Source organism: Rhineura floridana, chromosome 5 (genome assembly GCF_030035675.1).
Source record: "Rhineura floridana isolate rRhiFlo1 chromosome 5, rRhiFlo1.hap2, whole genome shotgun sequence".
NCBI classification, from domain to species: Eukaryota; Metazoa; Chordata; class Lepidosauria; order Squamata; family Rhineuridae; genus Rhineura; species Rhineura floridana.
In genome coordinates, this window is record NC_084484.1 from 97697173 (window position 1) to 97839136 (window position 141964).

Genomic DNA, 141964 nt, shown 5'->3' on the forward strand with positions numbered 1-141964 from the left:
TTCTGATTAGCAGACAAAGATAAGTTAGTTTATGAGTGTCTGTTGTCCTATATAGATATTGCATGATTTAGCACAAAGCCTTACCCCATTATTTTTATATCTAGGCTTCTATATTTCCACATAGCTTTATTTATTTATTTATTTCTATCCCATCCATCTTCCCAAAAGGAACCCAGGGTGTCAAAATAACAAATGATAAAACACTAAAAACATCTTTTTAAATAATCTTAAAAACAAAGCATCTTTCAAAAACACCTTCAGAACAAAACATCTTAAAACACATCTTTAAAACAAAACAAGAAAGTCTTTGAAATAAAACATCTTTTAAAAAATCTTAAAACAATTACAGTATAAATGCAGACGGGGATAAAGTACCGACTTAAAAGGCATGTTGAAAGAGGAAGGTCTTCAGTAGGCATCGAAAAGATGACAGAGATGGTGCCTGTCTACTATTTAAGGGGAGACAATTCCAAAGGGTAGGTGCTACAACACTAATGATGGGCTTCCTATGTTGTGCGGAACTGACCTCCTGATAAGATGGTATCTGCAAGAGGCCTTCACCTGCAGAGCACAGTGATCAACTGGGCATATAAGGAGTAAGATGATCTTTCAGGTATCCTGGTCCCAAGCTGTATAGGGCTTTGTACACCAATGCCAGCACCTTGAACTTAATGTGGTAGCTAATGGCAATCGGTACAAATCTTTCTGTTGGTGATATCCTGCCCCAGCGAGCAGTCACACCACTGCATTTTGCACCAGCTACAGCTTCTGGACCAACCTCAAGGGCCCGACATAGAGTGCATTACAGTAATCCAGCCTGGAGGTTGCCAGCACATGAAGGGCAGTGGGCAGGGTACCCTGGTCCAGAAATAGCCACAGTTGTTTTCCTAACCAAAGCTGCTTAAAGGCACTCCTAGCCACTGACATTGCCACTGATTTCTTCTATTGACCCAGGCTAAAGCCTGGGTTAAAGCCAATTTTTCCTTAACACCTTGAAAAGTGTGCCTGAGCAGCAACTTAGAGTGTGCTACAGAGGTCAAGAGCCTGTGTGCACCATCAGGGCTTTGTTTTGATCTTATGCAGGATAGCTGCAATCATACAATGCAACAGGATCCCTTTTTAATTTAAATTTTATTTTTAGACCACATCTTTTACAGTGTATTGGAACCTCTTTGTTTCTCCAGCATGGGTCCTCAGCAGGAAAACAGCCTTCATTTCCCATCCATCCTTCCATGTGTCACCCTGGGCTCCTACTGGGAGGAACGGTGGGAGATAAATAAATAATTAATAAATACATTTTGAAAATCTTTTGTTTAATATTTCTGAAGGCAGTGTCTTCCTTCTCCTCCAGCAATCTATGTCTCTGTGAGGTGTGCAGTCACGAGGGAGTGAATCAAGATGAGGACAAGGTATTGATTTTTCCTCTAAACCATTGTCCGGATGAAAATCCCAGTCATCTACCTCCAAAACTGCTATTTGCACCATTAGGGAAAACGTTTGTATGCTCATAAGCAGTCATGTAGTGGCAAATTCAGAAGTGCAGGTTCCCTTCATGATAGTCACAGCCACACACCCTCCCCTTTTTTTCTTTTGCTGCTCGATTGAGAATGAGATCCTTGTTAATGCCTTCCCCCACAACAACAGACGTCCCTAGGAGCCAATCAGCATGAAAGGGGAGAGTGTTAGCTACTGAAAAGAGTCTTCTCAGTGGCTGACTCACCTCCTTTCACTCTGAGTGGGTGCAATCAGCAGGAAAGGAAGCAAGTTTGAAAACTCTTCTCAGTGGCTAGCATATTGCCTGTTCATGCTGATTGCCTTGTAGGACACTGGAGACATAAGGACCCTGCTCCCAAAAAGTAAGGGGTCTAAGACCCCCCAAGACCCTGGTCATAGAATCATAGAGTTGGAAGGGGTCTTGTAGGCCATCGAGTCCAACCCCCTGCTCACAGCAGGAAATCCACAGCTAGAGCATCTCCCGCAGACAGCTGTCCAGCCTCTGCTCGAAGACATCCAGCAAAGGGGATCCCACCACCTCCCTAGGCAGTTGGTTCCATTGCCGAACCGACCTTACTGTCAATAAGTTCCTTCTAATGTCCAGTCTGAATCTACGCTCCTGCAACTTAAAACCATTAGACCTAGTCCTACCCTCTGGGGCAGCAGAGAACAAATCTGTACCCTCCTCTATGTGACAGCCCTTCAGGTACTTAAAGAGTGCAATCATGTCACCCCTCAGCCTTCTCTTCACCAGACTGAACATGCCAAGTTCCTTCAACCTTTCCTCATAAGACTTGTTCTCCATACTGGCTATCATCCTCGTCGCCCTCTTCTGAACCCACTCTAACTTGTCTATATCCTTCTTAAAATGAGGCGCCCAGAACTGAACGCAGTATTCCAGATGAGGCCTAATGCAGAATATAGTGGGACTATTACTTCCCTCGACCTGGAAACTATATCTCTGTTTATGCAGCCCAAACCCGCATTTGCCTTTTTTGCCGCAGCATCACACTGCTGGGTCATGTTCAACTTGCGATCCACTACAATTCCAAGGTCCTTCTCAGACGCACTACTGCTAAGTCGGGTATTTCCCATCCTGTACCCGTGCATTTTGTTTTTGTGGCCTAAGTGCAGAATCTTGCATTTGTCTTTATTGAATTTCATTTTATTAATTTCAGCCCAATTTTCTAGTCTATCCAGGTCCCTTTGGATTTTATTCCTGTCTTCCATTGTGTTAGCTATCCCTCCCAGTTTCGTGTCATCCGCAAACTTAATAAGGATTCCCTCCACCTCATCATCTAAGTCATTGATAAAAATGTTGAAGAGTATCGGCCCCAGGACAGAACCCTGTGGCACTCCACTGGAAACCTCCTTCCAGTCCGAAGCAGAGCCACCGACGACCACTCTTTGAGTACGGTTTTCCAACCAGTTGTGAATCCACCTGACAGTATTTCCATGTAGTCCACATTTGATGAGTTTGCTAATCAAAAGGTCGTGGGGGACTTTGTCAAACGCTTTGCTGAAATCTAGATAGATGACATCTACAGCATTTCCACCATCTGCTAAGCTAGTGACCCGATCAAAAAAAGAGATGAGATTAGTTTGACAGGATTTTTTCTTGACAAACCCATGCTGGCTCCTACCAATCACAGCATTGTCATCTAGATAGTTGCCAATGGACTCTTTTATTATCTGTTCTAATATCTTTCCCGGTATTGAAGTCAGACTGACCGGCCTGTAATTCCCTGGATCTTCTTTTTTACCCTTTTTAAAGAGTGGGACAACGTTTGCCCGTCTCCAATCCTCCAGCACCTCTCCCGTTCTCCAGGATTTCTCAAAGATGATGGCAAGAGGTTCCGAGAGTACATCAGCAAGTTCCTTCAATAGTCTGGGATGCAGTTCATCAGGCCCTGGAGATTTGAACTCATTTAGGTTAACTAGGTATTTCCTTATCAATCTTGAACTGCAATCCCGACCCCTTACTGAGATTGCTACCGATGCAAGGTTGCACAGCGTTCCCTTTTTGGGAGAAAACAGAGGCAAAATAGGCGTTGAGCAGTTCTGCCTTTTCCTTGTTATCTGTCAACATTTTGCCATCCTCATTGAGCAGTAGTCCCACCGTTTCCTTGGTCTTTCTCTTGCTTCGAACATATCTGAAAAACCCCTTTTTGTTGTTCCTCGCTTCCCTCGCCAGCTTGCTAAAATCGGCTTTCCTGAAATCCAAGGTCCATGTTTGTCTATATTCTTCTTTGGCTTTCCCCAGAATCACGAATTCCAGCATTACGTGGTCACTTTCCCCCAAGGTACCGACCGCTTTAATTCCTGTGACCAATTCGTCCCAATTGGTCGACTACACCCCTGCTCATAAGTCATGATAATAGTAGTACAGCTTGGTTAAATGAGGAGCCAAAAGATGCAGAAAAGTGCTTTGTAATAAAATCCAGGGAATTGCCAAACCTGCTATTCATTTGCTGGAATGTAATGATGAAGAAAAAGGTACCTCTGACCTAATCTACAATGAGACATATGGGTCTGGAAAGTGTTTCTGAGGTACAGGACTCGTGATGTTACAGTCTACACAGAACATGCAAAAAGAAAGAATGCAACTGCCCTCGACATGATGTGTTCCCTGAAATATCATGCCCTCTAAATAACCACTTTATTCCATTCCAATGTTAACACAGACATCAGAGGATCTGTTCTGTGTACTATCACCATTGGAGAAGTGACAGGTGAGAACAAGAGATGAGGCCTTCTCTGTGATGGCCATCAGCTTGCTTCAGATTGCAGGAACTGTAAAACCCACTTACTTGTTTCAGCACACTTTCAACCTGTGACAGTTACTGCATGTTTACTTCCACTCAGTGCTTTTTTTGTGATGGCACTCACTGGTATGGAATACTATTGCCTCTATTTTTATTGCCCATGGCAGCCATTTTGTGCTGGCACTAAAGACACTTTTATTATTTATTTATTAGATTTATATCCCACCCTTCCTCTCAGTAGGAGCTCAGGGAGGCACTTATCTCAAGATGTGAGCACCTCATTTTTAACCAAAAAAGAGAGAGCATTTCTTCCACTGCTATTTTTTTGTGGGTTTTTAATTTTTTCTTTTGTTTTAAATTTGGAACTTTTTATTGGGAGGCCAGGGTTTGAATCCCCACACAGCCATGAAGTTCACTGGGTGACCTTGGGCCAGCCACTGCCTCTCAGCCTCAGAGGAAGGCAATGGTAAACTCCCTCTGAATATTGCTTACCATAAAAACCCTATTCAGAGGGTCGCCGTAAGATGGAATCGACTTGAAGGCAGGCCATTTCCTTTTTTTAAATTATTTTTGTTCTCTGAAAATGCCACATACAAAAGCAAGATACGCACACACACACACATCACACACACATATATGAATGAAAATAATATTGAGAATTGGTTTTATATAGCTACTTCTGTGTGTGAATAGGTTTTTTCTAACTATCTAGAAAAGATAAATTGATGTTTACTGAACTTTTGTTCAATTTTGCTTGCTAAAAACTGAATTGTTGGCGAATGAGCCCATAGGATATAAAGCACATCATACATTTAATTCTTGTACTTACCTGAACATGCTGATAATATGAGGCATATCTTTACTATAAAATCATCATTCTCTGCCACTTGACAAGAAAAAGCTCTTCTCAGGCTGATATTATCAGTCACTCTCTAAAGGGTAATACTATGCAAAGCCAGGTGATAACAGGTGGAAGGTCCACAAGGATGGGTGGAAAAAGAAACACTCACTAGCTGGTTAAACTAGTTTGTTGGCTCTTTCACCAGGCATTAAAAGTCCAAGGATAATTAAATTATCTTTGTCGTAAACTTAGATCACACAGAAATGACAATGGTTCAGTTATTCCATAGTGAGTTTAATACCTCAAAGGAGTATAATGGAAACTCTTGAGATTAGTTGTAATTCATTTGAAAAGTGGATATTTTATGGGGTTGACATAAAGATGATGAGAAAAGTTCTGTAGTGGAGCACATGCATGCAGAAAGTCCCTAGTTCAACCCATAACATCTTCCAGTAGGGCTGGGAAAGACTCCGGTCTGAAAACATGGAGGGCCGTTACCAGTGTGTGTAAGTACTGTCTGCACCAAGGATGAGAAACCTGTGGCCCTCCAAGATGGCCAGGGATGACTGAAGTTTGAGCCTAGCAACATCTGGAGAACCAGATGTTCCCCATGCCTGGCCAATGCTGTCTTCCAGTGGCTCTCCAGGCTTTCAGACAGCACTTGGCTAGATAGACTAATGGTCTGTTGTGGTATAAGGCAGTTTCCTATGTTCCTGTGGTGTCCTTCACTTTGAAAGTGTTTTTTTTTTAATGCAATGATCACCAGAGCCAACGCAAGGCATTTTGCTTTCTGAGGTGAAGGATAAGATTGTTCCCCCTCCTAATTCCATGTACAAAAGCCAGTCCAAGAAGCAGCTAGACTACCAATTGGCTCTTACTTCAACACTGGCAACAGGATACTATTTTTCACCACACCGAGGACAGCAGGCTAACAAGGGGTGGAAAGCAAGTTGTGCAAAGCACACACCACTTTTTCAGCACCTTGGCACCACTCACTGCCTCTCAGCATTTACTACATGAGGCTGCTGTCTCACTTTGCCTAATGGTGGGGCTGGCCCTGACAGTTACTATGGTCACATCCACACCATGCATTAAAAGCACATGGCTTCCCCCCCAAAGAGTCCCAGGAAATGTAGTTTAAGGGTGCTGGGAAATGTAATTCAGTATGGGGTGAACTACAGTTCCCAGGATTCTTTGGGGGAAGCTATGTGTTTTAAATGAGCTTTAAATGTGCTTTAAATGTATGGTGTGGACTGTGGAGCCACATATTATTTGTTTGCATTTCTAAATCCATCCTGGTGAAAACTAAAAAAAAGCAACTAAAGCTAATGAAAATCTAATGATGATTAGTCAATCAATCATCCCAGAACAAATGAATCCTAGAATTCATTTTGCAAACTCAATTAAGAATGCAGTCACCTAAAACAATTTTCTGAAATTTTCCAGAAAAGGACTGGAACAACCACAAGACAGAATTATTCTGGAGTGGAGACAACAAAGGAAGAAGGAAATGTGGTAAGGCACATGGGAAGGAGAAGCAATGGTAAGAAAAGGGAAGTGTGAGTAATTGCAGCTACACATATGTGCAGCCCAACCAATATGCATGTCTACTAAATTAAATGGAGCTTCTTCCTAAGTATTTGTGCATAGGATTCAAGCCTTAAGCTTTGTTTCAGCAGAGAATGCAGACTGGAGGGTTACTCCTCGGTCTAGAACCAGGTCTTTTTTGTGGTGGCCAAAAAAGTTCACAGTGAGCTCCCTAAGAAGACATGGAAAAGTACTTGCTTGTAATTTTTAGTTACTATAATATACACACACTTGCACACACATAAATATATATGCCTCCAGAGCATAATGTGCCTCTGAAGCCTTATTTTTTCTCCTTGGCTGGTGCTCTTCAATACAGGATTTTAAGTTATTTTAAGTATCTTGTAAAGATTTTATGGAGTGCTTTGGGGTATTTTGTACAGATTCGATGAAAACATGGACAAGGAAGGGGATCACATCTGTTGGCCCCGTCCTCTCATCTGTGCATTCAGTGAGAGGCGTGAAAGGGGCTCTTACATACATTACATACATACATTCAGTTGTATTCCTGTAAGAAAACTGATTCTGCAGGGCCATCAATAACATGTTAAATCCTATAAGCGTACAGCATGTAAAGGCTTCTTCCACACCTTCTGCTGAACACCCAGAGGTCAGGGCAAGGCCAGTGGGCACAATTCTGCTCCTCCTCTTTATGCATTCCTTCTACATGTTGTTGGAAATTGTGAAAGGAGTTCTTGAGAAGGCAGTGAAGCAGCATACAAATATTTAAATAAATAATCACATTTTAAAAACCCAACATCCTCATGGAAAATGTGGGTTCTAAGGAGAGAGATTGAGGCATCTGAAGATAAAGGGTGAACACTGGGAACTTTCTCATGCCAGATCAATCTATTGGTCCATCTAGGCCACTAATCTCTGAATGGCAGATGCTCTGCACAGTCTCAGGCTGAGGTCTTTCCCCATCATCTCTTTTCAGTTTTTGACTCTTTGCACTGCAGGTGCCTGGGATTGTGCTCTACCTCTAAGCTATGACCCCTTCCTAAGGGGGTCAAAAACAGCTGAGAGATCAAAAGTCATGCTCCCCATTTCATTCTCAGGCTGAGGATAGTCCAGAATGGTTACCAACGTAGTTTGAGTTCATCCATCCTGAAATGAACCCAGAAATGCCTGAAACAACCTTGGCCTGGAAGCAGCCCTGTGGCCAGCCTTCCTTGTTTGGTGGGGCAGCCACATTTTTGGTGGAGTATTTGGGGGGGGGAGGTGCAGCTGGTAAATTAAGCATAGCCTCTCTAATTGAAAATAACAACAATGGATGTTCCCCATGTCTCTGAATGTTCCAAAATGTGTGGAACAAAGAATTAAGAGCCAATGCAGGACATCAAGGAGGAAGCACATTTGTAGCCTAATAAATTGATCAATTTGTGTAATATATGGGAAGAATAAGCATAGGGATAAGTTGTGTGTATTCCTTGTTTTCTATTTGTAATATCCACTTGTACTAACTCTGTTTTAATAACAATAAGAAAAAATAAAATCTATGTAAAACAACGGACTATGTATATATTCAAATGTCAACAATATGGTGCTTAATAGGTAGTAAATATAACTGCTTTCCCCAACCTGGTGCCCTCCATATGTTTTTGCCTATAACTTCTACCAACCTCAGCCAGCATATGCAAGGTGCAAGATTGGGGAAAGAGTCATTGTTTTGGTTTTGAGCATGGAGTTGTTTCTAAAACAAATGTCATAGTGAAATTCCAAGTTTTAACTTTTGTTTTAGACGCATGGAAATCACTTTAAGCATGTCAAACAATTCTTGCTGCATTTCAATAACAGGCTTATTGTGCCCATTTCAATCATTCTTGATCCTAGAACTAAACAAGATAGAGACAGTCACCCCTTTCTGCTTTCAAAGGGAAGGGCTCTGAATGTGTGTAGGAGCGGGACAGGAACCTTTGCCTCAGCCCTGTGCATTCCAGCGCATATCCACAAAATTTTCTTGAGTAGTCAGTCATTATGACTGTTCTGTCCTGCTTTTAATGGTTTTTAGGTTTTTATATTGCTGTACAAGGATATTATATGAATACTTTTATAAATAAATAAATGTGTATCCATACATAGGACCAGAGCAGGTATGTGATGGAATACATGGGCGGGGAGAGGAGAGATCCCATCCCCAAAAGGACTGGTGTGGTATAATGATTAGAATGTCAAATATGGACTGAAGGATCTTAAGTTCAAATACTTCCTTGGGTTCAAATCCTTGTGTTTTTATTTTATTCATCATCATCGACATCGTCAAAATAGTATCACACATAGCAAAAAAGAGACAGCAAAGGAAGTAAAGCAGAGCCAAACACTAAAAGAGGGGGAACAAGTTGTTATTCATCCTGGAGGCACATTAAAACATCATGGGTTATTGCATGCCATCCTATATGCCAAGTATGCCATCCATGACATGTAGTTCTACATGGCATGGTTCTAAGATCAAGATGTATGAAACCCTGGAGTTCCTTGGGGACAGGGCAATATGTAACTTAATAAATGCATGCATTTTAAATGAAAGCTCAGTTTGTTGAACTAATGCCTAGTTAAGATGAAATTTTAATGCTGACACTCTGTAAGAATAATTAAATATGTCAAGGCACACAATTTCCTTTAGTCCTTAGGCTTCAGTTGTACCAGTGTTATTATTACAATCAACCACCTTTCTGTGCCCACTTTAGTACAGCAAAGCCTTTCTTACATAGATTAAAGCTCCTGGGATTGAAGGCTCTTGGACTGTGCAAACTACTTCTGACAAAGTCGTATTCATAGTAACCAAGCTAATCAAGCATGCTCACTTCATATAAAGGCATAACTGATGGAAAACAAAAAGAGTTGTTAGAAGCAAAACTTTGTATCAGTGTAATGTCCCACCAAGAATAACTAAGTAAAGTGATGCAAGGGCTAGTGATTACAACAGGGTATGAAAACTGACATAGTTAAATAATGATGGAAATCATTTTTGCCCATTTTTGTATTATATTGTATTGCCCATTGATTGCCACTACCACACATGATCACAGATGGAAAGAAAGAGGCTTGGGCAAGGGCAGTGCTCAGTAATATGGACCTCATGCCTACTGATAGAAATTATGAATGATGGCGGAACTCCATAAAATGTCAGGAAAGAGTCCCTTCGCTGCTATTATCTCAGGAGCCAACAGAACAGGGAAACCTTTACTCTAAGTGCAGCTGCCTCATGTGGTGAACCTGGAGAGATGCAGCTTAAAGCATCTTTAGGCTCTGGGCTGGCCCTGCCCACTCAGGCTGGCCATTGGGCCCTCCTAGACAAGAAGGTCTGTATTCTTTGTGCTGTGACTGACTGAGCAACAGCAATCTTCATGGCTCTGGTGTCTCAGCTCTGACTCCCTGGTTAATTTTCTCGTTACTGATGAACATCTTATATAATGCACTTAGGTCCATGTTCGGGTAGCCATTGGGTTATGTTGGCATGTCTAGGGTGTCACATATGCTTTTATTGAAATATAGGCTTGCATCTGTTCAGTTCAGGATTATTGGCACATACTCCTCTGAGGGCATTTTCTGGCACAAGAAAAAAAAAATCTGCTTGATCCCCTGCTGATATGTCAATAATCTTTCTCTTGACCATAACCAACTTAGTGCAGTTATCTGCAACTTGCTATTTTCAAGAATATCACATTAGATGCACAACATTTCCCACTACTTTGAAGAATTTTGTTCCAACTATGATGTTTCTTCATTCTGAATATGCTCATACAGCATTTTCTGGATAACTCTGATCACAGGTGTTATGTCTTTAGTCTTTCTGAGATTTTAAAAGTCTGGTTATAAGCACAGGTGGCCCAGTGCCAGATGGTTGACAAACAAACTTATAGGCTATAGCATTAATTGTGATAGGAACATAGGAAACTCTCTGAAAGCAAGTCAGACCATTGCTCCATCTAGCCCAGTATTGTCTACACTGACTGGCAGAAGCTCTCTAAGATTTCAGACAGAGGTCTCTTCCAGTCCTACCTGGAGATGCTGGAGAATAAACCTGGAACCTTCTGCACCCAAAGCAAATGCTCTGCCACTAAGCTATGGCCCTTCTCTGATTGTGGCCATTTAAAAAATCTTAACACAGAGGCAAATAGCACCGTTCTTCACCTGTGCCATATTTCAGTTTACCAGTAAATTTGTGGGCAATATCAGTAGTTTCGTGCTCTCTTGAGAGCCAGTGTGGTATTGTGGTTAGAGTGTTGGACACTGACCTGGGAGACCAGTGTTCAAATCCCCACTTGACCATGAAGCTTACTGGGTGATCTTGGGCCAGTCACTGTGTCTCAGACTAACCTATCTCACAAGTTGTTGTGGGGACAAAATTGTGGGGGGACCATGTTTATATGCCACCTTGTGCTCTTTGGAGGAAAGGTGGGACACAGATGTAATAATAAATAAATATTTCCCCAAGCAGCAAAAGGTTTAAAGGGCAGCTGCTTTGTACCAGCTCAGACTATTGGTCCAGCATTTTCTACTCTGACTGGCAGCAGCTTCCCACGGTCTTGGGCGCAGGGCATCACCACCTACATGAATCTTTTAAGCGGAGATGCCAGAATAGATCCTGGAAGTTTCTTCATGCTAATATCACTTGAGCTATCCATGGTTCCTAATTATAGAAGCAGTTTCCTTATGACAGAACATGGGAGATCTGTTTTGTTTATTTCCAAATATACAGGTTGAGCAGGAGGAAGCAAATAGGCAATGATTAATCCTAAAATAACATCAGCCCGCACAAGCAAGACACACACACATGGCTGCTACTTACCCTTACCCACATTCTGCTATTATATGCATCTAACAGATGGCTGTTTTTTTAAAATGTCATAATTAGTCAAAGATTTTGAAATCAGCTGTATACCCTTTAACTTTATATTTTAAAATTAAGAGAATCTTAAGAGAAGAATATAAAACTGAACTGGAAATCTGTGGGTAAATGCAACTTCTGCACGGTTCAGCAACTTTAATGTAATTGAATAGGAACAGCTCCTTTTTATCAGCAACTCTAACTGAAGTAGTCCGAATGACATATGAATCACGTTTGGTTTATGCATGGATCGGCATTAATGCTAATAACCTTTCCAGCTTCCTCATCTGTTTCCATCAACCTTTTCCAAAGTTCCAGGTGCAGAAACCTGAGACAACCAGACCAAGAAAAGAGAAAAAACAGAAGAAGGCAAGTGGGACCTATAATAAAAGTTTGCTGTGTGTCTTCACCTTTTTGAAGGACTGCTCCTGTTCAGGGCATTTGTCCTGACAGCCAGCCATACCTTCTTCCAAGATTCTATAAGCTAATCTGCAAGGCGCTCAAGTAGACCATTCTCTGTTTCTGTTTTACTTGACAGTCAATATTATGTTGCTACAAGCATGCTCCGCACTTCATAGGCTGTTTTGAGCAGGGGGGGGAGAGTTCCCCCTTAGTTGGAGTCACCAAAGAGAGTAATAGTTTAGTGTTAGTTCTTAGTCACTAAAGAGAGTGTTGTTTTTTATTTGGAGTCCTCCTTTTGAGGGGGGGAGTTCCCACGTAGGTGGTGTGTGTTTCATTTGTACTGTGATAAATCTCAGGGTCCTCCCTGTTGTCATGAGCTCTAGGGAGAACTGTTGGCAGGACTGGTCTGAGGAGGAGGAGATCTGGGATCCAAGGGGGGGGCGCAGTGGTCTGGGAGTGATGGATGGGGATGCTAGGGAGGGGCCAAGTGGTCTGCTTGTTGACAGCCCTTCCATCAAGGTATTAGCCAACATGGATGCAGGGGATGAGTTTATTTATTTATTGCATTTGTATACCACCCCATAGCCAAAGCTCTCTGGGCGGTTTACAACAAAGTTGTCAATCTTGCCCCTTACCCTGCCTCCAGCTCTGAGCCAGCCTTCTGTTGTGAAGGAGAGGATGCCAGAGGTGGATCTGGGGGATGATCTGGCTGAATCATTTCCACCTCTGTTGGCACAGATGCCTGGAGTCTGCACAAGTGCATGCAGACTGAGCCCATTAACCATTTGCTTGCTCAGTCCCGAGCCAAGAGAGAAGTCCTGTGCAAGTAGTTTTGCCTGCCCCCTCCTTCCAAAGGGAGACTCGGGAGGTGTGTCAGGTGTTGCGACAACCCATTTGCTTGTGTAGCTTTGTAATGATCTTTAACATCATTTGAACTATAATCTGATCAATATTCCAAGTGTGTGCTTACCTGTGGATTAAAGCCATTGGCCATAACTGAGCCCTGAGTGAATTGGTTGGTGGGAGCCAAGATGCCCACCCCCAACCATGCTGATTCCTCCCTCTTGTTCCTTTGTAGCCTCGTTTTGGCCAGATTTGTGTTGGTCCCCCCACTTGAGTTTGCTATTAAAGGGAGTGGATACACAGATCAAAACTGTTAAGGATTGAAAATTGATCTCCTACAGGAGGACATTCCTCTTTCTCTCTAGCTTGTCACTCAGGGGCCAGGCCGCCAATTCCACCAGCAATGTATGCAACCATGAAACCAGAAGGCATTTTAAAAAGGAAGTTCCCACTGAGAAGGAACACAACTTCAGGGTGCTATTTTTCACTCTCTTCTCTAAATATATAGGGCCATAGAGCTGAGTTACAGGGGCATCACTAGGGCGGTGTGGCAGGTGCGGGCCGCACCGGGTAACACCCCAAAACGGGGGTGACACCAGGAGCCCCCCCCCCAGGCACCGCCGGGAAGCGGGGCAGGCAGGCAGAGAGCTGCCCTGCCTGCACTAACACGTGGAAGGTGACGGCGGCGGCGCCCTAGTGACACCCCTGCTTCCATCGACTCCCGAGTGGAAACCCAGGAGAGTTCAGCCCTCACAGCTGCGCCAAAGTCCGGGCTTTCTCCAGGGCTGGCATTTCTGACCCGGAGAGACGAGAGGGAGAAAAAACCCTAGCCTAAAAGACCCGGATGTCGAGGCCTGTTCCCCTACATTTTGAAGTCTATGCTGGTTCCAAGTCACGGGGAAATTAGGTTGTGGCCCAGGCGCAAACCATGTCGCCAGGACACGTGCGCTCGTTGCTTGTCTCCGCCCATGTGGCTTGCAAGGGGAGTAGGTGGGGCTAGGCGGCAGAGCGCACAGCTGGGTTGGTTACTCCGGATTTATTCATCCAAAGTAGCTAATCCGAGATGTCATGACCAAGACCGTGCAGGGGCATCACTAGGGCGGTGCGACAGGTGCGGGCCGCACCGGGTGACACCTCAAGATGGGGATGACACAAGGAGCCGCCCCCCCAGGCACCGCTGGGAAGCGGGGCAGGCAGGCGGAGAGCTACCCTGCCCACGCTAACACGTGGAAGGCGGCGCCGGCGGCGCCCTAGTGACACCCCAGCTTTCATCGACTCCCGAGTGGAAACCCGGGAGAGTTCAGCCCTCGCAGCTGCGCCAAAGTCCAGGCTTTCTCCAGGGCTGGCATAAGAACATAAGAACATAAGAAGAGCCTGCTGGATCAGGCCAGTGGCCCATCTAGTCCTGCATCCTGTTCTCACAGTGGCCAACCAGGTGCCTGCTGGAAGCCCGCAAGCAGGACCCGAGTGCAAGAACACTCTCCCCTCCTGAGGCTTCTGGCAACTGGTTTTCAGAAGCATGCTGCCTCTGACTAGGGTGGCACAGCACAGCCATCATGGCTAGTAGCCATTGATAGCCCTGTCCTCCATGAATTTGTCTAATCTTCTTTTAAAGCCATCCAAGATGGTGGCCATTACTTCATCTTGTGGGAGCAAATTCCATAGTTTAACTATGCGCTGAGTAAAGAAGTACTTCCTTTTGTCTGTCCTGAATCTTCCAACATTCAGCTTCTTTGAATGTCCACGAGTTCTAGTATTATGAGAGAGGGAGAAGAACTTTTCTCTATCCACTTTCTCAATGCCATGCATAATTTTATACACTTCTATCATGTCTCCTCTGACCCGCCTTTTCTCTAAACTAAAAAGCCCCAAATGCTGCAACCTTTCCTCGTAAGGGAGTCGCTCCATCCCCTTGATCATTCTGGTTGCCCTCTTCTGAACCTTTTCCAACTCTTTAATATCCTTTTTGAGATGAGGCGACCAGAACTGTACACATTATTCCAAATGCGGCCACACCATAGATTTATACAACGGCATTATGATATCGGCTGTTTTATTTTCAATACCTTTCCTAATTATCGCTAGCATGGAATTTGCCTTTTTCACAGCTGCCGCACACTGGGTCGACATTTTCATCGTGCTGTCCACTACAACCCCGAGGTCTCTCTCCTGGTCGGTCACCGCCAGTTCAGACCCCATGAGCGTATATGTGAAATTCAGATTTTTTGCTCCAATATGCATAATTTTACACTTGTTTATATTGAATTGCATTTGCCATTTTTCCGCCCATTCACTCAGTTTGGAGAGGTCTTTTTGGAGCTCTTCACAATCCTTTTTTGTTTTAACAACCCTGAACAATTGAGTGTCGTCAGCAAACTTGGCCACTTCACTGCTCGCTCCTAATTCTAGGTCATTAATGAACAAGTTGAAAAGTACAGGTCCCAATACCGATCCTTGAGGGACTCCACTTTCTACAGCCTTCCATTGGGAGAACTGTCCGTTTATTCCTACTCTCTGCTTTCTGCTTCTTAACCAATTCCTTATCCACAAGAGGACCTCTCCTCTTATTCCATGACTGCTAAGCTTCCTCAGAAGTCTTTGGTGAGGTACCTTGTCAAATGCTTTTTGAAAGTCTAAGTACACTATGTCCACTGGATCACCTCTATCTATATGCTTGTTGACACTCTCAAAGAATTCTAATAGGTTACTGAGACAGGACTTTCCCTTGCAGAAGCCATGCTGGCTCTGCTTCAGCAAGGCTTGTTCTTCTATGTGCTTAGTTAATCTAGCTTTAATAATACTTTCTACCAGTTTTCCAGGGACAGAAGTTAAGCTAACTGACCTGTAATTTCTGGATCCCCTCTGGATCCCTTTTTGAATATTGGCGTTACATTTGCCACTTTCCAGTCCTCAGGCACGGAGGACCCAAGGGACAAGTTACATATTTTAGTTAGCAGATCAGCAATTTCACATTTGAGTTCTTTGAGAACTCTCGGATGGATGCCATCCGGGCCCGGTGATTTGTCAGTTTTTATATTGTCCATTAAGCTTAGAACTTCCTCTCTCGTTACCACTATTTGTCTCAGTTCCTCAGAATCCCTTCCTGCAAATGTTAGTTCAGGTTCAGGGATCTGCCCTATATCTTCCACTGTGAAGACAGATGCAAGGAATTCATTTAGCTTCTCTGCAATCTCCTTATCGTTCTTTAGTACACCTTTGACTCCCTTATCATCCAAGGGTCCAATCGCCTCCCTAGATGGTCTCCTGCTTTGAATGTATTTATAGAATTTTTTGTTGTTGGTTTTTATGTTCTTAGCAATGTGCTCCTCAAATTCTTTTTTAGCATCCCTTATTGTCTTCTTGCATTTCTTTTGCCAGAGTTTGTGTCCTTTTTTATTTTCTTTGTTCGGACAAGACTTCCATTTTCTGAAGGAAGACTTTTTGCCTCTAAGAGCTTCCTTGACTTTGCTCGTTAACCATGCTGGCATCTTCTTGGCCCTGGCAGTACCTTTTCTGATCTGCGGTATGCACTCCAGTTGAGCCTCTAATATAGTGTTTTTAAACAACTTCCAAGCATTTTCGAGTGATGTGACCCTCTGGACTTTGTTTTTCAGCTTTCTTTTTACCAATCCCCTCATTTTTGTGAAGTTTCCTCTTTTGAAGTCAAATGTGACCGTGTTGGATTTTCTTGGCAATTGGCCATTTACATGTATGTTTAATTTAATAGCACTGTGGTCACTGCTCCCAGTCGGTTCAACAACACTTACATCTCGCACCAGGTCCCGGTCCCCACTGAGGATTAAGTCCAGGGTTGCCGTCCCTCAGGTCGGTTCCATGACCAACTGGTCTAGGGAATAGTCATTTAGAATATCTAGAAACTTTGCTTCTTTGTCATGACTGGAACACATATGCGGCCAGTCTATGTCCGGGTAGTTGAAGTCACCCATTACTACCACATTTCCTAGTTCGGATGCTTCCTCATTTTCATATCTCATCTCCAGGTCTCCCTGAGCATTTTGATCAGGGGGACGATAGATTGTTCCCAGTATTAAGTCCCTCCTGGGGCACGGTATCACCACCCACAACGATTCTGTGGAGGAGTCTGCCTCTTCTGGGGTTTCGAGCTTGCTGGATTAAATGCCTTCTTTCACGTATAGAGCGACTCCACCACCAATACGTCCTGCCCTGTCCTTCCAATATAGTTTATATCCAGGGATAACCGTATCCCACTGGTTTTCTCCATTCCACCAGGTCTCCGTTATGCTCACTATATCAATGCTGTCCTCTAAGACCAAGCACTCCAGTTCTCCCATCTTGGTTTGGAGGCTCCTAGCATTAGCGTACAGGCACTTTTAAGCAGTGTCTCTCTTCAAGTGTCTTTGGCACTTGTGGTTTGGCCTGTGGTAATTTTGCTCTTCTGAATTTATATCCTGTGCCCCTGCTCTCACAATGCCTACTTCTAGGCCTACCCCTTTTAAAATTTCATCATTTCTTTGGTTTTTATCCCAGGGGGGAGGTTTATTCTGAACCGGACCTTCCTCAGCTCCTGTCGGGTTTCCCCCCTCAGTCAGTTTAAAAGCTGCTCTGCTACCTTTTTAATTTTAAGTGCTAGCAGTCTGGTTCCATTCTGGTTCAAGTGGAGCCCGTCCCTTTTGTACAGGCTCGGCTTGTCCCAAAATGTTTCCCAGTGCCTAACAAATCCAAACCCCTCCTCCTGACACCATTGTCTCATCCACGCATTGAGACTGCAAAGCTGGGCCTGTCTGGCTGGTCCTGCGCGTGGAACCGGTAGCATTTCAGAGAAAGCCACCTTGGAGGTCCTGGCTTTCAGCATCCTACCTAGCAACCTAAATTTTGCTTCCAGGACCTCACGGCTGCATTTCCCCATGTTTTTGGTGCCAATGTGCACCACGACCACTGACTCCTCCCCAGCACTGTCTACCAAACTATCTAAACGACGGGCGATATCCGCAACCTTCGCACCAGGCAGGCAAAACACCTTGCGGTCTACATGCCCATCACACACCCCACTGTCTATGTTCCTAATGATCGAATCACCCACTACAAGGATCCCTCCACCTCCTGGAGATATATCCTCGGCACGAGAGGATAGCTGCTCATCCCCCAAGGAATGGGTCCCTTCTAAGGGATCGTTCCCCTCTTCCTCAGCTGGATGCTCTCCTTCCCTGAGACTGTCATTCTCCATGATAGCAGAAGAGCTATCATCCTCGAAGTGGGACACAGCTATAATGTCCCTGAAGGCCTCCTCCACACACCTCTCTGCCTCTCTCAGCTTTTCCAGGTCCGCCACCTTGGCCTCCAGGAAATGAAGTCGTTCCCGGAGAGCCAGGAGCTCATTGCACCGAGAGCACACCCACGACTTCTGTCCAACAGGCAGATAGTCATACATGCTGCAGGCGGTGCAAAACACTGGAAAGCCCCCACACCCCTGCTGGCTTCTTACCTGCATAGTTTTGTTGAAGGTTTATTACGTCAATGGGTTGGAGACTGCGGCTTAGTTGAGGTCAGGGAACAGATGGGCAAAGTGGGGGGCCCTGGCCTCCTCACCCTGCTGCCGAACTCACTTTGCTGCTTAACTCGCTCTGCTGCTTAACTCGTCTTGACGCTTTGTCAGCTGGGGCTTAACTCTTTAGGATTATCTCAGGCTTCCTTCCTTTGAAGGCAGGAAGGCAGGCTTCCTTCCTGAGCGAGGGGTGGGGCTGTTTAAGCTTTTGGCTGCTTTTAATCTAAGCAAGGGGCTGCGACGTCCAGGCAAGTCTTTTTTGTTTGTTGTTTTCCCACCTAGAACAGCCTGACCTTTCTTTAACCTAGGGAAACAGAGCTTGTGGTTGTGTTTCAGGAAGGCTAAAGCTGCCCTTTTTAGCAAGGACTGAGCTGACTCTCTCCCTGTATGTATCGGTGGAGTTTCCTTTTCCCCCTTCTCTCTGACTGGAATTTAGCCTTGTTTACAGTGTCCCTTGAAGCTTTCCTGCTAGGGTGGTGTTGGTCACTGCTCCCAAAATTATGTTCTTATGTTCTTATGTTCACGTCGATTGTGACTTATGGTGACCCTATGAATCAGTGACTTCCAAGAGCATCTGTCATGAACCACCCTGTTCAGATCTTGTAAGTTCAGGTCTGTGGCTTCCTTTATGGAATCAGTCCATCTCTTGTTTGGCCTTCCTCTTTTTCTACTCCCTTCTGTTCTTCCCAGCATGATTGTCTTTTCTAGTGAATCACGTCTTCTCATTATGTGTCCAAAGTATGGTAACCTCAGTTTCATCATTTTAGCTTCTAGTGACAGTTCTGGTTTAATTTGTTCTAACACCCAATTATCGGTCTTTTTCGCAGTCCATGGTATGTGCAAAGCTGTTCTCCAACACCACATTTCAAATGAAATTGCTCTCTCAAGTCCTTATGACTTGCTTTAAAAAAACTAAACAAGAAAACTTTTAACTTTTTAATATTTTTATTCCTACTTTTCATCAACCCTCCCCACAAAAATAATGATCAGCTTCTGTGTACAGCATTGCCTGCAGTCCAGGGGTAGCCATTGTGGCGCCCTCCACACTGGACTACACTCCCATCGTTCCTGATTATTGACCCGGCTGGCCCGGGGCTGATGGGATTTGTTGTTTGTTGTTGTTGTTTGTTGTTTGTTGTTGTTTGTTGTTGTTTGTTGTTGTTGTTTGTTGTTGTTGTTTGTTGTTGTTGTTTATTTCTACCCCGCCTTTTGGCCAAAAGGCCCTCAAGCCGGCTTACAAAAAAAATTAACACAAATATAAAAATACATCAATAAAAACAATACAATTTACAAAAAACAGCAGTTACAACATCCAATAAAATACATTAACAAATCACAAAGCAAAACTTCACTCCTCTCTTCTTGGCCTTCTAAAAAGGGCCCAGGAGAAAAGATGGGAGGCAAATGCCCATCTCCAAACCAGCAGAGACACACACAAAGCAAGAAAAGCCCCTCTAGAAGGAACAGAGAGAGGAAGCCGGCCCAGCAGTGGCAGACAAGGGAAACAGCAGCGGAGTCAACACCATCCCGGGAAACATGCCTCTCCGGTGAACCTTCCCAGTCTAGGTTCAAGGCACACTGTCCTCCACACTCCCAGCACATCTGATAGACAAAGAAGCAGGACAAAGGCTTGAGGAGGAGGCTGAAGATGGCCATGCTGGTGCTGAAGCGGGTGGTGTCAAGCAGCGAGGAAGAGCAACACAAGCCATGGTGGCAAGGACACTTGGCACATTCTTTACCAGTGATGGGCAACAGCTTGCTTCCACTGGAGGTTTCATTGTGGATCAGGCTCCATCTCTACCGAGTGTTTTTCATTATCCACAGCAAGGGGGGGGAGTAGTTGATGCAGCCTGAGTAGTGCTAGTGCATCTCTGTTCTTCTAAACAGCAGGATCCTCATTAGCTTTTTCTTCTTCCAGTAATGCTTGAGCATCCAATGACTGGCTTTCAATATCACAATTTTTACTCAGGAGGAAAGAAGCCTAATTTATTTCAAAGGTGTTACTTCTGAGTAATATATACCAAAGCCAGCCAATTGTGTTTTATACTGAAAAGTAGCACACTTGGGTAATGAATGAAATAATATGAACATGGAGGAAAGTGCTTATACAAACATACCCCAGTATACAGAGAGACTATCCAGAGTCAGGCTAGCAACAACATGTGGAGGGCACCACGTTGGCTACCCCTGGACTACACGCTCACCAGCAGCAACTCCCTTCACTTTTGCAGCCCTGCAGGAACCTCTGAGGACAGAACCTGGGATCCTCTGCATGCAAAGCAAGGACTCTCCCACTGAAGCACAGCTTCCCACACAGCGGGGTAACCATGGAGTGGGAAAAAACTTGCTGCACCTGCAGAGGGTGGGCATTGCAAACTGAATGGGGAGCAGGAGAGAAATCCCACCTGTTTGCACAGTCTTGCTCATGACGTCTTGGATTAGCTACTTTGCATGAATAAATCCGGTGTAACCAACCCAGCTGTGCACTCTGCCGCCTAGCCCCACCTACTCCCCTCACGAGCCACATGGGCGGAGACAAGCAATGAGCACGCCTATCCCAGCGACGTGGTTTGCGCCTGGGCCACGCCCCCATTTCCCCGTGACTCAGAACCAGCATAGACTTCAAAGTGTAGGGGAACAGAGGCCCCAACATCCAGGTCTTTTAGGCTAGGGTTTTTTCTCCCTCTCGTCTCTCCAGGTCGGAAATGCCAGCCCTGGAGAAAGTGTTAGCTCATGTTTAGCTGAGTCATTCCACAGGTTGGGAATGGGTTAAATGTTAACAATTAGTGAAGGACACACAGCTGTAACTGATCTAAAGGAACTGGCTATAAATTAGAAGCCTAGAGAGCCAGGCTGTGTGGGGGGAAGTAGTAGGAATGTCTTATGTTGGTGATTGTATTTGTTGACTGCACTTTGATAAATATTTATGTTACTGGCACGAAGCTGGACTGTGTCGGAGCATTTCATTCCTGTTCACCAACTTACTTGCACCGTTTTGGCTGTGAACCTCTGTGTCCTGTGCAGCAAGCTAATTCTGCCTTGCTGGGGCGGGGCACAAGAACTCAACAAAGGGTTATGGGCCCAGCCATCGCAGCTGAAACAATGATCTTGTGAGGCTGTGCAACAGGCAGAGAATTAGAAAGTGCAACAGAACTAAACAGCCGAGAAGGGTGAGAAGGATGGCAGCGTTTGGAAGCGCGTCTTTTCCCTTGGAGAGGCTGGGGAGCACCAACTACTCCTACTGGAAGGTAAAGACTGAAATGTTACTGGTGAAGGAGGGCGTGTGGCACACTGTTGCGGAAGACCCCCCAGCAGCCCCACCGGCAGAGTGGATAAGAGCAGCAGAGAAAGCTAAAGCTCTGCTTATCCTAGCTCTGGAGAATGAACAGTTAATACATGTCAGAGGCTTAAACACAGCAAAGGAAGTTTGGAATGTTTTACGTGCTGTACATGTGAGAAAAACTGCAGGCTCTAAAGTTTTACTTGCTAAAAGACTGTACCAGATCCGTTACAAAGAGGGAGAGTCCATGCAGAGGCATTTACAGAACTTACAACGTTTGTTTGCCGAACTGCAAGAAATGGACATGCAGCATACACAGGAACAGATGGCATATATTATGCTGTCTACTCTCAATGATTCCTGGGAAGGAGTGATAAGTGCGTTGGAAAGTCTCCCGGACGAGGACCTCAGTATGACGTACATCACAAACAAACTACTTCAAGAAGCGGAACGCCGACAAGAGAAAAGTAAACAGAGCAACGAAGAAAACCCAGAGCGGAATGCGCAAGGACCGATGGCGTATGGAGTTAAACCTTGCTACAGATGCGGCTCCACAACTCATCTACGCAGACAATGCCAAGCCGAGACGAAAAGAAGATTGCAACAAAGCAAGAAAGACCCGTTTAAAGTGCATGTCGTTGGCACTAAAGACAAGAACAATGAACTAAATAACACATCCTGGGCTGTCGACTCAGGAGCAAGTCATTTTCTAGTAAATAATGAGAAACAGTTTAAAAACCTAACCCCAACAAAGAACCAGAACGTTTACTTGGCGGATGGAAGCTGTCGCGAAGTTGAAGGGGTAGGAGTGATATATTTAAAATGTTTAAAAACGCTAGTTACAAATGTGCTTTATGTTCCCAGTATGGACAGAAATATTATGTCTGTAGCCAAGTTAAATGCTATGAATTATGTTGTTCACTTTGACAAAGGGAAATGCACAATATCTAAAGGGAATAAGATTTGTGTGATAGGAAAGTTCAAAGAAGCATTGTTCATAGTAAATGATGAAGTCCCACAAGGCGTAAACACAGTAAGAAACAAACAAAAGCATGAAAAATGTATACACTTATATCATAGAAGATTGGGACATGTAAGTTATGCTACTCTACTAAAAACAATGAAGCATAGTGCAGACTTACAGTTCAAACCTTGTGCGCAGTATGTAGACTGTAATATTTGCAGTGAATGGAAGTCAACAGCAGCTCCCATACACAAAGAAAGGCTAATTAGCACGCAACGGCCATTTCAGTTAATCCACATGGATCTGGCCGGTCCCTTTAAACAGTCAAAAGGAAATGCAAAGTTTTATTTTGTGTTGGTCGATGACTATTCCGTTTGTTTACCTATTGAAAAACAAAGCCGAAGCCGCAGGGAAGCTTCAACATTTTGTTGAATGGGTAGAGGTGAGATTCAAAACCAGGATAGCTACACTCAGGTCGGATAGAGGAGGGGAATTTCTCTCCTCAACTCTGCAAAATTATCTTTACAGGAAAGGGGTAAAACACAAATTAACAGCTCATTTTTCACCCCATCAGAACGGGGTGGCAGAGATTTATAACAAATATTTGCAAAACACTGTGAGAGCAATGTTAGGAGACTCTAAACTTACCAGGGATTTCTGGGGTGAATGTGCAATTTATGCTAATTTTCTGTTGAACAGGGTATATAAAAGTACTGTGGATTGTACACCTTATGAAAAGATGTTTAACAGAAAGCCTTATCTCAATCATGTAAAGAAATTTGGAGCAATATGTTGGGCATATATTCCCAAACCTCAACGTAAAGGCAAACAAGGTCCGAAAGCGTTAAAGGGTTACTATCTCGGATTTGAGGGGCATATCACAGAGTCTGGTTAATGAAAGAAAAATGTTTACTTGTGTGTAGAAGTGTTAAAACGCAGGAGCAAGACTGGGAAGACAGTACACAACATGTAGAAATAAACATAGATAGCACACAAAATGAGCAACAGGAAATAAACTTAAAACCTGATCCCCAGGAAGAGAGGGGAGGGGGAATTGTAAAAACTGCAGAAACTGAAGTAAAACAAGAAGCAGAGGACACAGAAGAAAGTCAGAGTGTGAATGCATTGGAGACAGAAGAAAGTCAGAGCGTGAATGCATTGGAGACAGAAGAAAGTCAGAGCGTGAATGCATTGGAGACAGAAGAAAGTCAGAGTGTCAATGCATTAGAACAAAGCATAGAACAGACAGAAGAAACTATAGATGAACCAGCACCCATCCTAAGGAGATCACAAAGATCAAATCTGGGATGACCTCCAGATAGATTCAAAGTTGCTACTGTAAAAGCAAAACAGAAACCCAAAACACCAGCAGTAAATCAGGATGGGGAAGATGACTGGACAGAACAAGATTATAAAATGTGGTTTGCAATGCTAGACGGAAGCAGGGCTGATATGGAACAATTTGATGACCTGATAATCGACTGTATATAAGAAAACTAAGTATGATTGGAAACTGTAAAACTATGAAGTAAATGTGACATGAAATGAAGACTGCATGTATTCAAACTGTATTACTTATGAGTAACAAGACTGCTGTAAATATAATGTATCATATATGTAAAATGTACAATGTGAAATGGATTATGTAAAATGTAAAACATAAAAATGAAAAACAGGAACAGCGGAGCAATAGCAACACCCAACATGTGAAATGATGTGGGGGCTGTTAGCTCATGTTTAGCTGAGTCATTCCACAGGTTGGGAATGGGTTAAATGTTAACAATTAGTGAAGGACACACAGCTGTAACTGATCTAAAGGAACTGGCTATAAATTAGAAGCCTAGAGAGCCAGGCTGTGTGGGGGGGAAATAGTAGGAACGTCTTATGTTGGTGATTGTATTTGTTGACTGCACTTTGATAAATATTTATGTTACTGGCACGAAGCTGGACTGTGTCGGAGCATTTCATTCCTGTTCGCCGACTTACTTGCACCGTTTTGGCTGTGAACCTCTGTGTCATGTGCAGCAAGCTAATTCTGCCTTGCTGGGGCGGGGCACAAGAGCTCAACAAAGCCCGGACTTTGGTGCAGCTGCGAGGGCTGAACTCTCCCGGGTTTCCACTTGGGAGTCAATGGAAGCAGGGGTATCACTAGGGTGCCGGCGTCACCTTCCATGTGTTAGTGCAGGCAGGGCAGCTCTCTGCCTGCCTGCCCCACTTCCCGGCGGTGCCTGGGGGGTGGCTCCTGGTGTCACCCCCCATTTCGGGTTGTCACCCGGTGCGGCCTGCACCTGCCGCACCACCCTAGTGACGCTCCTGATTATTTCTCAGCCATTTTTAATCCACACCCTCTCCGCCTTTTAGCTAACATAAAAATTGTACCCAGCCTTTCAAACCTGGCTGCCCTAATTATTTTATCTGACTTTTCAAAAGGAGTGAAATACAGTGACTTTAAATTATAAATAATGTTTTAGTCTTAATAATAAAAATGAAGCAAAATAATTTTTTTTGCCCCCTCTAGGATGCACACCTTAACGTAGTGAGATGGTTTGAGAATGTTGAAGAAGCTGAGAGCAATGCCGTCAGGAGTCTAGACCAAGAGGCTAGACTGCTATCAGGGGCACCCAAGGGGGAATGATCAAAGCTGAGACAACAGACTAAGATGCATCCAAACTCAGAGGAAGGTAAACCACTTCTGAATACCTCTTACCATGAAAACCCTATGAACAGAGTATCCAAAATGCAACACGAGATAGTGCTGGAAGACGAGGCCCCCAGGTCAGAAGGCACTCAATGAGCTACTGGAGAAGAACAACAGACAAGTACAAGTAGTGCTGTGACTAATGATGCAGCTGGGTTAAAGCCGAAAGGAAGCCAGAGGCTGATGCGCACAGATGCGAAAGGAGAGTCCGGAGTTGTATGATGCTCACAATAGGAACATGGAATGTGAGAAGCATGAACCAGGGAAAGTCAGAAATTGTCAAGAAAGAAATGGAATGTATCAACAATACTTGGCACAAGTGAATTAAAATGGACTGGAATGGGACATTTTCAATCAGGCAACTACAAAATATTTTATGCAGGAAATGAGAAATTAAGAAGAAAGCGATTAGGAGCTATAATGCAAGGTCTGACCTTGTGATATCAATGAGATTAAACAGGAAACCTATTAACATAACCATCATCCAAGTCTACGTGCCAATGGCAAATGCAGAAGCAGAGGAATTGGAAAGATTTTATGCAGAAGTACAGGAAGAAATTGATCACACACCAAAACAAAATGTGCTGATTATCATGGGGGACTGAAATGCAAAAGCAGGGAACAGAGAAGAACTAGGAATTGTGGGGAAATTGGGCTTAAGCAATAGAAAAGAAGCAGGAGAAAGACTTATTGAATTCTGTGAAACCAATAATTTGTTTCTTGCAAACACATTTTTTGAGCAACTGAAAAGACAATTGTACACATGGACATAACCAAATGGTCAATATAGAAATCAAATTGATTATGTAATTGGTAACAGAAGATGGAGAAGTTCTATACTTTCTGTGAAAACAAGACCAGAAGCAGACTGAGGTACAGATCATGAACTGGTAATATCAAAAATCAGAGTAAATCTAAAGAAGAACAATAAAGCAATCATCATGCCAAAATACAATTTAAATAACATCCCATAAGAATATAAAGATCAAATAAGGAACAGATTTCAGGCTTTAAACTTAGCTGACAGAGAACCAGAAGAACTATGGATTGAAGTCAGAGACATTATCATGGATGCAAGAAGACAATACCTCTAGTTAAAAAGAGAGAAAGACCTCAATGGATGACTGACAAAACTCTTAAAATGGTTAAAGAGAGAAGGAAAGCAAAAGGAGATAGAAACATGGTTATAACCTTAAATGCAACTAGTACATAGGGACAAAGAGAACTATTACAATAGTTATTGTACAGAAATAGAAGAGGACAACAAAAAGGATAGAACCAGAGCCCTATTCTAAAAGATTAGAGAAATTAAAGGGAAATTTAAACGAAGAGTAGGGATGTTGAATAATCAACAGGAGAACACACTGACTGACCGAGATGAAATAAAAGGAAGATGGAAGCAATACTCTGAAGAACTCTGTAAAAGAGATGCAAGGATGACAGATTCATTCACGGAGGAACCATATGATGAAGAACCAGAAGTTTTAGGATGTTCGGTGAAAGCTGCTCTTCAAATACTTGGAAGAAACAAATCACCAGGAACAGATGGCATACCAGTAGAGTTGCTACAAGCTACTGAGACTGAATTTGTCCAAATTTTGACAAAAATTGTCAAGAAATGTGGAAAACTAAACAATGGCCCAAAGACTGGAAGTGTTCAATATATATCCCAATTCCAAAGAGAGGGGATTCCAGGGAATGGAGTAATTATCGAACTATTGCCTTAATATGCCATGCAAGTAAAGTAATGCTCAAGATTCTACAACAAAGGCTCTTAACATATATGGAGCAAGAAATTCCAGACGCCCAAGCTGAATTTAGAAAGGAAAGAGGCACCAAACATCATATCGCAAACATACCTTGGATAATGGAACAGACCAAAGCTTTTCAGAAGAAAACCACCCTGTGCGTTATAGATTGCATCAAAGCCTTTGATTGTGTAGATCATGAAAAACTATGGAATTCTTTAAAAGAATTGTCTGATTGTCCTGATGCACAACATATACTCTGGACGAGAGGCTACTATGTCAAAAAGACTAAAGTAATGACAACAGAAGATTTATGTAACTTTAAAGTTGACAACAAGGACATTGAACTTGTCAAGGATTATCGATACCTTGGCACAGTCATTAACCAAAATGGAAACAATAGTAAAGAAATCAGAAGAAGGCTAGGACTGGGGAGGGCAGCTATGAGAGAACTAGAAAAGGTCCTCAAATGCAAAGATGTATCACTGAACACTAAAGTCAGGATCATTCAGACCATGGTAAAAGCTAAAATGATAAAACTGGGGTTATCATACTTTGGACACATAATGAGAAGACATGATTCACTAGAAAAGATAATAATGCCGGGAAAAACAGAAGGGAGTAGAAAAAGTGGAAGGCCAAACAAGAGATGGATTGATTCCATAAAGGAAGCCACAGACCTGAACTTACAAGGCCTGAACTGGGTAGTTCATGACAGATGCTGTTGGAGGCCACTCACTCATAGGGTCGCTGTAAGTTGTAATCGACTTGAAGGAACATATTTTTTTTTTAGCCATTTTGAGGTCATCCAGTACCCTGAAGTAAAAAGAAAACTGCTATTTTTGTTCTTATTTGTGCCACGATGTTGTATTGCATATACACGATAGCTCACAAGATAACACTGAGGTACTGCACACCTGTGATAACATACAGGTCACATAATAAAGCTGTGTCTGATCTTTTCACTTTCCAAATATTTTGTACTTTTATATTTTAATATTGTTAATTTGTTACATACCATGTACATATTTCTGGAAACACCCAAGCCCTGCCCCGAGATCGTCATATGCTTCCTGGGGGACGCACCCCACTGGTTGAGAAACACTGGTCTAAAACATTGCTAAAGACCATGTTTGTGACAGGTAGATATTTCTGATTGAATATGATGCTACATGTCTGGCAGATATTTGGATAAGTAGGCATTTTTGATATCTGAGGTATGAAACATTTTTCTGCTGTTCTGGACAACTATGCAAGTGCTGTTTTATGGTGTCTGGCACAAGAAGCAATTTTTTAAAAGGGCCAACATTAGCAAGAATGCTCCCTCCCACTCCCCACAGTAATGCATCTGTAGCTAGGATCCAAATAAGGATAGTACTGGTTCCGTATACCAAAGGGAAATGTTGGCTTGTAGATATTCATGCCACATGCAAAACACTTTTGACCCTAGGACTTTCAGATGTAGTTCCATGGGTGTGTGGGTGTTGGAGAGGGGCGGTCTGCTCTTAAAAATAACACCCTACAAACCCCACTGGGCATGCCCAAAGTTGTTCTTTAGGTCCTAATCAGGTGTCTTCACTGAAAATTTTGGAGAGCATGTACTCTCTCAGCCTTTTCTCGTGCTAGAGTGCACATCTAGCAATATTGTTTTAAAGATGCTAATGGCAGCACAGCTATGATCCGACAGCAAGGCTGTTAGCTCTTCCCTCCCTACATTATGTCATGTCTCAGTAGGCTATTTCACTGCTGTTGTTGCAAAGTGGGTGAGTACTGGGGAAAACAGCACAAGTGAATAGATTTCAAGAGAAAATTGGGACGCAAACAGTTATTATCACCAATGGGAGGTTTTTCCTATAGCAAGCGGGAGCAATTTTCATCAGGTTAACGTCTGGGAGAGGGCTCATGGCTCCCCTCTCCATGTACTATAGTCCAAATGAAAATTACCTGTCCCTTAAATAAAAAACACCCTGACACAGTTCAAATGATGCATTCCATATAATGTCTAGTTCATCCCCGAGATCAGGTCCTTTCTAGCATTTGGACAGGATGATGGAGAATGTCTATGTACGTTTGCTTAACTCCTCTGTGAGCACAAAGAACATAAACATTGTATTTATAATTTGACAATGGGAGGGTAAAGCATAGCGTACAATTACTGATGTTCCCAATTTCAGGTAATAGCAAAGCATTTACCAGCATATATTAGAGAAAGTTGTAAAAGGAGAGGGCAGCCCAGTTGCCAGGGTAGGGCAAATGGGTGCACTCCCTGCCTGGAATTTTTTGGATTCCCCCCCCCATAATTTGTGACATGACAGATAATTACAGCTTCCATTTAAAGAATGACAGATTGCTTTAAGAACAAAAGCAATTTAAGAATAGGATCCTCTGCAAAATTCAGTGAATAAGGCTGGGTGAGTGCACAGCAAAAGCCTCATTTGGAAGAACCCCCAAAAGTCTGCTCATTGAAGACTTTCTCTGACTGAGGGTGGATTTTTCCTGATCACAATCACCCTATTGTTACTTAAGTGATCCTGAAAAAACAGTCTGGATATGACATGACCCTTGAAGAGTTAAATAGTAGCACTTTGTATTATGGGCTAAAGACTTCACGCCTTGGACTTTCCTTTGCTCTGCTTTTCGGTTTCAGTTGTGTTCTCTACCTGCCAGCATTAAAGAAGTATGTTTGCCTGCAGTAAGAAGAGTTTGTTTATTCTGCACTAATTATAATGAGTAGAGCAGGATTGGATGCTTGTTGCTAAAAGGTAAAATAAAAAGAAATCAAGTGATCTGAAAAACTTACCCTTTACTCTTTTAAAGCACTCACTATACTCACAATCTTAGCTGTTGTTTTTTCTTCTTTTTCTTGAGTACTTGGTGGCAAAGCATGAAAACAGCCCTAGAGGAACAGAAACACTGCTATGCACACTACAGTTAGGTGGCTGGCCAACCACCTAGGCTGTTACTCAGGCCTAATTTCTGATTTTCCTAATATGTGCAGCTCAGCATGAAACCTTTTTTGGGTTTCTGGGCAAAAAAAAATCAACCCACCAACCAGAAGAAATTCCAGCTGTTTTCCAAAATTAGTTTCTAATTGCTTAGTTAGTCCTGTATATAGCAACCAGTTAAAAGGTTTTCCTTTGATTGTCCAACAGGAAGGAAAATCTAAATGTGCCAACAGCCATAAGGTACTCTCAAGGAGGGACCCTCAAGGAGGAGTTCACCTTATGGTATCCCTTTGTTCACTATACCTTTAACATCCTTTTTTCTTGTGAAACAAAAATATGCCAGGCATTTCATTCCTGGTTTTCATACTCAATGTTCTGTTAACTAGACCTTTACATAGCCCATTATGTAAGTTAATGCATTTTCTGCATGGAGGAGGACTGAGGGAAAAGGGTCTTTCCCTTCCCCTGCCTTGGCCCTCACATCGTCTCCATCAGGAGGGGGGGAGAAGAATTCGGTGGTGCTATGTGCCTCCCTCCCATGCCCCACCTGGAAACATGACTGCCCTACCTAATAAGGAAAGCTGGCTACAGGATTGGATGTGGGACGTAGCTCAGTGTAGAGCATCTGCATCACATGCAGAAAGTCCCAGGTTCAATCCTCAATATGTCCAGGTAGAAAGGCTAGGAATATCTGGAACTCTAGAGAGCCACTGCCAGGCAGTGTAGACAATAGTGAGCTAGATGAACCACTGGTCTGATTCAGTAAGGCAGCTTCCTGTGTTCTTAAACTTCCTCAAAGCAAGCATAATGCAATTCTCTTCAACAGAGAATTAATTTGCTTTTTTTTCATAGTAATTTCCAGTACAGTCTAATGTTTCTTTCTTTGTCTTATGAAAATAAATGAAAACACAGACAGATGGATAGAAAAGTTGTGGGTTTTTTTTAAGTACACTGAGGTCTCCAGCAGCTGTTACACTACACAAAGGCACTGGGAGGAACAAACAAATAACACAGAGTGCAGTCATTACAGATAATGGGGTTGCTTCATTCACTCTTGCGTGTTGCTAGTAGTTCAGTGCAGGCAAATGCATGTAAAGAAAAAAGAGAGAGAAAAGACTAGAAAATTGTCACACTTGGCCTATACTCGAATAGGCCAACTATAATCATAAATAGATTGCCTTAAAAGTCTATGGCCAAAAAAAAAGTTCAGCAATGTCAATGTTGCCCCACATTTTAAGCTTTATCTTTGGGAGGAAGGGTGGGATATAAATTTAATTAATCGTCTTCATCATCTACAATTCAGGTCTTAATTGAGCTGATTATAGACAGTGTGCAGCCAAAGCTGTGCCAATCTAACCCCTGCTCTAGGCAGTAACAATTGCTTTTGTTGTCACCAAAATAGTATTCTCCTGCATTGGAAGTTATATCTAGTGGCTGCATACTTGAAGGCTGCAATTACTCCCAAAGGCTGGAACAGAGATAACTATCCACTGGAGACAGGAACTTCTAAAATCACTAATAGATGCAAAACAAGAACAAACCATGTATCCAAAGAAGTAGGATCAGAATGAGAAAAGCCTATCCTAATACCATTAAGATACTGTAATTATAATCCTGTTTAGAAGTTGTTCAATGAAAGTGCTTAATGCTTCACAACTGCAGAAAGGTTTAAAGCTTTCATTTGACCACAAACTACTTACTCTGGAGAAATCTCATTCCTTTTAACTATTCTAGAATGGGCTGTTGAGATATTAGCCAGCTTTGTCTTATAGTCTTTTAAAAACCATATGATGTTTTTCTAAACAAGGCTTAAGCCCTTTAGAAACTACTTTATTTTTATATCATACAATGCCAGTTATAGTTTTGCATGAAAGCCACCTTGCTAGATGGTTGTTGGGTGTTGGCCCTCATTGTCAAATATGAGCCATTTGTCCAGCCATTATAATAATCTAAGGTGGGCTAGAGACAACTGCCAATAATGAGGTATAGTGAGGCCTGGCAACTCAACAGGAGGATCCAAAATCAGGGACAAACTAACTGTGATAAATAGGATCTCCCACATTTTTCAAGTGTTAACAGCTGCTGTGGTGGCCCAATTTGGATCTGGACCACTGCTTTGGGATTTTTTTAACCCTTCCCCAATGCCATTTTTTCCAGTTAAAATCACCACCAGCAGCAGCAATTTGCATCACTCGGAAAAACAGACAGGTATCATATGGGTATCTTTATATTTGCTTAGTAGGGCAAATAGCCGCTATGAAGATAGTGAACCAAATGGTGTGAAAGAAAGGGTTAAAAATCATATGGTGTCAGGTTGATCCCTCCCACCCCCACTGCAATTTATAAATGTATCTCTTTTCCTCACTGTTCCGGTCTGTAGCTGCCAACATAATAAAATTGCAAAAGGCATACTAGGTACTCTGGTACTTTTTCTGTGCTCGCTTACTACAGTAATAGAATGTGCTTTTTGATAGCTCTTGTTAATTTCATTAGGGTTCTTGCAACAGAATTTCCCAATGAGTGTAGGTTCCCACAGTCCACTGCAGGTTTCCACAAGAACTGCAAAAGAATGGGATGAAAGACTTTGCCCTGCATCTACCCATTAGTTGCAGTCCTTGTCCAAACATATAATATAGGGAGAGCTGAAAATTGCTTTTTAGTTGCGCAAGGAGAAAACTGATATTTGAACGTGCGTAGTACCTATTGAAAAGTTCTACTTCCATGAACAGTGAAATAATAAGAAAATTTAATATTATACAGGGCTGACACAAAATACAGGAGTAGAGGAGGGGGGAATTCACAGAGAACCTGTCTTCAGTGAAGGCACCGTGTAGGCTATAAGCAAAATTTTGAGTTTTCTGATTTCATAACTTACTATGCTAAATTAATGCCTATAGGGAATAGTCGACATGAAATGCTTTTATTTCAGTTGCTGTACATTAAAAATAACACCCACTTCAAAGGCTACTTTAGTTTAGAAATAAGCAGGTCATTATGGTACATACATATGGCGCTTCTTTGGAGGTTCCAGTTCTGAATGGCCTTGCCATCACTTCTGAGTGTTGCCAAAATGTGCCTGGCGGTACACAAACATGGAGACTGAAACAATATCTGCCCACAGGAACCTATATCCTAAGTTCTGAAGATCTGAAGACCCATTTGACACAAAGTCAGATAACATAAAGAATGCTTGCGGGGCTGTTTGGTGTTTCAGATTACATCTATGCCGATATTGGGAGTTGGAGAGAAAAAGCAGTGATGTTGTCATGGAGGGGAAGTTATTGTTTTTAATCTTCACACTGTGGTGACGCCATGGGCTTCTGCTTCCTGTGGGGAAAACAACCATTTAATATGTTTGATGCAAATATCAGTTTCATGCACAATAGGACCAGCCTAGCTCCAGACGATGCATATTGAGTCTGGGAGGTGGGAAGATTACCTGTTCTGGACAGGGCTGCAATCCCTTGGAAGAAGCAGGTCCCTAATTGGGGGTATTTCTGGATCCAATACTGTCACCGAAGGTTCAAGTAATCTCAGTAGCTAGGAGTGCCTTTTTCCAGCTATGGTTGGTTCACCAGCTACAACCTCTTTTGGTCAGTGGTGACTTGGCTACTGTGCTCCATACTCTGGTAACTTTCGTACTGGATTATTGCAATTAACTCTACATGGGGCTGCCCTTCAAGATTACTCTGTTCAACTGATCTAAAATGCAGTGGCCAGATTACTGGCTGGGGTTCCATTTAGATCTCATTTAACCCATTTTAAAGAAGCTGCATTGGTTGCTAGTTTGTTTCCAGGCCCAATTCAAGGTGCTCATGCTAGTTTTTGAAGCCTGAAACCTCTTGGGTGTTAAGGTCAGTGGGGGGGGTGTCTTGATAGTTCCACCACCCTCAGTAGTTTGGGGGGTCACAGCCCAGGAGAGGGCATTTTTTGTCGCAGCCCATAAATTGTGGAATTTCCTCCACACAGAAATGAGTTTGGCACCTTCATAGTTTCCATCACATGCTAAAGATGCACATCTTTACCTTATACGGACCTTTGCTATATATGGACGCACTGTATTCTTGTGACTATAATTTGTTTTAAACTGCTGTTAATATTGTATTTTAAAATTGCTGTGACCTGCCCTGGGAGCTGATGGTGAAGGGCGGGTAATAAGACAAACAAATAAACAAACAACTATGAGAAAGTGGAAGGAGGAAAGGGCAAAGAATTGCATCCTCACAAAACAATAATCAATAGGGAGCCTTCATGCAATGATGCACACGGCTTCTGATTCATGTAAATACAGACTCTTTGGAACAACTCTTTGGAGTGCAGTGAATTTATCTGAGTCAGCCGTCTCCTTGAGCCTGAAACACTGATGAAGTGGGTTGGGGACAGATCCTTCTTCCAGCTCCCTTGCCCGACTTGAGGCTTGGGCTATACAAGGGTGGATGATGATGTATTGTCTCCCCTCCCTTTCTTCCTCCAAAGAGAAGGCACAGTGGAGGAAGTGGCTGCAGAACAAGTACAACTTTGTGTCTTCCCCCCTTCACCCATACTTGCACATTTATCTCATTGTCAGGAAGGAGTCCACACTGGGATATACCCCATACTACTTCTTCTTCAACTACTCCCCTGTACTGAAGTATATGCCCTATTATGGGCAAAAGGGGAGGGGAGTCATAAGAATGCACACTTTCTCTGCAGCACCAGTGAGCAATGCCTTCTGGTGATGGATGTGGAAGAAATAACTCTAGTGTCCTGTTAAAGTCTGCAGGCCACCATCTTGCCAGAGCTAGTATCCATTTTTAGAGCCCCCACCGTTTTATATCAGTCAAATGCAGTCCTCCAAGCCTCTCTGTCTGGCCCGTGGGACTCTCCCACACCTCTCTCCAAGCCACACCCTTCACCCAGAGCCGCGTCCTGAAGTGTTTTTCTCTGGCTGGAATGTGTCTTTGGACTGTGATCATTCATCTTGCTTACTTAGATGTAGCATGGAGAGGAGTGTAGAAGCCTCTGATTTCAAAAGGCTACAACAGTCTACTGTACAAAGGCAAGAGTCTTCCCCATTGCTCTGCCCCTTTTCCCTCTTGCCCCACCCACCACTGGCATGCAGCTCCCGGAAAGTTGCCCATAAGAGAACGTGGCACTCAGGCTGAAAAATGTTTCCCATTCCTCTTTTATATGTTCTGCAGTTAGAGGCAAGATACTCTGCAGGCATTTGTTTTCTTAACGAAAGGTCTGGTTTCATTTAATTGGGTTCATCCTCATTTCAAAAGCAGTAAAAGAAAAAGACAGAGAAATAAATTAGACTTTTCGGAATATTAAATTACAATGTTAAATCATTCTTTCGTACGTGAAGCAGAACAAAACTCACTCCCTTTCTCCAGTTCAGGGGTCAGCTTTACCCCTAGCATTAGCACAGCTGCAGCCATTGGGGTTGCTGCAGCCCAAGTTGTCTCTCCAGGTTGCTGCTTAGTGGCATGGAGAAGAAGAGGCTGAGGGGGAAAGGAGCAGAGCTGGGTTGCTCAAGATCCAAATGGCTTTCACTGTAACCCTGGATATGTTGCAAGGACACCCCCTGTCCCTGGCATTTCGGTGGAGAAGCGTTTCATGCTGTTGCCCCAATTTAAAATCACAGAACTGGTTCATACATGATGGTGGCTTCCATGTATGATCACTTTGGAATGTGGGCTCCATGAGCCCATCTGGGCCAGGTCCATATGGAAGCACTATGTAAATCAGCTCCTCCACCTGAGCTGATGTTTAACATTGCAATGCAATTGAAAAAGTAACTTTGGCCAGAATCTTCATTCAATTTTAATTTCAAAATGGCCCTCGTCTGCTTTCTATCCCAACTGTAACATTTATTGTCAGGGACCAGGAGTCGGAGTCCTCTAAAACAGGAGGGGAAAGGCAGACAGGCCTCACCCCCAGAAGTGTTGCCACCTGATGAGCCTCCAGAGCCAGTGTCCCCCTCTGGCCAAAGGATGTGGCACTACCATCCTTGGACTCGGAAGATTTCACTGAGGACTAGATACTCCCCTGCTCTACATCTTTCAGTATGGGTGGGGTTCACACTTGGGAGGCAACTGTGCTGCTACTATACAAGGCTGAGGCTCACTGTGTTCCCTGCTGAAGCAACACAGGAGTTCTGTGTCCACTGAGCACAGCTTAAGCCCCCTGCATCCAGGCTGAGCCACTTCTATCTAGTTTTGCCTCAGTGTGCCTGATATCCAGCCTGAACCTCACCCTGCCTCCACCAGAACCCTGCCTTACCTCCAGCCTGAGGCTTGCCTTGACTCAGCATGGAGGGAGATATTTATTTAGGTTTATGCCCTTCCTTTTTCCCATGATGGAACTCGAGGCAGCATAGATGGGGCTCCATTCAGACACCAGCCAGAGCCAAACCTGCTTAACTTTAGTATGATGGCTGCATTATGTTCCTTCTGACCATGGCCTGGGGTTTCAATGGTTACATAATATTTACACACAGCGCAAATAGCAGAAGAAAGGCTCAAAAGCATTTCTAGTGTAATTATGAAAAAACCCTAACTCTTTTTCAAAAAAATAGCATTGTAAACAGTATGAACAACTCTTGAGCCATAGGGCAAGTGAGAGCCTAACAGCACTGCTGGAAATGAATTTTAAAATGACCTCTGTTTATTTGTTTTTGTTTTTGTTAGACAATGTTGGCTATATTATACTGTATATATGTTTATACCGTAGGAATGAGTGCCCTTCCATCACTGACTAAGTTCTTTGTAGAGTGCTGATTCATATTTCTGTAAAATATTAACCCCATGTTCCAGGCATGTTTGAGAGGAGATGTCAAGATATTGTTATGGGTTTGGGAGTTGAGATAGATGATTTCCATGAGTCCCCTTCCAGCCTCTGATTTGGAACCCTGCACCTGGAGGTGGGCTCTGCAGCAGAGAAACCTGCTCCACTGGTCAGATGAGCCTCCTTTGTAAATCTAATAGAGTGGCCAGGTGGGCTAATGGGTCTATCAAGTGCCCATTAACTGGCGAATGGGCCAGGGAGATCCTACTGTTACTGAAACTCTTCAAGAGAACCCCTCCCTTCTGGGGCCAAAAGAGAGGATTGTGTTTTTTAGTTTTTTAGTTGTGTTTTGTTGAGTCTGAGGAAAGGCTGGGAACTGGAGACATGCAGAGAGACTGGCTCCCTGCACCATGGCTTTAGGATGGTCTCCTGTAAACCTGATGGAAAAGAAAGATCTATTGGACTAGTGATGCTTTGAACCCCTCCATCTTAAGCTCAGGTTGGAATGTGTGTAAATAAATAAACCATATTTCATAAAGACACCACAGTCTCCCCTGACCTTTCCAAGGAAACCAAACCCTGAACAAGCGCAGGGACCTCTGGAGATCTCTCACTGCTCAGAGATTGGGGTGGCGCGCAAAAGTATGCTAGCTAGAATACTTGTTTGCATTTACAGTCACAGTTTAAAACACTAGATGGCATTAGTCTGTCAAATGACTGGATCTATTGGCAACACAGTAAGCAAAATGTATATATTGGAAATGACAGCATATATGACGTAAGTTCAAAACATTAAGAGTGAGGAGCTAATGTGCATTCAGTTGATTTACATTGAAACCTTCTTCCGAGTGATTTGACATTAATTCATTCATATCAAGGCTCCAGTGCAAATTTCCAATAACAAAGATGTGGGAAGTTTTGGTGGCAACCATGTAGGATTTAAATTTTAAAACCATGGCACTCATCTTGTGCAAGTTATTAAGACTCAGATACAACACATACTTAGATGTACATAAGTCTTATTGATTGCAGTGGGTAATCATTGGTTGGGGAATAGTAGTTAGAGAATTGGACTAGGACTATGGAAACCTAGGTTAAAATCTCTACTCAACCACTGCTCACTGTATTACCTTGGGCTAGTCACTATCTCTCAATCTAACCTACCTCACAGGGCTGTTGTGGAGAAAGGTGAGATATAAATGCAATAAAGGATCACAGAGAAAATTATATGAAAACATATATATCTTCCCATATATCAATACTTTGGGTGTAGGTTGGAGGAGTGTATTGATTTCGATAGGTCTTTATGAGTGTCCAGCTTTCTCTGAAGTAGGAAATAAAGGTCACTGGGATCCATGGACTACTTCAGTATAAGCAGTTGTGGAATTTCCCCATATAGCGTTATTTTATCATTTAAAAAAAAAAATTGCCCATGGACCCCCAACTAATTAAACATTTCCACAAAAAATACACTTTTGTTTAAAATTATGGACACAATCCAGACAAAGGAAAACACTTTTTGTGGGGAGGAAAACACATTTAAGTCACCTTGAATTTAACAAGAGAGTTATAAACATGTGTTTAATTCTCTCCCACTAGAAATTATGGGACAAAAATGGCTTAAATGAGGTGGCTCATGCTCTGTTTCTCTCCCACTAACATTATGTGCCCCCACCTTTACCCATCATAAGAACAAAATAATTATCATATGTAAACTTCTTGATGTTGTAAGGCACTTTGAGCATGGTTTACCATGGGAAAGCAGCACAGAAAGAAAGAATGGTTATATAAGGGACATGTTGAAAAAGTAAACGATGGCAATTAAGCAGCTTTTACACTTACTGTTGTCTGCTTAAAACAAAAGCATTCTCTACTTCTCCCCCCCCCACTTTTTAGTTAAGAAAACAGAGACAATTAGGAGGTTTTTGGGGGAGGCGGGGAGGTTGAGACAATTCAAATTCTCAGGTGAAGGCTGAAATCAGACAGTTATTAGCACAGTTACCTGAACAGTCTTTTGAAGGAAAAAGTCATATTACAATTGTACTAAGATTCCTCTTCTTCTTCCTCTTCCTCCTCTTCCTCCTGTGCTTCATCTGTTTCCTTATTTATATAAAGGAATGAAAGAATGTTCAAATACTAGAATGGAAAGAAGCAACTACTGAAATAGAAGGTTAAATGTGACATGCATATTTCTCCCTAAAAATCATGAAAACACCTTATAATGCAATGCAAAAACTATAGCAACTTTAAAGATGAGTGGAAGTGGGCAGAACCTAGTCTCCTCGGAGATCCTTCTATAAAATGTGGACCGACATAAATAATTAATGTTATGTTTCAAGAGTATAATTCTCTGAGAAGGAAAACGTTAATTTGGAAGTGGTGTGTATAGTCCATTTGCAATCATACTGTGTTGTTTACACATTTCATTTTTTAAGCAGAAATGCAAGCTTTAAAAAATGTATGCAGGTGAATTTTGAGTATTATATTAACACACAGAGACAATTCACATTAGATTTAATGATTAATGATCAAAAGAAAATAAATATACCTTAGCAATATAATTCAGCCAAGCTAATAAGCCCAATGGTAGTCTGTATGTCTTCTCTCTTTCTCCATTGTGTGTGTGTGTGGCTAAACACAGAATGATACTGTTCGATATTGATTCTCTGGTTATTTTTCTGTATACATCCCCATAAGACAGGAGATCTGCTGTGTTACCTCAGATCTCCAGAGAGAGGCACTTTTACCCAAAGATCAGTCTTCTTGCACACAGTTCTCTCTCTGTTCCAAACTGTTTCTATTGTTAGGTCACGTGTATACATTTTCCATCAGCCCTTTTCCCTCAGTTAGGGTGGGCAACATCCTAAAAATTCTAGATCATCAGATCAGCTGGGCTGCTGGACTCTGCTCTTAACCCCACCTATTTCTGCATAGGAGTGTCCCTATTTTCATTTCCCTAAGAGAAATTCCCCTGAGGAGCAGACACCATTTACACTAGGGGCCTTGTGCTCCCCACTGCTGCTCACCAGCACATGTAATGCACAAGGCAGGAGCTGGCTGAGAGGCTATCTGTAGCAGGCTCTAGGCAAGATGACTGCTCCTTTCAGGACCTCCTCTCTTCAGGAAGGGGGCAGAGCCTGGGAGGGAAAATATGGCAAAAGAGGGATGAAAGGCCTCCACTGAGTTTTAGACCCTAATGGAACAAGTTGTCCACCTGCAGCTATCCAAGGTCTTGCAACTCTAGCTTAAAGCTATCTGCCACCTGCCTCATTGACAAAGCCACCCTTAGCCCTCTGCTGTGCCCTGCAGACTCTTGCATGCCCACACACTTATATAAGTTGCTGTCTTAATACATCAGTTAAAGCACATGCTGTTTTGTTAGAAGAGCTTGGAAAAGTTACTTTTTTTGAACTACAATTCCCATCAGCCCAATCTAGTGGCCATGCTGGCTGGGGCTGATGGGAGTTGTAGTTCAAAAAAGTAGCTTTTCCAAGCTCTGTTTGTTAGAAGAAAATGGGCAGTCAGTTTAATTCCTTGGATCCAGAGGACAATTAGACTCAGACAAAAATATTCTTTGCTAGATTCCAATCCTAACTTGGTTTTGTTTTTTAGCTTAGGGAAAGAGGGTTGTCAAGCACTGCTTTAAATAAGTCAATAAACAAGAAGACAAGCAAAAGTGCATGCAACAAGAAGTGTTCAAACATGTGACTAGACTTCTGTCACTGGCTGTTCTTTGCCTTCTTTCTGCGAATCAGAAAGTTGAAACCATTCTTAAAAACAGACCAATTATAAAAAATTAGACATTAATCAATGACAAAAATATTCTTGAGGGAAGACTAAAATCTTTTAATCAGGGGGATCCTATATACATGTTTATTCAGAAGTCCTACTACTATGTTCAATCCCAGATAAGCATGCATTGGATTGCACCCTAAAGCAAGCTGCAAGGCATTGTTGACATTATGTTCCTTTTCCCCCTTATCCCAAGAGGCTGCACATAAAGCAGGGCTGAGTCAAAATTTCTTAGAATAGTTTGCTGACCTTTTTATTTATTTTATTTTATTTTATTTTTCAAGCTCCTCCAGAACTGTTGAAAAATTTTAGTACTCCCCTGGAAAATGTTTGGTGAAATGGTCACCCCAGTTTCATTCTCCATGAATTTTGGGTGCAATTAGGAATCAAGTTTTTATTGTGTTCAATGTCATTTTAATACTGTTGAGGGCAGAAATGGATTTTGTCCTTACTCCTCTCTCTCCTTTCTTAGCCCATTGCTTCTATCATCCAACAATATAAACAAACAATAAAATTTAATTCAATATTGAGTGAGCCACCATTTATCAGAAGATAAAAACTGTTGGAGAATTTCACATGCACACAAAGGTCCAGCAAAACGCCCTATCTTTCTGCCATAGTGTGGAACATTTTGGGAGCCCATGTTGGCTCAGCCCTTCATTGGAACAGGAATGGCAGGGAAATGGCAGCAATGCAGAACATTTCCACTTGTTTCAATGGTCCTCATAAAACAGTGAAGTGCCTTGCTCTTGCAGCAATTTTTAATTTTTAATTTTTTTGCCACCAACCTCAAGAAACATCGGGCATCTTAATGAAAGCACATATTCAGTGTGCTGTCTGTATTTTGTAATTTCTCAGTTTGGAATTTGGTGTGGAGTACAGCATTTTCAGATTTTATTTTTAAGAAAACAGATTATCTGTAAAGATATATTTAAGAATAAAACATCCAATGGACACGATGGGGACTGAAGAGGAAAGTTCAGCATTTTGCCCCTCTTCATAACTAGTTGGAACAGAATAATGTCCAGAATATGCTTACCAACATTATTGGTTCTGTTTGCATAATTTTACATAGTTTGCAAAATTTAGCTTTCATGGCACAGATTGTGGTGCTGAATTTTGATTTCTGTTTAGTTCCAAGTACACCCAGTACACCTGATTACATTATATGTTAGGGCAATGCTCTGCCCCTAACAGCAATGGCTCAGTGCAAGGATGGATAACCTTTTTTGGGCCAAGGACCACATTGAACCATGGTCAACCCTGCAGAAGGCACGTATCAAAGTAGGTATGGCCTTTTTTAAAGGACAAATGAGGGTATTGGGGGTGTCACAAAAGCCTTTCTTTGTATCTGCTGTTTGTTTAAGGTGTTTTAACTTATATTGTAAACTGCTTAGAGTTTTGTTTAAACATAAGTGGTATAGAGATTGTCCAAATAAATAAATCATAGCAATCACAGCAGGGGCCCTGTAGGAGTGGTCAGTGACAAATATATTCCTTTTTTTAAAGAAATTCATGCATTTTGTGGAGCCTTAGGGCCACCAAAAACCTTTTGTTGTCATGCTACCTACAGGCTACCTATGGGGCCATTCAATAAAATAAAATTAATTCAATTATTTAAAAAAATGGTTTAAAAATGGACAAATTTGTTGGGACCTAGCCATGCCACACACACACAAAAAAACCCTTTTGGCATCACAGTAGGGAATCAATGGGAGCAGACACTAATTTAAAAATTAGTTTTAACTTTTTTTAAAATTAAAAAACATTTTAAAAATGGAAAATATGGGGAAAACCTGGTGGCCTGCAAAAACATTTTGCCATCATGGCATCACAGCAGGGGGCCCATAGGAATAGTAGCAATTTAAAAAATGATGCATTTTGGGAGGCCACAAAACATCTTAGGGACCAGATGTTGCTCATGGGCCACAGGTGAGTAACCCATGGCTAAGTGCATTAAGAGAACAATCCTATAGATGTCTACTTCAAAGTTAGTCCCACTGAGGAAAGTCAATATAGGATTGCATCCAGACTTCAGCAGAGATCCGAGTTTCAATAATCAATAACAGCTGTGGTAAGGATAAAAGTTTAAGAAATCTTTAGGGTTTGACCTGTCTGGTGGAGAACTCTACATCCAGAAAATATGTCTATCTGGGCCTTTGGGGTTTTGTTGCTGGCAAAAGATACAGAACATCTGTGATAACTATTCAAAGAAGACAGGTACAATTGAAAATCTCTCCCCCTCTCCACATTATTTGTGCATCATAATAATTTATCTATCCTATGACCCCACAGGATCAAACCATGAAGAAGAGTTCTTAACATGTCTGTTCATGTGCAGTATCATTCTTTTCACATGCAGAAACTACATGTTTGCTGCTTTTATATTACAGATGAATTCAGAGTCATCTCCATGTTGTTTTATTTATCTAATGAGGTAGCAGCTTGCTACTCATAGTTTTCATTCCCCTCCAAGCATGCAGGCAGATATACAGAAAGTGACACTTAGGAATCAGCTGCTGGTACTAGACTACATATGTTGCTCTGAGGGAAAGCTGATTGTGACTCAACAGAATGGTTAATCGGCAGGACAATGCCACTGATGCCCTACTGAAGAGATGGAAGCCTGTGACCTTCCAGATGTTGTTGGACTACAACTCCCAGCATCCCTGGCCATTGGGCCACACTGGCCGGGGCTTATGAGAGTTGGATTCGGTTTTCCCATCCCTGCCATATTACTAGATGCCATCTTTGAAAACAGCTTTCACAAGGTGTTTTTAAAAACATTTTTTTTCTGAAATGTAAAGTGGAAGGGAACAATTGATTACAGTTAAATGAATGAGGTTTGGAGGAAGTACTAGAGCAGGATGAAGAACCCATAGCCCTCCAGAGTTGTTGGACTCCAACTCCCATCAGCACCTGCCAGCATGGCCAATTGATCATGCCTTTTAAATTTGTCAATATATGACCTCCACAGACACACCCAAATGACTGCAATTCTTCTACAAAGTATAGAAGCATACAACTGCAACTGGCAACAAATTATTGTAGTGTGGAGGAATCCCTCTTCAGGATTCCAGCCGCTCCATTCCATTGTTCTCTCCCCAGCCTGGTTTTATGTCCTCACACAGGGCTATTTTGAAGTTTCCTTCCTTCCACTGTGGGATTACCCTCCTATTTTAAAAAGCAAACATTTGCAAACCTCAGAGTTCCCCCATGCCTGCTGATATCTCCTTTCATGTGTGGATGGTGCTGTTTTGGCTACATAAGCAATGGCTCTCGTAGCCTAGATATCAGAAATATGAGGGAAATTTTGGACAAAAATGGCAAGGGAAAAGAGAAAAGAAAATTACAGTACCTGTTCTGTAGGCACTTCAGTTGTATCAGCATCTGCATTGTCTTCTGCGTGCGCCTCATTCTCTTCAGTAGCTTCAGTTTTTTCAGTCTCCTGGCAACAAAGGGGAAAAAAGCATGAGCAATAGCAGAAAGACAGAGAGGGAAAAGAAAAAAATATTTTAAACAAAAGCAATCTAGAATCATTCTTCACTTTTTAAATGCACCTGGCAAATCCTGTGTATTTGTGCTCATTGGATAATTGTTAACTTTTTTAAAAGACAAATTTATTTCTCTGCATATCTAAGCAGAAATGTTGCAGCAAGTTTAAAATGTTTAACTCTGTAAGGCCATGCTCATCCTTCTGTATCAGGGATAGGGAAGCTGTGCCCTTCCAGATGTTGCTGAACTCCAACATGGGCAATGGTGAAGGATTGTGGGAGTTTTAATCCAGCAACATCTAGATCAGCTGTCATCAAACTCCCATCAGCCTCCGCCAGCATGGAAGTTGATGGGAGTTGTTGGACTTCAACTCCATTCAACTCCTGTGCTGACCAGGGTTGATGGGAGTAGTAATCCAAATTTGATAGGCACTGGGTTGGTGATGGCTGATCTTGAGGGCTACTGGTTCCCATCCCTGCTCTGTAGGATAGAATTACATTAAATGCTAAGCAGGCAACCTGAATAATGCTGAAGAGCTGTTCACACTCACAGAGAGTTTCTGTGAGTTGGCAACATGGCTTCTCAGAAGTCACTGGCTAACCACAGTTTGCTGTGGATCTCAACCACATTGGCTTCCAGTCTGTCAAAAACACAGGCATTCAACCATTGAGTACAGCACTCCAAAATGCTGTGTTTAAACTATTTCCAAATATTTGGCACATCTCTTTGCAGATGGAATAGTGTGCATATGAAGCACAGAAGCAATCTCTTCTATTCTTTCAAATAATATTTTATGTTATTAGGCAAAGCAAAGCATAAACAAACAAATCCCCACAAAAAGGCACTTGATTGTTGTTATAAATAATAGCGACAGCAACAGCAGCAACAACTTGTTTTACTTCTTCAGTTTTGTGCTCTTCTCCTGAAACGTCACCATTTGGTACAGTCGGTATCTCCTCGGTAATCCTGCCCTCCTGTAAGAAGGAATTTGCACAATATTCAAAAATCTCAACAAAACCATATTAAAGAAATGGAGCCAACATCAACCACTCCAGTCATAGAAGCAGCATACACAGCTGCCAAGTTATGCTCCAGAGAACATTCACATATCTTAAATCTCATGATGCAGCAGAAGCCAAAGAAGTTGCCATTTCTACCATCCTTTCCTTCTTGGGTCCTGTCATCCATTCCTCCTGGGCTTACTGTGCAACTCATCTGGTGTCCTGTTTGCCAATGGAAAGTGGATGAGAGGACTAGAGACAGGGTGTGGGAGGAGCCACCATATCAGTTTCTCTCATTGTGCTGAAGGGTTTGAAGGTGTGTGGGCCTTCTCTGGATTGCAACCTGGCAATCTTAGTCAACATATCTTCACAAGGACTATATAGTAGTAGTTGTTGTTTTGACGGACTTTTCAACTTCATTGTCTAGAATTGTTAGGAAAGGGCTGTAGCAGTGGTAGAGGATCTCAGCAGAAGGTCCCAGGTTCAATCTCTGGTGTCTCCAGGTAGGGCTGGGAGAGACTCCCTGCCTGAAACCCTGGAGAGGCACTGCCAGTCAGTGTAGACAATACAGAGCTTGATGGACTAGTGGTCAGACTCAGTATCAGACAACTTCCTGTGTCCCTTGTTGGTTCAGTATCTCTGCTTCTGACTTTTGATCAGTCAGAGGAATTCTGAGGCTGCATTCCTCAGGTCACATCCACACCATACATTTAAGGAATATGGCTTCACCCAAAGAATCCTGGGTACTGTCATTTGTTAACGGTGCGGGAAATTGTAGCTCTGCGAGGGGTAAATTACAGTTCCCAGGATTCTGTGGGGAAGACATGCACTTTAAATGTATGGTGTGGGTATGACCCCAGAAAAAATACATAACCAGAACCTTCTGGGAAATATGCTTTTGCTGCAGTACTTTTGCCAGAGCTTGGAAAAGTTACTTTTTTTGAACTATAACTCCCATCAGCCCCAGCCAGCATGGCCACTGGATTGGGCTGATGGGAGTTGTAGTTCAAAATCACTTTTCCAAGCTCTGATCTTTGCATTCAGTATTGGATTTGTGAGAGGTTACAGAAATGAGTCTGGAAGTTTACTGAAGGTTCATGTAAGGCTTTCCTATATTATTTTTATATTTATTTTTAGACATTAGTCTATCCTATTGACATTTAGTATTTTAAATTATTCAAGGTAAGATTTAAAATTTGAAGCATGTCAATAGAATACAAAACAATTTCAGGATATTAACTCAATAATGTATCCAAAAGAGGACAGCAGCTTTCTCTTTGCTGAGAGTTCAAAGGGACTTACATCCTAGTAATTAAGGTTTGGATTGAGGCCCTAAACTTTATGATTAGCCTCTAAGACAAACATACAATTCAATCTGAGGACAATATTATGTATTATTTAATATGTTTTTATTAAAACTGAGGCATCCATTTTTATAGTAGGTACCCTTACTGCTTTTTTTTTCTTGGAGGGGGGCGGAATAGGTAAAGTGTTATTCCTGGCTGTTAGAAAGTTGAAGAACATGGTTGCTATCCTCCCTGCAAGGGGAGTGCCTGCTTTAGGGACAGATGGAGGGGAGAAACCACAAGGCAAGGGGAAGTCCTTGGTTTGAATGTTTTATTTAGGGGTTAATTTTATATTGTTGCTTCTTTATATGTCACTATTTGTCCAGGTTTGTCTGGGTCTCATGATGTAGACATGTGAGCTGTTGACTGAACATGTGAGACTGAATTATGGCAGCAGTTGCGGAGTGTGGAGAAGTTTGAATATATTGGTTTACCAAGTGTATGTGTTTGTTACAAGTGTGTTCATTATGTAAGGGTGTTTTATTCTTATGCTTAAAAGGATGCCCTATTTAGTTGTTAATTGTAATATTTTATAATGTGAATTTTGTTCTACTATTTTATATTTGCATCTTTATTTATGATGTTTTAAGATCATAGTTGTAAGTTGTAAACTGCTTAGAGATCCCCCCTAAAATATAAGTGGAATATAAACTGTCTATATATAAATAAACCATTTAAATTCTGTTTCATTTTGTTTCTTGAAAAGTCATATAGAAGTCATTGATAGGATGCTATCAATTCCACTACCACTGGAAAGCATCAAAGGTAGGTGGCAGTGATCAAAATGAAGACCCATTCATAAATTATTTTAATACATCTTTATTAACTAGATTGCTTTCAGGAAAGGGTGCTCATTTCTTTATAATGTTTAAGTTTCATATTAGTAGGACAGACCATGATCATTCACTGATATTGATTCACTCTGTTTTTTAAAGAGTGGTGTAATATTTTATTACATTTAAGTAAAATCAAATCAAAGCGTTGTATCCAATGCTAAACATACTCAGAGTAGACCCACTGAAATTAATGGACATGTCTAACTTAGGTACATAAATTTCAAAGAGTCTACTCTTATCAGAACTTAGTTGGATAAAATCCAAAGCACAGATTTCTGCACTGACATGCAAATATTTCTCACTATCTTAAGGTGTTGGACTACAACCTGGGAGACCAGGGTTCAAATCCCCATGCAGCCATGAAGCTCACTGGGTGACCTTGGGCCAGTCACTGCCTCTTAGCCTCAGAGGAAGGCAACGGTAAACCCCCTCTGAATACCGCTTACCATGAAAACCCTATTCACAGGGTCGCTGTAAGTCGGAATCGACTTGAAGGCAGTCCATTTCCATTTCCATCATTTTATGAACAGAAAAACAGAGAGAAATAGGAGGGTGTAAGTTTGGGGTTTTTCTAGATGTCATCTTTGGGGTCCTCTCCAAGGCCATGATTTTATACCTATAGGGTGGGATTCTGCAGAAAACGAAACCCGCTAAGTGGTCAGACCAGTATATTTGATAAGTTAATGCCTTTAACCAAGTCTGTTTAATGATCGGCTTTGTTGTTACGCTTGGGCCAGAGTGTTCCATAGAAACTACTAGCTGAAAATTCTGGAAGGTGAGCTGAAGGGGAGGGCAGGCCTTCTCCTCTTCTCCAGCTGGAAGTGATGAGTGTTAGAGAACAAAAGAGCTAGGAACATTTTGGGTTTTTGGAACATTGAGCTGGAAAGACAGAGAAGCCTGATACTGCTCTCTGTGAGAATCTAGTGCTAGTTTCTAGAATCTAGTTTCTAGGCCCCTAGAAACCTACTGGGGGGGGGTCAATATATATTGCAGTGTTAATGCTGTGAGCCTTCTATCTTAGACCTCATCTGTACTATATATTTCAAGCAGTATTATACCACTTGAAAAAGTCATGGCTTCCCCCAAAGAATTCTGGGAACTGTAGTCTATTAAGAGTGCTGAGTTTTTAGGAGACCCCTTCCCCTCCCAAAGCTACAATTCCCAGAGTTCCCTGGGAAGAGGGACTGATTCCCTGGAAAGAGAGATAGTGAAGATGAGGCCTTATACTCAGCCATATATATCTAGCCACTTATCACAAAGACACCACATTGGTGGCATCAGAGTCTTGCAGGGTGCACACACACCTGAAGGCTGCCACCAACCCCCTGATAGCACCATTGCTTTGCTCCATCCCTGTCATGGTGAGCCATTTTGCCCCCCTCAAGTGCTGCTGCTGGCGTTCACTGACTTTTGTTCCAAGGAAACCATACCCAAAGTATGCACTGAGATCTTTTACTGTTTGGAGATAGGGGTACGTGTAACAATATACTAGAAATATACTACCATGTGTTAAAAACACATTCTCTTTTTTTTAAGGGGGAGGTACTTTCTACAGTGACTTTTTTAAATAAACAAATATTTTTATAATTATAAGGGTGATTATTAGAAAATTGTCTGCCTACGGCCATACTACCCTAGACACGCCCAATCTCATCTGATCTCAGGAGCTAAGCGGGTCAGGCCTGGTTAGTACTTGGATGGGTCACTGCCTGGGAATACCAGGTGCCGTAGGCTTAGAGGAAGGCAGTGGTAAACCACCTCTGAATACCTCTTACCATGAAAACCCTGTGAATATATCCAAAAAAGATTCATAAGGTCGCCATAAGTCATAATCGACTTGAAGGCACTTAACAACAAATTAAAAAATGATACACATAACACGACTATACTTTAATGTTATGGTATTTTGACTGGCTGTCTCTTCTGTGGTTACTGCTCTTATTACTTTAAACATTTCTCCAAAACTTTTGTAGTGTTTTTTTTAAAATTCACTGCATGTTGTGACATGGACAAAGTGAAGTAGTGCAATGCTGTGCATTCATAGAACATAATAAAGAATCTTGACAACAGAGATGTCACTCCATCCTTTCAGCACAGCCAGCTGTCCCACATAACCACTCTGTTTCAAATTACATATTTGTATTAAAAGGAGGGGGAACTCTCAGGAAGAAATCTCTCTCTCTCTCTCTCTCTCTCTCTCTCTCACTCACTAACTCACTCACTCACTCACTCACTCACTCACTCACACATGGTGGTCTACATACAGGTTCAATTTCTTAAGATGCAGTGACCAGGATAAAGTTTGTTAGTCCTGCCACATCTCACTTGGTCATAGCTCAGAAATGGATCCAGCACCAACATGTGCTTTTTAAGGCAGGGCTAGCTAGTCTACTAAGTCTAGGCCTACTCTAACCTCTGCACCAGGGCTGGGGAACCTTTGGCCCTCCAGATGTTGTTGGACTACAACTCTCATAATCCCTGACCATTAGTCATGCTGGCTGGAGATGATGGGAGATGGAGTCCAACAACATTGGGAGGACACAGGTTCCCCAGTCCTACACTACTGCATTTTCTTCTTTGTCATATACCAATGGCGCCTGATGAGATGGAATGGAGGCTAGTAAGTGCTTCCCACTGAGCAGTTTGTCCTGTGATAGAGAGCAAGAAGGAGCTATTGCTCCTTAGGAACAACATGAGGGGAAGAGGGGGCACACCTTTGCAGCTGGTGTCACATACAGAGGTAGGGGCAGCTGGAGAAACATGGTGCAAGTAGCAGCCAACAGAGGATGATGACAGTAAAGCCTAAAGTCAGAAAGAGTATTCACTCAGCTCCATACAGATACAGTCATATATATGAGTGCCTCTGTAGGGTTTAATGGCTAGATTACTAGAGTGAGACTTGGGAGATCTAGGATACACAGAATGCAGGATGTTCAGTGGGTCTCACTGGGTCCTAGTATAATGCTCTCCCATCAGCAGGCTGCCATTTGGCAAAGCACTTTTATTGCAGCTGAGGCCCTCCTATGCTTTACTTTCAGCATTCGGTGCATGCTTGTCCTATGCACAGCTCCACTTCTACTTCAGCTGGAAGTATCCTATATCCTATATGCTAGAAATCCTGAAGAGCAGATACTAGTTATTAAAGAGGAAGGACTGTAGCTCAGTGGTAAGGGACCATGCTTTGCATGCAGAAATTCACATGTTCAAAACCCCACATCTCCACACTGGACTGGGAAAACATTGTGTCTGAAATCCTAGAGAGGCACTGCCAATTGCACTAAGTTACAGCGTGCTCAGAAAAGCACTGGAGTAACTCACACAAAAGCTTTCAAGTTGCCTCACATTGTTAGAAAAAATGTTGCCTTTGGGGCAGAGCAGATCACAGTCACTACTGACAGTCTATGAAGTGAACAGTCATCAAATGTTGAACAGTCAGGGGTTGTGTGCATGAGTGAACCAAGGAGTTGGTTGTTTTGCACAAGGAACCTTGTTGTGCACAAGGCTACATTGGCAGGGGGCTCCATGGCCCCATGAATAGTGATTATCTGACATTTAATCAAGTTTAAATAACAAAGGCTCTAATGTATTTGGGCAGGGGTAGCCAATGTGATGCCCTCCAAATGTTGTTGGCCTCCATCTGTCATCAGCCCCAGCCAGCATTGTCAATAGGGATGACAGGAGCTGGAATCCAGAAACATCTAGAAGGCACTGCATTGGCTATCCCTGTATTAGGGCCATAATAGCAAGCAGGGTCGGTGCCAGAGGGCAGCCAGGTCAGGCCTTGGTCGAGGGCCTCTGAAGGGCTTTTCCTTAGGGTTGGTGGGTAGCATTCCCTTCAGCAATCAGCGGCAGCATCGGCTCCCGACCCTGCCACGGATCGCAGAAAGGAAGCTCCCAGGTACCCCCTACTACTGTGCAGGCCCTCAACACCCACCTGCCTGCCTCACCTACCTTTCCCTTGAAGTAAATGCTGGCTGCGCTGTGGGCGCATGCCTGCCATCAACCAAGATGGTGGCTGAGGCTTCCCTAAGGGGCTGATGTCAGAGCTTGGAAAAGTTACTTTTTTGAACTACAACTCCCATCAGCCCCAGCCAGCATGGCCACTGGATTGGGCTGATGGGAGTTGTAGTTCAAAAAAGTAATTTTTCCAAGCTCTGCTGATGCCCCTCCCACCATCTTGGTTGATGGCAGGCATGCGCACACAGCCAGCATTCACTTCAAGGGAAAAGTAGGTGGGGGATGCGGGCGGGTGCCAGGGCATGCTGGTGCCCAAGGGTCTGGCTTGCCTAGCACCAATCCTGATAGCACGTCATATTACATGGATAGGACCTAGTACTGAGGATCACACTTAGAAGAAAAATCCAGAATTAGATTAATCAGGTCATTCATCTTCTTTCTGTTCTATGGAAATTTCTGTTACTTCTGTAATCTTGTTATATGTAGCCTAAAAAACCAAGGTCTCTAATAAAGTTTCCTAGACAATATTGTTGCAAGCTAGTAACATTTCAATATTTTAAGTAGTTGAACGCAAGCACAATTATTCAGGTTAATTCCACTAAAATTAAAGGGGCATGCATTCAGGTATCAACGTTTGCTGCTATATCCCATTGGGTCAATCCATATCCCACTGAAGGCAATGCCAAAACTCAGGATTCACCCATTACAAAATAGATTAAAAAGGTGACAAATCTGACAAATTCATGCAACTTCATAGCGAATTATTTTTATTACATCTGCATCATTTTGCCCTTAAAAGACTTTTGTCAGTCCTGTGCAATTATTTTAATTGCACAACAATGTTGTTGTTTTACATGCTGAATCACTATCTAATTTATTACTAACTTAAGATGAACAAGTCTCAACAAAGGTTATAAACATACCGATGAGCCTGGTGGAGGAGCAAGGCCTAGGAATGAATAAATAATATTTTCTTCTTTTGCAGAGAAAAATGAATCAAAATCCTACAAAAGGAACAAAAACACACAAACATAAACAAGACATTGGTAAGAAACATGTTCATAAGTACTAGACCTCTGCAAACCTATTCAAAACACTGAAAATAGGAAGCAAATTAGTACATAAGGTCATCGTCCTTCAGTTTGCAGCTCAACCATGAGCAGGCTTTCAAGCTATCACAATGCACATTTCAGGTTCTTGCATTTGTATTTTGCTGTCTTTATTTCAATGAAGGTATCAGATCTATGCAAACAAGAGTACATATATACAGAATAGCTTCCTCCATTAGATTAACGGAGAAGTCACTGCTGGCAAGATTGTTCTATGCACACTTTGGAACAGGTCACTAGATTAGGGTGAAATGGAAGACAATTCAGAGAAAATTAAGTATGTCTAAAATTCCCAGAAATTCAATAGGATTTACAGCACAGTCCAATACATATCTACTTAATGTGTTCAAGTAGACTTACTTTCAGATAAGTGTATAAAGGATTCCAGGCATAAGTGTTTAGATATGCCATTGTCCCATTGGCTTTGATGGGATTTGCGTGCAACCAACTTCCCCTTAATTGTGCCCAATGAACGCACAAATCTCATCATTCCTATTAAAATATGTACATAAAATGCAAACCAGATACTATGAAGACTGTTTTAGGAAATTCAGTATTTTAATTCATTTTACAGTACTTTCAGAACTGTATACTAAAAGTTCCCAAAACAGAGGTATATCTTAAAATATTATTAAAATTAGTATGATGAATAATCTGTAACATCACAACTATTAAGAGGATTTTTAAGGGTACAATCCTATACATACTTACCTCAGAGTAAGCTCCATTGAAAACAATGAGATTTCTGAGTAGACATGTATTAGATTGTGCTGTCACTCAAATATTTAATAACAGTGGCACCACAGGAGGTTACACCTGGCAGATACAGTAGTGATTACCTTTCGGGAATTCTAGGACATTTTTCACTATATTTTTAGTATCAAAAAAAAAGGGAGATGGTATTGCACAGTAGCAAAGAGCATAAGCTAGGATCTTGTTGATTCAAAGCTGACTTCTCAGGTTCAAGTTTCATAAACTTACCTGGAGGCCTTAGGCAAGCCACTAAATCTCAGCCTACTCTCTACCCACACATCTGCAATATGGGGATAATCGTCAGTGCTACAAGGTTGTCATAAGGGTTAAGAACATAAGAGCTTGCTACAATTCCCAGCACCCTTAACAACCTACAGTTCCCAAGATTCTTTGGGTGAAGTCATGTGCTTTAAATGTATGGTGTGTACACTCGCAGCCTTAGAAAAGAAAAACTTATGGGAGGGAAACAGCTGTGTGTTTAGCTTTATGGGGAAACTGGGGTAACACAGCTACTCAGAAAGTTGGGCACTCCCTGCCTCCAAACACCTTGTTAATAGCGCAATCCAATTTGATAACATGAACGACTATCCAAAATCACCCTGATTTTCCTTATTTGGGCTACATCCACAACCAATGCACACCCCTACTGAATACCATTCACTGAGGAACAACGATAGGGAAAAGCTACTGCCCTCATATGCTGTCTATGGGCTTCAGAAGATGCATCTGGTTGGTCTCTGTGGGAACAGGATGCTAGACCAGACACTAGGCAGACCTTTAGGCTGTGAGCACATACCGCCTACAGCAAAGCACTTCCATTGGCCACACCTGGAGAGGCAACAGGTTGATCTGCCAATCAGTTGCAAAATCTCTTTGAAGCTGAATTTTAAAAACACACTTGAGCTGATCCCACCAGGTTTTACAATAAAAAGCAGTGGGGTTTGACTAGTGTTGTGTGCCCCCATTGTCAGGAAACAGAGGTGGAGACGCAATGGCACCAGCAGAATGGTAAGTATGTCTCTATCCTTAGTCTGATCCAGCAAGGCTTTTCTTATGAGGAAACGGATCTGTGTAATTCTAAAAGCTCACATATCGCATTGTGAACTTTCGTCCAGATGAAGGTTTTATTTTCCTAACAATGTACTTTTCAAAAGTTGCTCTTCAAACAGCCTGGCATATTTAATTTTTATATTTACTGCAGAGCTGCAGCAGGAGGACTATGAGTACCATCATGAGAGGAGTGTTTCCAGCTACCCCACCCTGTCTTTTGAAGCCTTATAAGAAGCTGTTGCAGGAGAGGAACTCTGGGGATCATCATGGGATGAGCTGCTGCTGTAATGCTAAAGGGGCAGCAATCCTTTGGGGAAGCTGAGGCTTAGACATTTGATCAGACTGATTCTTGGCTAATTTGTAGTAGACATAGCAGCAGTAGCTGGAACATCTAGAACAAAGGGGAAACTATTAAAGCATCCTTGTTATTTTTGTGACTGCCAGGAGGTGTAATGTTGCAATTTTTACAGCACTGAAATGTGGGGGGTTTGTACGCTGTTACATTTGTTATATGCAGCTGTTTTATTATTGCTATCTTGAAATTATTATTGCAGTTGTTGATTTTGTAATGTACTGTTGTTTTCACTGATGTAAGCCACTTTAAACATGATCTTTTTTGTGACATACAAATAAAGTGATGATGATGACTTGCCACTTACTTCCCCTTGTTTTCAACTTATAGTTAAAGTAGAATAAACACTCTATTCATCCAGAGCAGCAAGATAGGAATACTGTTCAGTGGTTGTTGTGGTGGTTGTGTTAACAGATTCCTGAAATACAGGGTAGGGATCACCTAGTTTGGTTATTTGACTGTGAAGAGAATGACCTTAGGGTGAAGGGGAGGCTAATAACAACAACACCACACGAGAACAGGCCTTTTCAGTGGTGGTCCCCGGCTGTGGAATGATCTCCCCAGGGAGGCATGCCTGGTGCCTTCTTTATCCCTCTTTAGGCACCAATCAAAGACCTTTCTTTTCACTCAGGCATTTGGCCCTTGATGTGGGCTATTTTAGTTATTCCTTTTCATTTGGCTTTTCAGTTTTTATATTGTATGTTTTTAAATCTGTTAAATTTAAGTCTGTTGTAAGTCACCGAGAGACCGCTATTGGGTATGAGGCGACTAACAAATGAAATTATTATTATTATTATTATTATTATTATTATTATTATTATTATTATTATTATTATTTCAGGAGCACTTTCCTGTCTGAGAAGTCCTGGATAAAGCTAATGCAGCTAGTGATTTGGTAGATGTAATCTATGAAGTAAGAGTGGGAATGGCTGTGGTTATTTACTGAGTGGAGGTCAGTATAGCCACACACATGCACAGACACAAGAACAATGCATAGGTGTGTTGAAGCAGCATACACCACATGTGTAAATCATATGTGACATACATAGTACACATGAACCCTCACAACAGTCTTGCTAATTCAAAACTTCACCAAGTGTCACTGCTAAAGTTTTTCCAACTTCAGCCCCTCCTCAAGTCCCTAGAAGTATCCTCTTGACTCTAGTGAACATGCACATGATTGCAGTATTGGGGGCATTGCTGGGTACTTAAAATACTTGGGGCATAAGCCCGTGGGATAAATTTGTAAGGGCAAATAAATTCGCAAGACATCTAGATGTACACCGAGGAGGCTTAGTGTGGCACACCCCATTGCCCCTGTCCCATAATTCTGTTGGCATGAGGCCTAGTAGTTTTCCATCAAGTCTGCAAAACTGTAACTAGTGGGGAGTTATGTCTTAGCCCAGTCTGGGAACGGACTGCCAAGGCCGTTGCTATGGTAACCATCTGATAGACTGGGAAAGTTCTAACAGAGTCTGTAAGTTGTGTCTTCTGATTTATGCCTCTGATCTGTGAGGCTGTTCTTCTGTGTATTGCCTCTGCACTGAGAGGTTGTCTTTCGTGTTTACCTTTGGAGAGACATGTACCAGAGGGGGGGATGACTGAAGAAACTCTACATGTATTTACTCTTAAGCCTTAAGCCATAATGTCTTAATAAAGACTCTTAACATGCTCTAATGCTCTGAAGAAGTTTCTTGCTCAACTTAACTCCAACGTAATGTATGCTGTTTCACGCAACAACACACACACGCCAACAATTCTTGTCTCAAACCCCTGATCTAAAGGGTCGTTAATTGCTTTTGCAGGCTTCTTGGATAGTACACGAGCATGAGAAGCTCAATTTGCAGACTCTTGGCATATGTAAACAAAAGCTGAGAAGAAGCCTTTATTCTGCCTATGCTGAAAACAGAAGCTGGGAAAAGGCTATTTAATTAGCCAAAACAGACAGTGGATGAGTTAATCACATTCACTGACAGGGGCTGAGAGTGAGCTTCACAGCTGCATTCTCAGCTCCTGCTAGTACAAATTCAAGGACACTGACCCACAGGGAGTGGTAAACAAAAGTCCGAAGTGTGAGATCTAAAGACATGAACCCCTGGGAAATATAAAAATCTCACAGGTATAGGTGCCACCTGTGCCCCTTCCCAGAGGGTCTTTTTGGTATAAATAGAGGACCCTAGATCTAGGAAGATAAGCCCCAACACTGGCCTGAAGGGAAGTGTGGTGTGGTGTAAATCCAAACAGGGCCATAAAGGGGATCTCTCCTGCTGTTTTGTCTGGGGCTTCCAACAGGAAAAAGGAGAAAGAAAGATAAGATCTGTGCTCATCATTAGCTGCTTTAAGTATAAGTGCCTGCCTTGCAAAAGCAACAGGTTTTGCTTCAATAAAGCACTACATTTTCTTTCCTCACCAGTGTGATTCATGGTCTTTGAGATCCCGAATTTTCTTGCCTCTGGGAAAAATAAAAACCTTTGGCAAAACAATAGGGTGGCTACTTACGCATCACCAAGCAAGAGAAAGCCATCACCAAAAAAGAGGGCTCAGGTTTTCATAACAGTACATATTTAGAAATAATTTCTGTAACATAAACAGAAATAGAATACATCTCATCATAGTAGGGGAGAGTGTGACCAGGTGACCTGTTCATGCTAATTGTTGATAGGCAACTTCAATGCCCCTTTTTATGATTCTTTATATTGATTGATTGATTTTAATATTTCTACCCCACCTTTTGTAAGGCCCTCAAGGCGGCTTACAAAAGAGCACAAATATAAAGATACTTCAATAAAACATCAATAATACATCAACAGAACATCAATAACATCAATAAAACAATAAAAACAATACCATTTGCAAAAATTAAATAGTTAACCTTCATTAGATATTGATGGTGGAAATCATACAAATAGCACATGCTGGCCTTAAAAAAGCAGCCTTGCGAGCATCTTTTTAGTTTATGACGCAGCTAAACAGCAAGTCATCCTGAGGTTTTCTGCTGGTTCTGAAGAAAGCGCAATAGCTATGCCCTTCAGACGTCCCCAGATTCTCAGGTTCCAGAATGGTAACCATCTTAAGTCTGCTGCCTCTCGGGGAATCTGCCCACCCGCCCGGGGCGCTCCTTTTCCCGCGGCCGCCCTCCTTGTCCTGGTGCCTCGCTGAGCAACAATAGCTGCAGCCACATCCTGCCGAGTTCACGGCCTGGGCTGAGACTGTAGCATTTCTGGAAGGACTCAGTAAGGCTGGGAGTCCGAACCTCCATCAGAGGTCCTCTGCGTCACTGCTGGTACGGCAACCAGCAAGCCCGGGAGCTTCTCTGGAGTGGTGGAGGTGGCGGTTTCCGTGGTAGTGGAGACGGCGGCTTCTCGCTGGGAGTCATGGCGAGAGAAGGTCAAGGAGGCAGGCGGCGGGTAGGCAGTGATGAGCTGGTGGAGTGTTTGCTTCAAGCTTGCTCTTCATGCTGCCTAGCAGGTTTGGCTGTGTTTCTGCCTGGCCGCCCCCGCCCCCCGGTGGCCCACTGGACTTCCCCGTTTGGTCCACTAGGCTGTTTTAAAGCTGTTTATATTAAAGCAGGCTTGGACAGGGCAGTCCTTCAAATAGAGGAATCCATTAAATAGAGGACTGTGCTCTGTAGACACATGGCCACCCTATTTGCAGATGTGAACACAGCTGCAGATACAAATTTAGGCAAACTTTCACAAGGTGGAAAAAAAAACTCTGGCTCAGTCTTTAGCTCAGGGATCACTCTGAGCTATGGGGTGCCAAAAGGATTTTCTGGGGCAAATAATAATGGACCAAAACAATGGCTGAGCTAAACTCTTTGCCCAAAGGAAGAATATTTCATAGAGCAAGCACCAACAGATTCACTCACAAAATCTAGACCACAGTATACCACAACCAAAGTGTAAGTGTGAACAAAGGATAAGGGAAATATATATAGTGCCACAGATATCCAAAGAGCTTAGGATGACTCAAGCAAATAAAGCAAACTACACATGAAAAGAAAAGCCATTTCCACTCTTGATCATTAACAACCTGATCTGTGGGGAAATTCCTCACAAGGATATATGGAAATGTGATAATATTCTCAAGCCCAGATTCTCCAGGAAACTCATGTCCTGCCCTCTATTTTTTTTTTACATTTATATCTCACCTTTGTTTTGTCATAAAACCCAAGGCAATATACAAAATTTACATAAAATTTGCATGCTCTAATTTATACCTATAGATGTAAATTTAGGAACAGTTACTATAGTTTTAATAGAAATGCAATACATCTCATAATAATGGGGAATATTATAGCCAAGTGACCTGTGTGCTTGCTCAGTCTGCTATCCAGGTAATAACTGCTGATGGTTTTCAAGATGCCTGCTCTCCCTTCTTATTGTTTGTTATCTGTAAACCACTTGGACTGGACAGCCCTTGAAACAGAGGACTCCTTCAAACAGAAGTTTTCTGTATGTAAAGTGGTCACCCTACCTGGTGACAATCAGTGTAGGACTATAGATACTGGTGGTATCCAAGTACTTTCTTTACCAAGGATTTCTGCTTGTGCAACAGAACTTCCCTTACCTCTGCTCTCCCCACATGCCCCCCATGCCCTCTCCAAATCTGCTCTGGAGGTTTGGGGGGAAACACAGAACAAATCTGGGAGGACAGAGGGGGGAAGAGAGAGAGAAGAGGAAGTTCAGTTGCACAACCAAAAGTCCTTCAGCTAGTGGAACTATTTCGTTGGATAACACTCAACAACTAGCACTTGAACTTGACAGGAAAAGACTGGAGACCATTGCAGGTTGAACAAAACTGGGTTTATGTGCTCTAAGTGCATTGCAATAATCTCATCTGGATGTAACTATGGCATGAGCAACAGGGGTCGTGTCTGCTTTCTCCAGGACAGGATGCAGGTAGTGTAGCAGCCAAAACTTCACAAAGGTACTCCAAGCCACAGCCACCACCTGGCCATCCAGGAGCAACACAGAATCCAGGAGTACTACAGTGAACCTTGTCCTTCAAGAGGACCGCAGACCTGTCCAGAACAGACCAGATGCCTATCCTGGATCATCTTTCCTGCTGACCATCACCGCCTTTGTCTTGTCTGGATTAAGTCTGAGTTTGTTAGCCCACATCCAGGCAATGGCTCAGAACCTTCTTGGACCACACCCTCCCTGGAATTAGATGGAAAGGCATGGAAGAGCTTGGCGTGATCAGCATATTGTTGGCACCCTACTTCATATCCCCAAATTCTCCTGGTGGTTTTAAGCAGATGTCAAATTGCACAGGGATCATAATAATGGTACAGGGATTGAGAACATTATTTGCGCTGCTGTTCCCTGTGTGTTTTCCTGGTTCATTCTCTTAGCAGCTGATTGCCAGAAAATGTGCACAGACTAGCTCTTTCCAGTGTTTTCCCTAGTAACATCCTCTTGCAGAGCAATCCTAAGTGGGGTCAATGTGAGGAGCAATGTGCCTCACAGAAGGGGGGGATAGCTTCTCAGCCTGATGGATCTGTCTGTTTTTAATCCCCCCTTTGAAAGTAATGTGTGTGGGGAGGAAAGATCTGTCCCTCTTAGGGAAATAGAGCACCTTCGTTTCCAATGGCTCCATAGCCAGCTCCAGCTTAGCCTGGCCCCACCCTCCTTCAGGGCCCTAAGATTGCTCCCAGTGATAGCTTTTCAAGCTCTTCCTGGGCACGGTGGGAGCCTCTGTGGTACCTCTGCCATATCCTAAACCCATTCAGCAGGCAACATCAGGGGGTTAAGATTGTTGTCTCCCATTTTAATTTCTTTGACTCTTCAGAGCCATCTTGTAAAAGCAGCTTTCAAGAGTGAGAACAATGGACCAAGAAAACATTTTGCAAACTTAATGAAGCAAATCTGGGCATTTTCTAAAAATGCTTAAACATGTTACACCTTGACATTTCTTACCCCACAATACTGTTCTTCATTGAATATCTGTGGAGGGAGAGGGATTCCATTTTGTGGCTTCTTTTCACCTGGCACATTCTCTCTCATCCATTTCCGGTTGTCTTCATCACACGCTATATCCATTTCCTTAAAGTCAATCTTGTTGGCCTCTAAAAAGCCCACTACCTCTTGCTGTTTCTTCTTAATCTGGTTAGAAAAGGGATAAAAATTATTTTTTCCATGTTTAAACTTAGTGGATATATCCAATATAATACATCCCTTTCTCCCAGGTGTCACCAACCTTTTTGGGCCAGAGGGCACATTTGAAATTTTGAGAATGTGCTATGGCACCAGTCACAAAATGGCTGTTGTGGGAGCAGAGAGTAACACAAAATGGCTGCCACATCTTAAAGAGCAGAAAAAGGACCACAAAATGGTGCAGACATGCCTCCCTACCACCAGTTCACCTATCAATGCTGGGGAGAAAAGGCACCTACATCAGCCATCATTGTGCTCACTAAGAAACTGTTCGCTCAAGGCAGAGCAGACACTGAAGGAACAAGAATGGTCACCTGATACAGAAAGAATTTTATGCAGTCCTGAGCATGTTTACACAGAAGTAAGTCCCACTGAGTTCAGTGGAGCTTACTCACTCGTAAGTATGTTTAGGATTGCACTGTTAGCTGCTAAGTCTGGAGTTTCTGAACTGGGGAGGGGTCATAGTAGAAGATGGCAAAAGGGGCAGGTGAAAATTGCGGATGGGGTGGGTTCTTCTAACAGCTGCCTCAGCCTCTGGCAGCTTCAATTTCTAGGCAGCCTGTTCTGACTATCAGGAGTTTGTCATTTTGCAGCTACTGCTGGACATGGAACTGAGCCTGAATCAGCTTTTGGCACACCACCATCAGTAAGCACAGGCTGACTGAAAATCTTGGTTGCCATGGGCTATGGCAGTCATGAAGTCAGGCCCTAAATGAGTGGGATGCAATTGCCAGAGTTGTTAGAATTACAAGGGGATGACAGAGGTGTGGATGGGTGCTGGATGGCGGGAAAACTGTCAGATAGATTGGTTGGCAAAGGGAGGGAAACAGGTGCTGACCTTAGGGAGGACTCCCAGTGTCCAGACTCTCCTGCTAGCTCACACTACCCCCTCACTTAGTTAAGTGACCACAATTCCATCTCAGGTCCAAACTAGATGTTAATTTTGCAAGTGAAATTTAATGAGAATTTTTACATGTGTGTTTATAGCACCCGTGAGGAAGCCTGAGCGGGGCAGTAGGGGGGGTAACTCTCCCTGCCACAGTCCTGACAAAAATCTTTTTGCTGATACTATTTGCGTTCCACTGGAGCCATTGGGAGCTGATCCAGGCTAGTTTGATTCTTAGAAAGAAGCCCCAGGATAAAGGAAAAAGGGGAAAAATCAATCTGTTTCTCTCTCTTAAGAAATGGGAAATGAAACATAGAGGTGGAGGTGTGTTATAAAGGTCTTTGAATATTGCTTTCTTCGGTCCCCCTTCTTGAAAGGGCCTGGGCAGGTCAAAGAAATGCAACTTTCATTTCCAATGTGTTTTTACCTCTAACATTCTCATATATTAATATTACCCAATTCTTCATTCAACTAAAAACATATATTGGTTCCTCAATTAATATTTTGACCATAAGCTCAAGTATTATTATCCTTATTTATTATATTTATTTGCTATTGGAGGTAGCTGATTCATAGGGTCGCCATAAGTCATAATCGACTTGAAGGCACATAACAACAACAAAATTATATTCATTAGTTGATTTTTTTCAGAAAGGCAAAGTCAAAGTGACTTGCAAAAACATTAAAAACCAGTATAAACCTAAAATATGCCAACAATAGATCCAATTCAACCCCACCCCATGAAAACAGAAGCAGAAAATTGAAGTTCAAAAGTCTAGGTTAATAAGAATGCTTTTGCCTGGCACCTAAAAACAGATAGTGATGGTGCCATGCGTGCCTCCTTGGGGAGATCATTCCATGAATTAGGAGTCATCACTGAGAAGGCTGTTCTTGTGTCTTCACCCTCTACACCTCTCTCAGAGAGGGTACAAGGAGAAGGGCCTCAGATGACAAAAGCTATCACGCAGTTTCCCCTCTGTAAATCCGTACTAACCCAATCCACTAATACGAAATGTGCAGAAAACAAGTCTTCACTGTGTTTCTCTAGTGCTTGCAGATGCTTTGCTTTGATGCTTTTAGATGGGTGTGTCAATTGTTCCCCTCTCCACGCCCACTATCTCCTCCTCCCTTCTTGCATTTTATTTTCTGTAGGCTGACAAGCAACTTCCGGCTGCTCTTGTCAGTTCTGCTGGCCTTTTTTATGTTGTTGCAAACTGTGCCTTTATTTTCTTTTTCCCCTGACTTGAGTGCAAAAGCATATCAAACAAAGATTTGTATTTCAGCTGTACCCAACCAACCATAGGCACGGAAAACACAGATATTCGCACTTTCAGGTTGTTGTTTTAAAGGAACCTACTGCAGCTGATAGAACAGACTGCTCGGTCACCTTAGCAACCAGAGGGAGTGAAAATGTATAATTAGAGGGCGGGGCCACAAGGAAACAGCGAGATTAATCCTTCCCAGAGGAATGCCTACTTGTGTGAATGAGGAAAAAGTGATTGGTAGCTACCTTTGAGCAGGAACTGCAGACATTGCAAATCTATTACAAAGGTAAATGTAGTGGGGGCGTGGTTAGCCCACTGCCAAGATGGCTGCTTAACCCTGGATCTCAGTGATATTCCTAATTTATTTTTTACTGCAAACAGATGATTGTCTATACTTTTAATGGCCTGTGAGTACCTTCGGTTGGGGGATTTAGAGAAGATCACAAATGCTCTAATTTTAGTTCTCCTAGCTTTTAACATCCCTGTTTGGTTACATTGCAAATTTTGACAGCTCAATGGGGGTGAAACTGACACGCTCAAAATGGCGACTAATAAAGTGAAGGTGGAAAAACTGTCAAAAGCCCCTGCTGAACTCTCTCTGACAGATTTAGCTGCACAAATGCAACAAATGCAAATTAACCTTATGGAGAGTTGGCAAGCTGCTCTCAAACCCCTTGAATAGTCATTTAAAGATTTGACCACCTAAGTTGCAGAAATCGCTACAACCGCTGGTGAAGCTTTTGAGCTGGCTTTAAGACAAAAGATCAGAACAGACAAGTTAATGGATCAAGTACTAGATTTCCAAATTAAACTGGAAGATCAGCAGAATCGTAATTGCAGGCAGAATCTGTGCATATTTGGGGTCCCGGAAGGGAATGAAAAAGGAGATATGATTTCTTTAATTGTTGAATTACTTATGCAACTGCCCCTCATAGAACCTGTAGCAGAAGCTGGTATTGAAAGGCCTCACCATGCTCTGCATGGTAAATCACAGGATGGTCGTTCCCCTAGGGACATTATTAATCGATCTGAGTGATTTCACAAGCAAGAATTAATCTATGCTGCACTGCGAAAGCTTAAACAGATCTCCTATGAAAATACTGAATTACAGATTTTTCAAGAAGTCTGTCCTAATACCCTGCTGCACCGCAAAAGTTTCAGTCCATTCACTGAGATTCTGAAAAAAGCTAACATCCCCTACTGCTGGGGTTACCCTTTCAAGCTTATGGTTCGTTGAGGAGACCATTTTTATACAGCTTCAGCGATAGGTGAAGCATCTGTTTTATTACACGATCTTGGGTTTGAGCTCCCGAACCTACCATTTGAATCCCAGCACAACAGAAATACACTTTCACCTTCAGCTGAATGGTCTAGCCGAAAGAAGCGGGGCGCTTCTAAATCTATACCTCCTAGTCCTTCTGCAGATCAAACTATTGGCTCCTTTTCCGAACCAGATTGAATTTTCTATCAGACAACCTCCATTTTTTAATGTTTGCTATTCTGAGGAATGTTTTGCTGCTTAACTTTGGACTCTTTCTCTTTCTCTGCCACTATCCCAATGTTGACAGAGTCGACTTGTGGGCAATCCTGGGATATATTTCCAGATTGTGAGGCTGCAAAGTCTCCCTCACGATATGGGTTGACCAGTTGTTCTAATTGTCACTCCATCCCTCTCAAAGTCACATTAGTCTTCCCATTCTCACCAATCCAACCTCCAGCTACAACAAACTTAGGAAATGTCTGGACTAAACTGTTTTCCCTTAATGTGAATGGATTGGGAACTCCTGTGAAGCGTGCTAGAATCGGAACTTTATTATGGAAGGCAAATCCTGATGTCGCCTTTTTGCAAGAAATTCATCAAAAATATTTTTATTCTGGTTCCCTAGAGGCAATTTGTATCAACGGATTTGATTCCCCTTTCATTAATTTAACAAGAGGCACCAAGCAGGGATGCCCTTTATCTCCTTTATTATTTGCAATTGCAATAGAATTACTAGCCGATAAGCTTAGAGCAGATCCTAATATTAAAGGTTTGGTTATTAATGGCCAAGAGTACCTTATCAACTTCTTCACGGATGACGTACTCCCATTTTTACGAGAACCTCATGATGCACTCCCATGGCTGGAAACCCATTTAGCTAATTTTAAAGAAGTGGCGGGGTTAAAAATCAACTACAGAAAGTCTGAACTACTACTCTGTGTGTGTGTTTATTTTTAATATTGTTTTAGGCTACTTAGATGGGCAGCAGCCAAGGCCAGCACCTTGTAGACACTCCCTTTTTAAAAAAGTAACTTAAGTGTAATTGCAGTGATTACTTTTAATGGTAAAGTAATCAGTTCCTGTCAAAGCAATTGTAACTGTAATGGTAATTTATTACTTTTTGGGGCCATGTAATAGTAATTGTAATTAATTCCTTTAGAAAAGTAATCTTCCAAGCTCTGTTCAGATGTAGCATTATGTCATGCCCCCACAACAGCCACACAGGACGCACAAGAAGCTGCCTTATACCAAGTCAGACCATTGGTCCATCTAGCTCAGTGTTGTCTACAACCTTGGAACCCCAAATGTTTTTGGACTACAACTCCCATCATTCACAGTCAGCTTAGCAACTGCTCAAGGGATCATGGGGGTTGTAGTCCAACAACATCTGGGGACCCAAAGTTGAAAAACACTGGTCTACACTGACTGGCAGTGGCTCTCCAGGGTTTCAGACAAGAGCATCTCCCAGTCCTAGCTGGAGACGCCAGGGATTGAACCTGGGACCTGATGCATATAAGGCAAATGCTCTGTCACTGAGCTACAGCCTTTCTCTAAATGTTTTGTTATGCCATGGCCCACACACCAACACTTTTGTGACTAGCATTCATGGCACTTGCTCAAAATTCCAAATCTGCCCACCGACCCCAAAAGGTTGGCAACCCCTGGCATAGATTAAATTATATTGTCCAAACCATACTGTGCTCCAGGGGAGAGAAGAGGTTCTTTGCAGAAATATACTTTCAGGGTACATGGATTTTTTGTTCTCCTCTTGAGAGTTGCTAAACCATGGGTGTTCTTTTAAAATGAACACCTATATTATGTGCCAAAAGTGATAATGTTCTGTGACATGGGGGGGGGGCTTTTGAAAAAAATTAGTGCTGTGAACCTTAAAATACAGAACATTTATCAAAGGGTTATTATTGATAGTGTTCTGTTATTGTTTCATATAGGGCCATCAATGTGTATGCCAATTTTCAGAGTAACATAAAAGCAAATGGTTCCTGCCTCAAATGCTATAATTTCAAACAGTGCAGGTGATCACAGAGGAGGAGGGGGGAATGGGAAGAACATTAACACACACACACACATACACAAAAATAGAGATGGTGAGTGAGAAGCAAGAGAAAGATGGATGTGACCAAATGCAGCTTTAGACTTCATTTCGATGGAGAGTGAGGAGTAAGGGTTAAGTTAAAAGCTTTATGGCAAAGTTGTGTTTTGAGCAGTAATTAACCAGCAGGAGGGTTTTCTTTTATCCCAAACCTTCCAGTTTTAGGAAGTTCTGAATGACTAGATTCCAGTCACTAGCATAATGAAAAACTGCAGTCATGAAAAATTGCTGCTTTTAAAAAGTTAAAAGGCAAACTTCAGCACTGGTATCTGAAATAGAAATTTGACTTGGGTGCCCTACAAGAAATCTAATCCATCCACATGCATATTTTAACTGTGTCCCTTCCTTGATTAGACTTGGAATCCTTTTCTGTGTCATTATTCATATACATATTCTGAGTCATAGTTCATAATTCTAACAGCTTTTATTTTGAGCTCAACATCTGTGTTTCAGAAAATGGGCTGGGGAAGGGTTACACTCACAGGGATTCTAGATGTGCTAATTCACTTTTTATCATTGTAAAAAATATTCTTAGTAGGCTTACAAGCCTCAATGGGTCATTATAAAGATCAAATTTAACAAGGGATTAGAAAGTAATATAAGAAAGGTTCTGACTTGGTCTTGCTGAAATCACAAGGAGCATTAAAGTGATACTTCATCCTCTGCTCTGACCCTAAGAAAACGAGACACATATACCTTTCCCAACAGTGGACTAAATGAAAATCAAAATTATGAACAACACAATTCACCATCCATTTAAGTGGAATGACTTGCATTTATCAGTTCAGCCTGTGGGCACAAATAAATTGACTTAAACCCCAACAGTTTAACTATATGGTGGACTCAGCTGAAAGAAAGAAAAATAGCACATATCTTCGGAGAATGCAATCAGGTTTAAGTCATATATCAATATTCAATATCTAAAGTCACTCTCAGATAGATCACAGTTGCATTTTGGAGTTAAATATTATGTATTGGCTTTAGGTGCTGCTATGCAAAGTAGCTAACTAGGAACCTTGTATATGGCAAGTGAGATAGAGTCATCTTATTCTGCCTTACTTCCCATAAATGCGCCTCACTACACAGTAGATATGGTGCACAGTGTTTACGTTGTTTCCAACTCAAGAACTGAAAAGTGGCCTACAGTATGTTGCTTGCCCTGTATAAGCTTATCATGCAGTACAGCCACACAATGCAGAGAAAAGGATTCTCGGCCTTGAACCAGTGTGTGTACAATAGGTTATTATCCATGCACATCAGCACAGAACTGGAAACCTCTTCCTGATCCTAAGAGTTATGACCCCATTGATTTTGTTTGTTTGTTTTAAGATAACTATTCTGTAAGTCTCTGAGGTCTGGGCTACAAGCAACAGAATGAGGTGAGTGGTATACCCAGCTATACCAATTCAGGCTGTAGGTACCAATTTTGAATGCTCCTCCAGATTTTTATTTTTTAAAACTCTCTGCAAGTAAAATACTAGTATACCAAGGAATAAGGTTCTCGACATGTTAGGAGTTGTGTTTTTTTTAATGTAGGGAAACATTAAAAATGTGATCCCTGTTTGAAGTTGGAAGTTCATTCTGCCACTTCATTTCCACACCATTCAGCCTTCTAGTCAAAATTCCTATCCTTCAACAGTGACTCTTGATCAAATTTCATAATTCAGATTACAAGGAATCACAAGTAGAAAGCAGATGTCCTACAGAAGAAGGTTAACTATAAATTAAATATATCCATTTATTTAAGCAAAATAGCCAAACATGCCATTAGGAAGGGCAATTAGGGTATTGAACCAATATGAGCTGTGGGTTTCAATATGATAATCAGTCAGACTATTAAGCATCTACTCTAACCCTAAAAGGATTTGGGGGGGGGGACTGTGATGATCCTGTATTAGTGTAAATAGGGTAAGTGCTGTTTGAATAGAAGATACATGGTAAGTGGAGTGAAAGAGGAGGGGGAGTGAATGGGCAGTAGAATGCTGGATGATTGGCTGAGTGTTTAAAATGGCTGAGCGTATAAAAGGAAGAGTGACAGTGGAATCTGGGTGGATGTGATGTGATGAAAGTGAGTGGGTTGTTTTGGTGGGTTTGAGAGAGTTGTTTGTCAGGAGAGCGTGGAGAAGGAGGGGGTGGAGTTCGTATTAGTATTAGATAAAACCATATGCTTATGTGCCTTATGAAGAAATCTTGTTATCTTTGTTATATTTAATAAATACTTAATTTGGTTTACCAAAGGCCTGATCCTTGGCTGGGGTTTCACAGACCAGAAGGGAGGGTAAGGTAATGACCAAGGCTGAAGGGAAACTGTAACAAATGGTGGCAGTGGTGAAGAGAATAACAATACAAGTATTCAGAGTCTCTGGGAATACTGGTATTAGGACGTGACTGGTGGTGCTGCCTAGCAGGGGGATCTGTTGAGATCTGCGCTAGAGCGGGGAGAGAAACCATAAAAAAGGACAGTCCGGACTGGTGGAGTCCCTGGTGGTGCCTAGTGACAGGCAGTAACCACGAGCAGGTAGGAACCTGACAGGGAGAGCCAGGGAAGGGCGTCACATGTGGTGGCAGTAGCGGTGGGATCCGAACAAAGGAGACTACGTCACAGGTGTTGGCTGTAGCGGTGGTACGAATACTAGAGAATCCCTAACAGTGGTGTGGCAAACAGAAATAACAAAACAAGATTGCTTGTGAGAGTGACTGGCAAAGAGTGTGTGGCAAAGAGTGAGTGACCATGGCTGAATATATAAAAATGAAAAGAGAGGAGCTGGTGGAGAAGTGCATAACATTCAATTTACCTCACGAGGGTAAAGGGGTAGATGAATTGAGGGTAGCACTTATAGGATTTGCAACTGCCCAGCAAAAACAACCTGTCAGGGAAGAGACCCCAGAGGATACTCAAGCAATCCCGCTTATATAGAGTATTTGAGAGAGAAGTTAAGATGGGAACATGAGTTGGAAACTGAGAGATTGAGGAGGGAGGCTGAGGAAAAAGACAAGCAGAGGGAGTTGGAAGCTGAGAGATTGAGGATGGAAGCTGATGGGAAAGATAAACAGCGAGAGTTGGAAACTGAGAGATTGAGGATGGAAGCTGAGGAAAAAGATAAACAGAGAGAGTTGGAAACTGAGAGATTGAGGATGGAGTCTGAGGAAAAAGACAAGCAGAGGGAGTTGGAAACTGAGAGACTGAGGATGGAAACTGAGAGAATGAGAGTGGATGCCGAGATACAAGGGGAAAGATTAAAATTGGATAGAGAGAAATTTCACTCTGAGGAGACAAGGAAAGACAGAGATGGAGCAAAAATAAAAATTACTCCAAAGGACTTTGCTGTCTATGAGCCTGGACAAGATCCTCAAATTTATCTCACAACCTTTGAAAGGGCAGCTCAGTTGTGGGGGCTACCTGAAGATACATACATGCAGTATTTATCAAACCTGATCAAAGGGGAATTGGCAGAGGTATACCAATATTTCCCCTCAGACAGGCCCGTCACCTATGCTGAGTTTAAAGAGGCAGTCTACAAAAGATTCAGACTGGGGCCTGATTATTTTAGAAAGCTTTTCAGAAACTGCCAGATACAGACAGGGAGGTCTTTCATGGAGCTGGGGGCAAAACTGATGGACATATTTGGGAAATGGCTGACAAGTGCAAAAGCTCAGTCTGTGGAGGAGGTGAAAAACCTCATGATACTGGATCAATTATACCATCAGTTACCACCAGAAATAAGGCTCCTTGTCAAAGACCGTTCCCCTACATCGGTGCAGGAGGCCGCCGAGATGGCGGATCACTTTGCCTCCAATAGAACTGGCTGGGTGGGGAAAGCATCAAGAGATTTTAAACCCAGACCATATAATGCTGGCAGAAGGGATGTGGTACCACAGCGAGTGAGTCCTCCAATAAAATCTGAAGAGCACAGTGGATCTGTGTACCCTAAAAGTGAGGAGAAATTATGCTACAAATGTGGTAGACTGAGGCACCTACGTTTTCAATGTGAGGTTGCCAACCCCATTAGTAATCCTGCTCAGACAAGGGCAGTGAAAACAGAGCCCAAGGCTTTAGAAACAGCGAAAAAGGTTCAGTTCTGCCAGATAAACTGGACAAAAGTAACAGACTTGGATTCGAGTCTAAGAGAGGAAGTGTGTGTTCAAGGGGCAAATTATTGGGCATTGCTTGATACTGGTGCCGCTCAGACATTACTGAGGCCAGATTTAATAAAATCTGAGGAAATATTACCTCAGGAAACTGTGACTATCCAAGGAGTGAGGGGACAACCAGAAAGCTTGCCTATGGCCCTAGTGAAAATGGAGTGGAGAGGAAAAGGGGGAGAATATAAAGTCGGTATCAATGCCCAACAACAAGAACCAGTGATACTGGGAAGAGATGTTATGGGGGCACAAGGAAAAATATATGTGGTGACCAGACAGCAACTTGGCAGAGAAACAGAAGCCAAGTTAACACAGGCTGAAAAGAACAGGGTGGAATCTGTTAGCCAGCCTCAGGTCACCATAGCAACCACTAGCAGGCCTGCTGAAGGAGACAAACTGTATCAAGTGGTCTCTGGGGAAGAAGCAGATCAATTCAGGGAAGAGCTGCATAAAGATATAAGTTTGAACCAAATAAAGGAACAAGCCCTGACCCAACAGATTCCTTTCACTGACAAGCTGAGGAATCAAGTTGTGTGTGAGAATGGGATTTTATATAGACTGTGGATGCCTGCTGAAAGAAAGGATGAATGTGAACCAGTGAAGCAATTGATAGTACCTAGCAAATACAGAACCAGATTGCTAGAGGTAGCCCACGATGTCCCATGTGGAGGACATCTGGGAATAAAAAAGACCAAGAGGAGATTGGCTGCGCACTATTATTGGCCAAACATCTCCAAAGATGTAAAACAACATTGTCTATCTTGTGGTATATGCCAAAAGGTGGGAAAAAGTGAAGACTAAGGCACCCTTAAAGCCCCTTCCTATAATTGGACAACCCTTTTATAGAGTGGGAATAGATTTGGTGGGCCCTTTTTCCAAACCCACAAGGCATGGCAAGAAATATCTATGGATTTTGCCACCAGGTACCCAGACGCAGAAGCACTAAGATCTGTAGAAGCCCCTGTGGTGGCAGAGGCTTTATTAAAAATCTTTATGAGGCTGGGTTTCCCTCATGAAGTGCTGACGGATCAAGGCAGTGTATTCATGGGAGAAGTGATGCAATGTATGTGGAAATGTTGTGGTCTAAAACATCTAAAGACCACTACTTACCATCCCGCCACTAATGGGTTAACAGAGAGATTCAATGGCGTTTTGAAGGGCATGATAAGAAGCTATGTTCAAGATCACCCACAAGACTGGGATGAACAGTTGGGATGCTTCTTATTTGCATACAGAGAAGTCCCTCAAGAGTCAACAGGCTTCTCACCCTTTGAACTCATGTTCACTAGAAAAGTGAGGGGACCTTTGGAACTGCTAAAAAATTCATGGGAAGGAACCCTGGGAGAGTACAAAACATCTGTAGTAGATTTTGTATTGGAATTCCGCAATAAATTAACATCAATGATGGAAGTTGTGAAAGAGAATCTCAGTCAAGCTCAGCAGAAGCAAAGTTACTGGTATGACAGAACAGCCAGGGAACGTGTGTATGATGTGGGAGATATGGTTATGGCGTTCATACCCAGGAAACATGACAAATTACAGGCTAACTGGGAAGGACCATATACCATAAGAGAAAGGCTTGACACAGTGACATATGTAATCACCACAGACCAATTAAACAAAAGCAAAGTGGTTCATGTAAATATGTTAAAGCCTTACCATACCAGGGATGCATAGGTGTTGCAAGTTACCTTATTCCCTGAGGGAAGTGGGCCTGAACTTCCGGATCTGGTACAGGAAAGCAAAGACAAAGGAGGGGTAGATCAAGTGGAATGGTCAGAGGAGGTGAAGGAGGAAGTAAAAGAAGAGATTCTGAGAGTTTTGAAAAACTATGGGAATCTCTTTGGCAATAAACCTGGCCGAACCAGTATAGCCAGACATTCCATTGATACTGGAGAGCATGCCCCAGTCAGATCTGTACCATGCTGTGTGAATGGGAAAGTTGTGAGTGAAGTAATCTGTGTAGGACATGGGGTGGGGAGTGGGAAAGTCACCCCCTTATGGAGCAAGGTAGAGGCAGTGCAATCGTGGCCTATCCCCTTGCATGAATTGACAAAGAAAAAGTTTTCTGAGCGTGTGGTATGGACGGATGAATGTCAGAAGGCTTTTGATCTGCTGAAGCAAGCCTTGTGCAAAGGACCCATATTAATAGCACCAGACTATGAGCAACCATTCATCGTGGCTACAGATGCGTCGGACCTCGCGCTGGGAGTCGTCTTGCTGCAGGAGAGAGAAGGCACCAGACATCCAGTGGCGTATCTGAGTCGCAAGCTGACGCCGAGGGAGAAAAACTATTCGTCGGTCCAAAAGGAGTGCCTAGCGGTCGTGTGGGGACTGAACAAGTTGCGCCCATACGTGTGGGGACGAAGATTCACGGTAACAACGGATCATCGGGCCTTGTTATGGTTACAGACTATGAAAAACCATAATACTATGCTGCAGAGGTGGTCCTGGGCCCTACAAGACTATCAAGTGGACTTCCAGTTCATCAAAGGCAAGGACAATGTATTGGCCGATGGACTGTCAAGGCAGGTGGCTGGGACTGCAGTGATGTGACCAGACGGAGGAACAAAGAAAGACACTTTCCCCAGAGAGACTTGTTTTAATTGTTAACGCGACGTATAAATCCTGGAGCAGGAATAATACTCTGCTGTTATGTTAAGGGGGGGAAATGTGATGATCCTGTATTAGTGTAAATAGGGTAAGTGCTGTTTGAATAGAAGATACATGGTAAGTGGAGTGAAAGAGGAGGGGGAGTGAATGGGCAGTAGAATGCTGGATGATTGGCTGAGTGTTTAAAATGGCTGAGCGTATAAAAGGAAGAGTGACAGTGGAATCTGGGTGGATGTGATGTGATGAAAGTGAGTGGGTTGTTTTGGTGGGTTTGAGAGAGTTGTTTGTCAGGAGAGCGTGGAGAAGGAGGGGGTGGAGTTCATATTAGTATTAGATAAAACCATATGCTTATGTGCCTTATGAAGAAATCTTGTTATCTTTGTTATATTTAATAAATATTTAATTTGGTTTACCAAAGGCCTGATCCTTGGCTGGGGTTTCACAGACCAGAAGGGAGGGTAAGGTAATGACCAAGGCTGAAAGGAAACTGTAACAAATGGTGGCAGCGGTGAAGAGAATAACAATGCAAGTATTCAGAGTCTCTGGGAATACTGGTATTAGGACGTGACTGGTGGTGCTGCCTAGCAGGGGGATCTGTTGAGATCTGCGCTAGAGCGGGGAGAGAAACCATAAAAAAGGACAGTCCGGACTGGTGGAGTCCCTGGTGGTGCCTAGTGACAGGCAGTAACCACGAGCAGGTAGGAACCTGACAGGGAGAGCCAGGGAAGGGCGTCACAGAAACCAACTGCATAATAGTCATTATCCAGTGTCAATATGGCAACTGATGATGCAGAGGAAAGAGCACCAGATGGATGCAATGGTATTTTGATGTGTTAATTGCTTTAGTTGTTTTGATATTGTTTAACGTACTTGTATTTTATATTGTACTTTTATATGTTGTACACCGCCCAGGGAGCCATTGGTTATGGGCGGTCTATAAATGAAACTAAATAAATAAATAAAAAATAAATTCAAGAGTTGGATGCGAGCAGCAACCCAGACTGAAATTCCTGCTCCACTATAAAACTCTATTAGGCAAGCCACCTAATTCTCAACCTATCTTACCTGACAAGATTGTTGTAAGGCTTCTTTGAACTTTCAGGGTTGTATTCAACATAGCGCTATGTAAGTAGTTCCATCAGCACAAGGATTTCTGTTTGCGCAACGGAACTTTCCCCTCCTCTCCTCCCTCCGCTCCCCCTGAATTGTTCTAGGAGTTCTCCCAACCCTTTGGAGTAGATTTGGAGAGGGTGTGGGGTGCATAGGGGGGAAGGGGGGGAAGTCCCATTGCACTAATAGTAATCTTTGTGCTCATTAGACACATTAGTATAATATTGCCTTCAGGAGATAGGATGGGATAAAAATAAAATGATGACACTCTGCAGAATCATATTGTGATAAAATAGTTCCTAATTAGATCCAGTGGACCACAACTGAGGCACCAGAATAGAAACAATATTTCACATACATTTTCCAAATCTGCTAAACATGTGAAGTGACCTCCCAGAAATATATTTGAATAAAGCATATGTTCCTACTAGACCAGTGATTCTTAAACAGTGGGCCAGAGTCACCAACAGGCCTTCAGCCACTTTCAGGTGGTCTTTAGTGCCACAGCTTGCCCAGACAGTGCCTCCTTCCTTACTTGGCTGCCCCACTCCCTATCAGTGCCATAGCCTTTGGGTTGCCAACACCAGCAACTCCTTGCATGCTAAGCAATGGCGACTGGGAAACATAGAAGTTCAGGGGTGGAGGGAATGAAGGTTTTTGTCTTCTGAGGTGAAAGGGCTGGGGTAAAGGCTGAAGAAAAATAGAAAGTGAAATAAAAAGGTTGTTGTTAAAGATAAACAAACAACCTGGGAATACAGAGGAAGGGGTAAGAGAGGAAAAGTATGTAGGAGGAAGAAATTAATGTAAAAGGACCAGAGAACAGATGAAAGGAATGGCCAGATTAACCAGCAGAATATAGTACAAACTGAGCATGACAGAAAAATGGGACAAGAAATTATAGGAGACAGGTAATAATACTTTGAGAGGAATGTGGGGATAGACAGAGAAAAATATAAAAGAAACAGCCTTCTTCACTTCTTTACTTCACAGCTTCTGGATCAGCAAATTCTGCCTACAATAAAGAGGCTAAGTCACAATACCTCCCAAGCAAATGTTTGGACCTAGCTTGAGGAAAGCTGAGCTATGAAATTGTTTGCCACAAGGAACGTGCTGTGGCAAAAAAATGAGCATTTCCAAAGAAAGTAAAAAATTATGTCAGTAATTGCCAGCTGATTATGCCAAACTCTGCTTCCATCTGCCATGTTTTGTGACTGGCTCTGCCCCTGCACCACTATTTTGTGATCTCAGTAATTTTCAGCTGTCTCAAGTAACCCTGGGGGTAGAAAGTTTGAGAACACCTGTACCAGAGGAAAGACTGGTAGAAATAAAAATTTTAAACCCAAATCTGGAGACACCAAAAGACATACCCAACGTACTAACTGAAGAACTGCACTGATTTATAGCATAAAAGAAACTAGGAAACAAGTGAAGACAGGCTGTTGACTCTTACAGCCTCCTGACCTTCTTGCAATACTGAAAGTATATTTAATTATTTATGCTGAAAGTATATTTAATTATTGATCAATTAAAATATTTGTAGCTCACCATATATCACATCGATCACAGGATGGGGTACACAATTCATTCAGAACAATGATTCCAGTAACAAAACAAGAGCAGGTAAAGCAATAAATATTTACATTCATCTTAAAATACAAAGTGCAGCAGCTACTATATGGGTAGGACAAACTGTGATAGCAATGAGATGGAAAGTAGAGGTCTGAATACATTTGCTTTGGTTCCAGACTGCACTCTCTGCTGGCTCCAGGTTAAAGGGGGCCCTGTCAAAGTAAGCTAGGGTGGCCCCCTGACCATGCTGGTGGGATTTCCCTGCCCTGCTTGCTCCCTCACCTGAAGCCTTATCTGGTGCAGTGACTAGATCTGGGAAGCCACCCACCATTTTAATTTCCCCAAAATGTTCCAGAGCAAAGTTACAGTGAGCACTCCATAGGATTACATACATAAGGCCATAACCAAGGAAGGGGGGTGGGGGTGGGGGAGCTACAATGATACTTGGGCCCTGGCAAATGTCAATGTGATTGCACTGCAGAAGACTGTAATGTTTTCAGTCAGCCCGGTGGAAGAACCATGTCAGTTAGAGCCTCAAGCACTGAAGGCAATTTTGACAAAGAAAATTTGGGAACTTCTGCAATGAGTGTCTGAATATTTTGTAATGGAGTACTGTTCCATCTCCTTTGGAAAATGTTCATCTCCATCTTTCCATCTCTTTGCATCATCCAAGGGAGGACAGCATTAGAGAAGAGAAACTGGTTCAAAGCCAGTTGCTTTGATTCCATTTCCTCATCGCCATTCACCAACATCTCTAGTTTAGCACTCCCTGGGTGACATTATGAAATGAAAAACAATATAAAATGTTAATGTATGGCTGTATAAGAACTAGTTTTAATAATGGCTGTGCAGATCCCAAATGCCTACATATTGAACACAGATATTTGTGTATGACATTTCTCTTCCAGTGTCTTCTCAACAGAGACAATGGGTGTTAAAGCTGCCATCTAGAAGATTGTGTTTGTGATTTGGCCATCCATTTAAGCTTTGTGTTCAACTTTAAATTATTTATTATTGTTATTTATTAAATTGATATCCCACCCTTCCTCCCAGTAGGAGCCCAAGGTGGCAATACATGAATGGTCCTGCTGATCTAAGTAGGACCAGTAAACTGACATTAGCAGGTCCATAACTATGTAGCTCTATAATATGACTATACTATGCTCAGATTTGGAGTATACTAGTGGTAATACATTTCCTTTCAAGACATTATTTAGGATGAGTGAAAGTCTTAGTTCACCCAATTAATTAAAGTAACCTTAATAGATTAATCACATGAGTTTTACTACATCAATTGACTGATAGCTTTATTTAGCTTGCATAAATTTGCATGTGTGAAAAAAACAATAGTTCTAAGGAAAATGATTTTCTTCATTTAAGGAAATTTATATACTGCTTGATTGTAAGAAAACCTCTAAGCAGTTTATAAGAAACATGAAAATTATCAATAAAAACAGTTAAACAAGTAAAAACATTTAAAAGACAATTAAAACAGCAGTAAGCTGAAAAGAGATTAAAACACATCAGCATCTACGTGTCTGGATAGTCTTGCCTGAACAGAAATGTTGCAAGCAAGCGCCAAAAAGAATACAGCAATGTTGCACCCCAGGTGCACCAGGAGTTAGCTCACGGAGAGAAGTCAGATGAAGATGCGGTCCCTGGGAGCGTTGAAGGGAGAGCCCAGTCAGCCCGCAGACTCCCTCGGCCAGCCCCCCCATCGAGGTAGTTCCCACTCCGTCTGTGAGCCCCCCGCCTGAGCCATTGGGAAGCGACCCCTCGCATGTGCCAACCACACCCCCATAGGAATCCCTGCCTGGCACTTCAAACGCTTCCCAGCCAACCAGCTTCCCACTCCCTTAAGTCGAGCCATCGCCTATAGAAGCCCCGCTGTCAGATGGGCCATCAGAGGCTCGCCCCCCCTCACCCCGAGCGAGACAGTGCAAGAAAAGGGTCCTTGAGAGGGTGGAACTTTGGAGGAGCCATCATTTATGGATGAAGAACTTCCCTACTTAAGCAGGTACCCGCCCAGGCTCCAGTGCTGATTCAACTCTCCCCACACGCTGCAGAGTAGCATTAGATAGCTTAGTTAGGGAACATAGTGAGCTGAAGTAGACAGGTTTATGAAGCGAACTGCTTTGGATGTAAGCATCACTCTAATAAAGTGAGAATTAAACCAAGCCTCATCTCCATCTTTTGTCTTGGGCTCTGAGCAGGACAGCTTGAATCTTCCATCACCCCACTTCACCGACGCTCCCATGACCGACACCGTGGAAACTAGCGCAGCCGCCAAGGGGGGACTTCAAGGAATGTACAAGCCTTGTATGCTGAAGTCCAGAATCTCCAGGCAGTAACCCAGAATCTCCACCTCGAGAATCAAAACCTTCGAGCCCTGATTGCCCAAGGAGGTGCAGCACTGGCGGCCGCACCACCCGCCCGAGTCAAGGTGCCAGTGGGACTACCACCTCGCTATGGTGGCCAGAGTGACCAGTTTCTCACGTTCGTTGCCCAGTGTGAACTATACATACGGGTACGTCAAGCCGAGTTTCCGAATGATAACATGAAAGTGGCGTTTATCATCAGTCTCTTGGAAGGAGAAGCAGCCAAGTGGGCTACCCCGTATCTTGAAAGAAACGACCCTGTTCTGGGACAATATATTGCCTTCGTCGCAGCCATGACCGAGATGTTTCGTGATCCTCAGCGTAAGGAGATGGTTGCCTGCCAGTTAGGAACTTTGAAGCAGGGGAAGGGCTCCATGGTGACCTACACAAAGATGTTTCGCATCTTAGCCCAGGAGGTGGAATACAATGACCCGGCTTTGATGTACTTTTACCAGAATGGGCTTAGCCCAGAGGTGCTGGACGAAGTGGTGCCCACCTCCCCACCCAGCAGCCTGGTGGAGCTGATCCAGTTATGTTTGCAGATAGACAGTCAGATTGAAGGTCGCCGTTTGGAGCGCAGGGTGGACTTTCTGCGTTCTCAGGCTCCCACTCCTCTCCCCTGCGTCCGTTTCCCGCCTAGCATGGGAACCTCGACTTTGTCAGGGGTGGAGCCTATGCAAATTGGAGGGGCTAGTCCACGTCTGTCGGAGGAGGAGAAGTGCAGGTGGGAGGGGTTATGTCTGTACTGTGGGAAAGGGGGGCACCTGGCCCGAGGATGCCCCTCCAAAGGAGAAAGAGCTCCAGTGCAGGAAAACTTCAAATCCCAGCTCTCATAGAGGCCAAAGAGTTGGGAGTGAAGCAGGCACTGTGACCTCACCAGCAACCCCTCCCGTCACAGCCCGGCCTTCACCTGCCGGTTCGACTGACTCTTCCTTCAGGGCGAAGTCTCCAAGTTAGCTCCATGATCGACAGTGAGGCTTCGTCAAGTTTAATGGACTGGAATTTTGCTCAGGAGCATGGCTTGCCCACCCAAATGCTTGAGCAGCCCTTGTTCATCGAGACCATTGATAGGTGGCCCTTAAAGTCAGGAACTGTTACCAGGGCAACAGATACACTAGAAATGGAAATCCCAGGACACATGGAGAGACTGTCATTCTACGTGGCTTCCCTGCCTCGCTTGCCAGTGGTACTGGAAATGCCCTGGTTGGTTCAGCACAATCTCACAATTTTCTGGGATGAATTAGTGGTGGTGTTTACCTCGGGATATTGCCATCAGCACTGCCAACCGTGGGAGAACCCCCTCCCCGATGTTGTGGCTGGAGTTGTACTGCAGGAGGAAGTCAGAAGTATGAGCACTACCGGGATGTGTTTGACAAAAAGGAAGCCGATCAGTCCCCCCCCACATCGACCATATGACTGCACCATAAATCTGATACTGGGGGCACGCATCCCTGCAGAGCGGATTTACTCTTTGTCGGAACCAGAGCTGGCGGCGCTAAAGTAATTCCTGGAAACTAACCTAAAGAGAGGCTTCATTCGACCCTCCCAGTCTCTGGCCAGAGTCCCTTTGCTGTTTGTTAAGAAGAAGAATGGAGAGTTACACCCGTGTAATGATTACTGAGAGTTGAATAAGATCACCATTCCCAACAGCTACCCCCTGAAGCTCATCATGGAGATGTTGGAGCGACTATGGTCAGCCAAGATTTATACCAAGCTGGATTTGAGGGGAGCTTACAATCTGGTATGAATCTAGGAGGGGGATGAATGGAAGACAGCGTTCAAGACACGTTATGGACGGTTTGAGTACTTGGTCATGCCTTTTGGACTATCCCAGTCTCCAGGGGTCTTCCAGAGCTTCATGAATGACATATTTAGGGACTATTTGGACCAGTTCATGATAGTGTATCTGGATGATATCCTCATATATTCGGACTCCCCAGCGGAACATGAGAAACACATTTGGGCAGTGCTACAATGTCTCAGGGAACATTGTCTTTATGCCAAGCTGCAGAAGTGTGGCTTTGACCTGACCACGCTGGACTTTTTGGGGTATTGCATTTCCCCCACCGGGGTGAAGGACCCAGGCAAGGTTCACTGAGTCCTCACGTGGCAGCCGCCCAAAACAAAGAAAGACCTTCAGCGATTCCTGGGGTTTGCCAACTACTACCATAGGTTCATTGCTAATTACTGTGACAAGACTGTGCCCCTCGCGGACTGCCTGAGAGGGCTGGGTCCCTTTCGCTAGACTGACACCGCGCAAGGAGCCTTCAAGGAGCTGAAGATGCAGTTTGTCTCTGAACCCAGCAAGCCCCTTTGTGGTGGAGACAGATGCGTCAGACATGGCCATTGGTGTGGTGCTTTTACAACCAGCACGATCATGTGCTTACTTTTCGCTGAAGTTGACAAGTTCAGAGCAAAATTACACTGTGTGGGAAAAGGAGTTGCTGGTCATTCAGGATGCATTTGAAACTTGGGGACACCTTTTGGAAGGAGCACAGCACAAGATTGAGGTGCACACCAACCATCGGAACAATATGGGATGCTAAAAAAGAATTTGAGGAGCACATTGCTAAGAACATAAAAACCAACAACAAAAAATTCTATAAATACATTCAAAGCAGGAGACCATCTAGGGAGGCGATTGGACCCTTGGATGATAAGGGAGTCAAAGGTGTACTAAAGAATAAGGAGATTGCAGAGAAGCTAAATGAATTCTTTGCATCTGTCTTCACAGTGGAAGATATAGGGCAGATCCCTGAACCTGAACTAACATTTGCAGGAAGGGATTCTGAGGAACTGAGACAAATAGTGGTAACGAGAGAGGAAGTTCTAGGCTTAATGGACAATATAAAAACTGACAAATCACCGGGCCCGGATGGCATCCACCCGAGAGTTCTCAAAGAACTCAAATGTGAAATTGCTGATCTGCTAACTAAAATATGTACCTTGTCCCTCGGGTCCTCCTCCGTGCCTGAGGACTGGAAAGTGGCAAATGTAACGCCAATATTCAAAAAGGGATCCAGAGGGGATCCCAGAAATTACATGCCAGTTAGCTTAACTTCTGTCCCTGGAAAACTGGTAGAAAGTATGATTAAAGCTAGATTAACTAAGCACATAGAAGAACAAGCTTTGCTGAAGCAGAGCCAGCATGGCTTCTGCAAGGGAAAGTCCTGTCTCAGTAACCTATTAGAATTCTTTGAGAGTGTCAACAAGCATATAGATAGAGGTGATCCAGTGGACATAGTGTACTTAGACTTTCAAAAAGCGTTTGACAAGGTACCTCACCAAAGACTTCTGAGGAAGCTTAGCAGTCATGGAATAAGAGGAGAGGTCCTCTTGTGGATAAGGAATTGGTTAAGAAGCAGAAAGCAGAGAGTAGGAATAAACGGACAGTTCTCCCAATGGAGGGCTGTAGAAAGTGGAGTCCCTCAAGGATCGGTATTGGGACCTGTACTTTTCAACTTGTTCATTAATGACCTAGAATTAGGAGCGAGCAGTGAAGTGGCCAAGTTTGCTGACGACACTCAATTGTTCAGGGTTGTTAAAACAAAAAGGGATTGTGAAGAGCTCCAAAAAGATCTCTCCAAACTGAGTGAATGGGCGGAAAAATGGCAAATGCAATTCAATATAAACAAGTGTAAAATTATGCATATTGGAGCAAAAAATCTGAATTTCACATATACTCTCATGGGGTCTGAACTGGCGGTGACCGACCAGGAGAGAGACCTCGGGGTTGTAGTGGACAGCACGATGAAAATGTCGACCCAGTGTGCGGCAGCTGTGAAAAAGGCAAATTCCATGCTAGCGATAATTAGGAAAGGTATTGAAAATAAAACAGCCGATATCATAATGCCGTTGTATAAATCTATGGTGCGGCCACATTTGGAATACTGTGTACAGTTCTGGTCGCCTCATCTCAAAAAGGATATTATAGAGTTGGAAAAGGTTCAGAAGAGGGCAACCAGAATGATCAAGGGGATGGAGCGACTCCCTTACGAGGAAAGGTTGCAGCATTTGGGGCTTTTTGGTTTAGAGAAAAGGCGGGTCAGAGGAGACATGATAGAAGTGTATAAAATTATGCATGGCATTGAGAAAGTGGATAGAGAAAAGTTATTCTCCCTCTCTCATAATACTAGAACTCGTGGACATTCAAAGAAGCTGAATGTTGGAAGATTCAGGACAGACAAAAGGAAGTACTTCTTTACTCAGCGCATAGTTAAACTATGGAATTTGCTCCCACAAGATGCAGTAATGGCCACCAGCTTGGACGGCTTTAAAAGATTAGACAAATTCATGGAGGACAGGGCTATCAATGGCTACTAGCCATGATGGCTGTGCTGTGCCACCCTAGTCAGAGGCAGCATGCTCTGAAAACTAGTTGCCGGAAGCCTCAGGAGGGGAGAGTGTTCTTGCACTCGGGTCCTGCTTGCGGGCTTCCCCCAGGCACCTGGTTGGCCACTGTGAGAACAGGATGCTGGACTAGATGGGCCACTGGCCTGATCCAGCAGGCTCTTCTTATGTTCTTATGAACCTGGAGAGCCTCCACACCTCCCATAAGCTGAACCAGAGACAGGGGCACTGGGCACAGTTCTTCACTTGCTTCCACTTCAAGATCCATTACATTCCTCAGGCACAGAATAAGCGGGCAGACGCCCTGTCCCACAAATCGTAATACCTGGAGAATCTGACTCCGAGACCACCGCAACTGATCATACCACTTGAAAAGATGGTGGCAGGGGTGTGCCAGGACTCCTGGGTGAAGGATCTGCAGATGGCACAAGAACAAGATCCATTTGTCAAGGAGAAGCGCTCAGAGTTAGAGGAGCAGCCTACTGGGAGTGCAGAGGGCTACACACTGAAGGGGGGTGCTGTATCATCACAACACCATGTATGTGCCCCCTGGAGACACGAGAGCCAAGGTCCTGTGTCAGTGTCACGACTCCCCCACTGCTGGACACTTTGGAGTCTTCAAAACCTTGCAATCAGTCATCAGGGAGTTTTGGTTGCCCTGGATGAAGGGGGAGGTGGAGTGTTAAATCCAGTCCTTCCCCACCTGTGCCAGAGCTAAACATGTCACAGGACAACCAGCAGCACTCTTACAGCCACTCCCTACCCCCCAGGGTCCTTGGCAGATAGTAACTATGGACTTCATCACTGACCTTCCCTCCTCACAGGGGAAGACAACAGTGTTGTTGGTGGTGGATGCTTTTATTAAAATGGCACATTTCATTCTGTGCATGGGACTCCCAAACGCATGAGACACGGCTCAGCTGTATGTGCAGCACGTATACAGATTGCACTGCCTCCCAGACAGTTTAGTTTCAGAACGAGGGAGACAGTTTACGGCTCAGTTTTGGTGCGCCTTGTGGCAACTGCTGCAGAGCGAACTAAGACTGTCATCATCTCATCACCCGCAGACGGACGGTCAGACTGAGAGAGTGAATGCCACATTAGAGCAATATCTCCGCTGTTATGTCAACTATCAGCAGGACAACTGGGTGTCCTTTTTGCCTCTAGTGGCATTTGCTTACAACAACGCAGTGCACACGACCATGCAACAGACTCCATTTTTTGCCAACCTGGGATACCACCCCCGAGTGTTCGCCGCTCCACATGGCAGTCCCTCCATTCCGGCAGCCAAAGACTGTGCAAGAGCTTCAGGCAATGCAGCAGCTGTTAAAGAAACAGTTAGAGAGGGCAAAAGCAGACTATAAGAGAACTACAGACCAACATTGACAGGAGGGGCCCATAATCCGTGTGGGAGACAGGGTGTGGCTGTCCATGCGTTACCTGCCTACACGGGGGCACTGCCATAAGTTAGAAGATCAAAAGGTGGGGTCCTTTGGGGGTGGAGGCACAGATCAATCCAGTGGATTTTTGTCTGAGGTGGCCTCTTTCCTTCAAGATACACTCAGTGTTTCATCGCTCCCTGGTTACTCTGGAACAACCCCCGGACCCCCACTGAATGCCACAGGTGCCTCCGCCCCCCATCATGGTGAATGGACAAGAGGAATATGAAGTGGAGCAGATTTTGGACTTGCGGAAGCTCCGAGGGCGTCTTCAATATATGATTCATGGGAGGGATACGACCAGATGCAGCGTTTGTGGGAATCAGCCGACGAGGTTCACGCGCCGGACTTGGTGAGGGAGTTTCATGATGCTTACCCAGACAAGCCCAAGCCCAGGGGGTGGGGGGAGATGGTGCATGGAAGAGGGGATGATGTTGCACCCCAGGTGCACCAGGAGTTAGCTCAGGGAGAGAAGTCAGATGAAGATGAGATCCCTAGGAATGTTGAAGGGAGAGCCCAGTCAGCCCGGAGACTCCCTCGGCCAGCCCCCCCATTGAGGCAGTTCCCACTCCACCTGCGAGCCCCCCGCCTGAGCTGTTAGGAAGTGACCCCTCACGCGCACCCACCACACCCCCACAGGAATACCCACCTGGAACTTCAAACACTTCCCAGCGAACCAGCTTCCCACTCCCTTAAGTCGAGCCATCGCCTATCGAAGCCCCTCTGTCAGATGGGCCATTGGAGGCTTGCCGTGCGAGACAGTGCAAGAAAAGGGTCCTTGAGAGGGTGGAACTTCGGAGGAGCCATCGTTTACGGGCAAAGACCTTCCCTACTTAAGCAGGTACCCGCCCAGGCTCCAGTGCTGATTCAACTCTCCCCTCATGCTGCAGAGACTAATTAGGTAGCTTAGTTAGGGAACGTGGTGAACTGGAGTAGACAGGTTTATGAAGCGCACTGCTTTGGATGTAAGCATCACTCTAATAAAGCGAGAATTAAGCCAACATCAAAAGGCAGGGAGTTCCAAAGTGTAGGTGCTACCACACTAAAAGAACAAATTCTTAAAAGTGTGGAACGAGTATTATGCGGCACCTGTGATAATGCCTGTTCCTCAGATTGACATGTTTGAGCAGGCACATATGGAGAAAGTTCCCGACAGTAAACTAATCCCAAGCTGTTAAGGAATATATATCAATACTAACACCCTGAACTTGGCTCAGTAACAAATCGGTAACCAATACAGATCTCCAAGCAGAGGTGTTGTGTGCTGACAGTGTTGTGTGCTGACAGGATCTCACTCTTGTCAGCAACTGGGCTGCAGCATTCTGCAGCAACTGCAGTTTCCAGGTCAAGTGCAAAGGAAACCCCACATAGAGTGCATTGCGGTAATCTAGTCTTGAAGTTACCATTTAGCTTGTCAATTTTAGAAAATATATGTGTACTGTAGGAGGCATCATCCTAGAAAAGGTATCCCCGTTACACAGGAGAGAATGCCTGTGTTAAGAGGGCATTTGCCATTGGTTTAGTAGGTACTCATATTAAAATATATATTTTAAAAACAAAAATGTTGATTGAGGGTTTGATTTAGTTGATCAAACTCTGAAACATCTCTTAATCTATTCAGTTCATCTACTAAACATGGTAGCCCTACTGCAATTACAAATGAGAGACAGATTATAGGATGTGGTACCCAAAACTTTCCAAATTTAAATGCTACACCATGCCAATGTAACATTGTAGAAATACCTTTTCTCATGGTCTTAACTATTGGTTATCCAAATGTTTTGAATGCCTCAGAGAGCATTCAGACAAATGTGATTACTGTATAACGGAAACCAGAAGAACCAAATTTATAGCTCCATTTTGAATTTAGTAAACTAAATATCCTTAACATACTTGCTAAAAAATAAACCCTGTTTATTTCTTTGGTACTTCGGGCAAAGTATATGCTTAGAATAGGGATGACAATAATCTTAAATCTATTTTTTTCAATTTCACTGACCTTTTGTGGGTTCTGCTATAAACATGTGAGATTTACAAATCGTTGATGTAATATGTTCGGTATGAGGATTGGTTCTTCAGTGCATAGCTATCATTGTTTGCATGTTTGCGTATATATGCCTGATTTCTTGTTGAGTTGTAGTCAAATGTTCATAATGTTTTCAAAACGTATCTATACTATCAAAAAAGGAGTAATTGAAGAAAGATATGAAATTGTGTGTGTGTGGGGGGGAGATTCACATAAATTTATATGAAGTGAGGTATCTTCCCCTCTGAACATCAAGAGGAACGCATGATCTACATGAAAATAATAGGAAGATGGTTGTTTAAAACAGGGTCCAGATGTCTATGATAAATAAATAGGAGTCTAAAAAGACATTTAGGCTGCAATCCTAACAGTATTTGGAAAAACACTATTTCCAGTAAAATTAGTGTGCTAAGGAGTCCATTGCATAAAAAGATGCCTTCCTTAACTCTTATACACAACACCAACTCACACTAGTAAGGGGATGCTAAGCTATAAGTAGGGACTGAGCTTCCTTGGCCTGTATTCATAACACTGAGCTGACTGTATGCATAACATTGATCATATATACTGCTGGTGCATTAACCCTTGCCATTACTGTACACACAACTATCTACTCAAGTGATTATAACTAAGGCTGCAACCTACTTAAAGAAATCTAATTGACTGATCATATTTGTTTTAGTTGATGAATCTATCCATTACGTTTGAAAAAAAGTACATGGTTTAAAACAATACTTCTGAAGGATGACCTTTACTGCACAATTCTGTGTGTTCACTCTGAAGTAAGTCCCACTGAATTCAATGGGTCTTACTCCCAAGTAAGTGGATATAGGACTGCAGCCTAAATCAGTTACTCAAACCAGTTAATTATTAATTCAATCCTAAACACACTTACTAGGGAGCAAGTCCCTTTGAGCTCAATGGGATTTACTTCTGAATAAACATGCTTGGGATTGCACTGTAAATGACTCATCTTAATTACAGGCATGGGACAATATTATGTCACAGGTGATGAGGAAATGGCATCCTCCAAAATACACAATCAAATGCAAATGTGATTCTCTTTGATGTACATGGGGCCAAATGGAAGCCTCAGCACCCGAGAGCAACCTGTAACTGGGAAGGAGACAAGCTTTTCGATCTAGTCCTTTCCCATCCTTCTGCTCTGGAAACTTCTTGAGGTTGTGTTAGTGTCAGCCAGTTAGTGATGCACTCACAGTTATGTGCAGCCAGCAGCCAGTTTGTTTAGAAGTGTCACTGTGACTGATTGCTCAGCCAGAGCTGCAATTTGAGCTCATGTGGGAACTGGATATAAAAGGAAACAGTTCATTCCCAGGTCCCATCTTCCAATCCTCTCTCTGCATGCCCTTTGCTCACTTCAGCAAGCATAATTGTTCTGTTCACTAACAGTCCATATGTCCAAAACTCATCAGGAAGTATAACATTAATATAAGTAAGATTAAAAATAGCCTTAGAAATGTTAAGATAACTGCTCTATTTTTGTGCAACACCCCCCACACCAACAGCAGTACCCCTTACATGGTAATTCATTACATTAAATATTTCTCAAAAGAAAATTTTCTCCACATGCTGCAACCAAGCTAGATCATTATTGCTCCAATAACAAAAGTACCTTGCTTTAAAATTAAGAGTATGGAAAGCTTACTAAAATAAGGAATGTTTTATACAGGCGTGTGTATTTTTCACACACAGAGAAATCACATTACTTCCGTGCAATCCTTTATATGGCTACTCAGAAGAGTGCCCCAGTGAGTACAGTGTGAGGCTTATTCCCAAATAAGTAAAGACAGCATTGCAGCCTTACTGTATTTCTCTGCATGTTGAATCTGTTGGAAAGATACAGGGAGGCTCGTGGCTCCCTTAAAGACTAACGAACATGTCGTGGCAATCAGCTTTCGTGGACTTAAACCCGCTTCATGAGATGTATTACGTATTAACCTCAACTGCAACAACAGACTAATGCTGCCGCTCCTCTGGAATTTGCAAAAAGAAGATTCTTAGGACCTCTCTTTTGTCATCCACACTGCGGGGTCATCGTACGATACCACGCCCCTTTCTTAGTCAACAAAGCTTCCCAAAGCTTCTGGAAGCTTGTTGTCCATCAACATGTAAATCGCATGAAAATACCTACCGCTGTAGACCCCGAGGATGTGGCTACAAACACTTTGATCACCATTTTGACGACACCCAAAGGGAACTCGCAGAACTAGCAGCACGCCTCCTGTGTCAACTTAGTCACAAGAACTGTAACGCGCGGCCCTCTTGCATGCAGCGGCTCCCCGAGCATAGAGACTCCCCAAAGAATCTCCGCTTCACATCAGTTCAGCTGGTTCTCTGTCGCTCCCCACCCCCCACTCCATTTCACGCCAGTTCATTGGGTCTCCGGTATTTTGGGAACAGACGGGCCAAGAAGCGATTGGCTGGTAAAAGTATCCATTGCAGCGGGACTTACACCTGCCCCTGCGCTTGTCACTTTAGATTGACCGGGTGGCAGCCCTTAAAAGGCCAGCGTCTGTAATACACCAATCAGGCAGGGCGAGGTGGGAGGAAGGGGAGGGGGCGCACCCAGGGAGAAGAGCGAGAGTTCCTAGCTCGAAGGGTTCACAATACGGAGAGCTATGTTTGACACGGTTTTCGCAAGCAGCTTCTGCATTCAAGGATCGGTATGCTCTCTTGTCAAAATTAAATGCTTCCAGCTTCCAAATTCTGTATAGACAATCGTCTGATAAAGATTCTATTTTTCCTTTTCAAAAAAAGGAGAGGACTAAAACTATGAAAGAAAGCAGTGGAAACAAGACTCCCAAGCCCATCACTTCAGTTTCAAACTTCCTCGATCTTAACGCGAGTTGTATAAGCGAGATAACACTAAAACGAACGCCATAGAATGGTCGTTGAACTGCATTGGCTCCTCCCGAAGGCCATAGGAGCACGTTGAATTTCAGAATGGCCATTGGTCCAGAGTGACCGGTTGCTTATCACACCCACACAGGATTTTAGGGACTGTTCCCACAAATGGCCAAAGGGAAAAAGGACTAGCATGCATTGAGTTGGGATGGATCCAGCATCCTGACCTGTAAGACTGTGAATAAAAAGCATATTAACAAGCTTCTCTCGGAAGGGTCATTGGAATGCACTGAACTGAGATTTATTTATTTATTCATTGATTTGATTTGATTTATATCCCACCCGTCCTCCCAGTAGGAGCCCAGGGCGGCATCCTGTTCCCTTCTCCAAACTCAGCTTTTAGTACCTCATGTAACTGCTAGTAGAAAATGAAAATGTCAATTGAATGGTATATTCCCCAATAATGCGTTCTCTCCCCCGAGAGAGAGAGAGAGAGAGAGAGAGAGAGAGAGAGAGAGAGAGAGAGAGAGAGAGAGAGAGAGAGAGTGTTTTGTAAATAAAAAAGTAGCGAATAGACAGTGCTGGGCAGCAACGTAATTACTTTTTTCCTGTTTAAAACAAAAAGCCGGGACGGAATGAAACAGGCCGGAACGGGCCCTTTATAAAAGAAATTGATGCCAAAAGCACTGGGATGTGTTAGAGACACTTCAGAACATCATTTAGGAACATAAACCATTCCGATAGGATTTTATTAACCCTTTAACAACCAAAATGCCCTCGGGAAAGGAATGAAACAACCCGGAACGGCGACTTTCCAGCAAGCCAGACCTCCCAAATTCACCAGTCCCACATGACTACATGGGATGCATGCAATAAGACACAAAACTTCCACGAAAACCATGTTCCGACACCTGTTCCGGGCTATAATACACTTTTACGTAAAACAGCCCGGCACGGCAACTTCCCAATGAGCCAGACCTACCAAATTCACCAGCCACGCATGATGCTGCCTCTCCTTTTGTTGGGAAATGGCAGATAACACAGGATGACCCAGGAACCTCTGGGGTGATCAGCAATACCCTTTCTTGCTGTTTGTAGGTCCACTAAGCAGCACTATTGGTGCTGCTACCAGGTTGTGAATGGCTGGTGAATTGGGGAGAGAGAGAGCAAGAGAGATTGGAGGGACAAGTCGGCTGGCTTTTACTCATGCCTTTTCTGCTGTAGGTAATGAGAGAAGACACTACTTGCTGCCACTGAGCCACCTCCACAGTATAATAAATATAGCATACCTGGGCTGCTGCCTTTTTGGTCTGAAAAAAGAAGGGATCATCCTGTCTCTGTAGAGACCAGCAGATCTTATAGTGCCCCTAGTGGGAAGAAGAGTAAACTGCAGCTATTCTCTAGCACCAAAAGCTATCTGTAGTTGCATTCAATACTAGTATAGCTTACTACAAAAACCTTGCTAGGAAAGAAAAACAACAATGTACTATATTGTTTTCACACACATACCTCATTAATCATTACTAGAGCTGCCAACTAAGTAATAATATTTATTGGAGCAATTTGTTTTGCAGTTAAATTTGCATACTATCAACATTTCATTCAGGATGTTTTGTGTAGATGACTGTATAATTTATAAATAAACACTACCAATCGTTGGAATGAAAGATCATCTTTAATATATATTACAGTAACATAAGAGAATCAAAGTATTCACAAAAATACAGAAGTGTGCCCTTAACTTTCAGCAGTACCAATTTAAATTTGACGTCAAATGAAATTTGTCTCTGTTGTTAAATTAACTGAAGTTATATTTGGCTATATACCATTGAAAACAATTGGAGCGCATAGCACAAATCTTTGCTTGTGTGTATGCAAGTGAAAGTGGTTGCTGTGAAAGCTTGTGGCCCAGAGCATTGACTCATACAGTTATGCATGACTGGTGCATTTGATTGACTTGGCTGGTTCAGATATTCTGGGCTCTGTTCAGAAAGATGTATTATTGCATGGAACGTGGCTTATGTGGAAGTTTTGTGTCTTATTGCATGCATCCCATGTAGTCATGTGGGACTGGTGAATTTGAGAGGTCTGGCTCATTGGGAAGTCGCTGTTCCGGGCTGATTTACGTAAAAGCGTATTATAGCCCAGAACGGGTATTGGAACGTGGTTTTCATGGAAGTTTTGTGTCTTATTGCATGCATCCCATGTAGTCATGTGGGGCTGGTGAATTTGGGAGGTCTGCCTCGCTGGAAAGTCGCCGTTCCGGGCTGTTTCATTCCGTTCTGGAGGGCATTTTGGTTGTTAAAGGGTTAATAAAATCCTATCGGAATGGTTTTTGTTCCTAAATGTTGTTCTGAAATGTCTCTAACACATCCCAGTGTTTTTGGCATCAATTTCTTTTATAAAGGGCCCGTTCCGGCCTGTTTCATTCCGTTCCGGCTTTTACACCGTCCCAAAATCAGTGACATTTCTCCACACGATGTGTATGTGTTTGAGAGAAACGTATTAACTCCTTCTGATCGTAAATGTCAGCACTAGCAGCCACTAGCACATCACTTGGCCTGGTGGTAGAGCCCGAGAGGGACAAACAGCTGCAGCGGCAGTCAAAACCAAACTGCATTGCAATACCATTTTCTTCGGAGTCTCATCCCAACCTGCGAAACGGGGGCAAGCAGGGAAGGAGAGCAGAACAACAACGAGAAAGGGGGTGGTTGATCCCCTTGCCACTCCAGGCCAGAGTCCAGTGGCATAAGAAGTCAGAGAAACTTCATCTGCTGAAAACGTATTCTATTCAGCGCCATTCTTTTTAGTACGCTCCTTCATTCAACAGGATCCTTTGCTCTAATTAGATAGAAGCCGCTTCGGATATTCGATACCCAGAGAGTCCATGTGAAATGGGCGATACCGATCGCACTATTCATTAGGAAAGTGTTTGCTTGCTTCCTTTTTTGTAAGATCGCTGAAAGACCTATTGTGTTCCTTTCCTTTTCGCAGCCCCCTGGACGGATAACTTGGGAACTATGCTACGAGGAACAGGGCCGGTACACAACAGTTATAAATGTACACAGTGATTGAGAAGGGGGAGGAGAGGGAAGTATGGCGAAGGAATGATAAAATGTCTCCCAGACTTCTGAATCTTCGACTTTTTGTTCTATTCATCATTGTCCTACAAGTCCCATGACTCTCAGCGAAGGAGTTCTTCGGTTGCCATAGCAACAAAGATCTGAAAACAACTTCTTCCGCCAATGCAGCCCAAGGAACCAGGTAACGTGAACAGGACTGGGGGTGGAAGCTTCGGTGTGAACACTGGGAAAGGGAAGTTTAAACCCGGGGACTAATAACGGGGCAGCACTCCGATTTGTATAGGGGATAGAGTGTTATTTATCCTCCTCGCTCTGCGTAAGAGAGGCTCAGAAAGGTTAAGGAACAAGGGGTTGCAGAAGACGTGCTCATTCGGCTGAGGGCAGTAGGAAGGGCAAAGCTTGTTTAGCTCCCCCCCAACCCCATCAATCAGGAAAGTTGGTACCCACGCCACGGTGAGATGGTAGCATTCTGTATCTAGCTTCATGATTCGCTGATACCGGCGTTGGGGCAGTTATACATTTTCTAATGTTAGCTCACATTTAATTTTTGAAACTTTTGAAAAGTTTCAAAACAGCCTCAATAAGTATTTTGCCTTCCTCAGAATTGCTTTAACCATATTTTATCCACACACGCGTCTCCCACCCACAATGTACAGTGCCCTACTTTCCTATTTCCCCTCTGTAGTTGCAGTTTGTGATAGTTTATCAAGGTTCCCCCCTGCCATATCTCTATTATCTATTCCTGTGTCACTTATAATACTTTATCCCACCCTTCCTCCACTTTCTTTGTCCTCTTTTTCTGTATTTATTTATTTATTTATTTATTATTTTATTTATACCACACCCTTCCTTCCAGCAGGAGCCCAGGGTATCTTAGAAGCTAGCTTCATTTATATAAAAGTTGACTAATAGAGTGTTAAAACATGTTTTAAAATGTGTATAAGAAAGCTAATTTATACAATTAAGGGCCTCTGATTCTTTGTGGGCTTCTGCAGTAGTAATAACTTGCTACCCCTTTTCTAAGTCACCCGGGATAATGTTATGTTTATACAGTATTTTCCCGGAAACAGTGTGAGTTGATGCAAAAAATTCCCATGCAGATTTAAATACTTTGCAATATATAAAAATGGCAATACTGTTACCTTTGCTTTACATTTTAGTTCCTTGAAAGAAGTCAGAATTCAAGCTCTGTTCCATGAGGAATTGCAGTTTGTGGATGACAATACTAACAATATAATCTGTTATTCAAGCACACATCTTCAGAAAGGAAATTATATAATAAATGTGACAAACTGTGAAGATTAATTGGTGCAGAATTGGAACAAACTACTTCTGAAACCAAAGGATGAGATCCTGAGTAAGCAGTAACATATAACAGTTTCAATCTCTGTCTTAAGCACCATGTTCTTTTTGTGGTTTTCAATATAATTGACAATCTCCTGACTTTGGTAGGCTATGGATTTCTAACAATGGAATGATGGCTTCAGATGACTATATACTCCATTTTATAGTTGAAGAAAATAATAAACGTGACCAATTTACACAACGTGGAAGTCCAAGTGATTCTCCTGCTAGGCTCTGCAAAGGTACCCAAAGCCAGAGTGGTAAACTTAGTAATTGTAGTAAATGTTCCAGTCACTGTGAAAATTTTCAGCTTGACTATTCAAATGACTTCCATGCTAATGTTTCAAGAAGGGCTAGCAGCGATAGCAGCAGTTGTTCAGAACAGAACAACTGTGGAAGTTCTCCGATTTACAATTATGAAGACTTTCACACATACTCTTCAGAAACCTCTTGTAGCAATGGCAGCAGCTACAGCAGTCTTTTAGGACAACCAGAAACCAAAGCGGAGGAATTATCAATGCAGAAGAAAGAAACTGATCACCGAGCCAAAGGTAAGAAGACAGTGGACCACACTAATCATTGCTATGTTAGCTTATTGGTGACAAATTAGGACTGAATTAATTTGGTAGAACTTCCAATTGTCCTTCTCAGCTTCTGTTGTTGAAGTATCCCTGACACTTGAAACTGCTTCAAATATTATATTTTTTTGGAAGCCACTTGTCTGTAGGAAGAAGAATTAAAGACGTAAGAGGTGGAGGGAGGGAGTAGAGGACAAAGGAAAGAACAATGGGGCAAAGACAGCTGGAAAGGAGAGTTGTAGTCATCTAGAGACCATTTGTATGTTATTTATTTATTTATTAAATTCATATCAGGAGGAGCCCAGTGCAGCAATAATATGGTTCAATAAACATTCCCATAACTTTGTGGGCAAGTCATCTCACTAGTACAGGGGTTGGAGACCTTTTTCAGTCTGACAGCCCCATTCCCTTTCTGGCAATCTTCTGGGAGGCACATGCCAGTGATGTTTGAGGCCAGGGGCAAAAGTGAGCACTAAATGTAAATTTTACTTTGTACAATAGGCTAGTTTCTGTATACATTCAAACAATCTCTCTGTCTTCCATCCAGGGAAGCAAGACCCATTCCAGCCGAGCAAAAATACTGAGGGGGGGGTGCATAGCAGAGCAAGGAGAGGGTGTTCTCTGGGGAGAGTCCTTAGGGCCATACAGAGAAGCTTAGAAGGCTGCATTTGGCCACTGGACCTGAGGTTCCCTATCCCTGCATTAGTATTTGAATATGGTAATATGTCTGCAGTCTGTTTTCAGTAGCGTAGAGGCGAAATCAGAAGTGTAGGGTCCCTTCATGATAGTCACAGCCACTCCCCCCCTTTTTGCTGCTGGGTTGAGAATGAGATCCTTGTTAATGCCTTCTTCCACATCGACATCCCTAGAAGCCTATAAGCATTAAGTGGGAGGGTGTTCTCTATTAAAAAAAGTCTTCTCAGTGGCTGACTCACCTTCTTTCACTCTGATTAGCTTCAATCAGCAGGAAAGGACAAGGAAACATGTTAGAAGACTCTTAACAGTGGCTAACACACACCTCTTTCATGCTGATTGGCTCACAGGATGCTGGAGATTCTGGGACCCTGCTCCCAAAAAAGTAAGGGGTCTAAGACCCCCCAAGACCCTACATGACTACACCCCTGGTTTTAGTGCAGATCAAAAGCTGACCTTCAACTTTTCCTTTAAGCTTTGTTGTTTTCATGTGCTCTAAAGGGACAGAAAATAATTAAAGCATTATGAATTAAAACAAAGGATCTGTAAACTGCTGGAAGGAAGGGCGGGATATAAATCAAATAATAAATAAATAAATAAATAATAACCAGGCTTTCCAACGCCAGGGGCACTGCTGGATACTGAGAAGAGAAGAGCTGAGGCGGCAGGGAGGTCCACACAATGCAGGCACAGTGGCAGAGCCAATCTGCTGCTTCCTCCGCTGTGCCTGCACAGCACGGACCTCCCCTATGCTTCACCCCTCCCCCTCTCTGTAACCAGTAGCCACCCTGCCATTGGGAAGCCAGGTGAGCAACATGGCCCCACCCTACCAACTGCTACTGGCTCGATAGTCTTCTTTGATATCAGAATGTAGAGAAATGCTATGTACAGGCGGGCCCCGCTTATACGGCAGGATCCGTTCCGGACCCCCGCCATAAAGCGGAAATCGCCGTAAAGCAGAACCCATTGAGTATAATGGGGCGCATCGCGCGAAAATGACACGAAAATGCCGCAAAAGTGCAAAATCAGCTTTAAAATGGGGAATGAAAGCCACCGCATTAGCGGAACGCCGGGAAGCGAAGCACCGGGAAGCGGGGCCCTACTGTATATGTCGGTCTATTGATCTGTGTTTCATGGTTTGAAAAAGATTTCTGTGACCTCTGATGTCAGAGTGTAACTGTCAAAGTTCAAGGTCTTGTGCTGTTACTATGTTGCAAACCTGTTTAGCAGTAGCTGCTTGGTGACAGATTCTAAACAGGGAGAGACAATAACTTCTCATTTAAAATTTTTTGAAGCTGACATTCAAGAAATAGTGGGACAAATTCTCCAGTTCTGCTGCCCCACAGAGGCATAACATGTCTTAGACTAGCCTGTCCCAAAATGTCTTCAGGTGAACCATATATGCCATCAGTATGAAATGGAGTCAGGTAAAGCTTTCTGGCAAGTTTTTTTTTAATATTGATGCTGTGTTTTGTACTTGCCAATCAATGCATAGTACCCATTCTTCTTCAAATACCTGCTTGTAGATCACATTGCCCATTGAAGTTAGACAGTCTCTGATACTGTACACATTTGGTCGGACTCTAATTTTTTTTATTTTTACAGGCTTTCACAGAAGGATGAGAAGGCAATATCAGACTTCTTTTCTGAGAACTGTTGTACCTGTTTTTTCTTATTGTATTGGTATTATTTATTGTTGCATATTGTTAACAGTATTTTGTAAAGTTTAGTGGTTTATAAATATTGCAAATAAATAAATTCCAAAGATAAAGTATTGTGCATAAAATTAATGAGCCACAGCAAGCTTCAGACTTGTGATCCCCCCTCCTCCTGCACAACTGCGAGGAGGAATTCAACATGTCCATTTACATATCCAGAAACTGTGGTTAACCACATTTTGTTGTGTTTGTGCCTAACATTAACTATGGTTAATTTCAAAGAAACTAACTTCAAACCATGGTTTCTGGCTTGTTTAAACCATAGTTAATGTTGACCATCTGGACAACATGGCAAGTTGTAGTTAACTAAAAGCAGAAATGAAAACTTGTGAAGTCCTTATAATCATATGGGTGGCAGAGGAGAGGGGTACGCGAGTCTAAGGCACACTACAACTCATTCCTATTGTGCTAAACCATGTGCAGCATGATGTTTGAATGCAGCTACACACGCTCACGCATCCCTAATCTTTTATAGTTATTTAAAAAGAACCCAGGTGTGATCACCAGAATGGATGGACATTCTGATTATGTCAGATATACAATCTGAAGGCAAACTACACCAGTGAAAATACTGATGCATTGAACACATAAGCCCAGTATGTTTGAACAATAAAGTCTCTTGCATCTTCTGTCATTGTTCCTGAGACTATAGTAGGTTTGGAACTTATACAGAAGAGATGGGGCAGCCTCTGGATGTTGTTGCATTCAAGTCCCATCAGCCTCAACCATCATGGCCAATGATCAAGGATGGTGGAAGTTGTAATCCAACAATATCTGAAGGACCACATGTTATCTGTTATACAGATTTACATGTATTTTATTATTTTCTCTTGTCTTATACCATCTTGGTTTGTTTTGGTCTTAATGTAGGGAGTAAAACATTACCTAAGAAGAAACAGCAGCAAAAGACTTTTTTCACTACTGACAGTATTATAAATTCCCAGAAGAAGAATAACGTAGCTTGCCGCTTATTGTCAGCCAGACTTCACAAAGTTAAAGAGCTGAAAAATGAAGTGTCTGTTCTGAAGAAAAAACTGGAAGCATCTAACATGGAAAATCAGATCTTGAAGCGGCTTCAGTATCGACATTTGAAAGCAATAAGTAAATATGAAAATGCAGAGACTAATTTGCCTGATCTTTTAGCAAAACAGTGTGGCGAAGTGAGGACTCTAAGGGCACTTCTCAGGAAATCTCAGGAGCAGGAGCGCAATGCATCCAGAAAGCTTAAAGAAGTTGAGACACAACTGCTAAAGACAAAAGACACTTTGCAGGCATTGCAGAAACTTTCTGAAGACAAGAATCTTGCAGAGAGAGGGGAACTCAGACGCAGGTTAACAGCCCTTACACAAAGAATGGAAGCTGGTGATAAGAAAATTCAGGTACTATGAAGTATGCTAATGCATTTTGTAGAATGATAGCAAGAAATATATATCTGCAAGCATACTGCTGGATTTCTAATTAATTGCTATTGCTTGGGTGTGCAGCAGGATCATTCGAGTGTGCAGAGAACTTTCCATTTATTTTGGGGATGGGGACAACTCTGCATCTCCTGACTCTGAAGTGAAACAAAAACTCCATTTGCATAATTACGGACATGAAACTTAACTACAGGAAGCAGCTTGTTTTCAAGTTGTGTTTTAATATGAAAGCTCAGTGCTCATACTCAGATTTCATTTCATTTTAAATTGTTGTTCAGAGTTTACAAATATGAATAGCTGGAAATTCATACTTGAGGAACGATCTAAAATTATTTTTGCTTAAAGCCCTGAGGGTGGAATCAACCGTTTCTTAAATGGAGTTGGTCATTATTACTACCATTTACAAATAAAGAATTTTGATGAACAGGACAGTTCTATACATGTCAACTTAGAAGTAAGCCCTATTAAGTTCAATGCAGCTTACTATCAAGTCAGTTAGTATAGGTTTGCAACCTAGGGTTATTGTCCTGGGCAGAATTATTTAGAAATAAGGCCCAATGAAATTAATAGTAAATCTGAGTAAAAATGTTTAGGCTTGGAGTGATAATGTTCTAACTAAAACCACTAAGCCAGCCCAAGTGGAAATGGAATGTGAACTCAGTTCCACTCAGAACATGTTATCTATAGTGTTTTATTTTATTTATTATTACACATATCCCACCTTTCATCCCAGGAGCTCAAAGTGGCATACATGGTTCTCCTCCTTTCCACTCTATATCCACTACAACCCAGTGAAGTAGGCTAGGGTATCACTGGACTAAGGTCACCCAGTGAGCTTCATGGCTTAGTAGGGATTTGATCTCCCACGTCTTAGCCCAGTACTCTAACCATTACACCACACTAGGTGTGACATAACCTTCAGGTGCTTCCCCAGACAGAGGTGATTGTGGAACCAGTAATATTGTGACATAACATTCAGTATATAAGTGACTTTGGTAGATAATTAGCAATCCCTTTCTGTTAAATTGAATGAATTAATCCTTTTTTTTTTTGGCAATGCTAATTGCAGATAAGAGAGACCAATCCAGATTGGACCTCAGCAAAGGGGAGACAAATGGTTAAAGCCTATCTACCCTTGCCAGAGATCCATTCTGTGTTGGGCCCCCAGTAACTGCAATCTGCTGTTTCCCCCCTCTGTCCTGCAGCCAGCAAGATATTCAAAGAGAAGGGGGGATGAGGTCAAGTAAGAGAGGCCCAAGGAGTGGATAGGAAGCCCTTGAGGGTTGCCTCTGGTCCAGGAACCAAAGGTTCCCCGCAATCAGTTGCTGACCTAACTTAATTAGAACTGGCCTATTGAAAGGGCAGATGTAGCCCAGAAACAATAGGTGAGTGGTTTAGGGCTTACTTAGCAAGTGCTTCTTGTAAAAGCAAGACCCAAGGTAGCCAATAGTTGTGTGTTTATATATGTACAGTTTAGTGTAACTCTGAAAACAGCAACAGGAGAGAGAGATACAGTGAAATTTATGAAGACATCCAAGGCTGTGGTATGTGCTTTCCCAAATGCTTCCTCTTTTTTGCCACCTTTTCTGTGCTCTTACATCAGGAGTACCCAAGGTGGTGCTCTCCAAATGTTGTTGGACTCCAACTCCCATCAGCCCCAGCCAGCATAGCCAATGGCCAGGGCTTCCCCTGCCCTGAATGTTCAGAATGAGGAGAGAAACAGAGCAAGACCTATCAAATGATCTCATGCCTTAGAGGAGTCCATCACTTTAATAGGGAAAGCTACTGTACAATTATCTCCATGCCTGCCAGACTGAAGTTTTGGATATCGACATTTGACTCCCTTATAAAGAAAGGAGCATGCATTTTTTAGCCCTCATCACTTTCTGCTTTGAGATATGGAAGAAGACAAGAGAGCCTATACAGGAGCAGGAGAGGCCGGCAGGACTGGCTTATGCCTCAGCAACTTGCAGGCTCTTGGAAAACAGAGAGGAGACACTACTGCCGCTATATTTCACTGACCCAAGTTTCAGCAGTAACATCATCTAGCATTGTCAAAGGGCAACAGCACCTCATTCACTGCAGCAACAGCTTCTTGTCCCTGTCGCTTGCTCAGGATAGGGAAGCTGTTGCCAGAACGAACAAGGCACTGTTGACTTCAAGGTGCTAGCTTCTGCCATGGATAGGTCAGCTTGTTATGAGAACAATTCCTTTCAGGTTTGTGGAGCAAGATGTGCAAGATAAACATGTCTGCAGTTAGTACTAGGTGTTAAGGGAAGGGAGAGCTCTCCTTTCCTCTAGATCAGTAATTCCCCAACTTTCCCCCCCCCCCAGACCACTTGAAAATTGCTGAGGGTCTTGACGAATCACTTATTTTTATTTATTATTTGATTTATATCCTGCCCTCCTCCCAGCAGGAGCCCAGGGCGGCAAACAAAAGCACTAAAAGCACTAAAAACGCTTAAAAACATCATAAAACAGACTTTAAAATACATTGAAACAGAACATCTTTAAAAACATTTTTTAAAAAGCTTTCAAGACATCTTAAAAAAGGTTTAAAACATATTGTTTTAAAAAAGTTTAAAAACATATTAAAAAGCAATTGCAACATAGACGCAGACTGGGATAAGGTCTCAACTTAAAAGGCTTGTCGAAAGAGGAAGGTCTTCAATAGGCGCCGAAAAGATAACAGAGATGGTGCCTGTCTAATATTTAAGGGGAGGGAATTCCAAAGGGTAGGTGCCGCCACATTAAAGGTCCGTTTCCTATGTTGTGTGGAACGGACCTCCTGATAAGATGGTATCCGCAGGAGGCCCTCACCTACAGAGCACAGTGATCGACTGGATATATAAGGGATAAGATGGTCTTTCAGGTATCCTGGTCCCAAGCTGTTTAGGGCTTTGTACACCAAAACTAGGACCTTGAACTTGGCCTGGTAGCAAATGTGCAGCCAGTGCAATTCTTTCAGCAGTGGGGTGACATGCTGGCGATACCCTGCCCCAGGGAGCAGTCTCTCCACCACATTTTGCACCAGCTGCAGCTTCTGGACCAACCTCAAGGGCAGCCCCACATAGAGCACATTACAGTAATCCAGCCTGGAGGTTACCAGTGTGTGGACAACAGTGGTCAGGCTATCCCAGTCCAGAAAGGGCTGCAGCTATCTTAGCAGCCGAAGCTGGTAAAAGGCACTCCTAACCACTGAGGTCATCTGGGCCTCTAGTGACAAAGATGGATGCAGGAGCACCCCCAGACTACGGACCTGCTCTTTCAGAGGGAGTACAACCCCATTCAAAGCAGGCAACTGATTAATTATCTGAACTCAGGAACCACCAACCCACAGCACCTCCGTCTTGCTAGGATTCAAACTCAGTTTATTGCCCTTCATCCAGCCCACCACTGAGTCCAGGCAGCAGTCCAGGGCTTGCACGGCCTCTCCTGATTCAGATGCTATAGAGAAATAGAGCTGGGTATCATCAGCGTACTGCTGACACCTCACCCCAAATCTCCTGATGACCGCTCCCAAGGGCTTCATAAGATGTTAAACAGCATGGAGGACAAGATGGTACCCTGCAACACCCCACAGCACAACTGCCAGGGGGCCAAAATACAATCGCCCAATGCTATTATCTGAAAACCACCTTGGAGATAGGATCGGAACCACTGTAAACAGTTCTTCCAGTACCCATCTCACCAAGTCGGCCCAGAAGGATACAATGGTCAATGGTATCAAAAGCCACTGAGAGATCAAGTAAGAGTAACAGGGTTGCACTCCCACTGTTCTTCTCCCAATAAAGGTCATTCATAGGGCGACCAAGGCCGATTCAGTCCCATAACCAGGCCTAACCAGGCCTTATTTTTCTGCCTGTTGTACCCATTGTATTTGTATTGCTTATTTTGGGAGCCTCTGCTCTAGATATCAAAAGAAACACTGAGAGACTCGGATATGTGTTTTCTTCCATTAAGAGGGTCATGAGTACATCCATCATAAGAGACTGATGATACTGGCAGAAATTAGGCATCCTTTTGGTTTATTGGATTATGATTAATGGGAAGATTGGCCTAGTCCACACTGGATATAAATGCTTGCTTATAGCTTAGCACATTGTTTTAGGCTTGAAGAACTTCTCTTTCCTTTGTGTCTTGTCTTTTTAAGTTGTAAGCCTGATGGCAGGACCTGTTTCACATTTGTAAAATTGATGTGAATCGGGAGATAATTGTCTGAAAGTGGGATAAAAATAAACTGCTGTATCTTCAACTTGACTTTGCTAAATGGAGGGAGCAGAACCAGGTTTCTTCCTTTCTTTTACTATGTTCTTAAATGAACTGGGGGCTTGTATCACTTCCACCAGTTAAAATATATTAAAAATAAAATTTAATTGAAGTTCCATCATATAGGGTTTTTATAAATAATCTGAATAGCACTCAGTGTGTGAGCAATGTGACATTTCTGATTATGGAGACTATTTTTAGCTCACTTTTCTATCTTAAAGGTAGTCATTCTCAGTATTTTTTAAAAAATCAAGTTCTTACAAAACAGTATCAATGGCTGTTAAAATCAGTAAGAGTGATGATTTTCATTTTTCCAAAGAACTTATTAAAATTTACAGTGTCTGTTATGGCACTTCTTTTTAAATTTAAGTTTGTATGATTGTAAATTCTCCGTACAATTGTCATACTTCTAATCTTTTTAGGACTTAGAAAAGCAGCTGCTGTTGAATAATACTTCCTTCAGTCACCAGTTAGCAGTTGAGAAGAAAAAGACTATTGAAGCTCAGTTGGTTACCACAAATTTGCAAATGGAAATCAAGTTGCTTAACCAAAAAATCAAGGTATTTAAGCTTCAAATTGAATTTATTTTATTATAATTATAAATTTATAGAGAGCATTTGCACATTTTACAATGCCTAGTACAGTCAAGATCCTCCTTTAAAAATGTGTGTTCCAGTGTATAATTAAAAGTATTCCTAAGTGTAGCTAATAAACCCTGAATCAGATAACATATTGAAAAGCAGCTCTTGGATATTGTAGCAGATAACTAGAAATACTTGTCACCCTTTGATGAATCTGCATAATCACGTTGTGCCAAAATATTTTATAAGAATCTTTGGAGCCCAAACTGGTTAATGCTACTTCTTGTAAAATTAAAATAAGAAAAAGTGAACCAGGGTGTCCAATCCAAAACTTTTTCCCCATGGAAATTTGTTGTTCTTCTGTCTTCAATTCTGGAATTCACTTGCTGTTACCAATATGACACTGAGCTGGACTGGACCTTTCTGAATTATTATAATGAAACAAAATTTAAAATTAACCTGAACATTCAAATTTTGGATTTTCACTATGAAATGTAACCTCTAAACTCAAAGCCTGAATGCTTCAATTATCTGGGGAAAATTCTTGATTGTTTGCGTTCTTATTGTGTTACAGACATAAAATGTCATAAGTTGTCAAATTATCAACTATCACCAAGTTTTGTTTGTTTATAATTAGATTTATGGGCCACTTTTTGGACATATGTCCTCAAAATACCTTTAAAATAATACAATCATAAAGTGCAATAAAATTAAAAAGAAAATCGCTCTACAGATGAAAACTGAGATAGCAGCAAAAGAAAACACTGACAAGAGATTATTAAAAGCTTGTCAAAACAGATGATTTTTAACCATCTGCCTGAAACTTTCAATGGAACAAGCATGGCAAATATCTCTTGGGAAGGAGTTCCACAGCATGGATGCAACCACATAAAGTTGTCTAGATGAAAAACTCTTGCACATTAACAAGCAAATATTAAATACTGTTGCATGACAGTTGTCAAATATTAAGCTAAATACTCACCAGTTTTGATTTTTGCTTTGGAAATTACCTGTTTAGTAAAGGCTGAACTTATAGTTCAAATAGTAGGCAGCCTACACAAAGAATCAGTGCTTTCAAGACCATTTTGTCAGGAGCAGCATTGCTCCTTGGCATTTTGGAGTCCCTAGGCAAGCTCTAAAACATGGATTACTGTATCCTCAGGATTTTCCCCAGGCCACACCCCATCCCAAGCCACACCTCTTATCAGCTCTGCTCTTCTTGTGTGTTTTTGCCTGGCTGGAATGTGCCATTGAATGTCTGGTAATGTTTCTTGCTTGCCTGGATAGAGAGGGATTTGTGTGAAGAAACTACCCTCCTGTACAAAGATAAAATTCACTTTTGTTGCTCTCTGCACTTTTGCCTCTGGTCCCAGCCGTCATTGGCATGTGGCCCCTGGAAGATTGCGCAGAAGGGAATATGGCCCTTGGGCTGAAACATATTTCCCATCCCTACACTGTAAGGACATGCTGGATAGGCTCTTCAGGCAAGCTTGAGAAAGCTTTGCAATCTCAGGCAAATGAGCTCTATTTATCCTGCAAATAACCTGAGAGATATACAGAATATTTGGTCAATTAGAATTATGGATAAGCAAAACATGCTATTTACATATGAATAAAATGTATAGTGAATTCAGCTAATTAGGATATGTAGATAAATGAGGTTCATATAATAAATTCTATTGCACCTTTATTAGATTAATACTGTGTTTTTATAGGAAAAAGAACGCGAACTTGGCGTAAGAAATATTTATGCAAACCGGTTGCTTAAAGGTCAACAGGACAAAGGTGGTTCAGAGCTTTCCCCAAAAGGTAGCACAATGTTCGACTGCTATTTTAATGGGGAATGTAGATGTGGTAAGACTTGCATGTGCCAAAGCCCTATGAGAAAACTTTGCAGTATTTGTTATTTTGAAAAATGACTGTAGTGTCTGTTGTGGTGTTTATCGCTTAACAGATGATTAGAGCTAGAACAGGGATGCCCTGTCTTTGAATGGATGGGCACATGGGTGGGGGAATGATAAATATTCAAGATATGCATGTTTACTCAGAAGCAAATCCCACTAAATTCATTGGGGCTTATTCCCAATTAACAGTGCAATCCTATCCATGTGTACTCAGAAGTAAGCCGCACTGAATTCAATAGGACTTAGTCCCAGGTAAGCATGTATAAGGTTACAGTTTAGTCCAGCCTTTCCCAACTGGTGTGCCTTCAGATGTTGTTGAACCACAACTCCCATCAGCCTCAGCCATTGGCAATGCTGGCTGAGGCTGATGGGAGTTGTGATCCAACAACATCTGGAGGCACACTGGTTGGGAAAGGCTTGTTTAGTCCATGTGATTGCTCCCATCCTGTCTAACAGATGATTGGCACAGTGAAAGGTAGGCTGTGAATCTCATTAGGGGTAGCAGTATCACAGCACTGATCAGGAAGAAGGAAGTGACCGGACATACACTAAGATCCCCCACCTAACTATTTCAGTAATGCTGCCTCCACAGCAGCAGAGTCAAATAGTGTAAATTAACAAGTTCATTAATTCTGCAACCAAACCCCCAATCTGCTGCATTGGGGGGGGGGTTGAATAGGGCACAGGTCTTCCTCCCTCTGCCTCGTCTAAAACAGCTCCACTGACCTCTATCCATGGTGTGATGCTGTCACTTCTGTGGCACAAAGCTCCCCCATTCTGTTCAACAAAGGAGTAGGTGGAAGTACTGCTGGTGGAATTCCCATTGGTCTTAGGTCGCCCACAGAAAGCCCCAAAATGGGGCATTCCCGGGGAGGGTCTGAGCCAGCCTGGGATCCACTGGGTTTTGAGCCAGCCCCACTATCATTACTTGATGGCATCAGGTTTAATTTGGACCCAATCACAATGCCAGTTCCAGGCTGGAATAATGCAGAGTAGGATTTTACCTCTCCCCGTTTTCCAATCAGGCTGCCGTGGGCAGGGGTAGCTATGCTTCTTGATCACACCCAGTTGCTGCCCAGCCAGGGTTAGTATTGCCGGGGCTGGCACCAGGCATGCCAGGGCTCTTGGGTATCCATCTGCCCTGGGCCTGCGGTGTCAGAGAGCAACCTCGTATATAGGCCACACAGGGTTAATAACCCACACACATGTCCCAACTATCTCTGGTGTTCCTGTAAATACTGTGTGTGCATGCCTGCCATCAACCAAGATGGCGGCAGGGGCATCAACCCCTTAGGGAAGCTTCCGCCGCCATCTTGGTTGATGGCAGGCATGGTCGTGCAGCACACACGTCATTTATAGGAGTGTTAGGTGGGGCATGTGTGGCCCATGATAACTATGTGCGGGGAGGATCCTGGGAGCTCCCTCTCTGCAATCCGCAGCAGGGTCGGGAATTGACACAGATCACAGAATGGGAGTAGTACCCTCCCACCCTAAGGAGGGGCCCCTCTGGGCTGCAGGGACCCTCAGCCAGCACCTGACCTGGCCACCCTCTGGTGCCGGCCCTGAATATTACTCTGCCTGTCAGCAATTTACCCAGCTGAGATTTCAATGATAAATCTTAAATCTCAACCAATTTTGTATGAATTACATCTCAAACTATTTTACAGCTTTTCCGTAGTCGTCAGTGTTGAGAATTATCGAGTTGAGGGGAGTTATCAGAAATAAATTGGCTCAATTACTGTGCAAAATTTAAAATTGCAGAACTGAGGTAGATGATTTCTGTAAGAATAACCTAGGCCACACTACTACACATTTAGATATACAGCTCCCCCTAGTCCTCAGTCTGAGAAAAGTTATAGAGATTTCTCCAATAATATAGTGCCAGAGTTTTCCCACTATAGGTATTAACAATAACTATTTACAACATCCATTATTGCATTTCCTCCCTCTTATCATTTTTGTGGAGCCAATGAAATAAATAAACACAGCGTCAAATGTTTAATTACAAACAGATGTCAGTGTTATGGATCACACCCACTATATGCGTAAAAAGGAATACCTGTGGGAAAGGTTAACATAATATCCCCTCCTGTTGTCCTTCTGCTGGTCAGTTTAAGAAGAGAGTGTCATAAGTACTACTGCATTCTATGAATCTAGGAATTATTTGTTCATAAATTTTAAGAGTTCAATCCTATACACAGGTACCTGAAAGTAAGTCTCAATGAACTTCTGAGTAGACATATATATATAATTGCACTGAAAGACAGCAATGTTAAGCACATTTATTTGGCAGTAAGTCCAACTAGGGTGGCTATTTACACATTGCACCGCCAAAAAAAAAAAGACAAGCTAGAAGGACCAATGGTCTGGCTTGGTCTAAGACAGCTTCCTATGTCCAATTGAAATCAGTGTGACTTGTTTCTGAACAAACATGGTTGGGATCAGATTGTGCATCAGTGATATTCTGAAGTTTCAGACTGTTGCATTTATTTATTTATTTAGGACATTCAGCCAAATGGCCCCCTGGGTGACTCATAACAATAAAATCAATGCAATAAAACAAAACAAAAATCAGTAATAATAAAACAAGCAACTAAAACAGCAGTTAAAATGAGTTAAGACACAGAGCTAAAAAACCCAACAGCCCTCAGGAGAACAAAAAACAAACCAAAATAAAAACACAATTAAAACACAAAAAAGAACAAACAAGTATGACTTTGCCTGGTGCCAGAAAGATAGCAGAGTGGATGCCAGGTGATCCTTCCTAGGGAAGGAGTTCCATTAATGTGTTACCAAAAAAGTCCCTCTCTTCAGCAGGGCCAGTCCTCCCATTAGGTAGTGTGAAGTGACAGAAAAAGCTGGGAGGCAAAGAGCAGCTGTAAGGTTTTGGAGGTCAGAGCTATGTGCCATGTGCTCGGTCCCCCCCCCTCCGCAAGCTAACTTGCTGTCCTCAGATGGAGTAGAGGGTACTGTTCTGTTGTCATTGTTGAAATAAGATTCAACTGTCAGTTCAATTGGCTTTTTGTAGATGGTTTGGCTGTGGTGGAGGGTGGGGAATATCCATTTTGTCCTTTGCCTCGGGAAGCAAAATGTCTTATGCTATCCTGTTTTGTTCTTCAGTCACCACCCACCTCACCTTACCTTACCTCAGAAAGCAGGGGAACCCAGATGAGTGTGCTGATAATCTCACAGGTTGATGTGGAACCAGGCCCCAAACAAAATACTTAGCCATATAAGCGTATAAAGAAAATCACCAACATTTTGAACTGTGCTCAGAAACATATTGGAGACCAGTGCAATGCCTGAAGCATCAGCACAATATGAGCCAAACATCCAGTCCAAGTTTGCAGCCTACTGGCCACATTTTACACTGTAGCTCCACTGGCAGCCTTCAAAAGGTAGCTCTATGTAAAACTCATTGTGCTACCTGATCCTGGATGTTACCAGAGCACAGATTACCATGGCCAGGCTCTCTCTGTCCAGAGGTCACAGCTGGCACACCAACCTCAGCTGATGAAAAGTGCTTCATTTCAGAGGCTGTTTGGGCCTCTAGTGGCAAAAGGTGGAGATATGAGGTCTCCAGTCTGTAAACCTGATCCTTTAAGGAAAGCACAACCCCATTAAGAAAAGTGTGAATACTGTCTTCATGATCTGATGAACCACCTACCCAATAGGACTTGTCTTCTCAGGATTGGTTTTCAGTTTATTGCCCCTTATGTTGCTCCCCACCAATTTCAGGCATCAGCATTTCATGATCATTGTTTGGAAGGAAGGGGGGGGGATACTTCTCAATATTTACTTCTTGTTTTTTTCATAGATGTTAATGTCAGCAAGTCAATACAAGTAGATATTAATCTAGAAGCAAGGAGTTTTCAAAACCACGAGGCAGACAAAACTTCAGGTGTTTTAAAAGAGGTATGACAGATCTGAATAACGCTTCTACAACTCTTAGCTACTGCTTGTCCTTAAGTGTTGTTTCCTCTTATATTGTTTTGTTTCTTCCTATAACTTACAGATTCTTTTAACACCCCTCCAGTTTTCTGAATCATATTACATCTACATTGTGAAAATACTATTTTCCTTCTCAATGAAATTATTTCATCACTGAGGTGTCTGCAGTTCACATGTAGCGCTAAGCCAAACCATGGCTTAGCATGAACAAGCAAATGCTCAGGTTTCCAGAGCAAAGATTGCGGCTGCTTTGATGTTCTCCAGTCCTGCAGCTGCCACACTATCTGAGGCTAAGGCATGGTTTGGCTTAGTGTTATGATCAAATCTGGATTCATGGTTTGCCTTACTTCAAACAAACCACGAGCTGTAATTTTCTTCTTGTTTTACCATTCATTGTCTGGGCTAAGTCATGATTTGGGTTGTTACATGTGAAGAGGGCCTAAGACTGAAGTCCAAAACACACCTACTAGGCAGTAAGCCCACACAGCAGGACTGACTTTTGAGTAAACATGCTTAGGATTGCTCCGTTTGGGGAAACAAGTCATATTATGAACATTCAACTAATTACAAACTGCTATAAATAACAGCTAGATAAGACATGAGATGAGATAGTGATAGATGAACTTAGCATACCAATGCTACTATGATTGGATCACCTTTGGCACAGTTGTGTTAACACCCAGTGAAGAATCCTGAGTAACTACCTCCACCATGCATCATTAGAGTATGGCTGAAACATCTTCTACTCTGAAGATGGCATTGAGGTGGTAATTACATTACAGCAACAGGATAGTGAGTGAGAAAAGGGCTGCAATCTTTAAGTTGCCTTGTAATTTTTCTTTATACCATTCCTATGCTTGACAAGGACATGAAAGAGAACCTATGGGTTTCTCACAACATATAGTAGTCTTTGTTCAGTTTCTGAAGAAATATATGGAATGACAGACCTATTACACATGTCTGGGTTGTACATTTTTCATGAGCTATATTCCCTAGTAGAACTAGGGATCATCTAATCAAACTAAATGTTGGGAGGGACAGAGAGAAGGAAGTATGTCTTCACACACTGCGCAGCTGAATTAGGAATTCTCTGCCACAAGATGGAATGATAGGCAACAGCGTGGATGACCTTAAAAGGGGATTAGACAGATTCATGGATGATAAGGTCATCAGTGGTTCTTAGTCTTGATGGCTCCATTACCTCCTGTATTGAAAGCAATATTATTATTATTATTTGCCTTCCACACATGTGGAATAAGGTAATGTACAAGATAAAATAAAAACAATTAAAAGAACACAGAAAACAACAGTATATCTCTTGAATGCCAGCTGCTGAGGTCTTGACAGGGAGAGTGCTGTTGTGCTCATGTTGGGGTCATGTTGGACGGGGTCGTACTCCCTCTGAAAGGGCAGGTCCGTAGTCTGGGGGTGCTCCTGCATCCATCTTTGTCACTAGAGGCCCAGATGACCTCAGTGGTTAGGAGTGCCTTTTACCAGCTTCGGCTGCTAAGACAGCTGCAGCCCTTTCTGGACCGGGATAGCCTGACCACTGTTGTCCACACACTGGTAACCTCCAGGCTGGATTACTGTAATGTGCTCTATGTGGGGCTGCCCTTGAGGTTGGTCCGGAAGCTGCAGCTGGTGCAAAATGTGGTGGAGAGACTGCTCACTGGGGCAGGGTATCCCCAACATGTCACCCCACTGCTGAAAGAATTGCACTGGCTGCCCATTTGCTACCAGGCCAAGTTCAAGGTTCTGGTTTTGGTGTACAAAGCCCTATACAGCTTGGGACCAGGATACCTGAAAGACCGTCTTATCCCTTAATGTGGTGGCACCTACCCTTTGGAACTCCCTCCCCTTAAATATTAAGACAGGCACCATCTCTTATATTTTAGGTGCCTATTGAAGACCTTCCTCTTTCAACAAGCGTTTTAAGTTGAGAACTATTCCAGTCTGTTGGAATTGCTTTTTAATCTGCTTTTAAACTTTCTTTTAAAAAAACAATTTTTTTAACTTTTTAAAAAATGTCTTCTAAACTTTTAAAAAAGTTTTTAAAGTTGTTTTGTTTTAATGTATTTTAATGTCTGTTTTTATAATGTTTTAAAGTGTCTTTGGACACATCATGAGAAGACATGATTCACTAGAAAAGACAATAATGCTGGGAAAAACAGAAGGGAGTAGTTAAAGAGGAAGACCAAACAAGAGATGGATTGATTCCATAAAGGAAGCCACAGACCTGAACTTACAGGATCTGAACAGGGTGGTTCATGACAGATGCTCTTGGAGGTCACTGATTCATAGGGTCGCCATAAGTTACAGTCGACTTGGAGGCACATAACAACAACAAAAAAAGTGTTTTTAGTGCTTTTGTTTGCCTTCCTGAGCTCCTGCTGGGAGGAAGGGCGGGATATACATAAAATAATAAATAAATAAATAAATAAATAAATAAATAAATAAATAAATAAATAAATAAATAAATAAATAAATGTTCTACTTGTGCTCCATAGACCTCTGTATGGCCATATTGAGAACAGAATGCTGGAAAAGACTTTGGTCTGACCCAGCAGGGCTCTTCTTAAGTTCTTACAGCAGTGTTTGTGAGGAAGGCACAAGTCCCTCCCTGTCACTTTCACTTTGTTTCTGTGATTTATGATCTGAGATTCACAGGGCAGAAGTCCTTTTTTTTAATAGGCTTTTTGCTACTCTGACTTCCTCTATTGTGGACTTTAGTGTGTGTCAGAAGGACTCATGTGATCCTATACATTTTAGATTGTCTCCAAACCAAGTACATGTCTGAAGTCAGATGAACCACTATTCTTAAGCCTAACTTAATTTTGAGAGCCAGTGTGGTGTAGTGGTTAAGGCTTTGGACTACGACCTGGGAGACCAGGGTTTGAATCCCCACACAGCCATGAAGCTCACTGGGTGACCTTGGGCCAATCACCGCCTCTTAGCCTGAGAGGAAGGAAGTGGTAAACCACCTCTGAATACCGCTTACCATGAAAAACCTATTCATAGGGTCACCCATAAGTCGGAATTGACTTGAAGGCAGTCCGTTTCATTTTCAACTTAATTTTGGAGGAGTTCAGATACATTTTGACTAGGTCATGCTTTGAAAACTGCTGAAAGAATTGAATCCAGGTGAGAGTGGTGCTATTAACAGAGAATCCATTGAACACTTGTCACTATTCACAGATATTCAAAAGCAAAATATGCAAATGAAATAGACTAAGTGCTTTTCTTTCTACAACTGTTTGTAGGAGTTGATAACCAAAGATACAAACTCAAAAAACAAACCATGTGATGTGCACAAAGAGATGGAAGTGATAACAGAACTTAATCCAAGTGCAAAATTACCAATGCAACACATTTCAGGTAGAACATGCACAGGTATCTTTTTAACCATATTTCAGATCTGATATGGCTTTATAAATATAGATTAAGGAAACCTTACAGCAGAGAGGAGGAAACTTTTTCAGCCTGAAGGCTAGATTACCGTGGTGGAATGCTTTCACATTCCTATAGGAGATGGGGTCAAACCCAAAGTTAAGCGATACCACAAACACTCCCTTACAGAACTTGGAAAAGTTACTTTTTTGAACTACAACTCCCATGAGCCCCAGCCAGCATTTGGCTGATTGGATTGGGCTGATGGGAGTTGTAGTTCAAAAAAGTAACTTTTCCAAGCTCTGCTCCCTTAACACAATCATACACACTGCCTCTTCTCAACTGATCCACACAGCTCAGCTTAGGAATGGGGTGAGGGTTCACCCCTCCATCATGGCTGAAATGAAACAAAGAGATGAAAATCCTCAGCCGCTGCCATGTCGGTAGACAGAGAAGAAACCAGATGCTGCTGCACAGTGTGAGGTAGAACCTCTTTCATTTCCTGCCTCTTTTCCTCCTCCAATGAAGGTGTGGCTGAAGAAGCTAGAGCAGCTATTGGATGGGTCAAACTGAGAAGTGAGATGTTGGTGGCTATGTAGCTTCTCTAAAGCTTCCTTTCCACCACCACGTGGACAAAAGAGAGCCCTTTTTCTTCAAGTGCCCATATCCTGAACTGTACTCTTGCATATTTAGGGAGATGCCCTACTGTCCTACAGGCATCCTTCACTCCCCTGCCTCCTGAGATGGGAAATTTCTCACTCTATTGCCAGCTCACTGCAGAATGGGGGAAGGGGCATGGCACAGGTAACCAGATTGGGGGGGGGCAGATTAGGCCTGTGGATTGGAGGTTCCCTATGTCTACTTTATAGTACACAAAATTTGTTGAACCTTCAGCCATGTTGGCCATTTATACGTCTGATTCCATAACAGCTCAATGGTATATTGATAATTGATATTCCAACATCCCATGACTATAGAGTATATCCTTTTCTTATGGAATAAACATTTGAGCTCATGTGCAAAATAACTGTATACGAAAACATATAATCCTCCTTTCTGTTAATCCGTGGCTAAGTTTCTGAGGACTGATATGCATATTACCTTCTTAAGGAAGAAATAATGGAATCAAACCCACTATCACTTGTTTTAGCTTCTCGAATAAGGCTCTTTTCTAGGGGCCAATAAATAAATTGCTAGCACCTTCCCATGTAACAAAGCAAGTATTGGGAGCAATCCCCACCACTTACTGTTGCTTTCCCCTAGTAGAGAAACTGGGCATATTTCCCAACCTCACACACAGCTGATTTGTTGAGGCTGGCAACTCTGCGTTTAAGGGAATATGTAGCTAAGGGAATATATAGATGTGCCCTCAGTGTGTTTTTATTTCTCATTCTAAACATAAAAATCATTATATACAAACGTTATTGCCTGACTGCTTATAAGAACATCAACTGTTGAAATAATATTTCTTTTGCAGAGTTAGTAGGGGAAGAAATACATCAGAGTACAGAAACACTTTTCAGATGTAAAAACCTAGAAAAACAGAAGAACAGGAGAGAAAGACAAGGGCTAAACTTGTTGAAAGAAGAGTTTGAGAAATTAAGGACAGACCGATCATTTGAGTCTACACACAATGTCCAACAAAAAGTGAATAATCTGGAAGAAGCTGCAATTGAAAAGCAAGAAAATGAGCCCAAACAAGCAGGCTGTAATAAAATGGAAACAGTAACACAAAGATACAAAACACCCTCTAAATTAAAAAAACAGTATGTGTTTTCTGAAGCTGTTGAAAATTTGCATCAGGGATACCCTTCAACAGGTCCACTGTCCAACACAAGCACAGCCTGCAATAGCAGACAAATGAATAGACACCAGGATGATACAGTTGAGTTTAAGGCAGGAAATTCAGTCAGTGCCTATGAACCCTCATTTGGTAAGGTTAGCAAAACAAAGCAAAAGGACACCACTTCAACACAAGGGGAAGACCTCATTCCTACAGTATCAACAGAGAAGAAAACTACTCTTATGGAAGAACTCTTTGGGTCAAGCTGCATCTTAAAAGACAGTCAACCAAACCTTAATTTAAAGGAGTTAGGTAAGGGAAAAAAAACTTTGCAGAGTGAAAAGACTTATGATGAGATTTCATATGTCAATGATGGTTTGCAGTGTGGTGATTCCAAACAAGCGCATATAAAGGTTTTCCATACAATCGCCTTCTTGGAAAACTTTAAATAATTATTGGCATAGTTTCACACTGTTTTCTCCTTAAAACATATACAGTATTTGAAGCAATGTATTACCTGCTGAAGACTGGGTTTTTTCCTTTGAATTTAATGAGCCCAGAAAATTTTTCATTTAACGTAACAGAGGTAGAAACTTTGATATTCTGTTGCAGAAAACATGCATGCAGGATATATCAGTTTATATTTAACAATGAAATATGTTTCAGCATATCACAGTGCATTTTAAAAAATTAAAATGAAGCACAATGACAGTTCTATTACTAGAAAAGATATAAATAGTAAAATAGTTAAGAAACAGAAATACGTAGAAAAGAATTGACTTAACAGGGATTGGAAAAAACTCAGTAAATGTCAATTTGCAATTGAAAAGTGAAGTGCTACTTAGCTTCTCTTGTGAACTTCATTCCACAAAACCTCTTAAATAAAGTGAATCAAAATATCTACATGGTTTAAGTCAGGAAAGTGAATGGTTGAATGAAGTGGTCTTCAGACAGGATGTATGGATTCATCCATTTTGATTTGTGCAATCTAGTATAGACATATTTACAACCACAAAAAACATGACTCTTGTAGCCACATTCTTAAAATAGTCACAGCTTATAGCTGAGTGCAGGTTACAGAAGGAAGGCAGCATTGAATGACATTGAATGCCTATTTTATTAACTACCAAATCTGACTGTCTTCGGACTACACTTGTAACTTTGATACAAATTGCTTGATGCTGGGAGATATGTTAATTATAGTAATTTCTATGGTTATAATTGGATATGTACATTGTTTTCTACTACTGTACTTAAATCCCAAACTATATGGAGAACATTAACACTTGATACAGTGCATTAAAAGCTCTTCTTCTAAATCAAACATTCTTGGTAATTCAAACATTAAATATTGTGCTACTCATAACTTTGTTTTCTTTATTTTCCATCCAAGAACAATGCAAAATACTAAACATTATTATCACAAAGAAGTGTCAAAATGTGCAACAGGATCCAGCATGACTAAACACACAACTGCAACATTTTATCACTTCATCTGTTCCTAACAGAGGTTTGATCCTGTTGCTACTATGTACCTAGAGCACTTGATAGCAGGCATGCTGTACAACAGCACAACTTGTATTCTGTTACACAGCAGACACAGGCTCAGTATCAGTAGTAGGAGCATCTGCTTAAACGCCTTTCAGTCAGATACGTACAGATTTGACATAAATCTATCCCACATTTTTGTTTTTTGATGTGAATTTTATCTGACAATTTTATCTGACAAATCTTAGTCAGGTATCATATGCTGCTCTGCACCGTCCCCCTGACACTGCCAAAGCTATATAAACTAATAAGATCTGGCCACACAATGTTCAGACATCACTCTTGCAGATTTTGTGTTTTTCTAGCATTTCTCTTGCATGATATATTCTATAATAGAATGTTTAAAAGACAACTAATTTAACATTATCAGAAATCTATTGGCATAATCCAAGGTTAAACACTCATTTCTTTTGAAATCAGTGGGACTTAGAAATCTTTTCCTTCTGCAGACTGAATTCTAAAACAGAGGTTCCCAAAGGCTTTCCAAAATACAGCTTCAATATAGATGTACTGGGCAATGTTCCCAAAGAAGTTTAAAATGTGTAATATATATAATGAGAAACATGGGTCAACTCATTTGAGTACACCTCTGAACATGAAAGTAGAGATGGACTGTACCACTCACCTGGGCTTTGCCATGCAGACTGGGGCCAAACTGAACCTGCTGCTCGTTTGCCCTGCTGCAGTGCTTTTTTCCCCTGGAAGAAATAAAAGTTTAAGGCCGGGGAAAACAGCATCCTTACCCATCATAGGCTGCCTATTCTGCCTTTAATGCAAGGAACGGTAAAGAAGAAAGTATAAGCAGGCAGAATGCCTGATTCTTGACTTTAAAACTACATAGTAAAAGTACTCATTTAAGAGTGGCTAATAAGGTTTTCACAGAGCTTAATTTCATAATTAATTACACATTCAGTATATCTGTTGCATGTTAGTTTTTTTTTAAAAAAGCATAAGCTATTCATGTTCTATGATTTATAATCACCTATATCTATCTTTAAATGACATTTCTTAAGGTAAAATCTATTCCCATCTCATGAAAACTGTAAAGACCCTGGACTAAATTAGCATTCTTAAGAGCACTGGCAGAAAGGTGAGACAATCCATCAAACAGTACATTCCATATCAATGTGGTGATGGAGTTTGCAATGTAATTCCACTAAATCAACAGAATATACCGTTCTCCATATGCTGTTTATATTCTGTTAAGCAAATTGTGGCATATGCGGGAGGGGGGGGCGGTTACAGTGACTTAAAAGTCACATTCTTCACAAAAAGAAATTATTTCTTTTAACAGAATAGTATTGTTTTTAAGATAGGAGGCGGCTTGAGCGGAAATGGAGACGAACTCCCGACGGATACAATTATGCGCTGGTTAGTGCTTCGACTAAGCTCTATGTAGGAGCAGTGAAGGCAGCTAAAAAACATCATTTTGCTGCCACTATTAAATCATCTCTTTGCCGCCCAGTGGAGCTCTTTCGAGTTGTCCGGGGGCTTCTCCATTCAAACCCTCCGGACACGGTGGAATCATCGGAGGCCCGCTGTAATCAGTTTGCCGATCACTTCCAGAATAAGATCTCATGTATCCGCCAGGACCTAGACTCTCAAGTTATAGCAGTAGATCCTAGTGAGATGTCCGGAGCACAGTCTTGTCCTGTTTTGTTGGATGAGCTTCAGTTGGTTCAACTCGAGGACGTGGACAAGGTGCTTGGACAGGTACGTGCAACCACTTTGGTACTGGATCCTTGCCCCTCCTGGCTGATAAAAACTAGCAGGAATGGAACAGGTAGCTGGGCCAAGGAAGTGATAAATGCCTCTTTACGAGAGGGAGTGGTCCCGGGCTGTCTGAAAGAGGCAGTGGTGAGACCACTCCTGAAAAAGCCTTCCTTGGACCCAGACAATTTTAACAGCTACAGGCCAGTGGCGAATGTTCCACTCCTGGGCAAGGTCTTGGAACGGGTGGTTGCTGGCCAGCTCCAGGCGCTATTGGATGAAACTGATTATCTAGATCCATTTCAATCGGGTTTTAGGCCCGGTTTTGGCACTGAGACAGCCTTGGTCGCCCTGTACGATGACCTATGTCGGGAAAGAGACAGAGGGAGTGTAACTCTGTTGATTCTCCTTGATCTCTCAGCGGCTTTTGATACCATCGACCATGGTATTCTTCTGGGGAGGCTCGCGGAGTTGGGAGTTGGAGGTACTGCTTGGCAGTGGTTCCGCTCCTACTTGGCGGGTCGTCTCCAGAAGGTAGTGCTTGGGGAACATTGCTCAACACCGCGGGCTCTCCAATATGGGGTCCCGCAGGGGTCAGTTTTGTCCCCCCTGCTTTTTAATATCTACATGAAGCCGTTGGGAGAGGTCATCAGGAGTTTTGGAGTGCATTGTCATCAGTATGCTGATGACACGCAGCTCTACTTCTCCTTTTCATCTTCTTCAGGTGAGGCTGTCGATTTGCTGAACCGTTGCCTGGCCGTGACAATGGACTGGATGAGAGTTAACAAACTGAAGCTCAATCCAGACAAGACTGAGATGCTGTTGGTGGACGGGTTCTCTGATCGGATGGTGGATATATACCCTGTCCTGGATGGGGTTACACTCCCCCTAAAGGACCGGGTTCGTAGTCTGGGAGTCTTTTTAGACTCTTCCCTCTCACTTGAGGCTCAAGTAGCCTCGGTGGTTAGGAATGCGTTTTACCAACTTCGGTTTGTAGCCCAGCTACGTCCCTATTTGAGTAAAGAGGACCTTACATCAGTGGTACATGCTCTGGTAACCTCACGTTTGGATTACTGTAATGCGCTTTACGTAGGGCTACCTTTGAAGACAGTTCGGAAGCTACAACTAGTGCAAAATGCGGCGGCCAGATTGCTGACAAGGACCAAGCGGTCCGAGCATATAACACCTGTTCTGGCCAGCTTGCACTGGTTGCCAATATGTTTCCGGGCTAGATTCAAAGTGTTGGTATTAACCTATAAAACCTTATACGGTGCGGGACCACGATACCTTGCGGAACGCCTCTTCCGATATGAACCGGCCCGTGCACTACGTTCTGCTACGAAGGCCCTCCTCCGGGTTCCAACTCACAGGGAGGCCCGGAGGCTGATGACAAGATCTAGGGCCTTCTCAGTGGTGGCCCCCGAACTATGGAACAGTTTCCCTGAGGAAGTACGCCTGGCGCCGACTCTGCTTTCCTTCCGGCGCCAGGTCAAAACCTTCCTATTCTCTGAAGCATTTTAAGTTACACTGATTTACTTTTTTAAATGTTTATTGTATTGGATTGATGATTGTATTTTAGTATTATTTTGTTATTCATTGTATTTTTATGCTATTTTATGTTCACCGCCCAGAGAGCTATTGCTAGTCGGGCGGTATATAAATTTAATAAATAAATAAATAAATAAATAATAATTTCCTTCCCCCCCCTGCTTACTTTTTTAAAAACCCAAAAGTACTCTTAATTACTACTGTAACATATAATCTTCTGTCTAATATTATGGTCCTGCAGACATGGGCTGTTTCAAAAGTTCCCATCTAAGGTTTCACATACCTTCCTTATCTTTCTTAAAGACAAGCGGCTAGAATAAAATACGTATTCATCATGCTAAATTCTCTAAATAAGAACAGAACATGGGGTGAAGAGAAACAAGACCCACTGTCACATAAGACAAATATCTTCAAGTGATCACCCGGGTTTTGGTATTAATCAAAATCTTCTTAAAAAAGAATCAGAAGGGAGGAACAGATACCAGCTAGATAAACTTCGAAGAATATGGGCATTAGATGTAATGCTCCTGGTCAGGAACAAATGTTGGCCTTCTGTGCTCTCCCTCCCCTCATATAACACATTTAGTATTTCAATCCTGGCCTTTTTAAACCAGGAGTGAGAAGTTTGTGGCCCTCCAGAAGTTGCTGGACTACATTTCTCATCATTCCCTAACCACTAGCTATGCTGGCTGGGCTGCTAGGAATTGTAGCCCAGTATCAAATGAAGGACCACAGGTTCCCCATCCCTTCTTTAAACCATATTTCTGAGTTATGTCTGAAAGGGGAAACTGGGATTTTAGAACACTAACGAGGATCTGAAGCCATAGATTGATCTTCATTTTAGATCTTAATCTGATGTAATGGGGAACTATGATTGAAGTACAGAAGTCAGCAAAAGGGCAGCATGTGGGCTTGACACTCACTGCTAGCTTAAAGAACTCTGGTTTATTAAGTCAGTAATATTATGTCCAAACCAATCTGTCATCTTTGTATTGTGGTAATGGAGAAGAACAGCCAAATAACACACATTTGATAATGCTGAAATTACAAGAGGAAAAAATGCTGACAATGTTAAAGTAGCCACATTATAAAACAATATTTTCCTTTTAGTAAGGGAGCAATGGTAATTTCATGGCAGAATTAGTAAAAATAATGTGAGGTTTATTTGATCAGAAACTACCTTTAGATATATAATTTCCATGGTGTAACTCTGTGGTGTGGATGACATCATCAATATGGTCACCATCAAAATTCACAAAATCACGAGTATCTGTAATTAATGGATTTTGTAGACATTTCACAGAACTACACATTTGATCCTTACAACTTTAACTCAAAAGTCAATTTTTATAGATATTTGTGTATTTATAATATCAACCCTATCTCTATATTAGTTTTGGGTGTTACACAGGTAATAAAGCAGAACAAAAAAATCCCTACTGGAATTTGTGTGTGTGTGTGGTTAAACTGCATATTTAATTGCTATTAGGGAAGTATTAACATGTGGTGTACACTGGTGTACATCAGTGTGGTGTAGTGGTTAAGGTGTTGGACTATGACCTGGGAGACCAGGGTTTGAATCCCCGCATAGCCATGAAGCTCACTGGGTTACCTTGGGCCAGTCACTGCCTCTCAGCCTCATGAAAACCCTATTCATAGGGTCGCCATAAGTCAGAATCGACTTCAAGGCAGTACATGTACTTTACCAAGTTTAATAGGTGACAGTTTTATGTTGATAGTAATATGTAATATAATTGCAGGTATCAGCTGTACAAAGTCATTCACTATTGTTTATTGGAACTGTTAGCCGTTACTGTAATATAACATAATTGTTCACACACTACATATCCTAATAGGCTTTAGTCAATATGATCACCATCATCATTACCATAATTATCTTCATTATCAGCGTTTGAGAGGTCCAGTCCAATGTGAAAATCATTATCACACAGGTCATCATTCTCCACACTCACACAAGTCTGTACACAGTAGGTTGTTGACTAAGCATTTGCAGTGTGGACTGCATCTGTTCATTGCACATGAGTATTTGATTAATGGCAGAATTGAATCTGGTGTGCATGGCCTGTCACAGAGAATAGAATATATCTGTTCATCCTCTATGCTCCATCCATGTTCAACAGGAGATGGAATTGTTGGGTGTGCTTGGTTATCTTGGTTCCACATCATAGCTTGGTAGTTAACCCTCTTCATTGCAAGTATAAAAGCACCTCATGCAGGTAGGAATTTTCCCCAATTTGTCTGTTTCCTAGAAAACATGGACCAACCTAACTCCACAAGAGTAGTTAATGCTGGTTCTTGGCTGATAGACCTAGCAAATGAATGCTTCCAATTTATCAAATATTATGTCTGGGATTGTGTCTTGTGTTCCTAGTGAGTTTAAAGCAGGAAGGGTGTAGTGAATGCTTTCCAGTTTGAAATTTTACCTTTCTCTGACAAAGTACCTGTGCAATCAGATCTGGACAAGGCATGAAATGCAGAAGCCTTCAAGAGTTCTAGCGACTGAAATATATTTGCAAGTGGTATAACATTTTTTGAAGAAGGAAAACAAAGTCTTGGATACCATTGTACAGCAAGAACCATGCAAATGTATACATTTTATCTCCTCCTTCCATGGCATTGATGGTATGTACCTTGGTATCTGCTTCTTCCTGGGTACTACTAAAAAACTCCAAAGAACAATGTGAGGCAGCCAAGTCTGTATGCCATGCAGCTACAAAGTCCTTTATAGACATGTTTGCATGCTGAAGCATCTTACGAGCTAGGTACGTAGTTAACTCATCTTTGGTGCTAATATGCAAAAGTAGCTTCTTCATATTAACATTTGCTATGTTTGTGCTCTCTATGATTTTGTACTGAGTGGGTGATATCCCCTGGAGTCTCTTCTGTCGTGTCATACTCTTAATAGAAATGTCTTTATGTGTGTCAAACCAGGTTTATTTCATCATCCTCCCAATAGCTGCCCTGATATTTTTTTAATGAATACGTCAGCCAGATCATTATGTTTGAATATATTTTGATTTCTCTATAGCTTGTATCTTTGCCATAACATCAATAACTGAAAAAGAAAAGATGCTTTCAGATGTGATGCTGTTTCAGATGTTTTGTTGGCTGTGCTAGAACTTTGTGTTGTTGGTGGAAGTGACTTCAAAATTTCAATTAATTTGCTTTTTTTGCATGGATGCATCAGGGTTTAACATCAGTGTGGATGTTTCCTGACATGGATCCATCAGTGTTAAACAGTGATTGTGATACAGCAGAGAATTCAGTGTCCCAATGTCTCATGTAAATCAACTTGGCGCTGTGATCTAGCTACAATTGCCCTGGGCTCCTACTGGGAGAAGGGCAGGATATAAATCAAATAAATAAATAAAAATAGTTAAGCAGATAGTGATCTGTCTGCACATAACTCCTTAACAACATTTTTATTTTCTTCTTGTCACTTGAACACAAATGTACATTGTTGTTCTTGGATCGGATCCCATAGATTCATGGCACTAGTGTCCGAGTCTCTGTTCTGTCCAGAGCCCGAGACATGAGACGGAGGTGAGGCTTGGTTTCATTCTCATTTTATTAGGGTAATGGTTACATCCAAAGCAGTGTGCTTCATAAACCTGTCTACTCTAGCTCGCTACTTTCCCTAGCTAAGCTACCTAAGTGGGGAGAGTTGACTCAGCACTGGAGTCTGGGTGGGCACCCGCTTCAGTAGGGAAGGTCTTCACCCATAACCGATGACTCCACCACAGTTCCACCCTCTGGGAGTCCTGCTTCTCGCATGGGGTGAGGGGGGCAAGCCTCTGATGCCCCATCCGACAGTGGGGTTTTGCTAGGTGATGGTGTGACCTCAGGGAGTGGGAAGCTGGTTGGTGGGGAAGCATTTGAAGTGCCAGGCGGGGATTCTGGCACGGGAGGGGTTAGCATGCACGAAGGGTCGCTTCCCAACAGCTCAGGTGGGGCAGGATCTGCCTCAACAGGAGGGATGGGTGAGGAAGTCTGCGGGCTGACAGAGCCCACCAGCCTATAATGTCCCCAGGGACCTCATCCTCATCTAACTCCTCTCCCTGATCTAACACCCCTTGTGCCTGGGGCACAACATCATCCCCCCCTCCATGCACCATCTGCCTCCACCCCCTGCGCTTGGGCTTGTCCAAGTAGGCGTCATGGAACTCTCTCACCAAGTCCAGCACATGGACATCATCAACGGATTCCCATGAATGCTCTGACTGATCGTACCCCTTCCAGTGGATCAAGTACAGGAATACCCCGCTATACAGACCTTCACCTTATGGACACTCACGAGTACGGACATATTTACAGTAGCACCATTCCCGTTTACGTATGCTCGCTTCGCAAGACTGGACACTTAACGGCATGACGCCACCGCCCGATCAGTTTCCAACTAAAAACTTTTTCTTAAAATAAGGCCTACTGTGTTTATTTTAGTTATAAATGCGTTTACATCAGTTATGCCCGTATATGATGACTGCAGTGCAGTATATGCATCCATAAGTGAAAAATGGTTGTGCTTCACTTTAAGTACATTTTCGGTTTATGTACTCGCTCTGGACCCATTGCATACATTAATGCGGGGTATTCCTGTACTAAAGCCACTCTTGGAGCCTCTGGAAGTCCAAAATCTGTGCCACCCCATATTCCTCTTGTCCATTCACCACTACGGGGGGTGGAGGCACCTCTGGCTCCCTGTGGGGATCGGGAGGTTGTTCCAGGGTAAGCAGGGAGAGATGAAACACTGGATGAATCTTGAAGGAGGGAGGCAGCCTCAGGCGGGAGGCCACTGGATTGATCTGCGCCTCAACCTCGAAGGGCTCCACCTTTCGGTCCTCCAGCTTATGGCAGCGCACCCTATTAGGTAGATAACACATGGACAGCCACACTCTGTCTCCCACACGAATTACAGGCCCCCCTGTTGATGTTGATCTGCGACTCTCTTATAGTCCACTTTTGCCCTCTCTAACTGTTCCTTCAGCAACTGCTGCATCGCCTGAAGCTCTTCCATGAAGTCCTCGGCTGCTGGAACAGCGGGGCTGACATGTGGGGCAGGAAAAGCTTGAGGGTGATATCCCAGGTTGGCAAAGAACGGGGTTTGTTGCGTGGCAGTGTGCACTGCATTGTTGTAAGCGAATTCCGCTAAGGGCAAAAAGGATGTCCAGTTGTCCTGCTGGTAATTGACATAACAGAGATACTGCGCCAATGTGGCATTCCCCTTCTCAGTCTGTCCGTCCATTTGTGGGCAACGGGACAACAGTCTCACCTCACTCTGCAGGAGTTGCCACAAGGCATGCCAAAACTGAGCCATAAATTACGGCCCCAGGTCCAAAACTAAAATCTCTGGGTGGCAGTGCAACAGGTAAACATGCTGCACATACAGTTGAACCATCTCTCGTGCGTTTGGGAGACCCAAGCATGGAATGAAATGAGCCATTTTAGTAAAAGCATCCACCACCAACAACACTGTTGTCTTCTCCTGAGAGGGGGGAAGGTCCGTGATGAAGTCCATAGTTACCATCTGCCAAGGGCCCTCAGGTGTTGGGAGTGCCTCCAATAGTCCTGCTGGCCATCCCATGATGTGCTTGGCTCTTGAGCAGACAGGACAGGACTGGACGTAGCGTTCCACCTCCCGCTTCATCTGAGGCCACCAAAACTCCCTGGCAACTGTTTGCAAAGTTTTAAAGGTTCCAAAGTGCCCAGCAGTGGGGGAGTAATGACACTGACGCAGGACCTTGGCTCTCGCATCCCTGGGGAGCACATAGTGTCATGGTGATATAGCACCCCCCTTCAGAATATAGCCCTTGGTACTCCCAGTAGGCTGCCCCTCTAATTTGACAACTTCTCCTTGACAAACGGATCTTGTTCTTATGCCGAACGCAGTTGTTCCACCCAGGAGCCCTGGCACACCCCGCCACCATCTTCTCGAAGGGTGTAATCAGTTGTTGCAGTCTTGGAGTTGGATTCTCCTGGTATTCCAGTTTGTGGGACATAGTGTCTGCCCGCTTATTCTGCGCCTGAGGAACGTAGTGGATCTTGAAGTAGAAGTGAGCAAGAACTGTGCCCAATGCATCTGTCTCTGGTTCAGCTTATGGGCAGTGTGGAGGCTCTCCAGGTTCCGATGGTGCACAACTCCATCTTGTGCTGCACTCCTTCCAAAAGATGTCACCAAGTTTCAAATGCATCCCGAATGGCCAGCAACTGCTTTTCCCACATGGTGTAGTTTTGCTCTGAACTTGTCAATTTCCACAAAAAGTGCATGGTCTCAGACCCCGCCGTGCTGGTTGTAAAAGCACTGCTTTGATGGCCATGTCCAACGCATCCATCTCCACCACAAAGGCGCGTGCTGGGTTCGAGTGTTGCAGTATGGGTTCCGAGGCAAACTGACCCTTCAACTCCTCAAAGGCTCCTTGCGTGGCATCAGTGAAATGGACCAGGGCCTTTCAGGCAGTCCGCAAGGGGCATAGTCTTGTCAGAGTAATTGGCAATGAATCTATGGTAGTAGTTGGTGAACCCCAGGAATCACTGAAGATCCTTCTTTGTTCTGGGAGGCTGCCATGTGAGGACGCAGTGAACCTTGCCTGGGTCCATCTCCACCCCAATGCGATACCCCAAAAAGTCCAGCATGGTCAGGTCAAAGCTGCACTTCTCCAGCTTGGCATAGAGACGATGTTCCCTGAGACATTGTAGCACTGCCTGCACATGTCTCGTGTGTTCAGCTGGGGAGTCCGAATAGATTAGGATATCATCCAGGTACACAATCATGAACCGGTCCAAATAGACCCTAAATATGTCATTCATAAAGCTCTGGAAGACCCCAGAGCTATTGGATAGTCCGAACAGCATGGCCAAGTACTCAAACTTGTCCATATCGTGTCTTGAATGCTGTCTTCCACTCCTCCTCCTCGATACGTACCAGATTGTAAGCGCCCCTCAAATCCAACTTGGTATAAATCTTGGCTGACTGCAGTCACTCCAACATCTCTGTGATGAGCTTCAGGGGGTAGCTGTTGGGAATGGTGATCTTATTCAGCTCTCAGTAGTCATAACACAGGCATAACTCTCCATTCTTCTTCTTAACAAACAGCAAAGGGGCCCCGGCCGGGGACTGGGAGGATTGAATGAAACCCCTCTTCAGGTTAGTTTCCAGGAATTCCCTCAGCACCACCAACTCCGGTTCCGACAGGGGGTAAATCCGCCCTGTAGGGATGCACGCCCCCGGCATCAGATATAGTCGTGGGGTCGATGGGGGCGCAACTGATCGGCTTCCTTTTTGTCAAATACATCCTGGTATTCCTCCTACTTGTCTGGCAGGATGACCCCCTCCTGCAGTGCGACTCCGGCCACAACGACCAGGAGAGGCTTCTTCCATGGTTGGCAGTGCTGATGGCAATATCCCGAGGTAAACACCATCACTGCTTTGTCCCAGAAAATTGTGCGGTTGTGCTGAACCAACCAGAGCATTCCCAACACCACTGGCAAGCGAGGCAGGGAAGCCATGTAGAATGACAGTCTCTCCACATGTCCTGGGATTTCCATTTCTAGCATCTCCGTCGCCCTGGTAACAGTTCCTGACTTTAAGGGCCACCTATCAATGGTCTCGAGGGACAAGGGCTGCTCAAGCATCTGGGTGGGCAAGCCATGCTCCTGAGTGAAGTCCCAGTCCATAAAACGTGATGAAGCCCCACTGTCGATCATGGCGCTGACCTAGAGACTTCGCCCTGAAGAGAGAGTCAGCCGAACCGGCAGGTGGAGAGCGGGCTGCGATGGGAGGAGTTGCTGACGAGTCCGTGGTGTCTGCTTTGCTCCCAACTCTTTGGCCTCTACAAGAGCTGGGATTTGAAGTTTTCCTGCCCCGGAGCTCTTTCTCCCTTGGAGGGGCATCCTCAGGCCAGGTGCCCCCCTTTCATGTAATACAGGCATAACCCCTCCCTCCTGCACTTCTCCTCCTCCTCCTCCAACAGACATGGTCTAGCCCCTCTGATTTGCAACGGCTCCACCCCCGATGGAGTTGAGGTTCGCATGCTAGGCATGGGACTGATGTGGGGGAGAGGTATGGGAGCCTGAGAACGTGGGAATTCCACCCTGTACTCCAAGCAGCGACCTTCAATCCAACTGTCTATCTGCAAACATAACTGGATCAGCTCCGCCACACTGCTGGTCAGGGAGGTGCGCACCAATTCGTCCAGCACCTCCAGACTAACCCCATTGCAGTAGAAGTACATCAAAGCTGGTTCACTGTGTTCCACCTCCTGCACCAAGAAACAAACGTGTTAGTATAAGTCCCCACGGAGCCCTTCCACTATTTCAAGATTCCTAGCTGGCGGGCAACCGTCTCTTTACGCTGAGGATCATGAAACATTGCGGTCATGGCTGACAAAGGCAGTATATTGATCTAAGACGGTAATTTCTCACGAGATACAGGGTAGCCCACTTGGCAGCTTCCCCTTCCAAGAGGCTGACGATAAACACCACCTTCACATCATCATTCGGAAACTCAGCTTGACGCACGCGGATGTATAGTTCACACTGGGCAAGGAATGTGATGAACTGGTCACTCTGACCACCATAGTGAGGTAGTAGTCCCACTGGTGCCTTGACTCGGATGGGTGGCACAGCCACTGGTGCCACGCCTCCTTGGGCAATCAGGGCTCGAAGGTTCTGATTCTGGAGTTGGAGATTCTGGGTTACTGCCTGGAGATTCTGGATTTCGGCGTACAGGGCTTTGACAGTTCCTTGAAGTCCCCCTTCGGCGCTGCCGCTAGCCTCCATGGTGTCGGTCATGGGAACGTCGGCGAAGGGAGGTGATGGCCGAGTCAAGCTGTCCCGCCCAGAGCCCGAGACACAAGATGAAGGCGAGGCTTGGTTTAATTCTCATTTTATAAGGGTAATGGTTACATCCAAAGCAATGTGCTCCATAAACCTGGCTACCTAAGCAGTCTCTACAGCTTGCGGGGAGAGTTGACTCAGCACTGGAGTCTGGGTGGGCACCCGCTTAAATAGGGAAGATCTTCTCCCGTAACCGATGGCTCCTCCCCCAATCCCACCCTCTGGGAGTCCCACTTCTTGTGCCTTCTCATGTGGGGTGAGGGGAGCGAGCCTCTGATGCCCCATCCAACAGTGGGGTTTCGCTAGGTGATGGTGTGACCTTAGGGAGCGGGAAGCTGGTTGGCGGGGAAGCGTTTGAAGTGCCAGATGGGGATTCCGGCGCAGGCAGGGTTGGAGCATGCGAAGGGTCACTTTCCAACGGCTCAGACGGGGAACTCGCAGACAGGGTGGGGTCTGCCTCCACAGGAGGGATGGGTAAGTCTGGGGGCTGACAGAGCCCCCTCCTATAACGTCCCCAGGGACCTCATCCTCATCTGACTCCTCTCCCTGATCTAACTCCCTTTGCACCTGAGGCACAAGTTTGTGTTTTGAAATCTTCATACAATCTGGTACCAAAAACACACCATCACCTAACATCTTTTGCAATTTTTTTCACCGCGAACTACCTTGACTGCAATGTTGAGTTCAGGCCCATCATATAAAAATGGATTTCCAATCCATTTCAGTTCAATATGAAGTTTATTTATTGCCATATCTTCTTTAGTGATTGCTTCAAGTTCTGATGATGCTTGCGCAATGTTGCGGGCCTTAATGGTATCCCTGCCATGCCTGACATCTCTTCAGATATTTGGTCAAGCATTGGTGCTATTAAAAAATAATGGGCCAGGGCCTTAGGATGCTGTGTAATACCTACACAGAATGGAACCTGTTTTCCTAACAACTCAGTTACTTTTTTCAAACACCTTCCAAATTTCAGGATCAGACTCTTTCGAAGCACATACTTCAGCAAGATACACCATCATCCCAGAGTAAACGGAAATACCAAATGATTGCTTCTAGAGATGAGATGCATTCTAGTCACAATTCCTAATAGACCTAATTACTTGCAACAAACACTCCACCGTTGCCATGTATTGTCGCATCATTTTAAATGTTGGGTTTGATTGTCCTTGGATCTCACCAAGTTCCCTTATTTGACCAGAGAGATTGCATTTCTCTATGGTGGTTAACATACCTTCAATATCAATGCCTTTGGTAGAATCAAATTTCTTCACATGGATGTTTCTTCAAGAATGTTTCTAGGTAGCAGGTAGTAGCAACGAGTGTATGGGTGTGAACTTCTACAGCATACTGTAGGTGTTTCCCAATGATGTGATGCAGGGTTCCCACTGTACCAAATACTCCATATTTCCATCAATGTTAAGTGCCAATTACGCGAAGTAACACCATGCATATGTGCATTTCACCAGGCCATAAAACAAATTGATCAAAGAAAGTGTTGAGATATTATTTGTTGCTGGACAGGCTTATAGACCCAATTCTAATGTAACAACACATGTTGATTTTGGTCCAAAATTGTGTTGTTAAACTTTCCAGTTGGTGCAAATATGTCAACTGAATGAACAATCTGTAGGGGTAATGGGTCTGATTGGTAGAACACACACACGTGTTATTTGCTTACGAACTTCTTGTAATGCTGCATTGAAAGCTATCCAGGTTGGAGTGTTCAGATGAGTACTCTGTTGCTCAGCTTCATTAAGGGTGTCTGTAATCATTGCATCTTCATCCTCCCTGTACATACATGGTGTACTCTCAATATGTAATATATAAGGTTTTGATACACTACCCCTTTTGCCTGGACACCAAGCCAAGTCTGTATTTTGGAATATTTTCAAATCCTTTTCTTTCCAACTTACAACAGATTCCTTAAAATTGTATTCTTTGGCTTTAGGATTTTTGGACCATTGTAAGGAATGAATTCTGTCATGTCATAGGGTAGTTCTTGTAGTGAATGGTTATGCATGCCTACTTCAGAGAGTGTAATGGGCTGTAGTTCATCTTCCTCATGACATTCTTGATAACAAGTAATAACAGTTGCATGGAGGGTTCCCTTACCATATGGTGTTCTCTGAATTACCTTTAAACTGAGACCTTAAAAATGAAAATCCATCCACTAGTTATGGAGATATTGATAATTTTGTGAAATTTGATGGTGGCCATCTTGATGACATCATCAATATTATGCGTCACACACCAGTTACACCATAGAAATTATTGTTATTCTGTAGCTCTCTAATTTATCTTTGAGACCTTATAAATTAAAATCTGTCCACTATTTAGTGATATTCATGATTTTGTGAATTTTGATGGCAGCCATCTTGATGATGTCATCAAAACTATATGCCACACACAGTTACATCATGGAAATTATGTACCTACAGGTAGTTTCAAATAAAACCAACCACACATTCTTTTCACTAATTCTGCCACAAGGCAGGATTTTTCCACATATACTCCTGGACTATTTCACGTTTAAAGTGTTTACATGGTTTTAAAACCAAGTAATTACATGCACTTAGGCTGCAATCCTAACCCCACTTATTTGGGAGTAAGCCCCACTGAATTCACTAGAACTTATTTCTGAGTAGACATGGTCAGGACTGAGAGACTATCAATTTAAATAGAACTTATGCATATTTAAATATGTCCAGCACTGCAATTTACAAACTGAATAGGAACTTTACACAAAACAGTATATTAAAATAAACATTAACAGAATGTTACAAAAAGATTTTTTACAAAAAGATTTTCATGCTTTATTAATTCAACCCTAAACCGTCCCCTTTTCGTAAGGTATCATATCCCAGATGGTGTAGTGTATAGATGTTGATTTTTTTTAAAAAAAAACATTGTGAAAATGGACAGGAAATTCAGAATGGCTGAAACTAGTTTTCCTTCTCAGCTGAAAGGGTGAAGCATAATGGCCACAACTTTGTTGCAAACCACCAACCAACAAGTAATGCCAACACCACCTAAAAATAAGAGATACATGCTGTAAGTCACTAGTAATATTAGTAACATAAGCATACACATGTAAGCATGCATGTACAAGAAAACAGTTTGAGTAGCAACACCAAATGACAATATGGCAGTTACTGAAAAATCTGCTTCATGGGATAATCTAGGAGATAACTAGGAAGTCAGAAGAATTACATGAATCCAAGGACCACCAGCATGTGTAAACTGGAGACTCTATGCAGACTGGTGGGTTATGCCTAATGGCAGCACCAGGTTTTTCCTTCTCCAGTCTAAATTTAATTGAAATTAATAGAGTTGCACAACAAACAGTGCTCTTACTGCTTCTCTTATCCATTTCAAGGGGAGTTATGGAAGTTAAATCCTTGGTGGATTGTGTCCCCATGTTAACTGAAGACATCTATGTGAAAGAAAAGGTGTGATCTATAATTTGATTACAACTATTAAGTGAGAAGTATTCAAGATAAAGACAAACCAAAATGTTGCCATGCAATTTCTGAAACACATTCCTAGTTATAGTCTTGCGAATTGTTTTGAAAACTGAATCATGTCAAATTATTACAATCCCCCTAAGGCAACTAAAAGTGGAAATATATCACCCTTTAACATATTTTCCCCCTTAAATAATCTCCCGTGGCAGAGGTAATCACATGTTGAGCCAAGGAGCTTGTACCCTCAGGCAACATGATGAGCCAATCATTATTGTGCTCTGCAACTGCTTAGGAATCTGGAGAAGCAGAAGGTGTGGCAACATGTTCAAAATGAACTCATATATGATACTAAGATAGGAAAGATATATGAAATTCTTGAAAAAGCTTGAGAAACAGTTACACACTGTAGTCTTACCTGCCACTCCTGTTGGAAAAGCTACTAAACGTTCTAGTGGGGCTAGCCATTTGCTTGAGAGCACAGTAACTGGTTCAGAGTAATATTTCCAGATTAGTGAGATCATTAAGGCAGCCTGGAATAAAAACAGTTGTATATGACTATGCATGAAAAGCACAAAATAAGAAAGTGCTTGTGTTCATCTAGCTGCACAATCAGCATTTCTGATGCCTAAAGTTTCCTATCTTGTCATAAAAATAATTTTGAGCTAATGCAAATGAACTACTATGATCTCAAAGCCACAAGGTGAAAATTCTGGTCTCTTGCCCCATAACTGCACTCCTACAGGAGCACAGTCTTTCCTTGGCTACCAATCAGTTGTTGGCTTGCACTTCAAGAGCAGGGGAGTTTGCATTCTCTGTGCTGACGTCCTCAGAATTCATGGTACTGGACACAAATCTCACATGATTGGTTGCCAGATGAAAAGGTAGGACAAAGGAAAGACTGTGGCCTAGTTCTCACTAAGGCGGTGAATCTTTGCTTCAGTTATAACTCTTCAGTGTGTGTATGTGTGCATGTGAATGAATGTCACACAATCAAATGGTCCTTCATACAAAACAATACCCTCAACATCTAATTTTTTATGTGCAGAGATTTTGTTTCCGAACATAAACATTGCCTATTACTGCACATGGAATCTTACTCAATTTAGTATTACTTTATAGCAGCGTTACCCAACCTTTTTTGACCCAACGCCCCTTTGCCAAATCTTTTTGTGCCCAACGCCCCCCTTAGATTAAGTATATGCCAATGCTTCCTATTCTTCCCTTAAAATATGAGTAATGCATAAAAGGTATTTTCAATTATTATTACTGATCGTTTTTATCATGTGTTTTTATTGCACTTAGATTACACATTGAATTCTTAGTATGATTTAATAATATACATACATAGTTATAGTTATAGAAAAGTAAATAAAATGAGATTTATTATAAAATACTAGTGTGATCCTTAAGCTTGACGAGTTTTGGCTAACTTCACAATATCTGGAGTATACTTGGATAGTAATAGTCTTACACTGTGTTACTTAACAACAAACTCATTCAGTTTACCGGCACTGTTTCGTTAAACAAGTTCATTTAAACATCTGGAGGAGATGGTATCCAGCTAGATTACATCTCGTGTCCTTAGTCTATTCGCATTACCATGGTCCCTTTCGAGACTCGGCAGACATGCGTGGAAATGATCATAAAGAGTTTCATTGTCCGGACCAGTTCTGGCGTTGAAGTCGCCTGCCATAATGACATAGGCTTCTGGATAATCAGTGGTCAAATTGGAGACATACTCTTCCAGTTTGGCCCAGTGGAGCTCTATTTCATATTTTTGTACAGAAGGAGGAAGATATACAGTAATTATCAAAAACGAGCTTGAGCTAACACAGTAGGAGTATTGCCAAGGCCATATTTCCAAGATTTGGCAAACTCCTGTGGGCACCTCCCAATTTGGACTATTATATTTAATACGAAGTCTTTATGAGGACACCAACCTTAGAGTCAGAACTGACAGTGTGGAGCATCTGTCAGCACTTGTCCACACCCATAATGGGGTTAAACAGGGCTGCATCCTTGCCCCTACCCTTTTCAATTTATTTATATATTGTCCGTCATCTAGCAGCAGTAAACTCGCACCCCCCCCCCAAATTGGCCAACACACCCGTGTCTATACTACTATACGCAGATGATGCGGCCTTACTGTCCCAAACCAGTATTGGTCTGTGCCGGCTACTGAGGGCCTTTACAACTTTTTGCATCAAAGAAAGACTGGAGATAAATCATGATAAATCTAAAGTGATGATATTCACTAAGAAAAAGGTCAGACATTGATGGCAAATAAACGACTGCCCAATCCAACAGGTTTCATCCTATAGATACCTGGCAACAGTCTTCCAAGCCTCTGTTTCTTGGAAGCCCCAATGTATGTATGAATATCACAGTGAATGCAGAGGACCACAAAGGCATTGCTCTCCTTTTATTACAGCAAAGGGAGACAATATATTCCTGCGGTGCTACAAGTGTTCCACGCAAAAATAATAGCACAATTGCTATATGGGGCACAATTCTGCGCTTTTCACAATTCAGTGACTTCGGGCGTCTGGAAGCCATTCAAACTAAATTTCTTAGAGCTATCTTAGGGCTCCCCCCTTGTCTCCCCAATGTGACCAGCCGTTTAGAGGTGGGACTTCCTTTGATAGAGTCCTGGATTTGGACCCTCAGGATCAACTATTGGCTTAAGTTGATCTTTGCCCCCGGGGAGTTGGCCCCTCTCACATTAGAAGACCCTTTTCAGTCAAAGTGGAAGCGATTGATTTATGAGAAAATACATGCCTTAGGTTTTTCTCCAGAGATGCTTATTGATCTTGGGCTGTTTAAGGCCAAAACAGTCATCTCCCAACGGATAAAGGATATCGAATTCCAAAATAACCAGAGCCTGGTGGCGGCATATCCAAATCCAGGTCTGACTCAAAGGATGTCCCTCCCGGCAAATTATCTCACAAATCTAACTATTGCGAAATATAGACGAGCATTTACTCTAGCAAGGCATAATGTCTTGCCATCTGCTTTGCTGAAAGGAAGGTATAACGGAGTCCCTTATGCTGGTCGAGTTTGCCCATGTGACAACAGGGAGGTGGAATCAATTGGGCATGTTCTTCTATACTGCTCCTTTTACCGGGATATTTGCCGTGTTTTTATTACCCCCATTTTACAAGCATTCCCTGCGAAATCGGAATTCGACTACCCCGCTTTTATGTTAATGGATACCATTCCTTGGGTCACTAGTAAAGTAGCCAAATTCTGTGCTGCTGCCATTAAGCATAGAAAACTGCTACTGGATGCTGAATAAAATTTTTTACTCTAGGTTACCCTGTTCCCTATATTTTAATCTAAAATTTTAGCTTATTTTTAATAACCTGCTTTTATCCTATGATCTTGTGTGTGATGTAACTTTTTGTACTAGAATTGTGATACTAAGGCTGGTCTGGGACCGAAATAAAAAATTCATTCAAACATCACAGAAACAATGGGTAGCGAGTGTGTCACATTCCTGAAGAAAACCAGCGAATAACTGACTGTCTGCGTCACCCGTTTGCACACAGAACTCATCCGTTGGAAGAATGCGCCCTCCACCAATACACCCAGCTTATCAAGCACTCTCTCATGATTGGTTCCAACATCCCTCAAGATAGCATCAGAACATTACTTAGTGCCGGGGCGTGGCTAATATCCCCATTCCTTGATATGACACTGGCTGCTATTCAGAATTTCTTTACCAAAGAGCACACACTATTTATAGTGTTATTTCCATGAATTGAGACTATTAAATACATTCTAACTGGGGACAAAACAGTTTAAAAATTAATGATTTGTGTATTAAATAAAACTTAAATGCTTCAACTGTCACATCAGACCGCCAAATCTCAATGCCCCCCTAATGAACCCAAACGCTCCCCTAAAGTTTGTAGTCATGCCAACGCCCCCCTGAAAGGCTGTAATGGCCCCCAGGGGGGCTCTACCACCCACGTTGGGAATCACTGCTTTATTGCTTTAAAAGGCTTCCTTAACACATGCTATTTACACTTTTCTATAAACCATTTTACTTACTTGCAAAATGTAGAACACAATATTTATTACCCACTTTATTTTGGCTAGTTGAGCTGTTCGCATTTTCACTGTTAAAAAGAAACAGGTATAATTTGCATTATTTACATAAATAGAAGCCATGCTTTTGTTTTAAACTCACAAAAACTAATTCTCATTCCAATATAAGGATTCTGTTCAATCGGAATGTAACTGACATTTATTTTTGTAAAAGATAAAACTATTCATGTTATTTGTGTGTACATGTTTGCAAGAAACCCTACAGACATTCAGTGTCATGTGGCAATTGTACTTATTTCTTGAAAATCCCATTGACTGCTTCCTAATTATTACACGAAAAGTTATTCCATTGACAGCAGTGAGCTACGGTCTGTAATTTGGGGTATCAGTCATAGAGGAGACATAGTCTCTCCTCAGGGACACTCTAGGCCCCTTCTTCAAATTTTCAGCTTTGGTTAAAAAAAGATGTTTGTAGCCCTTTTTATTTTTATTTATTTATTTTATTTATTTAAAATATTTCTATCCCGCCCTTCTACCCTATAATAGGGTACTCAGGGCGGCTTACAAAAAGAAAATCCAACACATACATAATAAAATTGTAAACAGTAAAATCACAAAAACATCAAAATAAATTAAAATACATAAAATACAATGAAAATACATAAAATACAATACACACACACACACACATATAGGGAGTGGTACTAAAGGGGTTTTAAAAAAACAGTTTAAATCTGTAATAGTAAAAGCAGTTATAAGGCAAGGCATACTTAGACACCTTACTTTAAGAATGCTAAAATAACACAGTTTTCAGCTTTATCCTAAAAATGGACCACGAAGAAACATGGTGACCTCCTTTGATAGGTATACCACCAGCTGGGTACCACAATTGAAAAGGTCCTCTCTCTTATATTCACCAACCAACCTTTAGATGTGGAGGGATAAAGAAAAAACAATTCCTGAACTACACTGGTCCCAGGCCTTTTAGAACTTTAAATGTTTAAAGCAGCAACTTAAACTTAGTATGCAAACAAATTAGTGAGTGAAACTGAGTGAAGATTGCCATAATATATTTTCTAAAGACCCTGGACAAAACTCTAGTGGCCACATTCTAGATCAATGGAAGTTTTCAGACTGTCTTCAAGGATAGCCCTACATAAAGTAACTAGAGCAGAAGTGACTGTGCCCAGGTCAGATTTGTCTAGCAAAGGGTGTAGCTTGCGTACCAGATGTAGTTAATAGGAGAGGCAGCAGATTAGATAATATTATGCTGATCCTCAATTGACTTCACTAGTTGCTAATGTGTTTCTGATATCAGTTCAAACTTCTGGTTTTAATATTTAAAACCTTAAATGGTGTGATGCCAGGATATCTCACCTCTTTCCATATCAGCCTGTCTGAGAACTCACTAAGGCCTTCTTGATATCTGTGTGCATGTAATATCAATTCCCATGACATTTAGATGTAAAGTTAATCCATACTGACCAACAGGTCTCTAGTACATTTTTTTAACCATATCATCACTGAACTGGTTATATTTTAAAAGGATCTGGAAGTTTTCTGGAAATATATTACCCAATTGTTCAGATTTCCTCATTTTGTTGTAAAACTTCTCTCTTTCTTTCTTTAAATTGATGTGTACCACACAGCGATACTGATGCCCACTACTCAAGCTGAAGATCCAAAGCTGTCCATCTGCACATCCAGTGATAATCTATTTTCTTCATCAATGAAGAGACTTAGAAGAGGAAATGCTGTTATTACTGCTGATTGATATATTAACAGTCCAGTAGAATAGTCCCACACCTTAAAACTTCTGTCTTCAGAAACTGATATAAGTATATTTTTCTCCCAAGTACAGAACTCAGCTGCAGTCACTGGAGCCAGGTGACCCTCCAATTCAACAAGTATGGCTTCATACTTTGCATTTAGCATGTATATCCGATGGCCAGCACATACTGCTACTGCCTCATCATCTGGACTAAATCGAACATAAAGCACCATTCCCAAAAGTGTTCCTATAACAGTGCCTTGTGGAATTAACCCTTGTAGCACCTTCTTCATGCATTCATCCAGATTCCACACTATTACATAGTCACGTGAAGCAGAGCAAATGAGGAGTGGATTGACTTTGCTCCCAAATGCCAGTGCAGTAATTGAATGATGATGACCTATTAAGTGTAATGGCTGGTTGTCAGGATCATCGGTAGTATTCAAGATACAAAGTTCATTCCCATTCAAAGGAAAAGCACAGTAATGCATGCTACAAGCAAGCTGAGCATGTGATTCTGGCACTTTGGATCTAAAAACTTGTTTTTCAAGAACTATGCTACTACTGCATCCTTCTTCGGTAAAACAGAGGTCCACAGGGCTTTCCATTGAACAGCTGGAAGGCGCAGCCCCTTGATTAGATTAAAAGCAGCCAAAAGCTTAAACAGCCCCGCCCCTCGCTCAGGAAGGAAGGAAGCCTGCCTTTTATTACAGAGCTGTAAGGAAAATCCTAGAGAGCCAGTGTGGGGTAATGGTTAAGGTGTTGGACTATGACCTGGGAGACCAGGGTTCAAATCTCCACACAACCATGAAGCTCACTGGGAGACCTTGGGCAAGGCAATGGTAAATCCCCTCTGAATACCGCTGACCGTGAAAACCCTATTCATAGGGTCGTCATAAGTCAGAATCGACTTGAAGGCAGTCCATTTCCATTTTCCAAGGAAAATCCAATAGGTATTGTTCTAACAAACTTTCAATTAAAATTAAACTTGCTTTTATATCTCTGTTTAGGTCAATGACAGCAAAGACCATGGAATAGCTAACAAGCTCTTGGGTATTTGGCAATTATTATTTGGCACCTGTTCTGAACACAAGCAAGGAAAAGGAAAACTTGCATGCTTTTTCAATCCCTACAATCTGAGTGATACAATTCCTGCCTGTTTCTTTACGATTCAAATTATAGGGGCTATGGCTAAGAAAAGGCTGTAATTAGAAACAAAAACAAAAACTAGCCCTCTGTATTTTGCAGTTTACAAGACACATATGTAGAAATATTAGTAACACAATGCTACCATTGCCCTGAGCTGACATATCCGCTTATCCATAGGTTTAGTGCATTTTGATATAATATTTTTACACTATGTATGCTTTTTAAAAAAGAGTAGTACAGGCAATATAAAAAGATAATAAAATGGAAGTGAAAGATTATAAAATGGAAGTGAAAGATCAAACAGTAAAGGTTGGCTAATGAACAAGAAGCAAATAGAAACAGCAAATAGCTACCATGAGTTTTAAGCTTGTCCGTCATTTTGTTAATCTTCCTTTCCAGTCGGGCATATCTAGCAAATTCGTCCATCATACTAATCGTAGAAAGCTCTTGCTTCATGTTCTGAATTTCAGATCTCATCTGTGACTCCTGCTCAGCATCTTTTTGTAGCAATCTGGATATCTAACGAAGAGAATAGCTGTTTGGACATCTTGAGTCATCACTTTGCTCTTTTTAATAAAACGAATATATTTGTTCAAAAAACGTTTTTGCTTTGCTTCACAAAGCAGTTGTTTACTCCCTCTCCTAAACAGCTCAGTCTAGATGCACTTTGAAGCACGCCTCAAAGAAAATATTCTTAACTTTAATGTTTTGTAAGCGTCTTGGAAACAGGGCCGTGGAGTTGGTATGTCAAACCTTCGACTCCGACTCCTCTATTTTTCTACTGCCCGACTCCTTCATAAATGGCAAATGTATATTATTTATTTATTTATTTAATTTATTATTTAATTTATATCCCGCCCTTCCTCCCAACAGGAGCCCAGGACGGCAAACAGAAATGCTAAAAACACTTTAAGATCATAAAAAGTCCTTAAAATACATTAAAACAAAAAATTTAAATTATTAATTTTATTTTGAAGCCAGTCGGTACATTTCTACCGACTCCACCCAAAATTGCTTCCAACTCCGACTCCACAACCCTGCTTGGAAACATTTTGTGAAAAGTGATGAAATAAATAAATACCTTAGGCTTTCCTAGAAAGACTTTGCTAATAGTCTGTCTACTACCCAACTCCTTCTCCATACATTGTCTGGACGAGTATTCAGACACGCAAAACTGAAGGCTATGTCCTCAAATCCTGGGGCTGAGGATCAATGAAGCAACCTTATTTTTCAAGATTTTAAAACTTTCTACACCTCTACTCTGGGATAGGTGAATCTATTTCTGGTCTGTGTCATTATTGCATGTTTTTACCCATAATTTTGTTCCATTTCTACACTGAATTGTGATTTTTTTAATCCACCCAAAAGAAGTATTTTAATACTATGTATTAAATGATGGCCTTCGGCCGCAATAAATATTATTATTATTATTATTATTATTATTATTATTATTATTATTATTATTATTATTATGTATTAAATGATGTGCATTTTTTCTCAAAACATGCACTGAAATGTAGTTTGATGCATTTAAACTGTTGAAAATTGTGGTGTAATTTGGAAAAGTGCAAAATTCAGTTAACCAGATAAGTTCTGATCTGCACATCTGTCTGAGAGGTGCAGCTTCAGACATCTCATTATACAGCCAGTATGGATTTTTTGCATTCTGCAATGTTAAATTGAAAATACCCCCCATGCTATTCTGATGCTTCCCATAAGTTCATTTCAAACGAAACCTTACAAAACGTATAGTTCTGAACTTAGAAACATTTGCTTAACAACCTTCTAAATTTTCAGGGTGATATACAAAACAGTCAGAGTGTAAAAAGAGAGAGAGAGAGAAAAAAACCAGATGCCGCTTGGACTTTTTTCTGTCAGAGTTCTCATAATTCATTGAAATTGTGAAATAAGAATTCCCTCTACTCTCCCCTCCCCCATCTTCATGGTCAGTTTTACCTATCCTAGCCATGATTGCACAGGCGTACATCCCACTGAACTCAATAAGCATGCAAATAATCAGACCCGCCTTTCCCCTTCTTCTCCTCTCCCCTCCCTTCTTCCTCCCATCTTCCTTTTTCCTCCTCCCTTGCCCACTCCAGGCCTCCCTCCCCATTGTCAGCTTTACCTATCCTAAGCATGACTGCACAGGAGTAAATCCCACTGAACTCAATAAGCAGGCAAATAATCAAACCTGCCCTTCTCCTCCCCCCCCGCCTGCTCCCCTCCCCCTTCCCCTCATCCCCTGTCAGTTTCACCTATCCTAAACATGATTGCAGGGGAGTAAATCCCACTGAACTCAATAAGCATGCAAATGATCAATCCATTCTCAGCAAACTAGCACAGGATCCCATTTATTACATTAAAAAGCAAAGAAATTCACTAATGGGCAAAAAACCTTGCAGTTTAAGAACGTACCTACAGCCAACAGATATTTCTATCAAACTTTAAAAAGTAGGGAAATTGGGCAGCTATAGTGAATGCACCAGGGGAGCAGGAGACCTGACCTCCTCTCTGAGATATTGTAACGCCCTACAAATTTGTCAAAATGCAAACACAATTTGGGTTGGTTTTTCACAGTCCAATCTACTTCCTGTGTAGTTTGCAAGAATTTGGTAACGTGCTTTATTTAGGTATGAAAGTGACGTTATCAACTGCTGCAGACAACTCTGGAGTTTGTAAACTCAAACCTGTCAATACTCCTCACCGTTGGGGTCACTATCTTCAGGGTTCATTACAGTAGCTACTTTCCCAGAGGCATGTATTTTCATCCTCAGTCAATTTTTCATACTTTGACTATAATATAGTACTTATTTTCTTATTGTGGGGTACATCCTGATTGTGTAAACAAATTAATATTAAGAAAACTCATTTTTCAACCACACTAGCAGTTCTGGTTTAAATCTATTTCTGAACATAGTATTTGGGAGATATTGGCCAGGATCTGAAGTAACAAGCAACTAGTTCCACAGGCCTATTAGTGCTTTGAGATTGTATGTCTTGAATGCCTCTATGCCACAAGCACACTGAGGGGTGTTTCAAAATTGGCTTCTGATATTGGCTGCTCTTTAGAGTAGGCATACCCAAGTACTTGGGTACTTCTTTGGAGTCCAAGCATTGTATGCAAGACTGTAAGAATATAAATTCAGGAGAGCTAAAAATGAAAACATGCTTTCGGATTTGGTGGATGGAGATTTTAAAGCTCGCATTTGAAATAATTGGCACAGCTCCATCTTTTGGCATTATTATGATGACAATGTATATAGTAAAAGGTAAAGGTGTCCCTGCACTTGTAGTGCGAGTCGTTTCCAACTCTTAAGGTGACGTCTTGCGATGTTTACTAGGCAGACCATATATATGGGGTGGGATTGCCAGTTCCGTCTCCAGCCTTTCTTTACCCCCCAGCATATGCCGGGTACTCATTCTACCGACCACGGATGGATGGAAGGCTGAGTGGACCTCAACCCCTTTTACCAGAGATTCGACTTCCTCCTTTTGTTGGAATCGAACTCCGGCCGTGAGCAGAGCTTCGGCTGCTTTACCGCTGCTTACCACTGTGTGCCACGGAGGATCTTATGTATATAGTAGTTAATGACAATTGTCTCTAAGTTAAAATCTCCTCACCGTTCTGTACTTTTGTTTGACATTTAGCAGAGAATATCTATTTTCCTTAATCAAGCAGGGTTTGGCTGTCAAAAGAAACTTTCTGACACATCCAGACCTGGACATTCTGTCTGTAGTTTTAAGTGCTCCACAGACAATATGCACACACAATGTCTCCTACTGCAGTACTCAATCCAGCCATCTGCCCTGAGCAATAGAAAAATATGGGCAGATGAATCACCTTGAGACCCCAAGCCATTTCAGTCCAGGAAACCATGCATTTAAAATACATCCTATGTACTTAAAGGACGTGGCTTCACCCAAAGAATCCTGGGAGCTGTGGTTTTCCCCTCAAAGACCTACAAATTCCCAGCACCATTAATAAACTAGTTCCCAGGATTCTTTGGGGAACATCATGAGTTTTAAATGAGTGCTGGATGCACTTTAAATGTATGATGTGGACCTTCCCCAGGTTTACTACTGTAAGTATGCATGCTGGAGTTGATGCACTTTGCAGCCAATCTCAGGTCCTTGTCAATGGCACGCCTAACCTATGATTGTTGAATTCATACTTCTCTCCTTTAGGAAGGCGGGAAGAGATTCCCATTTGAGAAATGTACCTAATGCAAACGTTCTGGCGGTCAACTCAAAATCTGAACTTGACAGCCAAATAACGTAGGACACTTGATTCCACAATCCCCATTTCTACATCATACACTTCACCATCTCTGCCATGAAAGCCTCAACGTGCAATCAAATGCACTCTTCAAGTCTGACGCATAATCACCCAACCTCTCTTATTTTACAAAGAAACAACAGAACATACACATTTATCACCAGTGTAGTCTACATATTAATACACATTGACTTCGCTACTTGTGATAATTAATCTGATTTAATTATTATTAACTGAAAGAGTAAACCTCGCCCGGTCTTTCAATTCCTTAAATCTCCCAAACAGTGGATATAATAACGTGACTAAACAGCCGTGAGGTGAGTAGTCCA

General features: G+C 42.5%; 3 protein-coding genes and 1 pseudogene across 9 annotated transcripts in view; 2 read left to right on the forward strand and 2 right to left on the reverse strand.

Annotated features, from left to right (window-relative positions):
* Positions 1–30839: 30839 nt before the first annotated feature.
* Positions 30840–88088, reverse strand: SH3BGR (SH3 domain binding glutamate rich protein). 4 transcript variants are annotated; one of them, XR_009762800.1, is made up of 9 exons: positions 87842–88088; positions 60303–60488; positions 52041–52121; positions 47607–47672; positions 44877–44951; positions 43841–43930; positions 38693–38790; positions 32928–33249; positions 30840–30986 (listed from the first exon to the last, which is right to left on the reverse strand). XR_009762800.1 is itself a non-coding variant. In XM_061627647.1 (8 exons), exons 1-7 carry the CDS (start codon positions 87884–87886, stop codon positions 38734–38736), a joined length of 600 nt encoding a protein of 199 aa, XP_061483631.1. In that variant the 5' UTR covers positions 87887–88088; the 3' UTR covers positions 30840–33249; positions 38693–38733. The 4 variants fall into 4 exon arrangements, 3 of the variants coding, with proteins under 3 accessions (XP_061483631.1, XP_061483633.1, XP_061483634.1); XM_061627647.1 differs by having other exon boundaries at positions 30840–33249; XM_061627649.1 differs by lacking the exon at positions 87842–88088 and adding an exon at positions 87515–87657 and having other exon boundaries at positions 30840–33249.
* LOC133386291 (5S ribosomal RNA) lies at positions 48777–48894 on the forward strand (annotated as a pseudogene).
* Positions 88089–91735: 3647 nt separating the features above from the next.
* LCA5L (lebercilin LCA5 like) lies at positions 91736–114629 on the forward strand. Of its 3 annotated transcripts, XM_061627644.1 has the most exons (9): positions 91834–92090; positions 92798–92994; positions 93090–93532; positions 96841–97349; positions 102080–102217; positions 103954–104047; positions 107960–108057; positions 111354–111483; positions 112958–114629. In XM_061627644.1, exons 3-9 carry the CDS (start codon positions 93112–93114, stop codon positions 113713–113715), a joined length of 2148 nt encoding a protein of 715 aa, XP_061483628.1. In that variant the 5' UTR covers positions 91834–92090; positions 92798–92994; positions 93090–93111; the 3' UTR covers positions 113716–114629. The 3 variants fall into 3 exon arrangements, with proteins under 3 accessions (XP_061483629.1, XP_061483628.1, XP_061483630.1); XM_061627645.1 differs by lacking the exon at positions 91834–92090 and adding an exon at positions 91736–91818 and having other exon boundaries at positions 92798–93532; XM_061627646.1 differs by having other exon boundaries at positions 92798–93532; positions 111354–111468.
* Positions 114630–129713: 15084 nt separating this feature from the next.
* The window catches only part of GET1 (guided entry of tail-anchored proteins factor 1), a 13056-nt gene continuing 805 nt past the window's right edge, over positions 129714–141964 (reverse strand). For both annotated transcript variants that reach the window (XM_061627652.1, XM_061627651.1), the window contains exons 2-5: positions 137713–137878; positions 134443–134510; positions 130805–130919; positions 129714–129954 (exon numbers count right to left, since the gene is read on the reverse strand). In XM_061627652.1, coding sequence (XP_061483636.1) covers positions 129881–129954; positions 130805–130919; positions 134443–134510; positions 137713–137878 — 423 coding nt within the window. In that variant the 3' untranslated portion in view covers positions 129714–129880. The remainder of the gene's footprint in view (positions 129955–130804; positions 130920–134442; positions 134511–137712; positions 137879–141964) is intronic.

What these genes read in the sequence shown, in the direction of transcription:
- LCA5L (XM_061627645.1), top strand. Translation starts at nt 93,112, where the DNA reads ATGATGGCTTCAGATGACTATATACTCCATTTTATAGTTGAAGAAAAT. An exon ending in TGCTTAACCAAAAAATCAAG is followed by an intron (nt 102,218 to 103,953) that starts GTATTTAAGCTT and finishes GTGTTTTTATAG; the next exon opens with GAAAAAGAACGCGAACTTGG. An exon ending in TTCAGGTAGAACATGCACAG is followed by an intron (nt 111,484 to 112,957) that starts GTATCTTTTTAA and finishes TTTCTTTTGCAG; the next exon opens with AGTTAGTAGGGGAAGAAATA.
- SH3BGR (XM_061627647.1), bottom strand. Translation starts at nt 87,886, where the DNA reads ATGGTGATCAAAGTGTTTGTAGCCACATCCTCGGGGTCTACAGCG. An exon ending in ATGAAGAACAGTATTGTGGG is followed by an intron (nt 52,122 to 60,302) that starts GTAAGAAATGTC and finishes TTCCTTTTGTAG; the next exon opens with GATTTTGATTCATTTTTCTC. An exon ending in CTCCTCCACCAGGCTCATCG is followed by an intron (nt 47,673 to 52,040) that starts GTATGTTTATAA and finishes ATAAAATGATGG; the next exon opens with AAATGGAAATGGACTGCCTT.